Below are 144,179 nucleotides of genomic sequence, written 5' to 3'. Positions count from 1 at the left end.
AACGCATTGTACGGACGCATAATAACGCCTAACCGCAGAGTAAACGCGGGATAACTGAACAGGTGATTCTGGGAGGGTTAGTGAAGTTTGCCGGAAAATAAGTTTTGATTATGGCAGGAATAGATACAAAATTAGTGAGGGCAAGATTGTTTGTTAGAACGAGAGAGGAGGAGAAACAGGGACATCACACAAATTAGACGGAAAAATATGACGATTCCAAATTTATATAAAAATTTCGTACTGCTACTACTTTTCTCATGATATAGGCATTTCCTGCATTACATTCTGTCGTGTTATTTATGTACTCTAAATAAGGTAGATGAAAATGATAATTTGTGCCAAAACAGTCTCGCTTATTTGGGGTGTGTTACGGTTGCTGCAATATTAGAAAGGCTTATTTCGTTTCATCTAGGAGACAGTGACAAAATATACTTAATCAAATCGAGAAACCAACACGAGTCCTGGGTGCGCTTCGTATTAACAGCTTTTTCAGTATTAGACAACGACATTTTGATTTTTCATGTAGCAAAACGTGTGACGAACTTTGATGATGTAATAGATTCTTTTGCCGAAAGGGAAGCGTGCCGTGTAAAGCTGTAGCTAGGTTAAAGAGAAAAAGAAAAAATGCTGGGAGCTAAGGATTGAAGAAATGTGTGCTGCCTTGCTTGTTTCTTGTCTTTACAGGTTTTATGTTTCCTGTATTTAATTTTTATGTCACACAAAAGAGAAAGTTATTAGCTAAAATGCAATAAGGAGTTCAAATTTTCTGAAGAGTTCTTATTCTCCCGGTCACAAATAATCCCTTCCAGTATTAGCAATGAGTTCTTTTTTTTTAAAAAAAAAAAAAAAAACGCGGGATAACTGAACAGGTGTTCTGGGAGGGTTAGTGAAGTTTGCCGGAAAATAAGTTTTGATTATGGCAGTAATAGTTACAAAATTAGTGAGGGCAAGATTTTTTTTTTTTAAAAAAAAAAAAAAAAAAAACAATGGTGATGGGATGCCAAACCGGCCGACTGGGAGCAGGAGAGGCGCCGCAAGGTTATTCTAATTCCCACTGCCCTCAATATAGGTTTGATAGTTTCCTTTAAAAAGTATACACGTTTGAATTCCACAGAGCGACATACAGTGACGTGCGATAGAAGAACGCTATGTGAAGAGGCATGGCACTGCACTTTGGCACACTTAAGACCAAATAACAGTCTTGCATTTCCTCGAAAATCTATGTTTTATGCATCAAGCTCTTCAGAAAGATGTGCACTACAAAATGATTTTTTAAAATTTTTGACTTCTTATCTCAACCTTCGGCGGGGGGAGGGGGGCATCATTATCAAGAATTTTTGCCCCGATTTGCAAATATCGTAGATCTAAGGCTGTGTTAGAGTATGAGTTCTTACGCGTCATAATTAGAAAAATCTAACTTAAAACAAGACAGTGAAAAATTCCCGAAATACTAAAAAAATCACGGGTTTTCTGGATTTCTCCCAGATGAAAAAATTCCCTGGTTTTTTCCGGCTGTCCCGGGACGTATACATCATGAACACAATTTATTTTATCTCCTCTTGTGATGCGCCAAGGCCTTGCCGCTGTTCGCGTCAGATCACTGAAGTTACGCGCTGTCAGGCTTGGCTACCACTTGGATGAGTGAGCGTCCGGTCTGCCGAGCGCTGTTGGCAAGCGGGGTGCACTCAGCCCTTGTTAAGCCAATATTGAGGAGCTACTTGATTGAGAAGCAGCGGCTACGGTCACGAAAACTGACAACGGTCGGAAAGCGGTGTGCTGACCATATGCCCCTCCATATCCGCATCCAGTGACGCCTGTGAGCCGAGGATGACACGGCGGTTGGTCGGTACAGCTCGGCCTTCAAGGCCAGTTCGGATGGAGTTTAGTTTTTGGTGTGGAGTAGTGGAGCACAATTCCAACAATTTTACCAATACAATAGCAAAGTGCAAATGATTGAGACAAACAATCAAGCCGATCACCTGTAGCGCCTCAGCAGAAAAAGACTCAGACTCAAACATTGACCACTATTCTTTAAGCTCCTAGCGCACGATGGTCGGGTAAAGCCAACATAGGGAACTTCTAAAACAAGCAAAAAAAAGTTTTAAAAATAGATACCAAAATACGTAAAAAAATCATTGATTGACCTGCCCAGTTAACAAACCGTTTTGAAATGATATTTGTGAACGCTCTTTTTAAAACAACACAACACAGTGCTTTTAAATTACCAACCCTATCAAAATTTGAGAATGACTGATGAATGACCAAAAAATCAGCAAGAATTACAACGTCAGACAAAATTTTCATAAAAGGAATTGAGCCGTGCATGGCTCGTGTTCGTGCCATGTCTCATTTGAGATCCTGTTTTTACTGTACTACCACCTCGTTATGTTAATTTCAATTATTGGTGTCACTGAGTTCCTACTTTGCCTGCCCGTGAGCGGCAGCAGCGGCGCTTATCGATACAAGTCCTGGCATATTATCTTTGCTGACTACTATTACTTTCCGGTTTTCGTGTGTTCGGAGTTAGTTGGGATCTGCCAGCGAGTTGGGAGGCGCTAGCAGTGTAGTTCAGACCTGGCAGTGTTTGACGTAGAACGCAGCAGAAGTTCAGTCGCGGCGCGGGTGCAGTGAGGTCCGGACAGCCATGACTCGTCCGACGGTTGCCGATACATATCACTTGAGTGCGGACCACCTTGGTTGGTCGTCGGTTGGTCGTCTTGTCGGAGGATGTGTATGTTGGCCGGTGATCGCTTATGGGTTGCTTGCGTGTGCCGACTCGTGATTTGTCCTTGTTAATGCACACTCGCTGCCGTTAGTATTGTCTAGTCCTTCGTGCAAGTGTTCTTGAAACTGTGTGTAGCTTTGAAGTCGACTGCTCAGTTACGTTAGTGCTGTCTCCATGCTGGTGTGTGGGAGTCGGTCGGTTGGTGTGGATCTGCCAGGAAATCTCCGCGCGGCGCAGTGGGCCAGGCCTGCTGGCGGTCTCTACGCAGTGTCGGAGTGTGTGGGAGCTGTTCTGATACGAGGTTCGTGGGTCACCAACCCAGGACATCAAAGTTGAGTGGTGATTTAATTACCGAAGCCAGTCGGTTGACATTGTGCCATTGGTTTTCATGGTTAGCTGTTGGGGGTATTCCCATGAGCAACAGCGAGTGCTGGAGTTGGCGGAAGTTTGGCCAACATCCGGTGGTGTTTAATTGTATTTTGGTTATTTGAAGTCCAAGTGCTCCAGCGGAATTTTCTGCCTTGTGGTCGTTAGCGTTCCTGTTACCTGCCCAGGTCGCTTTCCTCACCGTGTTGTTGCTGTCCGACAAGTGTGTGTAGTTTTGACAGATTATGCATACTTGGTTGTGGGCGGCTACACCTTTTACGTTTTGGCTTTGGAGTTCCTTGAGTACTGGTCGGGTGGAAAGCAAGTCGTCTTGTCGGTGGGTCCGTTGACTGTCTCTTGGTTGGGTTACCGGCAGATCGGATATAGTTGGGCCGACTACCTGTCTCCCCTAAGTGAATGTTAATATTTCAAGTGCAGACCGATCTCCGGAAACTTCTGAGCGCCGCTGGCTGTACTGCCTTTCCTTATTGGTGTTTGAATGTGTATTTTAATGGCTCATAGCAGATGGTTTGAATTTGTATTCTTTTAGCCGCTTTAAAATTAAAATTCCTTACTTGTCAAGTATTGCATTGTTTCGACCTTCAGCCTCATTCGAAATATTTTTTTTTTTCTGGGTAGGGCTTTGGGCCTTCTGCCTTTTGAAAATTTATTGAAGTTGTGTTTTTCAATCATGGGCCTTCAGGCGTCTTAAAATTTAAATTGCTTACTTGTTAAATCTTACATTGTTTGGGCGTTCAGCCTCATTTAAAAAAAAATTTAAGGATAAAGCCTTGGGCTTTCTGCCTTTTAAAAATTTATTGTAGTAATGTTTTGAATCATGGGCCTTCAGCCATTTTAAAATTAAAATTCCTTACTTGTCAAGTCTTAGAGGGCCTTCACCCTCCTTTTTTAAAATTATTTAAGAATAAATCTTTGGGGCTTCTGCCTTTGAAAATTTATTGTAGTTGTGTTTTTAAATCATGGGCCTTCAGCCGTTTTAAAAATAAAGTTCATTGCTTGTCAAGTCTCAGCTTGTTTGGGTCTTCAGACTCATTTGAAATATTATTTAAGGATAAAACCTTGCGCTTTCTGCATTTTCAAAATTTATTGAGTTGTGTTTTAAATCATGGGCCTTCAGCCATTTTAAAAATTAAAGAGGTTGTGCCCTTAAGCCATAAGATTGTGCGACATATTCAGTCGATAGTTAAGCTCGGAAATTTGCGCTGTAATGTTTGGGCAACTAAATAAAGTTATATGTGTTCGATTGTAAATGACAGCCGCTCACCGGCCGCGGTGGTCTAGCGGTTCTAGGCGCTCAGTCCGGAACCGCGCGACTGCTACGGTCGCAGGTTCGAATCCTGCCTCGGGCATGGATGTGTGTGATGTCCTTAGGTTAGTTAGGTTTAAGTAGTTCTAAGTTCTAGGGGACTAATGCCCACAGATGTTAAGTCCCATAGTGCTCAGAGCCATTTGACAACCGCTCATTCTTGGCCCCTTTCCACAATTCCAACTACCTGTTCTGTCCTGCGGATTTAACCAGGAATTTCGCTTACTGACAAGCCCGACACTATCGGCAGAACAAATAATTAACCCTGTACAAGGTAATCGTGATGATTTACAGATAATGATACAAGTTAAATAACCACCAAAATTTCATTATTAAACACGACAATAACAAATACAATGGAAAATAGCGGGAACAGGAGACTGAACAGTACCACAGAGGGGAATCTGTTACTCTTGAACTTTAAGAATTTTCAGACTGGGCCAAACGCCGCTCGAGATTATACCATAAGATTGTCTGGGGCAATCATACGTAAAAGAGAATATTAAAAATTATTAATCATGGAAACATCCACCCAGCTGGGACCAGAGTATAATGTCAGAGTAAGTGCCAGCCTATCACAGTACAGTCACTATTTAAACAATTCGAAACGCGCTTCCTGGAATAGTTGTTTGACATAGGTCTGTTGGTGATAGAATATGTGCATGCTGTCGTGGGTATTGTCTTGTGGCAAACGGCTCTCTTCTCCATGAACTGCTCCCCACACGACTCCTGACGACCCCCAGGCAGACGGAAAGCAAATGAAGTGATATCTTCCGGATGCCGGTGTTCTGGCCATGCTACAGAGCAGGTTCAGGCTATCTGTGTGTTGACCGGATGAAGAACTTCCTGGATCGGCTGCTCATGATGACAGCTAATTCCCTCCAGTCGGAACCATGCTGCTCTAACTGGTCAAGTCCACTCGATGCACCTGGGCAGCTTGCTTGCCTTAGTCGACGGCGTATCCCAGATTATGCATGGCAGAATGGCACCGGGCGGTGGTAGAGTCTTGCGTTCTTCCAAGGGGGCTCTGTCACCAACTGCCTCGCTCCATCTTATATTCGGCCACCAAGAGCACTCGCCCCGCATCCCATGCGCCCCTTGGCAGTGGAAGCTGGCCGGAATAATGTGTATGGGAGCAGAGAGCATGCCGTTGCCTATCGCTTCTTGCGACACGGCTCAGTATGTGTACCTGTAGTATTGTTGTCGGTACTGATTTACTGTTGATTTTGACAAGCATAATCCTATTACTGAACTGTTCACCCTATGCCCTTCCTATCCAAAATGAATCCTACCCTCATTATACTATTTTCTGCTCCTGTTGACATTACCCAGACCAGAAACCCTTGTCTTCTTTCCATTTCACTTCACTTCGCTGACCTCCTACTGTATTTAAATTTAGCCTCTGCATTTCCATTATCAAATTTTATAGCTGCCACATTCAGACTTCTGACATTGCAAATTCTGGCACGTAGTACGTTACCCTTTCGTCAGTTATTCCCCTGCTTTATACTAGTCATTTGCAACTTTGCAGCCGGCCGAGCAGTTCTAGGCGCTACAGTCTGGAACCGCGCGACCGCTGCGGTCGCGGGTTCGGATCCTGCCTCGAGCACGGATGTGTATGTTGTCCTTAGGTTAGTTAGGTTTAAGTAGCTCTAAGTTCTAGGGGACTGATGACCACAGCAGTTAAGTCCCATAGTGCTCAGAGCCATTTTTTTTTTTTTTTTTTTTGCAGCTTTGCTGTCCATCTTTCAGTGAAGCCCTTAGAATAGACTCCACAAACCAACAGCTAGCAGGCAATGACTGCAGCCACACATTCCTTCACTTCAGGGCCTGCAGTCAAATGCTTCGATGTCGCTGCAGCATGGTTTCTAATGTATCTTAGTACTGTTAACTTCATAAAAAGAATCTAAATTGAAAATACACATATTTAGCTAAAAAAAGAAACCAATAAAACCCTGCCCGAGATCATCCAAATACTGCACGACAAAAAAATCCATTTATCTCAACAAAACTGCAATTTTTTAAAGTAAAAATGCCGCTTTGGTATGACGCATCTCGCTGATTCTCCGCAGAACCTCCTCATTCCTTTCTTTATGAGACCAACTAGTTTTCAACATTCTTCTGTAGCTCCACGTGCGATATGCTTTGATTCGCTTCTTTTCCGACTTTCCCAGAGTTCATGTTTCGTTACCACACAATGCTGTGTTCCAAACGTACATTCTACATCTTCAGTCTTGCTTCCATTATCATCATCAACGGCAGAACTGCCTCTCTGGTGCCTTTACGTTTCTCAAGGCTAAACTGATCTTCATTTAAGAGATCCTATAATTTCTTTTCTATGCTTCTGTATATTATTCCAGTCAGCAACTTGATAAAAGAGCTGTTAAGCTGATTGTGCGATAATTATCCCACTTGTCGCTCTTGCTGTCTTCGGAATTGAGGGGATGATATTTTTCCGAAAGTCAGATGGTATATCGCCAGACTCATACATTCTACACACCAACGAGAGTTGTCGTCTTGCTGCCACTTAACCCCTTGATTTTAGAAATTCTGATGGAATGTTATCCATCTCTTCTGCTTTATTCTATGTTAGCCTTTCAAAACTCTTCTAAATTCTGATTCTAATACTGGATCTCCTATCTCTTCTATATGGACTTCTATTTCATCTTCTATCGCTTCATGAGACAAGTCTTCTCCCTCATAAAGGCCTTCAATGTACTCTTCCCACATATCCCCACTCTCCTCTGCATTTAACAGTGGAATTTCCATTGCACTCTTCATGTTACCACCCTTTCTTTTAAGTTCACTGAACGTCGCTTTGACTTTTCTATATGCTGACTCAGTCCTTCCGACAATCATTTTTTGCTCGATTTCTTAACACTTTTCATGCCGTCATTTCACCTTAGCTTCCCTGCACTTCCTATTTATTTCATTCCTACTTGACCTGTATTTCTGTACTCCTGGGCATTTTTGTACTTCCTTCTTTCGTCGATTAACTGAGGTACTTCTTCGGTTACCCTTGGTGTCTTCGCAGTTACCATACTTGACGCTACGTTTTTCTTTCCAACTTCTGAGTTTGCTCTTTTTAGAGGTCTCCAGTCCTCTTCAACTGGACTACCTCTTGTGATATTCCTTATCACAGTGTCTATAACTTTAGAGAACTTCAAGCGTACCTAACTCTTCATTCATTAGTACTTTTGCATCCCACTTCTTTGCCCATTGATTCTTCCTGACTTGTCTTTTAAATTTTAACCTACTCTTCAGCACTACTAAATTGTGATCTGAGTCTGTACCTGCTCCTGAGTACGTCTTACAACCCAGTATCTGATTTCGGAATTTCTGTCTGACCATGATGTATTGGACTAAAATATTCCTTTATCTCCCGGCGTTTTCCAAGTATACCATCTCCTCCTCTTGTGACTCTTGAACAAAGTATTCGCTATTACAAGCTGACATTTATTGCAGAACTCAGATGGTCTTTCTCCTCTCTCATTCCTAGTACCAACTGCATATTCTCCCGTAACCCTTTCTTGTACTCCTTCCCCAACAACCGCATTCCAATCATCCATGACTATTAGATTTTTATCTCCCTTTACGTACTGAATTACCCGTTCAATAACTTCATATAATTTCTCTATCTCTTCATCTTTTGCTTGCGACGTCGGCATATACACCTGAACTATCGTTGTCGCTGTTGGTCTGCTGTCGATTCTTATGCAAATAACCCTATCGCTGAGCTGTTCACAGTAACTCACTTTCTGTCCTACCTTCCTACTCACAACGAATTCTACTCCCGTTATACTATTTTCTGCTGCTGTTGATATTACCCTAAACTCACCTGACCAAAAATCATTGTTTTCTTTCCACTTCACTTCACTGGCCTTCACTAAATTTATATCGAGCCTTAGTATTTCCCTTTTCAGATTTTCCAGCTTCCCTACCACGTTCAAACTTTGGATATCCCACGCCACGATATAGTACGTTCTCCTTTCGTTGGTTATTCGGTCTTTTTTTCATGGCCACCTCTCCGTTGGCAGTACCCTCCGGAGAGCCGATTGGGGAACTACTCCGGAATCTTTCGTCAAGGAGAGACCATCGTGACACTTTTTCAATTACAGGCCAGTGGATACACTTTAATACACTTTATGTGTCTTCACTGCAGTAGTTTCATTGCCTTCTGCATCCTCAAACTGTTGACCACTGCTAACCCTTACACCTTTAGGGGCAGTTTCACACCCCAAGGGCAAGAGAGTGCATGAGCGGTGGCGGGTTTCGAACCCGGGCTCGAGAATGTTTTGATTATTAATCAAGTCGGTCAACGAAACCTGCGTACTGGCTTAGCAGCCGGCTTTGACGAAACACAGGGTCAAGAGAATTCATAGAAATAGTAGAACACTATAACAACATGAACAGAGAGGATGGACTGCGTCCAGGAGCCGATGTCTCATTCGCCAATGAGCACCAATCATAGCAAACAATGCAAGAAGCAATAGACAACAGCAGATCCCCACCCCCTCCGCCGTAGCAACCCATTACAATTAAATTTACGCTCCTTCCGCGTCAAGTGAACAATTATAACTACACTACTGGCCATTAAAATTGCTACACCACGAAGAAGACGTGCTACAGACGTGAAATTTAACCGACAGGGAGAAGATGCTATGATATGCAAATGATTAGCTTTTCAGAGCATTCACACAAGGTTGGCGCCGGTGGCGACACCTACGACGTGCTGAAATGAGGAAAGTTTCCAACCGATTTCTCATACACAAACAGCAGTTGACCGGCGTTGCCTGGTGAAACGTTGTTGTGATGCCTTGTGTAAGGAGGAGAAATGCGTACCATCACGTTTCCGACTTTGATAAAGGTCGGATTGTAGCCTATCGCGATTGCGGTTTATCATATCGCGACATTGCTGCTCGCGTTGGTCGAGATCCAATCGGTGAGTTCAGGAGGGTAATACGGAACGCCATGCTGGATCCCAACGGCCTCGTATCACTAGCAGTCGAGATGACAAGCATCTTATCCGCATGGCTGTAACGGATCGTGTAGCCACGTCTCGATCCCTGAGTCAACAGATGGGGACGTTTGCAAGACAACAGCCATCTGTACGAACAGTTCGACGACGTATGCAGCAGCATGGACTATCGGCTCGGAAACCGTGGCTGCGGTTGCCTTCGACGCCGCATCACAGACAGGAGCGCCTGCGATGGTATAGTCAACGATGAACCTGGATGCACGAATGGCAAAACGTCATTTTTTTCGGATGAATCCAGGTTCTGTTTACAGCATCATGATGGTCGCATCCGTGTTCGGCGACATCGCGGCGAACGCACGTTGGAAGCGTGAATTCATCATCGCCGTACTGGCGTATAACCCGGCGTGATGGTATGCGGTGCCATTGGTTACACGTCTCGGTCACCTCTTGTTCGCATTGACGGCACTTTGAACAGTGGATGTTACATTTCAGATGTGTTACGACCCGTGGCTCTACCCTTCATTTCTAGGCGCTTCAGTCTGGAATCGCTACGGTCGCAGGTTCGAATCCTGTCTCGGGCATGGATGTGTGTGATATCCTTAGGTTAGCTAGGTTTAATTAGTTCTAAGTTCTAGGCGACTGATGACCTCAGAAGTTAAGTCGCATAGTGCTCAGAGCCATTTGAATCTACCCTTCATTCGATCCCTGCGAAACCCTACATTTCAGCAGGATAATGCACGAATGCATGTTGCAGGTCCTCTACGGGCCTTTCTGGATACAGAAAATGTTAGACTGCTGCCCTGGCCATCACATTCTTCAGATCTCTCACCAACTGAAAACGTCTGGTCAATGGTGGCCGAGCAACTGGCTCGTAAAAATACGCCTGTCACTACTCTTGATGAACTGTGGTATCGTGTTGAAGCTGCATGGGAAGCTGTACCTGAACACGCCATCCAAGCTCTGTTTGACTCAATGCCAGGCGTATCAAGGCCGTTATTACGGCCAGAGGTGGTTGTTCTGGGTACTGATTTCTCAGGATTTATGCACCCAAATTGCGTGAAAATGTAATCACATAATATATGTTTCCAATGAATACCCGTTTATCATCTGCATTTCTTCTTGGTGTAGCAGTTTTAATGGCCAGTAGTGTACGATCTTTTAAGATTACGACGTAACGTCATGCTCAATGGGAGGCAGTGACAAAACACAAGCGACGTCTCACAACTAAAGCACATCAGCTGACTCAGAAGAAGGCCACTGTATGCGTAGCCGAAACGTTGGTTTCTCAAGTACAATTTTTTGTGTTATGACGCAGTACGATAGTAAACTTCTATGTGATACCACGTGCCCCGGACGTCGGTAGGAAGGAAGGGTTGATGGATGCTACACGTTGGGCCACCGGACGAAGGGATATTTGGTCTCCGGTACCTTACAGGAAGCACAGCGCAATAGTAGGGAGTAAAAATCCTTGGTTCTGGGCGGTCGCATATCTGCGAGGCCGGTGTGTGAGTAACTATAGTCAACGAAGAAGGCCAAAATGTGAGACAGAAGAAGCGCAATGTGACCGACAGACGCCGTTGGTGAGGTAGGTTCAGGCATGAGGACCTCAAGGAAGCTGCGTGTTAGGGACGTGCTATATCCAGTCCATGTACTCATGTACAATGCAGCAGCTTGCACCAGGATGTTGATGATTCTGAGGCTAGCCTGTGGGCTAGGTGAGAGCCTCATTGCGCGACGTGGACCAGTTTTGATGCCACATAATGATTAAGGAACTCAATTTGTTGAAGAGTGTCCTGGCGGCGCAGGAGGTTCCGGCGGACGTGTTAATAGGCGACGGAAATTCGTCGTGGTTGTGCTTATGACGGAGGGGCCGTAGGGTAGGGGCGGGGGGGGGGGGTGTTATATAAAGGTAACGCTCAGGTACCGGAAGATCTGCACTAGCCGCAGCGGTGCCACTTGTCCTTCCTGGAGGCCTCGCTCAATGTACATCGCAGAAGATTTAACTATGTTCATGACATTCCCTGCAACAGCTTCATAACGTGTTGAAACGTCCCCATAGAAAAATTTATGAATTACTGTGCTGATAAACCTCTTACGTTATTTGATTTTCAAACAGCTGAGCAGAACTGAACGTACTCAGACATTTATCTCTTTACTTATTGTGATCAACACTAAACTGACACACAATATTTTTAGCGCAACGCAATGTGACTTTAAATAATCTCTACAAAATAATGGCCCTGACTAACAATAACCTATACCTTTCATGAATCACTTACCTCACAAAAATCTTCGTTACTCGAACTACTGCAATACAGCGAACGCCAATACTGCCAGCTAAATAAAAGTTTCTAAGTACTGATAGGCATAGTTAGCAAATGAAAGGTTTTGATAGAGAACAAACAATATATTTACCTTAATAATATTCAGAAGTCATCATATATATATCAGTTCATGACATCCAGTCTTACAAGTCTACTCTCTCTGATGGACACACGTCCAGATCATCCACTCTCAAAACTCCGCCATCTCTCTCCCCACATCCACCACTGCTGGCAGCTCACCTCCAACTGCGCAACGCTGCGCGCTGTTCACATCCAACTGCCCAACACTACAATAGCGACTATTCCAACAATGCCAACCAGCCACAGACTTCACACATCGCAGTCAGTGATTTTCATATAGAGCGCTACGTGGCGTTATCAACATAAAAACCTAGACAACCTACTTACAGTGTTATCAATTCAAGGACTCCTCGAATCTCAGAGCCAGAGCAGACGAGCAGTAGGAGGTCGTGAGCTTATGCCCGGCAGCGAAAGATGTGTTGGCGAAGGGTGAGTCTGGAGAACTCAATCGACAGGTCCCGAAGGAGGGGCTCTAGGGCAGTAGCATACAGGAGGGTAGGAAGGGAGCACCCTTGCCAAATTGAGCAGCGGATGGGTACCAGTTCTGTCGATGTCCGTTGACTTGGACTCGGGGAAGGGCACAACTGTAAGAATGGTCAACATCTCGGTGCAAGCTACTGCATTGTACATTAGTACTACGAGAAAACAATGGACTGGATGTGGCACGTCAGTGAAGAGATGTGGGATGTCCATGTAGGCTGCCACCAGAAACAAGAAACGCTGGCGCAATTTATCGGATGCGTTATCTAAATCTTGAGCGACCACCACTGCGTGGAGTTGGCAGGTTGCCACCATCGAAATTACGTTGCGGCATTCGCCTGTGACAGTTTGTTCGTTAAGCTCTGGGGAAAGGGAGCGAAGCAATATTGTCCGAAGACGCATTGCCAGTAAGCGGGTGGAGATCTTGGAGTCTGCATTGATTAGTGTGAGCGGTCTATAGTTTGTGACTATCGATGCGTGGGATGGTTTTTTGCATCGGAATGATGATACCCTCAACAAAGGTGGGTGGGACTGCTTGGTCAGATGTCCTCAGTTTCTGGTACTTCGCCAGCCACTGAAGTGCCATGAGCCCTCAGAAAGCTTGATAAAACTCATTGAGTAAGGTGTCAATGGCAGGCTATTTGTTGAAAGCATCCTTATCAATTGCATCGTCGGCTGCGTCTCGCGAGGCCGCCACTCTTAAAGTATCTACCACCATGTGGATAGCGGTGCGTGTGACATATGGCAAGACGGAATCTTCCTCACCGGCGTCGGCATCCTCTTCCCTGTAACTGCGACAGCCGTGTTTGACGAACACGATAACGATATCGGTCTGATTGGTCACCCGCAGGTCATATGGCGTGACCAGAGTCTCGACGAGCTGTCGCCGACGCCATCGTAGGACACTGTGTGATGCGTGGATGGAATTTCCAATCCCGCTTGGTCATGGTGTCGCGTCTGCATCACCATCCTTTACAATTTGCAGCTCGCCAGCGCAATTATCCTCGCCTTAATTCTGTGCCCTTCCATCTGGTTGTCTGGGGTTGGCAGCTAGTCGTCCAGATCTTGGAGGATCGCATAGTAGAAGTTGTTGCAATGCCATTTGGCTAAATCCTACTCGTATCTCATCAGTGCTCTCCGGACCGTCGGTTTTGGCGCAGTCCATCCACTACATCACTGCCACACAGTAGTTGGGAAGGCATCGCTTGGAGGCTGCCCATGTCACAGTGACTTGCTGGCGACAAGCCAATTTGTGCAGATGGGAAGCACCCAGTTTCCAAGGCACACGGGTGCACCATACGTATTGGGGTGGAACGAGGACAGTGCAGGTGTAAGCGCAATGGTCGGAAAAGGCTACTCGTCACTGTCTGGTGTCCTGCATCATAAATGTGAGCTGCCGCGAGAAATATATCCTGTCTAGACGGCTTGCAGAGCGGATTGTAAGATGTGTATGGCTGAACGTAGTTCTTGGCTTGTAGTACAATGGGGAGCCTAATCTTTTGGGTGCAGAATCCAGTTAAAATCATCTCCTTGCATTCAGTGTTTCTTTCACCCCAAGAACAGGGGGCGATGTCTTCAGAATAAAACTGAGCCTTGTTATGTTGTTGGGTAGTGCCCAAAGGGGTGCAGATATCGAGGAAGCGTGTCCCCCAAGGCAGTGACAGGAATCTCTTCATGGATGTAGATGGCCACTCCACGGCTCACGGGATCACCTGCAGAGACATGGGCGATGTAGCTGTTTACAGCCGAGAGACTAGCCATGTGAACTTCCTACAGGAGGGCGACATCAATACCAGAAGCCCAAAACATTTCCTGTGAATTTTCAACCGATGTTGCTGCTGATCGTAGCTATCCGATAGGCCTGGTGGTGGAGCACTTGAGGCGGATCTGCCGTGGCGTCAGCAGGACTTGGACGTCATGGTGAAACGTGGCTGCTCGCCCCATGGGGTTCAGGCAAGAGTATGATTAGCGGAGCGGCGCCGACGATGCAGGGCCCCGTAACGGGTCCTGTTGCTCGCCCTCCTCTTCGCCATGTTGTGGGGGTGGACACCGGTGCATCGTCCATTCTGTCCTCCGAAGATGATGGAGAGGTTCATGATGTATCGGCAGAGCTAAGTCCATTGATGAAATTGACCAAAAAATGTCAATTTTCGATTTATTTTTTATTTGTCAATACAACTCATGGACATTAGGTTCCCAAAGTTTCAATGTTGAAATCGCATCCAAAGTCCCTGAAAATTAATTAAAAGTGTGACGCGCCTTCCCTGCCACGCCCAAGTTTTGAAGCAGCGCTTCAATACCAGCTCAGTGAACAACGATTCTGTGTATTACTTTCAACCAAACGTGTGCGGGATTCATCTAGAAGGCCGTTCATACATACTCTTTGGTTTTATAGATCATCTTAGACTCTGTTCCGTATCTTATAAACAATAAGAAACGCTGCATCGTTTATGACAAATCAATTCTTTTTTTGCCTTGTGATACTGACGGAGATTTATACAAGTGTTCATTTCTTTCTTCATTCAGTTATGCCACGATCACAAAGAGTGTATAAAAAACTGGATAAACTGCGTTTGAATAAATTAGTGAATGGAAGACATGAGAAACAACGACAAACAAGCAATGAGTCTACGTTTCTGCAGCGCGTCTCTGCAGCTGAAAAGTCAGTTGAAGACCTGGTAAAGGAAAGAAGACAGCCAACAAGAAACCAGAAGAGAAGCCTTGAAGGGAAAGACGACCCACAGTCCAAATGTGGTGCCTTCTGAAGAAGTGACATAATGAAAAAAGTTAGGTTGAACTTCAAATACGGTCGCAGGTTCGAATCCTGCCTCGGGCATGGATGTGTGTGATGTCCTTAGGTTAGTTAGGTTAAGTAGTTCTCAGTCTAGGGGACTGATGACCTCAGATGTTAAGTCCCATAGTGCTTAGAGCCATATGAACCATATATATGAACTTGAAATTTCGTTTCCTGAAAAGTTTGTTTTTTAAAGTTTATGTACCTTTTCCTCAGATTCTATGAATGCTAGAAATTTTGAACACATATTTCTGTAAACCTAATAAACGTTGTCTCAAGAGCGAATTTTGAAATTCAGATTGCGAGGTGGGATAAGAAGCAAAGTGCTTGGATGGAATTTTGCATGAATTTAAAATTGTAATTGTGGAATTATAATTAAAAAATTATGAAAATTCTCCTATTTGACCTATTCCAAAAACCTTATGAGAGAAGTTTACAGCATATAAAGAGATGAAACAGAGAAATTTTTGTAGATGGTTCAAATGGCTCTGAGCACCATGGGAATTAACATCTGAGGTCATCAGTCCCCTAGAATGTAGAACTACTTAAACCTAGCTAACCTAAGGACATCACACACACCTATGCACGAGGCAGGATTCGAACCTGCGACCGTAGCGGTTACGCGGTTCCAGACTGAAGTGCCTAGAACCGCTCGGTCACAACAGCCGGCGAAATTTTTGTAGAAATCTCTTGAATACTTTCTGAGAAAAGGAACATACACTCCTGGAAATTGAAATAAGAACACCGTGAATTCATTGTCCCAGGAAGGGGAAACTTTATTGACACATTCCTGGGGTCAGATACATCACATGATCACACTGACAGAACCACAGGCACATAGACACAGGCAACAGAGCATGCACAATGTCGGCACTAGTACAGTGTATATCCACCTTTCGCAGCAATGCAGGCTGCTATTCTCCCATGGAGACGATCGTAGAGATGCTGGATGTAGTCCTGTGGAACGGCTTGCCATGCCATTTCCACCTGGCGCCTCAGTTGGACCAGCGTTCGTGCTGGACGTGCAGACCGCGTGAGACGACGCTTCATCCAGTCCCAAACATGCTCAATGGGGGACAGATCCGGAGATCTTGCTGGCCAGGGTAGTTGACTTACACCTTCTAAAGCACGTTGGGTGGCACGGGATACATGCGGACGTGCATTGTCCTGTTGGAACAGCAAGTTCCCTTGCCGGTCTAGGAATGGTAGAACGATGGGTTCGATGACGGTTTGGATGTACCGTGCACTATTCAGTGTCCCCTCGACGATCACCAGTGGTGTACGGCCAGTGTAGGAGATCGCTCCCCACACCATGATGCCGGGTGTTGGCCCTGTGTGCCTCGGTCGTATGCAGTCCTGATTGTGGCGCTCACCTGCACGGCGCCAAACACGCATACGACCATCATTGGCACCAAGGCAGAAGCGACTCTCATCGCTGAAGACGACACGTCTCCATTCGTCCCTCCATTCACGCCTGTCGCGACACCACTGGAGGCGGGCTGCACGATGTTGGGGCGTGAGCGGAAGACGGCCTAACGGTGTGCGGGACCGTAGCCCAGCTTCATGGAGACAGTTGCGAATGGTCCTCGCCGATACCCCAGGAGCAACAGTGTCCCTAATTTGCTGGGAAGTGGCGGTGCGGTCCCCTACGGCACTGCGTAGGATCCTACGGTCTTGGCGGGCATCCGTGCGTCGCTGCGGTCCGGTCCCAGGTCGACGGGCACGTGCACCTTCCGCCGACCACTGGCGACAACATCGATGTACTGTGGAGACCTCACGCCCCACGTGTTGAGCAATTAGGCGGTACGTCCACCCGGCCTCCCGCATGCCCACTATACGCCCTCGCTCTAAGTCCGTCAACTGCACATACGGTTCACGTCCACGCTGTCGCGGCATGCTACCAGTGTTAAAGACTGCGATGGAGTTCCGTATGCCACGGCAAACTGGCTGACACTGACGGCGGCGGTGCACAAATGCTGCGCAGCTAGCGCCATTCGACGGCCAACACCGCGGTTCCTGGTGTGTCCGCTGTGCCGTGCGTGTGATCATTGCTTGTACAGCTCTCTCGCAGTGTCCGGAGCAAGTATGCTGGGTCTGACACACCGGTGTCAATGTGTTCTTTTTTCCATTTCCAGGAGTGTACATTATTTTTTGAAAATAAAATTTCATTCAAAAAAAGTTGAATACATATAATTAAAGGAATTTATATGTAAATGTGTTACTTTCACGTAATGCTTGGTACAAAATTTCATTGTCATATCTCCAAAACTGTGGATTTGATGCATTTTTGAAATAATGTGTGTTTTTCATCTACGTCCCCCCTTAAATACGTCCTTTGATGTCCTCACGGTGCTGTGGGGAAGGGGAGCCTCACCCACATCATCTTCTTCGGCGGTAGTGATTTTGTGGACGTCGTTCGGATCGACGGCGGCCTCGTCTTCAGCCTGTAACTTCTTCCCTTGGCGGGAGACGGTTCGGCGCCTTTCCTTGGGACGTTGCGGAGAACATTGTTTCCTCACGCGACCTTCTGTGTCCGACGAAGGCAGAGAGCCGCTTCGCTGTGATAAGACAGGCACCATAGGGACTCAGCGCACTTCGTTGGGGTAAGATTTGGTACAGCTGTGGTGCCCGTGCGTCGTTGCGAGGTGGCAGGAGAAGTGATGACAGCGGTGTAGGTAACCGGCAGCACCGTTGTTTGCCGCACGGTGGATACTAGCCGTGTATAACGCCTTTGTAGGCATTGTGATCTAAGGTGGCCTTCTCTGCCGTACGCGGAACAGGTCCGAGGCTGGCCGTCGTACATGATTATTCCGCGGCAACCGCTGATCCGTAGATAGGGCGCACGCCATTTAGGATAGGATATGTCCCAAATTGAGTCAACTTTTCCGCAGTGTGGCCATGGACTGTGCCTTATGGTGGGAGTGTCCCGACAACTTCCTCAGCTGGAAGTTCGAATCTCAGTTCGAAAACAGTATCGTACGCAAGCTTAAGCCGGCGTGATCGACGGTCACTGGCCTAATCTGCCGTCAGCATGACAGAAGCGGAGCCCACGTTTGGGCTCGCCTAGGATCCGTTCTCAGTCCGCGTCCTCCTGCGAACCTTGCAAAACTAGCACTCCTGAAAGAAAGGATATTGCGGAGACATGGCTTAGCCACAGCCTGGGGGATGTTTCCAGAACTTTAACAAGTGTATTTGTATGACGTCGGTCGTCGGGATCTTGACTTAATCTCTCAGAAAACGCTCCAACTCGAGCGCGTTAGGTCGGGCATAGTCGTTGCAAAAAGTAAATCGGAGTGTAGATTCATGTTGACGGTTCGCCATGTCCAGTAGACGCTAAACCGCCACGTAACTGACGGCCATCAGAATGTAAACAATGCGAGCTCTCGCTCAGCACTCGGAAACACAAGAGCGCTCCCTCAATAGTGCCCTGACAAGCGCAGACTGCGTCCCTAGACCACGAGTGCTTTGCGATCTAAGGCGCCACTTTAAAAGAATTTGACACGATATCTCTCAGGAGGACATCCAACAATTCTGTCGTTCAATGGCAAACCGAATAACTGCTTGCAAAAGGGCCAGAGGTGGACCAATGCCCTGTTGACTTGCTCAGTTTGTGAAGCTCTTTCTCTTGTGTAAATCATCGAATGTTTCTAAAATTGTAATGATTTCTTTGTCTTTACATGAACATCACACCTACAGATTTCTGTCCCATTCGGATAATTCTTTCGAGGTGCATCGTTTTATTTTGCCTTAGAGTGTACTTTTTAGTTACCCGGTACTTTGTTCTGTACAAAACAGCAGGTACGTCGAAGTTGACATAGATTCGCGGATTCTTCTTACTTAAGTGTTTTATCCGAACAATATTATTTCTGGAAGTTAAATGTTTTTACGTACGCCGTAAGGGCACAGGGAGAGCAGTCGAAAGAACGGGGCGTGACTTTCCCTTCCTGTATGGCTGAGCAAGCAGTAGATCCTCTCGGGCGCTATTTTATTCGTGCGGGACCGCTGAGTCGTCCAGGGCGTTGTGGCCTTCCTCAACTCATCAATTCCACATTCTCTTGATGACAGTGGGACCCAAACCAATGCAATCAACAATATCACGCAACAATAGCAGTATAGATAAGCTATTACACATTTCTCTTCATTACATGAGCTATAACACGATCTTATCACAAATAGCATACACTCAAAAGCGATTTCTCAACGAGAAAAAACGCTTCGTATTCTTTACTCACAAACAGAATGTAGATGCGTTATTAATATCTACTTCGGTTGTGCTGATATGCATTTCCAAGCAGTGCCAATTTGTTGCAATTTTACGTCTCACGGAGTTAAAGTGTTTCGCAATAAGATGATTAATACGGATGTAACATGTAACGGAATTTATGTGATTTCCCAGTGTAATATGTGCATTTATAAATTTGTTTACTGTATGAAATATAAAATTTCCTTGTGAAGTTGTTAATCAGTGCCGCAGAAAAGAAATTAATTTGTTATATCAAATATTTGAAGACAAAGACAGTTGAGGTAAGGGTGAGATCTGTGAGAGAGACGGAAACCTGTTAAAGAGGAAATAGCAATCACGTTGATTTCGTAGCCTTTTCAATGAAGTCTGTAATCCTAGAATGGATGGAATTGACCAACGTAATTGTGTATTCCAGAAGCGACTGAGAGATGTAAGAAGCAGTGTGTTCGTTGTAGTGGACATTAGATCGAAATTAAAAATGGAAGTCTCATGGAACCAATGAAAGACAATTACTTTTAGCTGTGAGGAAGCAGCAGTGTGAGTACTTATTACAGTAACAGCATTAAGAGTGTGTGGGTCGTAATTTATTTTCTGAGGTAAATGCACAGACAGAGATCACATTATTTGTGCGTCTGTGCGTGTACTGGAAATTTTATTTATAGAATTCTATATAGAAAATTTCTCCCCACATCTCGAACTGTGATTCCGTTGGACTGTTTTTAGCTTTCAGAGCTGGAAAATAAGTGCTGAATAAAACTGCTGGTCATTATGTAATCTAATAGTTGGTATCATTCGGGGTGCACTCAGCCTCGTGATGCCAACTGAGGAGCTACTCGACCAAATAGTAGCGGCTCCGGTCGAAGAAAACCATCATAACGACCGGGAGAGCGGTGTGCTGACCACACGCCCCTCCTATCCGCATCCTCATCTGAGGATGACACGGCGGTCGGATGGTCCCGATGGGCCACTTGCGGCCTGAAGACGGAGTGCATAGTTGGTATCACAGCTGCCCGATCTCAGTGATGTTCTGTGACCCATTTACAATATGATTTTGTTTTGTGAAAAATGCTAGTGTCTCAATACTGTCTTGTACTCTCTCTCTTTTGCCCCAGTTGTCTCAGTGAACGGACGTGATAAAATGCTGTTTCTAACGATGTTAATATAGATAAGCTGAATTGGAATAACTTGAATATTTGCTTTATTCATTTGTGTTATTTGGTTTACTCCTTGTCCTCATTTAATAATTTTCAACGGTTTTAGCAAATATTCATTGTTGATCGTCTTAATACGATGATGCAATGGATGGGCCGCCATTGTCGCAGCCTTAAATGCTCACAGCAAGTTCTAGAAAACTTATCTTCATTTAATTACATGAGATTACGTGAGAACCAAGTACGACGCCGATTTATAAGCGTCGTTTTATTGCAAAGTTTATTCTGAGACACAGAAAGGATGAATCATCTTTCCACGGTCACGTATCGCCGTGTTGAAGACGGCCTTCAACATAGGCTTCGCTGATTTTCGTCATTCATCATTATAATCGCCCTTTTCTTTCTTCTGACTTTTATATACATTACAACAAATATTAACGGCTTACTGACGGAGGGAGCGTTTATGGCGAAAACACGGAGGGACTTGTAATTGTCTACAATTTTTTTGTGTTGCGTACTACATTTCAAAGGAAAATTGACATTAAAAATTATTAAATATTTAAAAAGATAAAAAACGAGGAAAAATAGAGAATCTCATTAATCAAATCCAGGAATCATTTGACATCTTCAATGCATCACTGTTTGAGGTAACGGCAATCTGCAACACGCAATTTCAGCCTCGCATGCTGCGTACAACGTGTAGTACTGAAATTTTCGTCCATGTCATTCAATAACAGTATTTTCTGTGTTAAATTTTGGAACTGTAAATGTAAGTCCAAGATGGCTAACCAACTCTATAACATTTTATCGGTAACAGTGTGTGCTGCATTACATTGTTTTACCACCATTCTTGAGTAGGATATTGTTATCTGGTATATGATTTTTCAGATCAGTGTCATTAAAGATTTTTGAAAAAATAATTTTTAATTTACGTTAATGTGATGATCAAAATAGGAAAGATTTCTAAAGTGACTACATGGCAGATAGAAACGTAGAGCTTAACCCTGAACAGAATGAACTTGTTAACATGCAGGTTGAAAACGCAGGAGTTTCAGTCCTTGATCTGGAATCGCGCTTTGAAACTGAAGCAGATATTATAACAAATAACATACTGTATGAAAATGATGCTCAGATAGCTGATCTTGCATGTAAAGTAATTCATCAGTCTTATGACAATATTTCACGTGAAATAAATGTTCCAATTGGCGATGTTTCAAGAGAACCAAAAACACAAATAGCTGGTCACCCAAATGATCTCATGGTTCTATTGTTGCAAAATTTTAAGGCAGTGAGGGACGACATGACCACGCAATTTGATAAACAATCCGAAAAATTACAAAGTTTATCCAAAGATTTAAAAAATCACTCTAGTAACTGATAACTTAAACACATTGTCATTACAGTACGATACTCTAGCAAGTGATGTTTCACAGTTAAAGAAAGCTTATCATGGTCTTCCGGAAGCTGTACAGACCCTGTCTAAAGATCAAAAACGAAAGATATCGTTAGAAAACAAAGTCGATACTTCCGTTGAAGAACGTGGTGCAAAAGTACAAAAACAGTTCAATGATCAGTGCAAGCACATTGCTGATGATTTTTCGTAATGGCTTACGCACAAAGATGTAGAAATGAGCGACAAATTAAATTCAGAACTAGAGCGTATCGTGGGTGAGATGAACACAGCCGCTGTATCCGAGCGAGACAATGCTGGCAAAGCGGTGAAATGCGAATTAGAACAAATAAAAGTTACTTTAAATAAAGGTATCGCTAGAACGCTGTGACCAGGTAACTGCCCAAATCACAACCTTATAACAGGAATTGTCTACAGTCAGGGGCAAAGTCCGAGGCACTCCACCAACGGTCAAAAGAATATGTGATTATTACGCCAGTCCTATTGCAGCAAATCATGTCGCATAGGGTAACGACACAAATTCTAATACTATACCCCCTGCTCGTCTACCACATGAAGTAACGACTGCAGAATCGCTTTCTCCTGTTTTACTTGAACAAAGTTCAATTCAGCGCATGTAATCACAGGTCTTTACGCGAGAATGGCGGGGCCATGTTGCAACGCCGAACTGCAGTTCTAGCCAGCCTAAATACACTGGAGCGCCAAAGAAACTGGTATAGACATGCGTATTCAAATGCAGAGATATGTAAACAGGTAGAATACGCCGCTGTGGTCGCCAACGGTTACATAAGACAAGTGTCTGGCGCAGTTGTTAGATCTGGTACTGGCTGCTACAATGGCAGGTATCAAGATTTAAATGAGTTTGAACGTGGTGTTACAGTCGGCGCGCGAGCGACGGGACACAGCATCACCGAGTTAGCTACGAAGTGCGGATTTTCCCGTGCGACCATTTAACGTGTGTACCGTGAATATCAGGAGATCCAGTAAAACATCAAATCTCCGACATCGCTGTGGCCAGAAGCAGATCCTGCAAGAACGGGACAAACGATGACTGAAGAGAATAGTTCAACGTGACAGAAGTGGAACCCTTCCGCAAATTGCTACAGATTTCAAAGCTGGGTCATCAACAAGTGTCAGCGTGCGAACCATTCAACGAAAAATCATCGATATGATCGATACGAGCTTTCGGAGCCGAAGGCCCACTTGTGTGCTCTTGATGAGTGCACGACATAAAGCCGTCAAAATCGACATTGGACTGTTGATGGTTCAAATGGCTCTGAGCACTATGTGACTTAACATCTGAGGTCATCAGTCCCCTAGAACTTAGAACTACTTAAACCTAACTAACCTAAGGACATTACACACATCCATGCCCGAGGCAGGATTCGAACCTGCGACCGTAGCAGTCGCGCGGTTCCGGACTGAAGCGCCCAGAAGCGGACTGTTGATGACTGGAAACATGGTGCCTAGTCGGACGAGTCTCGTTTCAAATTGTATCGAGACGTGTACGGGTATGGAGACAACCTCATGAATCCTTGGACCCTGCATGTCAGCAGGGAACTGTTCAAGCTTGTGGAGTCTCTGTAATGGTGTGGGGCGTGTGCAGTTGGAGCGATAGGGGACCCTGATATGTCTAGATACGAGTCTGAGAGGTGACACGTACTTAAGCGTCCTGTCTGATCACCTGCATCCATTCATGTCCATTGTGCATTCAGACAGACTTGGGCAATTTCAGCAGGACAATGCGACACCCGAGACATCCAGAACTGCTACAGACTGGCTCCAGGAACACTCTTCCGAGTGTAAACGATTACGCTGGCCACCAAACACCCCAGACATTAATATTACTGAGCATATCTGGGATGCCTTGCAACGTGTTGTTCAGAAGAGATATCCACCCCCTCGTACTCTTACGGATTTATGGACAGCCCTGCAGGATTCATGGCGTCAATTCCTTCCAGCACTATTTCAGACAGTAGCCGAGTCCATGCCACGTCGTGTTGCGGCACTTCTGTGTCCTCGTGGGGGCCCCACACGATATTAGGTAGATGTACCCGTTTCTTTGGCTCTTCAGTGTAGCTGTTGAGCTGCTCATGTGACGTCTTCACCAACGACACATAGGAATGACGCGCGGCGTGCTGACCAGCGCACGCGAAAACAGGAATTACAATATCCAGTACCACCCTGATTATCAAGCAAACTGGGGCAGATCATTCTGTAGAAATAAACATAACGGTTGCTGTGATCGACGTGATGCTAACCACAACCGCTTGAGAAGAAAAATTACTCATGTAAAAAGTGATCATATGCCCCAGGATCTGCCTGATATTAGCTGGTTTCTCCGTAAATGTTTCTGATGCAGCTCATAAACCACAATCAGACTTACATAACCAAATTGTGACAAATTCCTTTAAATCTCATTACGCCCTCCGATGACGATCGTATTACAGGGTGGGGCAATCAAGGCAATCATGTCAGTCTTTAAAGGTATAATGACGGTACTGATATTAGAGATGTGTTGAGTATGGGTCAGCCTTTGCACACTGAACATACAGAGGTTTTAGTGAAGTTTCAACAGATGCCACAGCGGGAAAAATATTTTTAGATACAGGCGCCTCTACTGATGGTTTTTCGCAAAACCTGTTTAAAAGGATTAAAGAAGTAGACAAAGAGCTGACCTACTAGATACAGAATTATCGTAGGGGCCTGATGCCCGTTTCTGATTCTAAAAAATCTTGTTGACAGCTTGCTAGGTTTTTCCGAGAAAAGGACGTAAAATTAGATGTTTCCTTGGGTAGGTGCTACTTATGCATCGAGAGCAAAAGTACTGAAGTGGATTTAATATAAACCCCAGTGGAATATGGTAAGTTCTACTAAAGTATTAAAGTTTTTAAAAGCAAGGAGTGTACCCGAAGACTGTTTCTCACTCACTGTGATTAAAAGTACAATAACGGAGCATATATATTAGTTAAGGCAAATTGATCTTTTTATCTCGATGCATAAGAGTAAATAGATTTAAGAAATACATTTTGGAAGTACTTACGTGTTTTTGAGCAGAAACTTGGCGTAATAAATACGCATGTGTACGACAAGGTCATGATACCACATGACACATTTTGCCGTAAATCTTACTCCATTCCATGGACGAAACGAGAGGCTGTTGATCGAGAAATAAGACGAATGCTCACTGGAAAGTAATCGAAAACCGTCACATTCACCGTACTGTAGTCGATGATTAGCAGTAAATGAACCTAATGACCGTGTACGCCTCGTTCTGGATGCGCATTCTATTAATAAAATATGTACTAGTCCGCACGCAGTCATGGAATTTAGAAGAGCAGAATGTGGAATTAACAGAAAAATGAGATGAAAAGCACTGAAGGCTCAAGGTAGAAAGTGTATTTATGAAAGGACTCATGTTCCCTTCAGGCAAAGTCTAATAAGTAGTCCTCACTTTTTTACTTAATTACTATTTATTCATTAGTGAACTGTTAGTATAAGCAGGTTTATATACTAATCTTTAGGTTCTATTATGCAAAAGAAGGGTCACTTAACCATGACGTTGACCTGATTGAAACTAATATGAGCTCGAGAAGAGCACTAATGGTGAAATGTGATTATTTCTGATAGCATCAGTAGATCTTAAGGTGTGGATGCATTATGTTCTGACAATTTGTTTTTGACAAATGAAATCCCTGAGCCGAAATCAGGCAATGATTCATTTGCTTTAAATACACAAGTAGTTGTATGTGTACTAAATTGTAATGCCCCTTAGTCTGGGCTATTTTCTATTTTTCGGTGTGCTTTACAGTGTATTTCCGCACGTCCGCTTGTCTTTGGTCTGTTGTGGGCGTATTTTCTTCTTCGTGGTAAAGGTAATGCTTCTTGCCCGACCATAAATAGTTATGAATCCGCATATTCACCTGAGCATTTGTTCATTTATTTGAAAGTTCATTGTAAGTATTCTTGTACAGGACAAGGAGAAGACTGAGAAATAAATGTGAAATACTGACATCTTTGTGTAAATGCTATGAAACCATGTTTGATTTAACGACTTACAGAGAGATCCGCAGGGACGAGTTGCAGCTTAGACTCCGTAATGTAAAAAACTCTGAATTAGAAACTCTTCACTTAAATTACAGCGAAGTTATAACGCGTTAAAAAAAGGAACCATTAAGACGTTTGTGACTTAGCGGAGAACCTACGAGAGGCATGAAGTGTCAGTGAAATCCTGTGTTTGGCATGCGTTACAGGAAGAAAGTAGACACTTCGCTTACCTGGACTTGATCCTGTGAGCTTCTAGCTGTCTGCGGTTTAACTTGTGGAAGAGGGATCTCGTTACAAGTTCCTGCAAGGGATTCCACATGAACGCGATCATGCGAGCTCGTTATTCATTTTATGCCGGTACTGACGAATTGTTCGTAGTGCCTGCGCCGGGCGAACCTTTCGACAATCCCATCGGTGCAAAACAGACTTGATTTTCGAGACAAGCTGTTGCTACGTGGCGATGTTATGAAAATTCAAATAGTGCAAATACAATGAACACCAAGTGCAGACTTAATGTAGACAGGAACAGCGCCTAATGCAATGTAATGTTACATCATCCACGCACTTCTTATGCTGTGTAATAAAAAAGAAATTCGCTTCCCTGAATAAAACTGAGCGGATCTCCTAGGATATTATAGAATCTGTTAGAATCGCTTAGGATTTACCAAAACGTATATACGGGGTGTTCAAAAAGTCTCTCCGCAGTGCCCTACGATTGTTAGCCGCGCGTGCCGTATAACGCTGTGAGTATACCGAAATGAAACTCAGTGAAATACAAGTTATTAATTTATTGAATATTCATTTTTACTTACAAATTTTCACATTAAATGTTGAGTGTCCCCCCTCTTGTTGAATACCCAACTGAATTCGTCTAATCATTTTTCCAAACACAAGCTGTAACTAAATAGAATATGGCGTTTCAGTCTTCGATCGCTATTCTTTATTTTCAATTACCGGTTTCGGGCTAGCTGCCCATCTGCAGATCTGTTAGACAATGTTAAAAATGTAATTAATAAGAGGTATACAGTTAGTGATAAAAATATCTTAGTTTACAAAAAGAAGTTTTGGAACGTATTAAATGCCAACATACCATATGTTGTAGTTACAGAGTAACTTGTCCGTACAGAACAGAAAGTTCACTGTCATAAGTAAAGTAAATTTCAAGCTGTTAAAACATTATATCGCAGTATTTAAGAGTAACCTGATTGGTAACAGTAAAAAGTGCCCTCTACCTATAACAATTGTGCATCTGTTATTTCGCCGTATATATTAATGGCGAATATTCTTTTTAATAAAACAATTTTTAAGGTAATAACATATGAATAATCTTTTTGAGTGGACCATGAAACGAAAAATTTTTCCATTAATTTAAAATTTCTTTATAAAGAAACATAAAATATAATTAAAATGTAGATATTCTTCCGAAAATGTGCGTTTGCTCTTCTTTGTTTTTGATTGGTGGTGGAGTGGATTTCCCTACGTCAGAACGTATACAACGCCGCGCCGAGTCGTCTTGCGCCGCGCCCAATTCACCTCGCCGCCAGTACGCTGAGGGCCGTTCCGCTGTAGCTGTTTCTTACTGGGGGCATTCAAGAGTAAGCCTAAAACAGGTCTTTAAAAATCTCATAATAATTCCTGTGCATAAAATCACTTTGCTCATTAAGTAGTAGGCCTGGGGTTTTTCTTTGATGTGCGTATATTTCGATCTCTTCGAGCACGTTGAGATAGAGACTTTTTGGAGCTTTATGTAGCACCTCCATTTGTTCATTTATATTACTCACTTCATGTCTACTCTCTTTTACATGTGTTCCAAATGCTGTTCGATTGCTATGACTGCAATGTTCCCTGTATCGAATTTCAAAATTCCGCCCTGTTTGTCCTATATAATAACTGTCACATTCAGCACATTTAATCTTATATACTCCGGAATTATCGTATTTCATTTGTTTCGTCGTTGCTGGTTTATGTCTTAATGTATGTGCCATTTGCCCTTCGTTCTGAAATGCCACTGCGATGCTTTTTGGAAAGCATTTAGCAATTCTTTCCGACACACGCCCTTTGTATGTCAGGGTGACAAACTTCTTCTTAACTTTAATTTTCCTAGAATCGTTACTGATACCCGCGAATTTGTTTTTGATCTTGTTAAACATACGTGTAATACACTCCTGGAAATGGAAAAAAGAACACATTGACACCGGTGTGTCAGACCCACCATACTTGCTCCGGACACTGCGAGAGGGCTGTACAAGCAATGATCACACGCACGGCACAGCGGACACACCAGGAACCGCGGTGTTGGCCATCGAATGGCGCTAGCTGCGCAGCATTTTTGCACCGCCGCCGTCAGTGTCAGCCAGTTTGCCGTGGCATACGGAACTCCATCGCAGTCTTTAACACTGGTAGCATGCCGCGACAGCGTGGACGTGAACCGTATGTGCAGTTGACGGACTTTGAGCGAGGACATATAGTGGGCATGCGGGAGGCCGGGTGGACGTACCGCCGAATTGCTCAACACGTGGGGCGTGAGGTCTCCACAGTACATCGATGTTGTCGCCAGTGGTCGGCGGAAGGTGCACGTGCCCGTCGACCTGGGACCGGATTGCAGCGACGCACGGATGCACGCCAAGGCCGTAGGATCCTACGCAGTGCCGTAGGGGACCGCACCGCCACTTCCCAGCAAATTAGGGACACTGTTGCTCCTGGGGTATCGGCGAGGACCATTCGCAACCGTCTCCATGAAGCTGGGCTACGGCCCCGCACACCGTTAGGCCGTCTTCCGCTCACGCCCCAACATCGTGCACCCCGCCTCCAGTGGTGTCGCGACAGGCGTGAATGGAGGGACAAATGGAGACGTGTCGTCTTCAGCGATGAGAGTCGCTTCTGCCTTGGTGCCAATGATGGTCGTATGCGTGTTTGGCGCCGTGCAGGTGAGCGCCACAATCAGGACTGCATACGACCGAGGCACACAGGGCCAACACCCGGCATCATGGTGTGGGGAGCGATCTCCTACACTGGCCGTACACCACTGGTGATCGTCGAGGGGACACTGAATAGTGCACGGTACATCCAAACCGTCATCGAACCCATCGTTCTACCATTCCTAGACCGGCAAGGGAACTTGCTGTTCCAACAGGACAATGCACGTCCGCATGTATCCCGTGCCACCCAACGTGCTCTAGAAGGTGTAAGTCAACTACCCTGGCCAGCACGATCTCCGGATCTGTCCCCCATTGAGCATGTTTGGGACTGGATGAAGCGTCGTCTCACGCGGTCTGCACGTCCAGCACGAACGCTGGTCCAACTGAGGCGCCAGGTGGAAATGGCATGGCATGCCGTTCCACAGGACTACATCCAGCATCTCTACGATCGTCTCCATGGGAGAATAGCAGCCTGCATTGCTGCGAAAGGTGGATATACACTGTACTAGTGCCGACATTGTGCATGCTCTGTTGCCTGTGTCTATGTGCCTGTTGTTCTGTCAGTGTGATGATGTGATGTATCTGACCCCAGGAATGTGCCAATAAAGTTTCCCCTTCCTGGGACAATGAATTCACGGTGTTCTTATTTCAATTTCCAGGAGTGTATCTTGTGTCCTGTATCCGTTAGCTGCTGCTACTTGCTTAATAATACCTAGTTCTTTCTGCAACTCATCTTCCTGTAGTGGCAATCTGAGGGCTCTGTTGCACATTGCATGAAAGTCCGCTCTTTTATGCTGTGCCGGGTGGTGCGACGTCGCTACTATGATGTTGTCGGAGCAAGTGTCTTTTCTATAGACGCCGAAAACGTGCCTGCCTCCCTCCTTTCGTGTTTCGCGAACGAAGTGAAGGACATTGCAATCCCAGAGGATGCAGTCCTAGCCTCATTGGACGTCGTGAACCTCTACACTGATATACCAATACCGGAAACTTTGCAAATTATAAGGAAAAACCTGATAAAAAATAAGTCAATGAGCTTGGGTGAAATCGTCGAACTCGTAGATATGCTAGAGTTCACACTGAGTTTTAATAGTTGTATCTTTAACGATAAAGTTTTTATTCAAGATGAAGGTTTAGCTATGGGTAACAGTCTATCAGGAATTTTAGCTGAAATTTTTATGAATGACTTTGAGAACAAAGTTTTTAGCTCTTTTCCAGAAATTAAGGAGAAGTTAATTTATTACAGACGGTATGTTGACGACACTATTTTATTATTCAAAGGGGAAAAAGAAGACGTAGAGGAAATGACTAAAGTTTTAAACGAGCAGCATCCAAAAATTCAATTCACACTAGAAATGGAAAACAATGGGGCGATTAACTATTTAGATTTGACCGTCAGAAAGGAGGTAGGCAGGCACGTTTTCGGCGTCTATAGAAAAGACACTTGCTCCGACAACATCATAGTAGCGACGTCGCACCACCCGGCACAGCATAAGAGAGCGGACTTTCATGCTATGTGCAACAGAGCCCTCAGATTGCCACTACAGGAAGATGAGTTGCAGAAAGAACTAGGTATTATTAAGCAAGTAGCAGCAGCTAACGGATACAGGACACAAGATGTTACACGTATGTTTAACAAGATCAAAAACAAATCCGCGGGCATCAGTAGCGATTCTAGGAAAATTAAAGTTAAGAAGAAGTTTGTCACCCTGACATACAAAGGGCGTGTGTCGGAAAGAATTGCTAAATGCTTTCCAAAAAACATCGCAGTGGCATTTCAGAACGAAGGGCAAATGGCACATACATTAAGACATAAACCAGCAACGACGAAACAAATGAAATACGATAATTCCGGAGTATATAAGATTAAATGTGCTGAATGTGACAGTTATTATATAGGACAAACAGGGCGGAATTTTGAAATTCGATACAGGGAACATTGCAGTCGTAGCAATCGAACAGCATTTGGAACACATGTAAAAGAGAGTAGACATGAAGTGAGTAATATAAATGAACAAATGGAGGTGCTACATAAAGCTCCAAAAAGTCTCTATCTCAACGTGCTCGAAGAGATCGAAATATACGCACATCAAAGAAAAACCCCAGGCCTACTACTTAATGAGCAAAGTGATTTTATGCACAGGAATTATTATGAGATTTTTAAAGACCTGTTTTAGGCTTACTCTTGAATGCCCCCAGTAAGAAACAGCTACAGCGGAACGGCCCTCAGCGTACTGGCGGCGAGGTGAATTGGGCGCGGCGGAAGAGGACTCGGCGTGGCGTTGTATACGTTCTGACGTAGGGAAACCCACTCCACCACCAATCAAAAACAAAGAGGAAACGCACATTTTCGGAAGAATATCTACATTTTAATTATATTTTATGTTTCTTTATAAAGAAATTTTAAATTAATGGAAAAATTTTTCGTTTCATGGTCCACTCAAAAAGATTATTCATATGTTATTACCTTAAAAATTGTTTTATTAAAAAGAATATTCGCCATTAATATATACGGCGAAATAACAGATGCACAATTGTTGTAGGTAGAGGGCACTTTTTACCGTTACCAATCAGGTTACTCTTAAATACTGCGATATAATGTTTTAACAGCTTGAAATTTACTTTACTTATGACAGTGAACTTTGTGTTCTGTACGGACAAGTTACTCTGTAACTACGACATATGGTATGTTGGCATTTAGTACGTTCCAAAATTTCGTTTTGTAAACTAAGATATTTTTATCACTAACTGTATCCCTCTTATTAATTACATTTTTAACATTGTCTAACATATCTGAAGATGGGCAGCTAGCCCGAAACCAGTAATTGAAAATAAAGAATAGCGATCGAAGACTGAAACGCCATGTTTTATTTAATGAACGATCGCGGAATACCCAGTGAGACAACCATTTCTAGTTTTGATAAACAAGCTGTAACATTTCTTCTCTAGCAGAAGCAGTGAAAGTGGATATTGAAGTTTTCAATTCATCGATGGATTTAGGATGGTTTTTATAGACAGTTGCTTTCGCTGCACCCAAGAAGAAAAAGAGGTGGTGTTAGGTCAGGCGATCGTGGAGGCCAAAGTCCCAGTGAAATTATGCGATCACCAAAAACATCAGCAAGCAGTGACATTGAAATGCGAGCAGTATGCGCAGTTGCACCATCTTGTTGAAAATAACCGTTCAGTATTTCACTTAACACAAGTTATCCTATGAACGGGTACAGAATATCACTGCAGTATCGTTGTGCGTTTATTGTTTCGTTGAAGAATATGGGACCCAAAGTCCGGCGTCTAGAAATTGCAATCCAAACTCCTACTTTCACAGAATGAAGTGGTTCCTCATGAATACACATTGGATTTGCAGTACTCCACATACGAGAAATTTGCGAGTTCATGTATCCGGATAAATGAAACCATATCTCATCAGTGATAAACGTTTCATTAAGAATATCCCTTCCATTTTGTTGAACGAAATTTTTGAACCATTGACAACAATGCAGTCTCTTGACATGATCAGTATTTTTTAGTTCTTTCAAGACTGTCATTTTGTATGGGAGAAGTTCTAATTTTTTCCTTACAGCTGTGTGGGCCGTTCCGACAGTAACACCGATTTCCTGGGCGAGTTTTCTTACTGACTTGTTCGGACTCAAAGGAACTAAACTTAAACGTTCACGTCAACACGTAACGACACACACCAACGATACTACTTGACGCTGGCTGAGGTAAACGAAACAGTGGAGTGTTGGGAGAGTCCACTTGAAGGGATGTAACCCAGACAGGCTAACAATCATACGGCACTGCGAAGAGACTTTTTGAACACCCCATTTAAATATAGAAATGGAAATCTTGTACCCTTCGTAATTTTAAAACCTTTATTTCAGCTCAACCGTCTTGAGATGTGCAAAAGCATCACTGATTCTGTCGTACAATTGTTTCATGATCGCAGCCTATATGGCGTGCTGGTCGAGTCGTGACATCCACGAACAGTCGGCCAACCTCTGTCGGCTCCTGCCATCTGCCCTCACTGGGCGCGTGGTCTACCTTTTCATCGATCAGTGGTAAAACAGACCGTGTCTATTAATCTAATATACTTAAAAACTGAAACGTCGCAAGACATGAAAAACTATCCATTCAAAAGAAAGAAAACATTTTCCTATCTATATGAACTATTTCTACCTATGTAAATGAAATCAGTATATCTATTGGTTTGTGTATGTGGTAAAATGTACTACGTGTTATATGTGAGTTCAAAAGAAAGAATGAATGAATAGACATTATTTAGTACTTTGTTGACAGGCTTTGTAAACTCATTGTGAAGCATTGTGCCAACGCCATTCAAGGGGCTGTGTAATATCACAGTTAGTGTCACAGCTCCTCGATCTCAGAGGTGTTCTGTGACTTATTTACGACATCATTTTGTTTTACAAAAAATTCTAGCGTCTCAGTTCTGTCTTGTACCCTCTCTCTTCGGCCGTAGCCGTCTCAGTTCTGACTTTTTCGCTGGTTACTTGGTTAGAGCTGGGACCGTCGTGATGTAGGTAGTGCAAAACCCGGTCTCGTTTCCGTTGTCACTGTAATAACAGTTTGTGTCTTACTATGTGAATGTAGATAAGCTGAACTGTAGTAATATGAATATTTACTTTATTCAGTTGTATTGTTTAGTTTACTGCTTGTCCTCATTTAATAATTTCTTAATGTTTTTCAGGAAATGTTCGTTGTTGGTCGTGTTAATACGATAATGCAATGGATAGGCCACCATTATCGCAGCCGTAAGTGCTCCCAGCACATTCCAGAAAAAGAACCTATCTTCATTTAATTAAATGAGAACGAAGTCAGATACCGATTTATAAGCGTCATTTTATTGCAGTGTTAATTATGACGGACAAGACTGATTAATCATCTTTCCACAGTCACGCATCATCGTGTTGAAGAAAAAGCTTTGCTGAGTTTCGTCATTCATCATTATAATTGCTCCTTTCGTTCTTCTGACTTTTTCGTACAGTGCAATAAATATTAATAGATTACCAAAGAGAAAGAGCTATTATAAGCACATAGACAGTCGAAGATAATTATACGCAGATCAGAGAGGAAGGCGGCAACCTGAAAAATGAGATGGTCGAACTTTTGTCGTCTCAACAAAACTGCCATACCCACCGCATATGAAAAACAAAGAACAGAGACGTAGGAGTGAAAAACCAGGTCGTCTTCAATGATTCAAAAGGTTACTGAAGACCTCGAATAAACATTAACATAATTTACGTGGAGTGTTAACTGTAGAAAAAATACAGACTGTTTGAACTCAGTAACATATTATGTCTATTCCATTTTAACGTGAAAGTAATTCTCGAAGTTGCAATTGTGGGAAGAATTATTTCATAACAACGACAGGCAGGCACGGAATAGTCTCAACCAGTGTTTTAACAGTAGTTTCACCTCGCAATTTTCTCTCTCTCTCTCTCTCTCCCCCCTCCCCCACCCGGCCGGCCGAAGTGGCCGTGCGGTTAAAGGCGCTGCAGTCTGGAACCACAAGACCGCTACGGTCGCAGGTTCGAATCCTGCCTCGGGCATGGATGTTTGTGATGACCTTAGGTTAGTTAGGTTTAACTAGTTCTAAGTTCTAGGGGACTAATGACCTCAGCAGTTGAGTCCCATAGTGCTCAGAGCCACTTCCACTTCCCCCACCCCCTCGCCCTCCAGCAAACCGATCCCCCATCTGGGAAACGTGTGAAAGACTTAAACAAATCCACATGAACGTACACACATTTAATTATTGTCTGGCACAAATGGGATTTCCTCTGCCCCAGTTTCAGCCTGCTGAGATACTTTGCCTACGAGAACCGATTTTTCCGACATCCCTCCCTAGTCTCCCTAATTGGGACAGAAAAAAAAAGACAGTCATCACAAACTCACTTAGCACAGTGACGCACACGCACATACACAATATGGCCTTCATACACAATACATATACACAACATTTTAATTTTTCTCTGGTAGTACAATAGTTCCAAACCCGCAATTATGAACAAGGTTTGCGAGAAGATTTAAAGCAAATGCTGGGACTAGAAATCCGCTCTCAAATATTCCCATTTGAGTCTCCCCCTGAAACCACTACAAACTGGCCTGGTAATTGGCTGAAAATTACTTCATCAAACTAGACCCTCTTTCTTTAAGAGCAGGGAATGAAAAATATTAAAAAAACAGACTTTTGATGCATCTATTGGAGAAATTTTTTAGAATAGTTGACCTTATTTTGAGAAACGAGCTAACTTTATTCGGCTTGTATTCAACTGCAAATATCTTGTCCGGAAACTCCAGTCAACATTTCGCACTAAATTTATTTTGTTGGATGTCTTGGTGAAAAATTACACTGCGAAGCACCCAGAAGACATGTCCCAATCAATTTAATTTCGTACATGCACACACCATCGGCACGTACATAAATGATTAGCGTTGTAGTTCTCTGTTGATCCTATTTCACCATCCATAACACAGATTCGTACATCTTCTACCCCCCCCCCCCCCACCAGTGTGCCCCAAGGTTCCTCCTCTCCCCTCTTCTCTACCTCCTTTATACGGCGGACGTGCCGCCGCCTTCACCCCCCATACACCTTCTCCAGTACGCCGATGACACCGCTTTTCTTGCCCTCGCCCCCACCCTGCAATGCTCTCAGCACCTTCTGCAATCCCATCTTGACCGTTTCACCATCTGGTGGAACCAGTCGCTGCTCAAGGTCAATCCTTCCAAAACCCAGGCAATCATTGTAGGCAAAACAAACCCTTCCTTCTGTCTCCTTGGTTTTTATATCACTATCTATGCTCGTCCTACCAATCTCACTCCCACCCTTGGCGTCACTCTTGACCGTCGCCTTTCCTGGACTCCCCATCTCCAGACAATCCAAGCCAAGGCACGCTCCTGACTCTGCCTCCTCAAACTCCTCTCCAGCCGAACATGGGGTTTGGACCCCTACACTGTCCTCCACACTTATAAATCCCTCATCCACCCCATCCTCTGTTATGCCCATCCTGCCTGGACTCCGCCCCTCCTACCTACTACAAGTCCCTTCAAATCCTGGAACGCCATGCACTCCGCCTCACCTACTGCATCCGCCTCCTATACCCCACGTGGCTCCTCTATGACTTAATTCCTTTCCCACACCATCTCCTCCTCTTCCTTGAACAGATGCAGATCTTATACATCTCCTGTAAACTTGATCCCCGTCACCCGCTTGTCCCTCCCATCCTTTCCCTCCCCAATCTGCTGCTGTGCCTGTATTCCTGCATCCCAACCACTCTCCATCTTATCACCCTCTATAGCCTTGCCCAAGTTGGCTTCCGCCAACTTCCCTCCCAGACGATGCCCTCGTCCCCTTAATCTACTCTTCCTATCAGATTTGATCCTCCCCATCCTCCTCATGAGTTTTTCCTCCAGGGCTCCCTCTTTTCCTTCTCTCCCTCCTAACTTCCTTCCCCCCTTCTCTCCCTCTCCTCCCCCCCCCCCCCCCACGCTTCCACACCCAACCCTACCCTCTCACCTCTCCCTCACTACTTCTCTCCCATTCGCATCCTTCCCACCTCCCTCCTTCCCTTCCCTATTCCCTGTGGCAGGCCCCCCCCTGTAACAGTGTCTACAGTGCGTCGAAGATCATCGGCAATGTTTTCTGTGCAGTGTTTCTCCTTTCCAGTGCAATTGTGTCTCTTCAGTGTCCTCTACCGTTTGACTGTGTACTCATTGTGCCTTTGTGTACGGTTGCACTTGCCTATGCAGTTCAATGTCTTCTGTTCGAACGACTTCGTTATTATCATTATGTGTGTCACCTGTTTTTTCACATTCATATTTTCTGTATATCAGTCTACGTGTTATCTGCTCTATGGTTTTCTGTGGCCGAAGAGCGGCGTAGATAGGCTGCTGCCGGCCTACCTTTTGTACAAGGTTTTAAAATAACAATAAAGGAAAAAAAGTTGTCTGTGACAGCTACAAAGACCGCCAGAGTGCATTCTTGTGGTGTTGGCGTTATTACAAGGAGTAGCAGGGTATATAAGGGCATGAACAGCGTCAGATATTTAGTGATCACTATAAGGCGACGGAGATCCTGCGTACTCCTGTGAAGCAGCGTTATCATCACGTGACAGAGTTTGAAATGGATCTCATTGCTGGTTTCAATTTGGCCGGCTGGCCGAAACGTCCAGTATCCAGGTTTATGGTGTATTCGGATGCGAAAGCGGCCACGTGTTAGACTGCGTGGGAATGTGATAGCAGGCATACTCGTCGTCAAGGTTTTGGTCGACCACGTCTGACCACCACAAGGGAGAACCGCCATGTTGTGCACCAAGCTGCGTTTGGAGTGGTGCCCTAGCCGTGAAGCATGGACTGGTAATGAATGACGCCGTGTTGTGTCCAAGGATAAATCGTGGTTCTGCGCTAGCCTGGATGATTATCGTTGGCGAGTGAGACGGCGACCTGGGCAGCGGTCCCATTCTTCCAGTTTCTGGAGAGGTGTAGCGGTGTTGTTTCTGGCGTCATGGAGCAACCGTGTATACAGGCCACAGTTTGTGGTGTTTGAGGGAACTTTGACATCACAGTGGTATGGGATGGACATCCTTCGTCCTCATGTGTTATCTCCGGTTGGTCGGTTGGTTGATTTAGCGGAGAGGACCAAACAGCGAGATCATTGTGTCCATCAGATTAGAGAAAGATGTAGAAGGATGTCGGTCGTACCTTTAAAAGGAACCATCCACGCATTTACCTGAAGCGATTTAGGGAAATCTAGGGAAATCGCTGAAAACCTAAATCAGGATGGACGGACGAGGGTTTGAACCGTTGTCCTTCCGAATACGAGTCCAGTGTGCCATTTTTCAACAGGACAATGCTTGTCCATACACGGCGCGCATCTCTATGAATTGTCTGCGTGATGTTGACGTACTCCCATTGTCACCAAAAGCCCCCGATCTGTCCCCAACAGAACATGTTGGGGACAAGCTCGGATGTAAACTTTGTCCTAAGACAGCATCCAGCATATGAACGACCAGTTACAACAGTTATCGGCTAACTTGCGTCCTGCATGTTTTATGACACCCTTTCCAATCAAACTAGTGCATTGTTCAGGCCAGAGGGGGTGCAACCTCACACTGATAAGTGATCTCAAAGTACCAAGTTCTTTGTAAATGTGACTGGATTTTGGGATCACTGAAATAACATCAAATACCCTCTCAACCCATGGACTTCCATTTCATTCTCTTCTCCCCTTCTCAGTGCTTCACATTGTTTTGCCAAGTAGTGTAAATTCAGCAAGAAACAAACTCTGAACTTTTATATAAAAGTGGCCTAAATCTTGCAGCAACGGTGTTGTATTAGAGAATGACTTTTCGTGGTGATAAAGTGTGTGAGATCAGTGGACTGTAATTCACTCAACTAGAAAGAAGTAAGGTTCTCTCCTGCGAGCGCAGTTTTAGTTATTGGTGAAAGAAGAAAGACATCAGGCGCGATAACTGGTGACCATATGTTCATATTACTATCGATGCTACAAAGAATCTGCGACAAACAACCTAGGAAAATATTACGGTTACATGAGATGATCATTCACGGAGGAGACGATCTATAATTCTGTACTATAGTTTTCTTTTGAAAACTGGAGAATAAATTAGTTTTCAAAAGAAGACTAGAGTACTAAAAGGATATGATTTATCGCTTGGGTTACTAGATCCTTGGGAAGTATTGAAGTACCAGCTGTTAGATATTAATGTGTGTTAATCTACAGCAGGACTAATTATTGTTGTAATCGTTGAGACAGGTGGGGTGGATTTAGAGGTGTAAAAGAATAGTCTGACGTCAAAGAAAAGCGAAAATATTGAAAGTAAAAGAACCGAGAATGACGTCTAGTGATGCTACAATTAAAGATGCAGTGCACAGAGCAGGATAATCGCTGGAATGGGGCAGAAACACGGAAGCCAATCAAGTACTGTGGAGCAAGAAGTAACAGATACTAGCCAGAGGACGGACAAATATTGATTCTCAGTATATTAGATTAAACGAAAAATAGCCAAAAAGAACTCTTTCACTATGATCTTCCTACTATCGTGCGTTGTTCAGGTAATGGCTTATGAAAGTTAATGTTCGTATTATGGCAAATAGAGCAAATATTTTACTGGCCTCGGAGTGAGAGCTGTTTGTGCACGTTGTTTAAATCAGCCAGTAAATTTCTAAACAGCGTACACCCGCTGCAAAGTGAAAGATTCATTTTGGTAATTTTCGTCTCAATTTCTTCACAATTCGTCCTATCAAGAAATAGCCCAACGGTGATCCTTTGTTTTGTTCCCAGTCACTTATGCTATCAAACTTTAGAGAAGGAAGGTGACAGTTATAGTAGCATGCTGTTCAGAATACAGACATTTGTTGTCTTAATCGACATAATTGGAAAACCTCATGTACATTATTATTCACTGTTTTATTCACTTAAAATGAATATTACAGAACAGTCGGTCAATTTACTCCAGCGTGTGACAAAAATAGAAGTATATTCACATATCATACAAATACACCTAAGTATAAAAATATATACATTGTTGCAATTTTTATTGCTGAAAGTATAAAATAATTAATACAAAAACTAATCAGTTCTTTTAATACATTATGGGAATGTTAGACCAGTAATGTGAAAGACGCCTCTCAGATTAAAACTGTCCTTTCCAGCCACAATATTTGGCTTGTACAATTTCTAGGAAACTTCTACAATTAATACTATTTAGCGATACAAGGTATGTAGCAATACAAGACTTATGTCGATAATCAGACTAACGATATCGACGCGTAAAATCGCCAAGACGCTTATACTTTTGTGACAAGATTCAGTGAGGAACACTTCCACTGTGAAGATGGTTAACAAATTCTTTGATGGCTACTGTTTTCGGGGTTCAGATTGACTAATATTAGGTTTTTGTTAGTGCTATAGGAACATCAGTATGCATCTCACTCCGTAAGTTAAGTAACACAAGCTGCTCGAAAAAGAAGGTGTAAGCACTTGACACATTTTCTTCAGTTCATTATCTAAACCACATTTACATTTAGGTTAAAAGTTCTCGCGTTAATATTTCTTTTGCGTGATTTTGTGTCCATTGGTCGAAGTGACCACAAAAATATGACACTTTTGAAGACATGTCTGTCTTTAATTGTAGTAAAACACGCTTTGTACTTGTACTTGAATGTTCTATTAAAAATTCAAGCAATAGGATTCTCTCCCAAGACCGCTTATTACGTTATACCCCGCTATATACAGTTCTTTACATTGTACTCTACATTTCATTAAAATATTCATATAATCAGTACACAAGTATCCACATATTGGAAGACAGTTGTTATTTACACATGTGTATTTTCAGTATATCCATCTAAGGAATGTCAATTATTGGACGGCTTTACGTGCTCTTTGAAACAGCATCCTCTCTTCTTACATATTTTAAGATCACAGCCGCAGTTAAATACAAAATGGCAAGGATTTTTACAGTAACTCCGGTTTATCATTGAACTATCTAATCACACGGTGGTAATCGAGTTTAGTCTCGACCACAACGCGAGGCACAGTAGGTCCATCCGGGAGGTAGGATTTGTCCCCCTGAAGTACACCTCTGCTCTCCCGTCGTGTGTTATTGCACGGTGGTGTCCGCTGCCGCTTTGGCGGTAATACTGTCCGTTAGGTTTGTACACTTGTCGCCGCACTCGCGCACGGCGGTTCAGCTGGTCGCGGCGCCAGCTGCGACGAGTCCAGCTAGTAGCAGGAGGACACTGGTGGCCAGCGTACCAGCTGCGGGAGCGGACGACTGACCCGGCTGGTCCCGAAGAGGGTCGGCGGTGAGGCGGGAGAGGCCGTGTCCCTTGGAAGGGTAGGGCGGCAGCCAGCTGTTGCAGCGAGGGAATCCTGGGGGCGGCGGCGGGAAGTCGGAGTGGTCGCCCACCTTGAACACCACCGCCATGCCCACCTCCACGTGGAACTCGATGTGGCAGTGGAACAACCAGTAGCCTGCCAACAAACGCTCTCATCAGACAAGCGCCACCAAACATCCAGCTGCAAGCGCATCCATTCTGTCTCAGTACAGGGTGATCTGTTAGACGACATTCAGTTTGGCTTCAGTAAAGGTAAAGGCACCAGAGAGGCAGTGCTGACGTTGCGGTTGATAATAGGGGCAAGACTAAAGAAAAATCGAGACACGTTCGTAGGATTTGTCGACTCGGAAAAAGCGTTCGACAATGAAATGGTGCAAGATGTTCGAAATCCTGAGAAAAATAGGGGTAAGCAACGACGGAAATAAAAGATAGGTTTAAGTGTTGGATTACAATCCAGAGTGACGGGATATCGATGATAAGATTCAGTGGTGACATTCCTATCGTCAGTCAAAGTGAAGAATTACAGGACCTTTTGAATGGAATGAATAGTCTAACGAGTACAGAATATGGACTAAGACTAAATCGAAGAAAGACGAAAGAATTGAGAAGTAGCAGAAATGAGAACAGCGAGAATCTTAACACCACTACTGCTGATTACGAAGAAGGAGAACTTGTCCAAAAAAAAAAAAAAAAAAAAAATGGTTCAGATGGCTCTGAGCACTATGGAACTTAACATCTGTGGTCATCAGTCCCCTAGAACTTAGAACTACTTAAACCTAACTAACCTAAGGACTTCACACACACATCCATGCCCGAGGCAGGATTCGAGCCTGCGACCGTAGCGGTCACGCGGTTCCGGACTGTAGCGCCTAGAACCGCACGGCCACACCGGCCGGCGAACTTGTCCATTTATGCTACCATTACAGCAAAATAATCCATGACGGAGCAAGCACGAGATAAAAAGCAGACTAGCACTGGCGAAAAGGGCATTTCTGGGCAAGACAAGTCTCCTCGTATCAAACATAGGCCTTAATCTGAGGAAGAAATTTCTGAGAATGTACGATTCGAGCACAGCATTGTACGGCAGTGAGACATGAACTGCGGGAAAACCGGAACAAAAGAGAAGGAAATAAAAACATCTGAGATGTGGTGCTAAAGAACAATGTTGAAAATTAGGTAAACTGGTAACTTACGGAATGATGAGGTTCTCCGCAGAATCAGCGAGGAAAGTAATGCATGGAAAACAATGACAAGAAGAAGGACACTGAAGGGAGCTGTAGAGGGTAAAAACTGTAGAGGAAGACAGAATTCGGAATACAACCAGCAAATTACTGAGGATGTAGGCTGCAAATGCTACTCTGATCTGAAGAGGGTGCCACAGGAGAGGAATGCGTGGAGGGCCGCGTCAAACGAGTCGAAAGACTGAGGACTCAAAAAAAACATGATGATATTTATGAATAGCAGAGAACCGTTTTTGTGTATCTGTATTACTAAACCGCTATCCAGGTGCCATTTGCAGGTAGCCTATCTAATGGCTTCCAGGAGCTCCGAATATTTGCTTTTCAATATTTCGCGTAATTATTGGCCAAATTTAAAGTTCTGTCATAATTAACTCACTATTTAATTTTTATCACTATAAAACAAGTATTAAAGTTGGATACTGTGTGATTGTCTTGAGACATCATAAATGACAGAGCACAAATACCCGAAGTACATTCATTAAGTACTTAAGAATGAGCCGGCCAAGGTGGCCGAGCGGTTCTAGGCGCTACAGTGTGGAACCGCGCGACCGCTCCGGTTTCAGGTTCGAATCCTGCCTCGGCCATGGACGTGTGTGATGTCCTTAGGTTAGTTAGGTTTAAGTAGTTTTAGGTTCTAGGGGACTGATGACCTTTAGAAGTTAAGTCCCATAGTGCTCAGAGCCATTTGAACCATTTGAACTTAAGAATGAGAGCACTTAGTGGCTTCCAACAAACTTTAGGTGCAATATCAGACATTGAAGGAACTTTTTCTTGCTGATAAGCTCTTTCGCACATATCGAGCTAGAGAATACGAAAATTTCGCAGGTGGTTTTTGAAGATGTTGCGGGTTGCATAGAACCCACAGGTAGAGGCAGCTGAATCATCCTGTATAGCTGTGACAACACAATATTATAGTGGCGTTTACAAAGTCGCGAAATGTGATTGATTGAGCTAGGTGCACAAAGCCGCTGCGTCCACTGCTATTGGGGATCTTCTTATACCGACTCAGCTATAGGATGGGTTTTACCCTGGCATTTCATCAAACACTGTTGCCTATGGTGCCCGAACGCAGATGATGATGAAGCTACAGCTACGGAAAACTATCAATTCTAGATTGTTCCTGAAAATTTCTGGCGCGTGCTGGACTCGAAACCTTTACGTTTTTAAGAAAACGCTCTACCAGCAGAGCCGAAGTAGAGAAATGTTCCACGTTCGACTCACGATCCGACACACATTTTTAATCTTCCAGGAAGTTTCAAATGAGCACACACCCCTCTGGAAATTCTGTCTAGACTCTAAGCCTCTTGCGAAGCCTTGCTTACCTGGATTGTCGGCGGAGACTCTGAGCACCGTGAAGCCGCCATCCGGCACGGTGACGGTGTCCTTGATGGGGGCGCCGTGGAGCTTCCGTTTGATGCCTCCGGCTCTATCCAGCGCGCGCACCTCCTCCACAGACGTGTTGGTGCCCAGTTTACCCATGGCTACCACGCGGAACGCATGCCCGTGCAGGTGGAACGGGTGGTTTGCGTTGTACATGTTACCTGTGACAGAAGGCGTACATGAGTCACTCGTCCTCAACAGGTGGCATCCAGCTGGCGTATGACCAGGAGGACATTCTATGTTAAGGCTAGCGAATACACGATTTTTAGTCATGTTTTTTTTTGCGTCCACTGAAGATATGCAATGTCTTTTAAATTATTGCAGTAACTTGGAATATTCTTCTGTACTCTACACAGCATACGAGGAGCGGTCATAACATTATATTCGCCTCGAAAAAATAAGGTTGCATAAATAATTTCTGTTCTTTGTTTGCAGGTACGTGGCTGCAGATGTGGTACGCAGTGAAATCCCGCGCCACAGTACTGTAGCAGGCCGCTGGAGAAGGCAAACAAAACAGTGCAGGCCATTGATTGAGTGGAGTATCTTACACTAATTCGTTTTCAGTATCACCAGAAATGTTGCAGCTGTCAGCCAAACCAGAAGACTTCTTTAGCCGTCTCTGACAAAGCTGCAATATTTCCGCTGTTGCTGAAAAGGCACAAGACTCCACTTCATCACTGTGATGGGGAGTTTTGTTTTGCCTCCTCTACCGGCGTGCTATAGTACTTTGGTACGGGAATTTCAGTGTGTACCAGGACTGCAGTCATGTACCTGCAAACAGAGAAAAAGTTTGAACATCTTTGCGGTGATTTAACCATCCTGTTAAGCAAGTTATCAACTTGTAAATATTTTATAAAAGGAATGAAACACAAATACTGAGTTTAGGTTACGTTTATCCTGGCTACGAATGTAATACCTTCGTAGTCCTTCATCTTTGAACTTTTTCCTGTGAGGTCTGTCCCTTTAATGCCAGTGTATGTATCGTGTTTCTCGTGTTGTTCCTCTTCATCTAGTCGCTGTTCACACAGATATCATACGTGTAATGTTCTAAACGAACGATACTTATCTTTAATGAAGTTTCCTTTGTGGTGGACCACAGTCATACAGAATTTTTTGAAAGAAATTTGCTTCATTTTACTGTTCGTTGTTCATTTATTTTACACAGTGATGATTTCGGCTTTGTAGCCATTTTCAAGTGCATCTTGAAATGTTAAAACATGACTGACCTGTCTGTGACATGTCATTGTCGAAATATATGTTTTTTCGACGATGACATATCACAGACAGATCAGACTCTTTTAATAGTTCAACATGCACTTGAGAATGGCTAAAAATTCGAAATCATGATTGTGTAAAATAAATGAACAATTAACAGACAAATGACGGTAATTTGGTAAAAAAATGATCCTTTTAGTTTTGATGTGTGAGGTTGGCTGCAAATTAATTTTTCGACGATCGTGTGCATGGTTTATGACCAAAACCGGTCGGAATGAAATATAAAGAACGTCAACATTTGTGTGTCATGCATTTTATGAAAAAATTATTTATTGCTACTTTATTTTATCGTGTGATAACCAAAGTCTTACGATTGACTACTACTGGTTTATCCCTTGTACATCGTGTTCACTCAATTAGGCAAACAAGAGCTTGAGTGACTGGAATAGGAAGAGATATTAATACATGTTATTGCAAAAAGTACCCTCTGCCATTTTTTCGTGACCGACTGCGAAACGAAAAGGAAAGTACTGATTAACTCTTTGACAGAGAGAAACTGACCATATACCTAAAGTTTTATACGGAATTGTTTTGAAGCTGACAAAAAAGAAGTGCTTCAGCTTCTTCCTAAACGTAACAGAACATTGAACCCGAAAAGCAGGGTAGCTGATTTCAGAGGGGACAGCAGCAGAGAAGGACGTTGCGAATGATTGTGTTATGTGGATGGGTAAACTAGTTAAGACCTTGTGTTGTGATTGCGATAACACATGCTTGGTCTCTGCTGTGATGTAATGCGATGCATGGGCACTGAGGAAGTAGACACAACAAGTGGCAAATTTGCCTGGCAGCAGCCGTCCTAACACTGATAAAAAGAAGGATGTTGCAGATATGGTGCACATAACGTCTAGATTTGTTACCCTCCGTGTCGTGCTAGATTGCACCGCGGTAATGGAGGTTCATAGATCGAGTGATTGACCAGCTGTACATTTCACATCCTTTCGAAATATATTCTAAAACTTCTTAGGGAATAGAGGCAAGCGAAAACCTTCCTGCATGTGAGTACAGTGTTTTCTGCCAAGCTTAAGTGCTCGTCCAAAGCTACAGCCAAGTTCTTGACCGTTTTGTGATTTATTTGCATGCCTTCGAGAAAAATAGCAGGCAATTTTTCACAGAATGCATAGCTAATTAATTTATGAAGGGAAACTGAAATTAGTTGTGACTTCTTTATATGTAGTTTAGAGTCCAGGTTTTTCGTCCATCTGATCACTGAACACAGACCGACAATCGTGTAGAAAATGGCGGTATTAAGAGCTTCAGGTCTTTCGCACACTTTTGCCACAGTCACCTGGGGGACAGGTATTCCGACCCAGGGGAAATGGGTGGCGACAGGAAGGGCGTCGCGCCACTTTTTAAATTAAGCACGCCAAATCCATTAATAACAATGTTGAACCTGTGCAGATGTGGGACAAGGGTACAAGAAAAAGAAGAAGAGTCAACGAGATGTCATTGACGTTCAAAGAGAACAATAGTGGGACCAAGACTGAACCATGTGGCACGATTTCAGGAAGATTTTTCATTACCACAGACAACACGCTAATGACCGTATCTCAAGTAGTTTTCGAACCATTTAGGGCCATACCTAAATATTTTAGCTGTCGCTTTTTTCGGGGCAGGATGCTAAAGCTGACGATATCAAATGCTTTTTTAATATTGTGGTCTCACAATTTTCTATGGCATATTTTGTCACCAGTTACCTTACTAAAGCAGCGTTTGTGCTATGAAGTTTAGGAAAACCAGGCTGATAGACCGGGTGATCAAAAAGTCAGTATAAATTTGAAAACTGAGTAAATCACGGAATAATGTAGATAGAGAGGTACAAATTGACACACATGCTTGGGATGACATGGGGTTTTATTAGAATCAAAAAAATACAAAAGTTCAAAAAATACCCGACAGATGGCGCTTCATCTGATCAGAATAGCAATAATTAGCATAACAAATTAAGATAAAGCAAAGATGATGTTCTTTACAGGAAATGCTCAATATGTCCACCATCATTCCTCAACAATAGCTGTAGTCGAGGAATAATGTTGTGAACAGCACTGTAAAGCATGTCCAGAGTTATGGTGAGGCATTGGCGGCGGATGTTGTCTTTCAGCATCCCTAGAGATGTCGGTCGATCATGATACACTTGCGACTTCAGGTAAACCCAAAGCCAATAATCGCACGGACTGAGGTCTGGGGACTTGGGAGGCGGCCGGCCGCGGTGGCCGAGCGGTTCTAGGCGCTTCAGTCCGGAACCGCGCGACTACTACGGTAGCAGGTTCCAATCCTGCCTCGGGCACGGATGTGTGTGACGTCCTTAGTTAAGTTTAAGTAGTTTTAAGTTCTAGGGGACTGATGACCTCAGATGTTAAGTCGCATAGTGCTCAGAGCCATTTGAACCATTTTTGAACTTGGGAGGCCAAGCATGACGAAAGTGGCGGCTCAGCACACGATCATCACCAAACGACGCCATCTGTCGGACATTTTGTGAACTTCGTTTTTTTGTTGGTTCTAATAAAACCCCATGTCATTCCAAGCATGTGTGTCAATTTTTACCTCTCTATCTACATTACTCCGTGGTTTATTAGGTTTTCAAATTTATACTGACTTTTTTATCATCCGGTACTTTGTCATGTAGCTGAACGTTCCCAGCTAGTTTGCACTACTGAACTAATTAAGGTAACTGACGACATGAACTACACCGTAGACAACTATAGAACCCCTTACGAAAGTCTAGGTCAGCCAGATCAAAGGTCAGAGGAAGACAAGGGCCTGTTGTTTTTGTGGTCTCCAGCCCTGAGACTGGTTTGATGCAGCTCTCCATGCTAATCGATCCTGTGCAAGCTCCTTCATCTCCCAGTACCTACTGCAGCCTCCACCCTTCTGAATCTGCTTAGTGTATTCATCTCTTGGTCTCCCTCTACGATTTTTACCCTGCACGCTGCCCTCCACTGCTGAATTTGTGATCCCTTGATGCCTCAGAACATGTCCTACCAACCGATCCCTTCTTCTAGTCAAGTTGTGCCACAAACTTCTCCCCAATGCTATTCAATACCTCCTCATTAGTTACGTGATCTACCAACCTAATCTTCAACATTCTTCTGTAGCACCACATTTCGAAAGCTTCTATTCTCTTCTTGTCCAAACTGTTTATCGTCTATGTTTCACTTCCATACATGGCTACACTCCATACAAATACTTTCAGAAACGACTTCCTGACACTTAAATCAATACTCGATGTTAACAAATTTCTCTTCTTCAGAAATGCTTTTCTTGCCATTGCCAGTCTACATTTTATATCCTCTCTACTTCGACCATCATCAGTTATTTTGCTCCCCAAATAGCAAAACTCCTTTACTACTTTAAGTGTCTCATTTCGTGATCTAATTCCCTCAACATCACCCGACTTAATTCGACTACATTCCATTATCCTCGTTTTGCGTTTGTTGATGTTCATCTTATATCCTCCTTTCAAGACACTGTCCATTCCGTTCAACTGCTCTTCCAAGTCCTATGCTGTCTCTGACAGAATTACAATGTCATCGGCGAACCTCAAAGTTTTTATTTCTTCTCCCTGGATTTTAATACCCACTCCAAAGTTTTCTTTTGTTTCCTTTACTGCTTGCTCAATGTACAGATTGAATAACATCGGGGAGAGACTACAACCCTGTCTCACTCCCTTCCCAACCGCTGCTTCCCTTTCATGCCCCTCGACTCTTATAACTGCCATCTGGTTTCTGTACAAATTGTAAATAGCTTTTCGCTCCCTGTATTTTACCCCTGCCACCTTTAAAATTTGAAAGAGAGTATTCCAGTCAACATTGTCAAAAGCTTTCTCTAAGTCTACAAGGGCATATCAGCCCCAAAATGACCAAGCCCCGTAAAGCACTGTTCTGTTCAAAACTATTTTCAAGCTGAGGACAGCTCTGTTTTGGTTAGCTTAGCCTAGTTACGCCCTGACGTAGACGTACCTTCGTCGACGAGCACAATCTCGACGACAGAACCCAGCGGCACGCGCAGCATGTGCAGGCACTCGCAGTAGCCCGCCTCGCAGCCCTGTCCCGCCATGCTGGTCTGGTTGCAGGTGGTGGACTCGTCCAGGTCAGAGAACTGCGACAGCAGCGGGAACGACGGCAGGCGCAGCGACAGGTGGTTGAACTGCGGCGTGAACAGCTTGTGGTCGTTCCGCACCACTGCAAGGGGAGCATCGAGGTTACAGCATGGCGTCCCGCCGTCCACATCAAAGTCGTTACAAATGACGCACTACCTTCGTAGAATGAGGCTATGGAGACAGGACACGACCGTGACTTGGTTGAAGAAAAAAAAAAAAAAAAAAGATAAGGGGGCGGAAAGCACTAGCCTGAAGCAATTGAGAAGATACAACCAAAAATCTCAATCTGGTTGCTCAGCAGAGATTTGAAACCCATTCCATTCAAAGTAATAGTTATTTAGAACCAATTTTTGGTGATTCCACAGTGTTGCCCAATTTCCTTCCCACCCCCTCACATCTCTGAACCTAGAACGCAGAAAGAGCTCATTTGTGCTATTATGAAATTCAAGACTCTAAATTTCGGTCATTTTTTCCAATGTAAAATGGCAATCAATAAAAAATTTTACCAAGAAAATATGCCAAGATGAAATGGCGAGCAATTAAAAAAAGGGGCAGATGTGTCAAGGTAAACTGACAGAAAAAATTCGAATATTTATGTTTCCCTAAGCAAAAATCACACTTGCGCTCTGTTAAATGGACAGAAACAATCGAAAAACTACAATAAAATTCATTGGATACATCACTCCCAAATAAGCGGCTGGTCTCTGTTCTGTACACTCGTAATGGAACATCAAACAACTGACGTTGGAGTTACTTAGAAGATAAGCAAGCACACTACGTAACAGTACAGGATTCACAGTTGTATACTGACTTTTAAGAGAAATCAGTTATTGTTTAGGCCCAGTTATTGCTAAAGTAATAAAGTACTGTATAGTTTCAGATGTCAGTTACACAACAACAGAAACAACTGTCTGAATGTGACACCGACAATATCTGCTGTATCTTGGACTCATTCGCGTGTTATAGTGCTTCTGGTGCAAGCTTTATTTAATGGAAGCTTTACTTAATGAGAGATAGAGATATTAAACAAAAAAGCACCTAATGACGCGGCACACTAGATCATAATGATCTAGTGCAACAAGTAAATCTTTCTATCTACTTAACTGTTTATGTATTACACACTGTACGCAATTCCAGATCCTTAATACGACCAAAATGAAAAAAAGAACAGAAGTTAACATTTACTGTTTCGTCGACGACATGAAGCACAAACTCGGACATGTCAAGTTTGGGGAAGGAAATCGGATGCGCCCTTTTGAAAGTAACGATTTCCTCATTCATCTTGATGGTAACATCTACATCTGTACCTAAATCTACATCTTTATTCCGCAAGATACGTTAAGATGTGTGGTGGAGGGTACTCCTAGTAACACTAACTGATCCCCCCATCCGCGTTCCGTTTGCAAATGGTTTGTGTTTTTCTGTTTGAAACATTTCCTTTTTTTCAGTTTCATAATTTTGTTGACAGGACCAGAAACTTTATTAAATTGCTTACAACGTTTACTAACGATTCTGTCAACAGTTGCAGTCCTTATATTAGGCAACTATTTTGAAATGTTACAGGTTTATTTTCAAGCCTGATCTACTGAAACTGCTTCGTAATAAACGTCAAAGTGGCAACACATGCTTTATAAATTTTTACAGAATGAACGCATCAATCCATCCATGACTCTTACGAAGTCAAAATCCATTTCATTCTGCGAAAAATTATAAAGCATGTGTTGCACTTTGATGTTTATTATTAAGATCAGGCACTATAATTGCAGCCTCAGTAGGCCAGGCTTGAAAATGAACCTGTAAGGTTTGAAACTAGTCACCTAATATAAATGCATGACAGATTAGTTAATAAACACTATAAGAAATTCTGTCATATGTTTATTGATTTCAAGCATTTACAAAGTATCTTCTCTCTGTTTTTCTTAACGTTATGAGGTTGTCACAATGTACATCATGGGGACGGTTATACACACATCAAAAAAAGTTTTGCATCACCCCGGTTTCCGGAACTCCTGAAGACTGTGGATATTGTATCGCAACAAAGTCCCTTTGAGCGTTCATAGATGTTACTAAACCCGCCCAAAGATGTAAACAAGCATGTTTGAGCAGCGCCTATTAGACGATGGGGGGTCCGGCAGCCGACCTGTTCCAGTCATTCCACCAAGGAGGAGGTACACGGCTCGTGTTGCCTGTGGTTCAACCGTGCTTAGTCGATCAATACCGCCGTTCGTTCGCGTCCGCATTGTTAGCTTGTGTCAGAAAGGGCTCTCAACATGGGAAGTGTCCAGGCGTCTCGGAGTGAACCAAAGCGATGTTGTTCGGACATGCAGGAGATGTAGAGAGACAGGAACTGTCGATGACATGCCTCGCTCAGGCCGCCCAAGGGCTACTACTGCAGTGGATGACCGCTATCTACGGATTATGGCTCGGAGGACAGCAACGCCATCATGTTGAATAATGCTTCTCGTGCAGCCACAGGACCTCGTGTTACGACTCAAACTGTGCGCAATAGGCTGCATGATGCTCAGTTTCACTCCCGACGTCCATGGCGAGGTCAATCTTTGCAACCACGACACCGTGCAGCGCGGTACCGAAGAGCCCAACAACACGCCGAATGGCTCGCTCAGGATTGGCATCACGTTCTCTTCACTAATGAATATCACATTGCCTTCAACCAGACAATCGTCGGCGACGTGTTTGGAGACAACCCGGCAGGCTGAACGCCTTAGATACAATGTCCAGAGGGCGCAGCAAGGTGGAGGTTCCCTGTTGCTTTGGTGTGGCGTTATGTGGGGCCGACGTACGACGCTGGTGGTCATGGAAGGCACCGTAACCAACTTTACGATACGCGAAAGCCATCCTCCGACCGATAGTGCAACCATATCGGCAGCATATTGGCGAGGCATTCGTCTTCATGGACGACAATTCGCGCCCCCGTCGTACACAGCTTGTGAATGACTTATCGCTCGACTAGAGTGTTCAGCATGTTCTCCGGAGATGAACTCTATCGAACATGCCTGGGATAGATTGAAACGGGCTGTTTATGGACGATGTGACCCACCAACCTCTCTGAGGGATCGCCGTTGAGGAGTGGGACAATGCCTTGATGAACTTGTGGATAGTATGGTACGACGAACACATGCATGCATCAGTGCAAGAGGACGTCCTAGTGGGTATTAGAGGTACTGGTGTCTACAGCAATCTGGACCAACACCTCTGAAGGTCTCGCTGTATGGTGGTACAACATGCAATATGTAGTTTTCATGAGCAATAATATATATATTCCTCAAAATGATTCTTCTGTTTGGTAGAACAACTTCTTAATTATAAATGAAAAACAGTTTCCCTTAGGCTACTCAGTACAAGTGCTTGTTCTATTGAACACTACATTGATTTGCTTGTTGTAATTCAGTCAGTAAATATTTCGATGCTGTAGTGGTTATATTGGGTCAGGTCAGGAATTGAGACTTAAGCTTAACCTCTACATGTGGAGGAGACTGTGGCCAAGCACTCACCGTGCGACATGCCGTAGTACTTGGGGTGGTGGAAGTGCGGGTTGTCGATGGCGTAGAAGTCGTAGCCCAGGTAGAAGGTGTGCGCCGCCCGTGGCGACAGGCTGGCGTCGTCCTGCAGTGTGGGGGCGGCGCTCAGCTCCGACATCACCAGCGAGTCGGTGGTGCCCGGCCCAGCATTCAGCGTGTTCAGCGACTGTTTGCAAACAAGTACACCCATACAGTCTACGAACACACACTCGTATAAAAAGAAATGCTGCACTTCGCAACTACTCAGAACGAGGAGGAGGAGAAATGCGGAGGATTGGATAGGGTTTCGTTTAACGTCCCATCGATGTAACGCCATTAGAGATGACGCAGAGGCTCTGAGAGGACGAGGATCACCTTGGAAGTTTGGAATGAGATTTGTTTTGATGAATACAACACTATGGAGTTGGTTACCTTTGGTTGTGTCATCCCGCTAGTTATTTACAGTGCGTGTTGTCTCCCTGCATACGCCGTCTTTTGTTTGCAACGATGGGTTCGCTTGACCTTTCCGAAGGAACCATTCCAGCATTTCTTAGGAGAAGAAAAACTTCTTAGCCGAGATTGTAATAAAACACTGTAATGTAGATGACCGGTTTCGGTGAAACAATGTTATCATGATCAGATCTGTAATATCATTACAAAAGGTGCTACAATCCGTTATAATGTGAGTGGGCTGTGTGCATCCCTTAGCGCTTGGCGTGGCACAATATCCATTGTAACATAGTTTTACCGAAACCGCCTATCCACAATAGAGTGTTTTATTGCGATCGTGGCTAAGAAGTTTTTCTTCTCCTAAGAAAGTAAATGCAGATCGCCCCTTCATACTCAGTATGAATAAACTAATGGATATTGTCTCAGAAAAGTAATTTTGCAGAACTTCATGTCATTCAAGGTCAAAAGAAATATTACAAAAAAACAAATTATTACTTGTTTGAGACCACAGAACCCTGAAAAGCATAGTGTGACATAATAAAGAGCGAACATTTATACTGCAGTCTCAATTTATTACACTTCAAGGGTTTCATAGATTCTACAAATATCTCCAAAGTTGTGGAGTTCATACGTAGGAGACCATTGTTTCAATGTTTCAAGGCTATGGACGGTTTTCCGACTGAAAATTTCACTCTCTGGTGGAATGTGCTATGAAACGGAGTTTAAAATCCTCATTAGGGAATGCACTCTTTCAAAGAGTGCAACATAAAAATGCTAAGCAGTAGCGTGCCATCCTCGAATACTATTTTTAAAGTTTTATTTAGAAGTTATGCACATTACGCCTATCGATGAGGGACCGGAAACGACAATGTTGCCACTCTTCAACCTTCGATTTGCAGACAAGAGGGAATATAAAAATAATTTTAATACGATGTGCATGGAGTGATGTTGATAATGCGAGTAGCGACGCTGATATAAGTGGAAACTCCTAGTAAATTGGGCTAAGGAAGTTTTATGTCGAAGGTAGTGGAGACGATGTTGTACCTAAAAGAATGTATGATGTGTAGGGAAGAAGAATGTAAGAATTAGGAGAGCAGAAGGGCTTCATATAGGCAGAGAGAGGGTGGATTGGAGGCTTTATTTGGGTTGGGACATATGGGATGGATTGAAGCTGACAGGTTAGGCAAATATCAGGCGTTATATCATGGTCTGGGAGAGAAGGGTGGTTAAAATTACCCTGGGTAAAAGGTTTGGACGTGAAAGGAAGACGGAGTATGCCGATAGGTGCGCATTATCGAGCTAGTGTACTCAAGGACGAGAGATACAACTTGCTGATAGGACTCACGTTTATGGGAATGTAGAACAGGCGAGAGGGTTCCAGGTGTTAGAGACGGTGAGAGCTGATACAGGATTCGAAATGGAGAAGGTAATCAGATAGCGACTAGCAGGTATGTCCCGCAATAAGTGGTTCTTTGCTGTGTGTACAGAGGAGACGGAGAAGACGAAGAAGATGAAGAAGAAGAGGATGATAATGATGATTAGTATTTTAGGCAAGGACATAAGCGGTCTGTGTACGGAGAAGGCAACAGTGTTAACTTTATTTATGTGGAAGTGGAGGTGCTAGCTGGGTATGGTCACAGTACTGGTTTAGACAGACAGCACGCAGTACTTACGAGGCCCGGTCGTTGGGCGTCCTCCCAGGAGACGTTCCCCGCTGGCATCGCGAGATCCGACCCCTGGTAGCGCAGCACTGCCACCTCGTGGGTCTTGGTGAACTCGGCGCCGCAGTCCATCAGACCCTGGAACCGCACCCAGTAGCTGGACACCGCCGCAGACGCCTCCAGCACGAAGTCCCAGCGCTCGCCCGCATACGTCACCAGCGACTCCACTGCCAACAAAGAGGGGAGCATTAGCTGGCACAGTACTTTAACGCTTTCACGATAGATTATCAGAGAACAAATGTGAATTTGCCGCATGTTATTGGTGAGGGGAAGCCTGATAATGGTTTCCAGACCACGCCAGTCGGTGTTTCTGGTTTATCATAATTACAGCTCGCACCTGTAGGTTAAGCTATCTTAAGTTTCGTTGCAAGCCCTCTGCTCTACTCCGCATCGAATTAGTTCATAGTTCCAGATAGGCAACTCAATAAGCAGACCTGCAAAGCTGGCTGCTGTCCCGCCTTCCCGTGAAATTCGACTCAACGAACTGCACGCACCTTTTGACGTTTGAAGCGTCACAAACGATGCCCCTACTGAGCACCAATAATATGAGTTTAAAACCTCGTGAGATTCTCCGTACTCTTTTTATTTATATCATGCAGATTTTAAACAGTAGTCTTCTGAAATGAACTTAGGAACAACGCTGAATGTCCCATCGCTCCTCGCTTTGAAAAATGAAACGCCAGGAAGCATTTTGTTTTCGTATTGTTACTTCAGATTACGACATTAATTAAAATAACGGTACATCATTGTCCTTCACTATGCAAAAAGTTGAAGTGAAAGGGTTAATTAGTTGATATTTACGTTAGGTGGTTAAAAGATAGGCTTCAGTTTGCATTTACATGCAGTTTAGGAAGTCCTCTCCCCCCTCCCCCCCTCTCTCTCCCCCTCTCTGCTAAAGGTTAACCATCCATTTCCATAATTTTACATAACAACAGCGACCGCTAGCAAAGATGTATAACGCTAACACTGCACTGCGCAACGCAATTAAGGGATCACTTTTTCGGTACCCCGTAAATGTCTCCGATTGCCGCGCACAAGTTTAAAATTTGGCTCAAAAGTGCCTACAGTTTTGCTGTGTCATAGAGCAAAAGCATGGCGCCTTCGACGTTACCCTCGGGGTCTGCGACGCTTCAGAAACCAGGGTGTCGACACGTGCTCTGCAGTTCAGGCGGGGTGCAAGACGGGCTAATGTTGTCACATTGGCACCAAATTTGACCACAATTCTGTCCAGCGCCACCGTAGCCGCGTCACACGATAGGAAGGTCGTCACACCCTCTCATAATCACATTTCACCCCTTCTTGTGATGCTTCTGCGATGGTCAGAACCGTGACTCCCAGCGTTGATATGACTTGGGTTTTCTTATGGGTGGCAGAGAAAAACATTTCCGATGCACCACCACTCAAAATCGACTCGACGATACCCCGGCGCTGACATACATGGCGTCAACGAAACCACCCTTTCCCTTTGGACGTTGATTTCCACACACTTCGTGGTCAAAAACGGCAGTTTGTGGTGTGATGAGCAACAAGACCACTTTCTTGATAAAGTTTGACACTGCTGACATCCACGGATGATTCAACCTTTCTCTAAGGACATGACGGACCAGGAACCCCACTGATCGTGGCCTGACCACTTTGGAGCGCACCAGAGCAAGCATTCGGTCGCGCTGCACTCCAAAGGGGTGTGATCGCATTCATTGTCTTGCAGACCTACGATGCGCTTAGAGTTGAGTTGGTCGGGGTGGGGGGGTAGGAGGGGGGGGGGGGGTTGTCAGCAGTGTGAAAGGTTGTCAAGAACGTGGTCGTGTTGCTCAACGCAATGCGAACTGTCGCTTTCGACGGCGAAATGTGTGAGAATAAGAGTCGTGAAGGCACGGGTGGTTTCATTCACGCCCTTTATGCCACCCCCTGAGGACTTTTCGAGTCGATTCTGAGCGGTGATGCTTCTGAAATGTCACCTATAAGAAAACCGCATGATTTAAACGCCGGTGGTCGAGGTTTTGATCTCCATCGTAGAGGCGTCTAAGGAAGGCGTGGAATGTGGGTAAGACAGGGTACGTCGGCCTGCCCATCGTCTGGCAAGTTTATGGTGCCGTTGAGCAGAATTATGGTGCAATTTGGCACAGATGTGTTATCATTAACCCAGCTTACACCTCACATGAACTTCTGATATGTCACGTGTCTGCACCACGCTGTTTGAAGCGTGACCGAACCCGAGAGTGGTGTTGCAAGGCTCCAAGCTTTTGCACCGTTATAGAGGAAGGTTGTAGACACCCTTGAGCCAATTAATGGCAGACAATTGCGAGGTTTCGGAACAATGAACCTTTAATTGTGTTGCTCAGTGTATCAAGGATCATCCATATGTGAAAAGGAAAGAAAGGTTGTTTTCTTGATAATGAGATAAAACTACGTTACTATATTTTGTTGAGCCTGTGTTAGTTGTATGGTCGGGTTTCTTACGAACACTGCGACACTCACCTCTTACGGGGTCGATGTCAGCGCCGTCACTGCTGATGACGAGGAGAGAATGACCGTCCACAGACATCTGAATGGGACAGTTCAGAAATCCGTTGTTGATCACACGGAACCTGTACCGTTTTCCCTGCGAGAGAAACAAGAATAACCTTTACATTTTTGAACTACATTAAGATAATAGCAGATTCACTTTTGTTCTTTAACGTGCATTTAAGCATATCACAAGAGAAGTCAATAACGTAAGATGTACTCGCATACCCGTCAGAAGACGTAACAGTTTTCATTAATTTAAGACAGAGAAGACGACATTAATCTTTTGTTCTTAAAAATAAGCACATCGATCAGAAATTTAGTGAGAATCGGGAGACATCGCGCAAACAATCGCCACGTGTCACAGTCTTGATAATTTCCTGAACTGAAAACTGAGACCACAAGTTTCTTCGGGTGTGCCGTATCCAACTGAAGCCACTCACTGATGGTTAGATCGCTTATAGCTATCAAACTGCGAAATTATTGGCTGCTACGTTTCACATGCCGTTTCAAATCCACATATTTTCTATGGGACTAATACAGGATGATTGTGAGGGCCAGTCGTGGTGCGATAGGCTACATAATTGCGTAAGTCTTCGTCAAATTAGGAACGTAGGAGCGCAGGCCTGTGAAGGCGGTTGTTGTCGTTTTGGAGAAGGGTAATGTGCGCAGCGTACTCATGGTGATTGGAAGAAAAGGCAACACAAGGTCCACATGAATTTACGGCCTCTGTGTTAGACTGATTTATCGCGTAATCGTAATTTAACGGATTTATTTCAGCACTGATGTGGATGACCTCACACTTTTCATTATTTAGGGTGAATTGCCAATTTTCGCACCATTCAGATATCTTTTCTAAATCGTTTTTCAATTTGTTTTGATCTTCTGATGCGTTTACTAGAGCCGGCCGCTGTGACCGAGCAGTTGTAGGCGCTTCAGTCGGCAACCGTGCTCCTGGTACGGTCGCGGGTTCGAATCCTGCTTTGGGCATTGATGTGCTGGATGTCCTTAGGTTAGTTAACTTTAAGTAGTTCTAAGTCTAGGGGACTGATGACCTCAGATGTTGTCCCATAGTGTTTAGACCCATTTGAACCATTTTGAAGTTTACTAGACAATAAACGACAGCATCACCTGCAGGCACCCTAAGGCGACTGCTCAGATTGTCTCCTAAATCATTTATATAGACAAGGAACAGCAGAGGATCTATCACGCTACCTTGGGGAACGCTAGAAATCACATTTGTTTAACTCGATGACTTTCCGTCAGTTACTACGAACTTTGACTTCTCTGACAGTAAATCACGAATCCATTCACATAACTCAGACGATATTCCATAAGCACGCAGTTTCACTACAAGCTGCATGTGTAATACAGTATCAAAAAAAAATGGCTCTGAGCACTATGGGACTCAACTGCTGTGGTCATAAGTCCCCTAGAACTTAGAACTACTTAAACCGAACTAACCTAAGGACATCACACACATCCATGCCCGAGGCAGGATTCGAACCTGCGACCGTCGCGGTCGTGCTGTTCCAGACTTTAACCGCTCGGCCACTCCGGCCAGCACAGTATCAAAAGCCTTTTGGAAATTTAGAAATATGGAATCAATTTGAAACCCCTCGTCAATTGCACTCAGCACATCGTGGGTGTACAGAGTTAGTTGTGTTTCACAAGAACAATGTTTTCTAAATCTGTGTTGATTGTGTGTCCGTAGGCTGTTCTCTTCGAGGTACTTCATAATGTTCGAACAGAATATATGTTCCAAAATGCTGCTGCATATCGACGTTAATACTACGGACATGTAATTTTATGGATTACGGTTAACTGATTGAACTTTTATTGTAAATTGAGAGGTTTTACAATTTTGATATTTATAGATTAGTCTTATATTGTACGCGAACATCTTGTGCAAAGCGTAGTGAAAGAAAATATACACTTAATTTTATCTATACAATTTTCTGATTTTCAGTTTATGTTTAGTTGGAGCAGGCATGATCATTTGTTCATCAAATGCCACCCATAGGTATGATCCTATGTATTTTCACTGGGCATTACTTAATTCAAATTTTTCTACCTGTTTTAAGGTCTTAATATAAGCTTCTTTGTATTTGATATTGTAGCATCTGAAGATGGAAATTGCGGGCCACAATCGCTTGTGACTGTGTCATCTAAAGTGATTATGTGAAAAATATAAAATAAAAAGAACTTTATGATGAGTCAGTCACTGAATTCCTTAAATTGAATGTCATTTCTTCCAAGGCATCTCCTTTCTAACACTTTCTCTCGTCTCCCCTTCGACACATCTTATTGTGCTTATTGCACACAACCGAGTGGATCATACATAGTTCTTTACCGCCATGACTTAACGTCAGCAGTAGAGACTCGTATGACAGCATTTACATCGTCGCTAAGTGACCTTTGTGCTCTTTTAAAGGGAGTGGCTAGTATAATGTCCGGTGGGCTCATCTGAGGAAGGCAGTAGCCGTGAGAGACCCTGGCACCTGCTGCGAGACGCACGCACCTGCTGGACTGTGAAGTGCGCCGGTGGGGGCCCCGGCTGCCCGCTGGCCCAGCGCAGTCCGCCGCGGCCGTTGACGAGTATGGCGGTGGGCTTGTTGTCTCCGGCGGCGTGGTGGTGGTTGACGAACTTGTCCACCCCCAGCGGCCGCCCCCAGTCCGCCAGCTGCAGCACCGGGCCCTCTTCGTCGTACAGCCGCGAGTGCGCGTCCACGGCTCGGGGCGTGCGCACCAGCAGCGCCCCGTACAGGCCGTCCGCGCGCTGACACCCTGCAACCACAGCACACCGCACTCTCACCTGCCGTTCTCCCGTTCTCTCTCTCTCTCTTTCTAGGACCGGTCCTTGGAGACTATCCTTACTTACAAACACACAATTAATTTACTACAATAATGAAAATAATTAAAAATTTTATACAAAATTCGACCCCGTTGCTACTTGCACTATTTGCTCCTAACACGCCATCTTTGCTTACTGCAGGTGTAAGTAGCCTATTTAGGTTTTCATGTTGGTAACGCCACGTAGCGCTCTGTATGAGAATCACTGACTGTGCTGTGTGCAGTTTGTGGCTGGTTTGCATTGTTGGAATATTCGCTATTGTAGTGTTGGGCAGTTGGATGTGAACAGCGCGTAGCGTTGCGCAGTTGGAGGTGATCCGTCAGCAGTGGTGGACGTGGGGAGAGAGATGGCAGAATTTTGAGAGCGGACGATTTGGACATGTGTCCACCAGAAAAAGGAAATTTGTAAGACTGGATGTCATGCACTGATATTGTATTTATATATAATGACTTTTGAACATTATTAAGGTAAATACATTGTCTGTTATCTATCAAAATCTTTCATTTGCTGACTATGCCTATCAGTAGTTAGTGCCATCCGTAGTTAGAATCTTTTATTTAGCTGGCAGTATTGGCGCTCGCTGTATTGCAGTAGTTCGAGTAACGAAGATTTTTGTGAGCTAAGTGATTCATAAAAGGTATAGGTTATTATTAGTCAGGGCCATTCTTTTGTAGGGATTATTGGAAGTCAGATTGCGACGCGCTAAACATGTTGTGTGTCAGTTTATTGATGATCAGAATAAGTAAAGAGAGAAATATCTGAGCACGTTCAGTTTTGCTCAGCTGTTTAAACGTAAGAGGTTTACCAGCACAGTCATTTATAAATTTCAAAAGGGGTCGTTTCACAGGGTATACTTTGTGGTGTAAAAAAAAGACTGGAAAAAGGAGCCTGTGACCACTGAAAGGCATAAGGAGCAGTCAAATGTAAACGAGACATATGAAAAAAGTTAAGTAAACTGTTTATTATATCAAAGGTAGCCGCCATAAGTGTTACTACATTTATCCCACTATGAGACAAGAAAGTCAATGTATTCATCCAAAAATCTTTGCGGTTGCCTAAGACGGGCCCACATGTTTCCGAGACTGTTTAGACTATCCTGCACAGGTTTCGCTGGGAACCCATTACACGTCGTCCATACAGTCCCGATCTCTTCCGTACGATTTCCATATTTTTACAGCCCTGCAGAAAGACATTCGTGGTCGTTAATTTACTTCGGATGAAGAGCTGCACCTCTGAATACAATCATGGTTCTCTAGGCAACTGCAAACATTCTTGCATGAAGGGCCTGACCGTCTTCTCTCACGGTGGGATTAAGCTACTAACACTTATGGTGACTACTTTTGAAATAATGAACAGTTTACTTATTTCTTTCCATCTGTCTGGGTTTCATTTACTGTACCTTATATTTACATTTTGTTCGTAATTGAAACTTACCTTAAGGAGCCGCCATGAGCGTTAGATGGTGACGAATTACTTTCATAGTAACACACTGTCTCGGACCATCGTCCGACTCATTACAACCGGCACGTGTTAACTATCATAAATCTAACAAGCGAGATCAAGAAAAATGTATTTCTCAAAATAGATCGTATGCTCCAATTTAAAAATTTCTAATTACCGTATATTACTGGTCACTTAAGAAATCGGAACATTACAAAGCATTGACGCCCCGACAAATATAGTTCCTTGTTTTATTTTCAGCTGCCATATAGTGCTACATGATATTCAAAACTCGTATGTACAATACATCCATGCATCATTAAATGGCATAAATCCACTTTATGAAGGTATGATCTCCCAAAATCGCATGGTGGAACGTGCAGTTACAATATGTGTGCCTGGTTACGGCAGTTTAGAATTTCATTTGGTATTTATAATGGTCACGTCAAAGTTAACGAAAAGTTCTCATTTGAAGAAAAGAAAATTTCACGTCAGCTTAAAATAATAATTGAAATATCTTATGTCACCTAATCTATACGATAGTTTTATTCAGTTGATGATAAAAAAATAATAGTTGACAAGCTGTGTAAGCTAGAATGAAGCAGCAGACTAAACAGAATTAAGCAGGCAAACGGTTTCAGTGTCGTGAACCTGGTGATTCGCCTGCAGGACCTGTAGATACCGCATGCAGCACATACAAGATAAATGGGTTGCATAAAATGCAGGGGCTTAGTACCTGTTACTTAAAGAACCACAATAATTTGTATGTCGTTGTTGGCATATTTATGTTGATTTTTCGGTTTAATTGCATGTGTCAATAGACGCTTTATGAATCAAAGTTGCATTGCGCTTTTAACAAGAGAAACCAAATTCTCTCTTGGTTGTACAATCATGAGTCAAGCAATACGGTAGGAAAGAACTGTCATGGACAGACTTTAAACCACACATTTCCATACAGTTTAGTTACTTTCGCAAGTAATAACTACTTTTTAACATGGTCAGCACATTTATACAACATAAGTTCTTTAGATACCCGCACAGAAGAAATCTGTGTTATGCTCATGCCACGACGTCACTGTATGACGCTGAACATTCATATGAACTTTTGTTTGAAGTTTAGACAGTTCAACATCTTGCCTAGAGCCCAAGTATCGTGGCTAGAGCCCAAGTACCGTTAAGAGTCTCGAATGACACAAATACTGCTTCGTTACCTGCTGCCATGAATATTGGTTGATGTCATGCGATATGTTGCAAATAGGAATTGCCTGCTATGATTTTGATGGCAGGTATTGAGAAATTCTTCTCTGCATAACTCTGTGTTTTGCGCCTATTCTTCCTTTATCAATTAATTTACGATATGGTATGTGCCCATGATAATTTTGTTTCAGGTTACATCTTGTCTAGTTTGTCTTCTGTCCGTCTTCAGACTGGTTTGACGTGACACGCCACGCATTGCTCTCCTGTGCCAAGCTCTTTTTCATAGCAGTACTTGCACACAACGTCCAAAGTTATTTGGTGGATAAATTCCAATCCCCCACAGTTTTTACGCTCTATAGCTTCGTCAAGCACTGGTTTAGTTACCAAAAAGTTTCCCTTGGTAGGGACCGCACCACACATTCAGCTTAAGGGTCTGTAGGTCCTAAGTACGGCCCCGCTCCTGAGAGCGTGTTACCGAGCGACGTGGCGCAGCGGTTAGCATATTGCACTCGCATTCGAGAGGCCGGGGGTTCAGACTTTCTAGATTTAGGAAGTTTGGAAGTTCGTGGTAAGGTCTTACGAGACCAAACTGCTGAGGTCATCGGTCCCTTAGCTTACTTACTACTTAATCTAACTTAAGCCAACTTACGCTAAGGCCAACAGACACACCCATGCCCGAGGGAAGACTCGAACCTCTGACAGGAGGAGCCGCGCGGACCGTTACAAGACGTCACAGACCGCTCGGCTACCCTGCACGGCCTAGATTTACGTTTTCTGTCACTAAATATATCGCACATTGTCAGAACAGGAGAAAGCGATCATGAGCAGATAATCAATTGTGAAGTTGTAAAGTTGTAAAAAATTTAAAAACTTTCTATGAAACTTGTTAAAACTTTCAAAATGGAGCATTAGAAAATTTTTACAAACTGGTGACTAGCCTCGGTAGCTCAGTTAAAATCTTCAGATCTGAGAAGAGACAAACGAGAAGAAATGTTGCCTTAAGTAACAAAGTTATGTAACAATTGCTATTGGCTTACTTTTTAAAAAAAATTAGAGGGTATTAACATACTACATGTAGTATTATAAATGCATTGGCAGTGTACAAGACGATTGCATCTTCCTTAACATTCTTATTTTAAATCTCCAGGTTAAATGTGCCACGTACAGCCAAAACGAACCTAAGGGAAATATCTTATGAAGTGGCAAACAAATAAGAATAATTCATTTAGAGAAAGGCTAATTCGTTGAATGTATTACGTTACCTATGACAGCAATTGCTTACCGATGCTGGCTGTAACTGAAATAATTACATGGGAGCTTCAACGTATAAAAAAAATTTACGATGCTTTGCAGGCTTTTCTGTTTCAGTTGCTGTAATAGATAACGTGCTACGTTCAACAAATTAGCCTTTGTCTAAATAGACATTTCTTATTATTATTTGTTTGCCAGTGCATAATATGTTTCCCTTAAATTCTTGTAAGGCGGTACATAGCACATTTTGCCCTTGACTCAAGCTAAGAATGTTATGGACGATGCAACGGTCTAGTATATTTATAATACTGTATATGGTATGTTAATTCCCTGTAAATTTTTTTAAAAGTAAGCCAATAGTAATTTTTGTATAACTTTGTTACTTAAGGCAACATTCCTTTTCGTTTGTCTGCTCTCAGATCTAAAGATGGTAGTTAAGCTACCGAAACTGGTCATCACTTTGTGAAAAAGGAATTGTAATGTTAAATGTGATTGAGACAAAAAATTTCGAAGGTTTTAAAAAGTTTTATAGAAAATTTTAAATCTTTTTTTTTAAACTTTACATGTAACTGATTTTCCGTGATTCCCATAAATCGATCAAGGGAAATGCGGGGATGGTTCCCTTGAAAGGGCACGGCCGATTTTCTTTCCATCCTTGAAACATTCAACGCTTGTGCTCCGTGTCTTGTCGATGGGACGCTTAAGCCAAATCTTCCTTCCTCCCGGGTGCGTGTGTAGTTTATTAGCGGTTGCACTAACTTGCTCTGCCGTTGCGGTGTAGCACGCCTGCAGTACGTACCGGTGTGTGAGTGCCAGAAGTGCGTGCCCGGGGTCTCCGCGACGAAGCGGTAGCGGAAGGCGGAGGCGGGCCCTATGGGACACTGCGTCACGAAGGGCACGCCGTCCATGTGCGGCGAGCCGCGCTGGTGCTGGCCGTGCCAGTGCACGCTGGTCGTCTCCTCCGTCATGCCGTTCACCACGTCCACCTGCACGATGTCGTGTTGGCACACCTGCCACACGCACACACCCTGCTTCAAACCTCAGGCTCCGTACAGTCAAACAAGAAACATACAGAATCTGTGTTAAATAAGGCAACTGATAGAGGCACCAGAGCAGGAGGTCCATTCTTAGGCACACTTGTTTTCCTTATGTAGGAAACTTCAAGAAGAAACTCAGTTCGAGGGAGTACCACTGCGCTGCAGCTCCTCGTTGTGCATTAAGCAATGAGGTTTTTCTTCTGAAGCTCTGTCACCAATATCACACTCTACTGAGCGCATTCGTAAATTGGCCACCAGGGGAAAACACCTATTTGGTACAGAGGCGGAATCCGACTTAATGACATTCGCAATTTCCTTGCTGGTTATGGTGGAGATATCAGGTTTGACAACTTCACGGAAGAAAATAGAAGATTTTAGGCCCAAATTTTTATTTATCCACTCTCTCTTTCCTCGTGTTTAGGTAACGGCCTTGCCGCAGTGGGTACACCGGTTCTCGTGAGATCACCGAAGTTAAGCGCAGTCGGGCGTGTCCGGCACTTGGATGGGTGACCATCCGGGCCGCCATGCGCTGTTGCCATTTTTAGGGGTGCACTCAGCCTCGTGATGCCAATTGAGGAGCTACTCGACCGGCTAGTAGCGGCTCCGGTCACACAAAATCATCGTAACGACTGGGAGAGCGGTGTGCCCCTCCTCTCCGCATCCTCAACTGAGGATGACACGGCGGTCGGATGGTCCCGATGGGCCACTTGTGGCCAGAAGGCGGAGTGCTTCTTTCCTCGTGTTTATTCTGTCAAAAGAATTCCGGTGTTTTTTGGTTTTGTCGGTTTTTGAAAGTCTATTTTAAACTTCACTATTGCCACTATCTTTAGTGAAAGGTGCAAACTCTAAATATCGCTTAAGGAAAAAAACGCTTTTTGATGAATTCTTTGTGTCTGCGTAGAGAGTATGGCTCGGTGGATCAGTCATAAAGTACCAAACTACAAATCTAAGGATTTTGGGTTCGATCCCGATCAATCCTAGTATTTTTGTCTGTCGGCAAGATCTACTTTCTCCTCTGGCAATGTTTAACGATATGAAAAATGCCGAGTTACACCGTCATTCGGAATCCACTTTAAACTGTAGGTCCCCAAGTAGCTGGCTGGGTCTATCAGTCCAAAGGTTGGAGGAAGGCAGCAGCATAGCACTACAACAGGGTACAGCACTGGGTGTTGACGACAGCATTGCGTAACTACTTTACGATCTGAGCGTATCGTCTCAAATTTCACATTATTTTCGGCTTGAGGAAAGGTTTTTTTTCTTTGCGGATTACAGCACAACGGTCTGCATCAGGTATTTATATTCAGTAAATTTTATCATTCAGCATGCTCCATATAACATATACAGACCCGTACGTTGTAATGCATGAAGATACTCTTTTCCTCAAGACCAAAATAATGTAAAATTAGTGCATGAAATTCTCTTTGCCTTCTGACGAGGGTCTGAGCCCGAAACGGGTTATAAAAAAATAAAACTTTGATCAGAAAGTGTGGCTGGTTGCAATTTTTTTTGCTCAGTGATAAATACAGTCGCAGTGTGCACAAACCATTACGGATAAAATGATGTGGTGTAAACTCTGTTCTGTGCCTTATCGTATTTTAACTGTGGCATGTCGTGTTTTCCAAGACGGAGATTGGGTATCAGGTCAGCGTTTGCCTCCACAGGTGTAGAAAACCACCACAAAACAGCACTCTGGCTGTCCAATACACCGGACCATCTGTCGTTAATCGCAGAGCGTTTTAGATGCAGGTCTGGCTCACCTGCTATCTCGCAAGCCAGCGCGCTGGGCGTTAAGCTATGCGAGCAGGTTATTTTATTTACTCAACCAGATTTAGTCATTATTTTATAGAGTGCACGCAACTTATTTCAAAGCCAAATGGCTCGATCTTCCCGCACAAGGATGCAGGACTCAGTTTACCAGTACATCTGCAATATATATGTTCTGATGGCGTGCTTGCGGAAACTAGTGTGAAATACGGGGGTAGTGATTCAGGACTCTGATTAAGACCTCAAAGAATCTCAGTAACAAAAAAAATGGTTCAAATGGCTCTGAGCACTATGGGACTCAACTGCTGAGGTCATTAGTCCCCTAGAACTTAGAACTAGTTAAACCTAACCTAAGGACATCACAAACATCCATGCCCGAGGCAGGATTCGAACCTGCGACCATAGCGGTCTTGCGGTTCCAGACTGCAGCGCCTTTAACCGCACGGCCACTTCGGCCGGCTCTCAGTAACAAACAAGAACTCTCTATCATACAGTGTAAACTTTGACGGCGGGTATTTAGTCCAGTTAAAATTTCCCGAAAGAAAGGCCTTGATTAATATATAAAACTATTCCTTGATGTTTCTTCTCCGAAAGTGGGAGACACCTTCGGAGGTAAAACAGCAGTAGCATCAAGGGCCTGAATACCGTCGAATTTACAGGGCACTACCTTTCGGCTCATGATGCCGACTGCTTGATTATCTTTGGAAGTTACCATCACGTAACGAATGGTGATGCCCTCCGTACAGCTCTGTAAATTCGGGAACCCCTCGAGCCCTTCATACAGCTATGGCGTTACCTCCAAATATGTTTCCCACAGTCGGAGGGGATAGTTTTATGCTGGGACCGTGGTCTTTCATCCTGCAAGTTTTTACTGAACCAACGAGTATCTTTTGTACCGCTGAAATTCTGGTGACGAGTTTGTCACCATCACTAGGATTCGAATCACCCTTTCTGAATGATAAAAATTATGATAAAATATGATGATACTCACGCTGATGGTGGGTCCGGGCATCTGCCTGTTGGCGACGATGATAGGGCGTTCGATCCCATCGGCGGGCACGCAGTGCGGCCGTTCGCAGTCGGACGCGTTGTTGGGACAGCCGAAACACGCTTTGCTCATCGTGTGGTACCACTCCACGTGGAACGTGAACTTGCAGACGCGCGGCGGCGCCCCGAGCTCACACGGCCGCGAACAGTCACCGCCGGCGTCGACGTCTGCGTCTCCGTCATCGAAGTGACTTCCGCCAATCTCGTTGTCCTCCTCCGACAGCGGTTCGGTGTCACGATGGTAATATTTGTCTTCCAGCTGTCTCCCTGTGGCCTCTTTCGTCTCAGAACGATGAACTCCCCAGTCCTCTGAAATAACCGTAGTCTCTCCCACAAACTGCTCCGTCTCTGTTGTCACGTCCATCAACTTCACCGACTCAGATTCCATCTGCTGCACAGTGGTGTCATGGTCGACTAGTGGTGTCACACCAGCTTCCTGATGGTCAAAGTTCTCTGCCGGCTCAGTCGCCGTGACTCCTTCTGCAATGTCATCCAGTCTTTCGGTCGCTGGCTGCACTGGTAGAGATACTTTGCTCTCATTCTTTGCTGTTTCCTCCACGGCAGAATAGTCAGTTGGTGGATCAGTCACCATTTCTACAGTTGCGGCCACGTCAGCAATCTGCGGAACGCCCGAATCTTGTTTATCACTTACAACAGTCTCGTAGTACGTCCACTTCATCGCACCTCTGTTTTCTTCCATTGGCGTCACAGCAGTAAGCACTGTAGGCTGCTTGTTAACAGCTGTAGTTCCGATCTCGCTGCCAACTTGGCCGGGCACCTGACCAATATGGCTACTGCCAGATTGCGAGATATCGATGACTGGAGCTTCCTTTGTCGCGTCTGCAGGTGCTTCGTTTCTGCCGGGAAGAAACTTGGCTCCAACTCTGACTATGTCTTCCAATTGTTTTGGAAGTATGAGTCCGCCTTCGCTATCCAGCGAGGAGATTTCGCGACTTTCATTTGCAACTGTGAGGCTGGAGTCGGGAGCGTCGCTAGACTGTTCCACTAACGTTCCCACTTCCGGAACGTTTATTATCGGTTGTGCAGAGTCCGTCGTCAAGGAAGTATCGTCTATCACACGGGGATCCCCAACGACTGTCTGGAAATTTCCGGTTGAGGCAAAGTTCGGGGTTCCTCTGCTGACGACGAACCTCTTGAAGTTGGATTTTAGAGCTCCGCCGGAAGGTTGGTCTCCACCGACGACAGGGATGCCGTAACTTGCGCCAGGGAACTTTGCATCAAATGTTGCAGCTTCCACTATTGCAGGATCTGCAAAACAAAAGGAACTGCGTTATTAGTTTACACAATGTATCGAGGACATTTCTAAACTTCCTTGGAAATTTCTAGAACATATGAAAGGTGCTGTACGCATCGTACAGTTTATCTCATTTATCTTGTTCATCTCAACTTTTTGCACAGATGCAAAATAAAAAAAATGTATCAAGCAATGTTGTTTAGCCACCAAAGAACATTTAGTCAACTTGACTGCCTTTCTTTTAGATTTATTTGTTATGAGGATATGAACAGCACGTCCTTTTAGGATTGCGTACGTCAATAGGTAAAAATGGATTCATTATCGAATCATGTTGTTGTCCATCTGTATGTACAACTGCTGCAAACATTTTTGCTCAGGAACGTGTAGACATATGAAGCTGAAATTTATATCACACACTACTCTCTTCGCATTGTAAAAAACTGGTGCTTCTCAGACAGTGCAGTCGAACGATACGACCATTTATGTCACATTTTTTTATACTCGCAAACTCTCTCAACAAAACCTATAGGGTACTTCCCGGTGACCTAGAATAATGAAATTTACCAAGAAACAAGTTTTCATAGTACAAGTGAGGGGAAAATAACGAAAACTTTTAATTTTTTTGTCGTTTGTTATCCGACTGCTTGCCTGCCTGGTCACAGTGAGTGGCAAACCTGACGACAGCTGAGTTCCGTCTTTCGAACTGCGAGAGCGCTGCCGTCGGGTTCTGTAGTTAATTTTAAAGCATGTGCGGAATACACACAGCGCAGTAATACACTGGTGAACGGAGGAAGTCTTCGTGTCTTCGATGGATCACCTGAGGATGGCAGGCTGCTGCACACTCGAAATATCGTGGTGTGTATTGAACGACAACCTGCTGCAAGCCCGAAACTTCTTAAATAAGAGGAGAACCAACCTTTCAACACGGCAGCGTTCAGTCCAAGGATGCAGCTGAGGATGACAGCCCCTGCCACGAGACGTCTGCAGGGCTCCATGGTGGACACAGTTCCTGAAACAGTGAAAAGAGCACCGCTGATCCACCGCTCCAAGCCTATGACTCACAGCAAACGCGACATAACTGCTCGACGCAATATAACGGGAAAAAGAACGCGACGCGTTTCTAGGAATTTCTGTTACGCTGTGTGCAATAGAACCGTTCTATTCCTTTATAACTGGAACGGATGCTGGATACACGTTTATTTCCGAGAGTACTATCGATAATCTAAAGTCGACAGAGCAACCAAAAAGAGTGCATTCTTTCGGCACCAATTCTGTGATGTTCCTTACCTGCACTACTGGTGGATCTGATTTCAGAACAACAGGTACGTTTTGTTGATCACTAAGACGCATAGCGGGTCTTGAAGATGGTGTATTCTCAGACCGAAACCAGCTGCATACAAATAAACCAGTAAATACGACTGTTGGTGATATCGAAAGATACAGTAACAAATGGTTCAAATGGCTCTGAGCACTATACGACTTAACTTATGAGGTCATCAGTCGCCTAGAACTTGGAACTACTTAAACCTAACCAACCTAAGGACATCACACACATCCATGCCCGAGGCAGGATTCGAACCTGCGACCGTAGCAGTCGCTCGGTTCCAGACAGTAGCGCCTAGAACCGCACAGCCACTCCGGAAGGCGATACAGTAACAGCTGTGGTCCCAGTGTACACCAGAAGACTGATGTACGGAGGGGTTTGTTGAATCTATGTACACAACTATACTCGAATGTTTTTTCGTGAGCATGCTCCTACGAGTGAGGCAGAGCGATGACCACATTAAACGTGCTATGCTGGCTCAGTTGGCAATAGCGTTGCCCACGAAGGGCAAAGGCCGAGATTCGAGTGCTGGTATGGCAAATATTCTTCCTACAAACTACAGGATGTTTCAAATAGATTCATTTGATTTCATAGGACTATCACGAATGAAGACAGACACCTGAGTCAATTACAACTTAAAACGACGGTCGTTTTTCCCGCGTGAAAGGGACAGTGAAAAAGGGGAGGGAGCGGGGGCGGCCAGGTGAGTTGTAGTCGTACCAGAAGTACTCACCGCGATGCACCGCCCTGTGGCTCTCTCTGTATAGATGTAGACAGGGCTCCAACACATTTTATTCGGCATGATCAGTTTGGTTATACCTACAATTCCCAGCATGCATGCTTCCTCAAACCTATTCCTGTAGGCCACCTAAAACTGGTGGTTTGTGTGCGGACATTTTATCAGCATACCATCATGAACATCAACTGCTGAATGAGCAGCTGACGTTCGTGGAGGCATATTGCGCTCCGTTCATCGCCATCGTCTGCTATCATGTTAGAAATAGTCTGAAGAGGGCCACATTCTGACCGAAACCGGTACGTTATAAATAAATATTTTCTTGCGGTCAAGACTGTTTTAATACATTTTTAAGCTCTTGCTTCATGAAAAGGTCTCTTTTTACACATTATAAGAGAGACGTTTGACACTCTTTTTCGATGCATGCTGATCCTTGAGCTGAACTAAATAAAAGATGGCGGATACTTCTGTTTACATCGGCTGTTCATTTGATATTCCGAAGAACTAATAGCTCACAATAATGGTTACACCTCTGACACCATCAAAACTTGACAACAGAATTAAAAACAAATACAGTAACAAAGATAGCTCTATCGACCACATCAAACAGCACTTTAGCACAAATAGCTCCTCAAAACTCTGAAATATGTCGGCTTACCATTCATTGGTAAGGTGTCACATCAGACTGCATATTTATTCTATCCTAAAAATAACAAAATTAGTTTTTCCACACACAATAAAATGAGAGACAAAATGGTTCATAACTTAAAGAATGAAGTACACCGCAAGTTGGGAATTTATAAACTGAACTTTTCTGTGTGTCCTGAATTTTATAATGGCCAGACTGGTACGAATTTCAGCGTACGATACCGATAACACGTCGATGCTCTCTGGCTGAAAAATCTAAATAAATCAGCTTTCTCAGCTCACTTGGGTCAACGCAGAAACACAGAGATAACAATCGAAGAAAACTTAGCAAGATTACATGTTGCGGAAACAAAGGTACGAATGAATTTGTTTCAAGAATTAGAAATGTAGGATCACATTCACAGTAAACATGACTGCATCCGGAATGATGAACTACGATTAAGAAACAAAATGGTCTTTCAAAATTTCATACAATCCTTAGAATTTCAAATGATAGAAACAATAATTAATTGAAGGAGAGAATATTCTTCTTTGGCAGTTACCAGCATCTTTCAAACATAATTAAGTGTATAACTTTGAAATTATCTGTACTGCAAAGAAGTATCTCTGCAGGAACTCTAGATGTACGCCTATCTGCATACCGGTAAATTTTTAGCTCATCAAATCAGCAGCCGACGTAAACAAATGTATCTGCCATCGTGTATTTAGTTTAGCTCATGGATGAGCATGGATCTGAAAAGAGAATCACATCTCTCCCTTATACACTGAAGAGCCAAAGAAACTTGTTCACTTGCGTAATATCGTGTAGGGACCCCGCGAGCACGCAGAAGTGCCGCAAGACGACGTGGCATGGATTCGACTAATGTCTGAAGTAGCGCTGAATGGAACTGACACCATGAATCCTGCAGCGCTCTCTACAAATCCGTAAGAGAACGAAGGGGTGGAGACATCTTCTGAACAGTACGTTGCAAGGCATCAGATATGCTCAATAATGTTCATGTCTGGGGAGTTTGGTGGCCAGTGGACGTATTTACACTCAGAAGAGTGTTCCTGGAGCCACTCTGTGGCAATTCTGGACTTGTGGGGTGTCGTATTGTTCTCCTGGAATTGCCGGTCTGAATGCATAATGGACATGAATGGATGCAGGTGATCAGACAGGATGCTTAGTACGTGTCACTTGTCAGAGTCGTATCTAGGCGTATCAGGGGTTCCATATCACTCTAATTGCATACGCTCCCACACCATTGCAGAGCCTCCACCAGCTTGAACAGTTCCCTCCTGACATTCAGGGTCCATGGATTCGTGAGTTTGTCTCCACACCCCTATACCTCCAGCCACTCGATACAATTTGACTTGTCCGACCAGGCAACATGTTTCTAGTCATCAACAGTGGAATGTCGGTGTTGACGAGTCCGGGCGAGGCGTAAAGGTAGGTGTCGTGCAGTCATCAAACACAGTGGACCTTCGGCTCCGAAAGTCCGCATCGATGATGACTCGTTGAATGGTTCGCACGCTGACACTTGTTGATGGCCCAGCATTGAAATCTGCAGCAATTTGCGGAAGGGATGCACTTCCCTCGCGTTGAACGATTCTCTTCAGTTGTCGTTGGTCCCATTGTTGCATGATCTTTTTCCGTTTGTAGCGATATCGTAGATTTGATGTTTTACCGGATTCCCGCCGGCCGGGAACTGAAGACCTTAGAAGTTAAGTCCCATAGCGCTCAGAGCCATTTGAACTATTTTTTACCGGATTTCTGATATTCACGGTACACTCTTGAAGTGGTTGTACGGGAAAATCCCCACTTCATCACTACATCGGGGATCCTGTGTCGCATCGCTCGTGCCCCTACTGTAACATGACGTTCAAACTCACTTAAATCGCGACAACGTGCCGCTATAGCACCAGTAACCGATCTAATAACTGCACCATATAGGCGCTGCCGACCGCAACGCCATATTCAGCCTGTTTACATATCTCTGTATTTGAATACGCATGCCTATACAAGTTTCTTTGGCGCTTCAGTGTATTATGTAATCGAGAGCATTTCATGATGTAAGTACAATGTATAGAGCTGATATGGAATGTAACATCTTTTGTACACTGTGTAATCACTAGACTTCGTTACATTTTAGGACACATAAATAAAGATTGCTAAGAAATCAACGTTGCCGTTTGACGATGGGCTTAGGCCCGGAACTAGTAACGGTACAATAAAATTATATCTAAAAAAAACTTGTGGCTGGTTACAGTATTCCGTACGAAAGGAGCTACCACGTTCTTTAACCGTATGGATGAAATAAACATAAAATTAATTACGTAACTTTATGTTTAGAAGCAACGATTAAAACCTTGCGACCGCTCATTGCAAATGCAAATGCAAAATCAAGATACGTGTATGTTAGAGAGAGAGAGAGAGAGAGAGAGAGAGAGAGAGAGAGAGAGAGAGAGAGAGACTCTCTTTAACGAAGGACTTTTGCATGTGTTTTTCTCTTGTGTCGGTGTGAGGAATCAGTCCTCACAGTTTCTAGGACAACCTACGCAGAGGCGTCACGCGCTGTTTTACGCTAATGGAGTATGAGTCGGCGCTCCTGGGCGTTACCACGCGGAAGCAGCGGGCTGCGGCCCTCCGGGTCATGCACGTCTGGTAACGAGCCGGCTGCTGAGAAGGCGCCAAGGACGGCCTTGTGCTGATGTTGCCATTGTGACGTAACCGCGAGTCACGGACCCCAGCCTTCAACAGTTAGGCGCGTCGCGGCGGCACTGTTCCCACAGCTGTTTGCTTATTAATAGAGTTAGTGTCCTCTCGCGCGGCAATTTTCTTCAGCGCTGTCGTAAAGGACGAAGGTCTCCTGGGCAACGCTCCATTACCTATGCTGACGATGTTGAGAGAGAGAGAGAGATAGGAACCCGCACACTGTAGTGAAAATACTTTAGTTGCAATTACTTCGGGAGCGTAAATAGGTATATTCTCCTCGATGAGTGGGAGGAGGACTAGAAGGAGGAGGAGGAGGAGGATGAGGAGGGAACAGCTTAAGATGCAACTGCAAAGAAGTGGCTGTGGAGACACAAACCGCACGGCAGCATCCATGTGTCTGTCCAGTGGCTCTCGTAATATAACTGAATGCAACCCGTTGCAGTGTAGCGTCTGTGTTCGTACGAGGCCGGCCAGGGTGGCCGAGCGGTTCTAGACCCTACATTCTGGATCCGCGAGACCACTACGGTCGCAGGTTCGAATCCTGCCTCGGGCATGGATGTGTGTGATGTCCTTAGGTTAGTTAGGTTTAAGTAGTTCTAAGTTCTAGGGGACTGATGACCTCAGAAGTTAAGTCCCATAGTGCTCAGAACCAGTTGAACCAGTTGTTCTTACGACAGCTGAGACATCAAAACAGTGCGCAACTTGACTGCTCGGCAGAGTGAGGGAAAGTTTATAGGACCAGCTGAATAGGGTAAACAGCCTATTGGCAAGGTGACCACGTGCAAATCAGATTTTTGTGTTTTTTTATATCTAGTAGTATGTTACGTTAAGTTCGCAGCTCAAATATCAATCACCCAAAATATCTCGAAGCAACTCCCAAAATTTCTCGAGAAAATAAACCTCGAAATTATCCGAACAGTTTTAATATCCCAAACATAAACAAGTTCCTTTTCTTGATGGGCCATGTGGTTCTATGGTAGAATGGTCGCCTGCCACTTGTGCAGCCCGACGTCAAGAGTGCAGGCATTGTGTGACGTGAGAGACTTGTTTTGTGTTAGTGCCATCGTATGTCGTAGCCATTGCCAGTGAGTAGTCAGCAGCAGAGAAAAGAGAAAGCAAAAGCAAAAATTAATTTTCCAAAAACAAAACGAAGTAACACCGAAAAGATATCACTGAACTTGTAATAAAAGAGGATAGCTTTAAGAGGAAAAGCTGAAACGAAAAATAATGTAACAGTTATTAATAGTTGTGCTATTTGTATGTACACACTTAATCGAATAAAGTTTCATGATTGGTTAAAAAAAAGTTCCATTCCCAGCTGTGGTCAAAGTTTTAAACAACGGGCATCTTCCATGACCTTTCCCATAAAGCGTAAAAATACATAAAATGAAACAAAAAATTTATTTGTAATTTTTTAAAATTTCAACAACCTTTATTTATAATGTTTCATAACAGTTCGGTAATTAAGGATTTATAATTCCAATGAAAACTGGATTTTTGTGTTCGATATGCAATTAAAAATAAGATTTGCGTTTTTCATAAAAATTACAGTTCATTAACATATATTTGATGAATTTTCTATTTACATGACGTAAATATTCGAACCGACTGGAAAAAAAGAAAAAAATGATGACCAAAACGAGAATCGAATCAGCGGTATCATTCTCAAATGCTAACGATCTTTTTTCATCTTTTTTTATTTTAAGCTTCACAGAAATGCTCGTATAACATGCACTTTGTTTAAATATTTTAATCGGTCAGGACTCGAAACCAGGACCCCTACGTGGCAGGCAAGCATCCTAACAAAGAGCCACGCTGTCTTTCGAAATAGAGACATAAAAAAAGTAGAGATCAACATAAACATCATTTCTGCCCTTTTTATTGGTTATGAAAACCACACATTGCATGTTGTACCACCATACAGAAAGACCTTCAGAGATGGTGATCCAGAATGCTGTACACACCGGTACCTCTAATACCCAGTAGCACGTCCTCTTTCATTGATGCATGCCTGTATTCGTCGTGGCATACTATCCACAAGTTCATCAAGCTACTGCTAGTCCAGATTGTCCCAGTCCTCAACGGCGATTCGGCGTAGATCCCTCAGAGTGGTTGGTGGATCACGTCGTTCATAAACAGCTCTTTTCAATCTATCCCAGGCATGTTCGATAGGATTCTTGTCTGGAGAACATGCTGACCACTCTAGTCGAGCTATGCCGTTATCCTGAAAGTCATTCACAAGATGTGCACGACGTGGGCGAGAACTGTTGGTCATGAAAACGAATGCCTCACCAATATGCTGCCGTTATGGTTGCACTATCGGTAGGAGGATGGCATTCACGTACTATACAGCCGTTACGGCGCCTTCCATGACCACCAGCGGCATACTTCGGCCCCGCATAATGTCACCATAAAACAGCAGGGAACCTCCACCTATCTGCACTCGCTGGACAGAGTGTCTAAGGCGTTCACCCTGACCGGGTTGCCTCCAAACACGTCTCCGACGATTGTCTGGTTGAAGGCAAGTGCAACACTCGTCGGTGAAGAGAACGTGATGCCAATACTGAGCGGTCCATTCGGCTTGTTCTTGGGACCATCTGTACCGCGCCGCATGGTGTCGTGGTTGCAAAGATGGACCTCGCCATGGACGTCGGGAGCGAAATTGTGCATCATGCAGCCTATTGCGCAATAGTTTGAGTCGCAACACGACGTCATGTGGCTGCACGAGAAGCATTATTCAACATGGTGGCGTTGCTGTCAGGGTTCCTCCGAGCCATAATCCGTAGGTAGCGGTCATCCACTACAGTAGTAGTGAGCGGCCTGAGCGAGGCATGTCATCGACAATTCCTGTCTCTGTGTATCTCCTCCATGTCCGAACGACATTGCTTTGATTCACTCCGAGACGCCTGGACACATCCCTTCTTGAGAGTCCTTCACCGCAAAAAGTAACAATGCGGACGCGATCGAACAGAGGTATTGACCGTCTAGGCATGGTTGTACTACAGACAACACGAGCCGTGTACCTCCTTCCTGGTGGAATGACTGGAAATGATCCACTGTTGAACCCCCGCCATCTAATAGGCACTTCTGATGAATGGGCACGTTTGGTGACATCTCTGAACAGTCAAAGGGACTGTGTCTGTGATACAATATCCACAGTCAAGATATATCTTCAGGAGTTCTGGAAACTGGGGTGATGCAAAACTTTTTTTGATGTGTGTCTGTACCTTCCTTTAGGATACTAAAGATGCTCGGAAAACTTCAAAGTCGATATTCTGGAGAATTTTTAAGAGTTGCATCGAATGAATTTGACAGTTTGAAATTTCAGTTTTCAACTTCACGCACCTTAATGTAAAAAGTTTCAAAAATGAGATTGCCTTGTGGTCCTTCTGTGAACAAAGCGTATGGACTGAGAGCAGACAAAGGAATGATCAAAGCTGGGCAGCAGCAGACATGGGATTAATGCCAAACGTTACATCAAATCTGGAGAACACGAAGCGAAGGAATTTTGCTACCTTGGAAGCAAAATAACAAATCCAGGACGAAGCGTGGAGAACGGCAAAGAGGGACGGCAAAGAGGGCATTCCTAACTAACAGAAGTCTACAGGTATAAAAAAGTGGCCTCAATTTCAAGAAGAAATTTCTGAGAATGCACAGCATTCTATGGAAGTTAATCGTGGACCGTAGGGAAACTGACAAAGAAGGAAATCGAAGCATTTGATATGTGGTGTTCTCCACTGAATCGCCAAGCAAAAAATTTTATAAGAATGATAGGACATGTGTTAAGAATCGGGAAATCACTACCACGCTACTAGAGATAGCCGCGGAGGGTTACAGAGCCTTACTCTGAGATGGGCAGAAGAAAGGAAATTGTAGTGGGCTACATGAAACCCCTTAGAAGATTGTTGTACACACAGGATGCTACAATAAGATAATGACAAATTGCGAAGAGTTGTAGGGGGTGTCTTGAGGAACAACCTGAGTGTAGGAACCTGTGTCCGGAAACCATCATCCAACGACACTACAGAGTGTCGAAAATACAGGCTTCGTCGTCTTCCATTAGGCCGCTCTTTCGGCAGCATTCGTGACTTTGTATGCTGACGGATCGCACGCGGAAGATACCGCAATGCTGCTTGTTATTCAGTGATCTCTACTGATTGCTACGATCGCGAGCGGAGAAATGGAGCTAGCTTCTGCGTAGACAGTCCTCGTCTCCTACGAATGCAATGTTCCGTGGCTTCAGTTTCCATGTGCAGATTTTTTTGTCCTGTATAACGAAAACCACTGGAGATTTTAGAGGGTTCCAGAAGAAACATAATCTGCGAACAGAGACCCATGTCTGACACCATGATCCATAGAGGCAACAGAGCATCGCATTTGAAGGAGACAAAAACTGTCTTCACAGCAGCTGGCTCATCTCTTTCACTGATTATCGTGGCAACGAGCAGCGATCACTGAATAACAAACAACGTTTGCGAGACTTCCTGCCGTCAGCATACAAAGTCACTTTTGCTGCCAAACGGATGGCCTAATGGCAGGTGCTGTAACTTCGACCCTCTGTAGTGTCGTTGGATGAAGTTTCCGGACTCGGTTTCCTGTGCTCAGATTGTTCCACAGGACATCCTCTACAGCCCATCGCAGTTTATCGGTATCGTTTTGTAACACAGTGTACATTTCTTCAGAACTCGCTATAATGGAAATAGAGGATTCAATACACGGAGACAACGAAAGGTGCAGTGTGTTTAAGAATTTGAGGAGGTTGTGAGGAGCACATTGGGTAATAACACAGTATACACTGAAGGCAATGAAACATTTGATTGACTGATAGGATTGAAATAGAAAAAAAAAATTGTTGCCAATTAGACAACACTGCCTCTTCAACTCTGGGCTCAGATTCTGCTATCTATCTATCAGTAAGCACAAAGCCTCGGATAATAGTGGTTAATGCCTTCCATTTTGTGCAAGTCTCTAGATTTGGCGACTTGCATATCAGTACTTATTAAATCAACTTGTCATTTGGCGTGGCAGAAGTGACTGGTTTACGTCCCAGAAAAATTTCAAGCTGATGAAGAACCTGGAACCTCCTGTGCAGCAGGCAGCGGTGCTAACCGTTAGACCAAAGAGGCCGTCTGGCGTCGAGCAATTAAGTGAAGCTTCCATCCGAAACCGAAGCTTTCGCGCTGTGGTAGGCTGAGACATTGCACTGTTTCGAAAGGGGACGTTCGGGGGAGTTTCCACGGCTGATCGCCGGCGTTGCCAGGGAAACCGTGAAGGCCGCGTGCCGCGGGCGTGTTGCGCAACCGCGCGTGGTCCACTGACCGGCCGCAGAGCAACAGGTAGCCTATAGCCTGGGCTGCAGCTTTCTCCGGCGTGACGTCACACGCGTCGGGGAAGTGCTCGAGCGCCAGCCAGCTCGTCCCGTTTGCAACGGGCCGGTTGCCTGGCAACGGCGTTACGTCATCCCCGATGCGCCGCTCGTGCAGCGGGCTCGTAACTTAAATAAGATCTTTGTACAGTGACGTCACTCAGTGCATAGCGTAGAAAACTAGGCTAAACTAAAGCCTTTGGTACCATCCTTCGGCTTTGAGCATTCGTGTCACAACGAGCCCCAAAACGCAACATAAACATGATTTCAAAACGGCAGTCAGTGACATTACCGACTGCCATAACACGAAAACATCAATATTTAACTAGAATTGTACAAATTCTTAATAATAAATATCGAACTTCCTGGCGGATTAAAACTGTATATCGGACTGGGACTAGAACGTGGGACCTTTGTCTTACGTACCCAAGTGCTCTACCAACTTAATTAGCCAAGTACGACTCATGACCCACTCTCAAAACTCTATTTCCTCCAGTACCTCATCTGTTACCTTCCAAACTTCGCAAAAGTTCTCCTGCATACCTTGTGAGACCAGCACTCCTGGAAGGAAGGATATTGCAGAGACATGACAGAGCCACAGGCTGCGGGATGTTTTCAGAACTAATTTTCGCTCTGCAGTGGAGTGTGTGACGATTTACATCTTCCTGGCAGAGCGAAGCTTGGATAGTTCAGTCAGTAGAGTACTAGTCCGTGAAAGTCTACACTGCCAGGTTCGAGTCCCAGTACGGCAAACAGTTTTAATCTGCAGAATGTTTGAGATCGGCGCACACTCCGATATTTATCCCAGAATGCATTTTCACTCTCCAGCAAAGCTAACGGAACAGCCCGCAAAATTGGTGGTGCTGGCCGGGGAAAAATTAAAATCTATAATAATAACAACCCCAAATAACGATAATAGTGAAACATACAAAACGAAACAACCAAAGAAACACGATGGAATGACTGCTTTCAAAAACGCAAAGCAGACAAAATTAGCGTAAACCATCGGTAACCGGTATCGGAAACATCACTTATATTGAAAGCTCCACTTAAAACGCTGATACTAATGCAGAATGCGAAAAACAGACGGCAGTACAAAAGGTGCTAGCAATTCAGATAGTAAAAAATAACGGTACTTAATAAAACGCAGTGGCCACGTGGGGTAGCCGTGCGGTCATAGGCGCCTTGCCACGGTTCGCGCGGATCCCCCTGTGGGAGGTTCGAGTCCTCCCTCAGGCATGGGTGTGTGTGTTGTCCTTAGCGTAAGTCAGTTGGATTAAGTAGTGGGTAAGCCTAGGGACTGATGACCTTAGCAGCTTGGTCCATAGAACTTACCACCACAAAACGCAGTATCGAAATAATCATTTGATATACATAGCTCAAATGAAAAGGCTAATGCCAATACAGGAAGCCACAAGGCGATAACAATTAACACTGTTAGAAAGCGGGAGAATTAATATAAGCGGTATCGAGAAGATCACTTGTAAAGATCAACTTTCAAAAATCGACAGCAATATTAAAAGCCAGGAAACGGTAGCAGCACAAATAGCCAAAAGGCGAAACCAGTAAGTTCACCCAAAACTCGCGAGATCTATTATAACATAACGTGACAGCGATATTACTTGACCTATAAAGCTCAACTTACAATGATGAAATCAAAACAAAAAACCAAAAGGGGAGAGCAGTACATACAGCCAAAAATCGCGAGGACTATCACAGTATGGTATCGGAATAAAGCAAAGGACTCGCAGGTTAACATTTCTATGACACAAAAATTCCGAGAAATGTCAGAACAGAGTCACAGAAAGCTTTTGTCAATGTTGACTGATTACACTCTTTGAAATTCTGAAGTTGGCAGTGGTAATATACAGAGAGCGAAAGGTAATCTGGTGGAGAAGGAGTTGAGACAGGTTTGTAGCCTATCGCGGATATTGCTCCATTGTACAATGAGCAGATGGTGAAGAAAGGCAAGGAGAAATCTGGAAACGAAATTAAAGATCATGGAGAAGAAATAGAAACTTTGAGGATTACTGATGACTTCGAAATTCTTCCAGTGACGGCTATGAACTGGGAAGATCAAGGGAATGGAAAGGATAATGTACTGAACAAGGTATTGTAAGACGCATGTCAACAAAAGTAAAATAAGGGTACCGGAATGTAGCAGAATTGAATCAGGCGTTGATGAGGGGATTAGACTAGCACTTGACATGTATTCTAATTTCCACAGTCTCTTTTGTCTGAGTTCCAGTACATTAAAGTGTGGGCTACAATCAGGTCTGCTTAATGGTGAAACTGCATTTGGCAATAGCAGATTTTTGTCTGGATTCCTGTACCTGATATTCGGAGCATGGGAAATGGATTGAATAAACTGTCCCACGTAGTTACTGCCACGTTCTCATGATATATGATAAACGCCTGGGACTCTGAGGCCATGATTTCCACATGGTGCAATTATAATTTTCTTGGGCGGCCGAAAGAAAACTCTGCTACTGTCGATCACAACCTCACGAATAACCAAAAAGTCTTGTTTGACGAAACAGGATTGTACACCTCAGTTCAGTCGACTGTGGTTCAGTCATCAAAGAGTCTGTGGAAACTGGAACGCGAAACAACAGCTTTAACAAAGATACCGGCTGCAGACTCAGTAATACGTGGAAGCGGTCACTTGATACCGAGAAACAACTTTTTTCATATCTTTCGTTCCCTACACATGTGGGAATGAAATTCTTCTTCTTTTTGGGTGGGTGTGTGTGGGGGGGGGGGGGGGAGGGGGGGCTGCTGTTGTACAAATTTATTCTTTGCGATCATATGTCTCGGTTCTTGGGTGTGTAATTGCAAATATTTGGGACTGGATTTTTAGTTCCAGTACTCACCTGATGGTCAAGGGAAACCTCCCATAAACATTAATCGGAACCAGGAAATGAACGTACCTTTAGCTTATTTCTGGGTCAATGTTTATGATTATCCGAGAGAAAAATCAAGAATATCAGTGCGTGCGTGTGTGTGTGTGTGTGTGTGTGTGTGTGTGTGTGTGTGTGATTGCAGGAATTAGTTTGCTGGTGGAAAAAATTTCATATAAGAATATCTCACATTATAAAGAATGGTCGGAAAGTCTTGTATGGGTTTTGCAGGGAAGGATGTAAAGAGAAACAATCGTTAAGAAAAATAATTTGATACATAGCGCCGTTTTGGAGTTAATTAGCACTGAAGTTAGCCAATCAGGCGGTTCTGCGTGCAAAATGAAGCAGGCATCCAGGTACCATTAGTGTCAGTTGTAATCATAGCGCAGAGGACAACGCATGGGACTTTTCAGCGTTTGGTTCGGATTCGACCCTTATTACCCTCCTGTGTCGGATTTTTGCATTGCTTTCTTGTTTGGTTTTAGGAAACCAAACGAAGGACACGTTTGGCGGCACCGCTTCTAATGGGCCGCTTGAATTTTCGCGCGCAGTGCTTGATGGGCTAACTTGAATACCAGTTAATTTGGAAGAGACGCAACGTATCAAATTGTTTTCTTAATAATTATTTCTCAGCGTAGTCTAACCTGCAACACCCTTACAAATTTTGTTGACTGTTTGTGACCACCCTCCTCATTTAATTTAATCGTATGGCTAGGGGCCCCTCGTCGGGCAGGCCGTACGCCGGTGCCGGTATTTCAATTTGACGCCACTTCGGCGACCTGCAGTCGACGAGGATGACAGGATGATGATGAGGACAGCACAGCACCCAGTCCCTGGGCGGAGAAAATTCCCCGACCCAGCCGGGAATCGAACCCGGGCCCAGAGGATTGACAATCCGTCACGCTGACGATTCAGCTACCGGGGGCGGACGCCACCCTCTGTATCACGAAGGGAAAGACGCTGCGAGTGACATTTCATCGTTGGCTCCAGTGTAATCGCTCGTAGCAGGGGGACTACTATCTCTGGTATCGGTGTGACTGCGTTACGACTTGGACAGTCGGTCGCTTACCTGAAAAGACGATGATGATTAATGTCGAAAGCTCGGTTTTTCATGGGAAACTTGACAAGATAAGTACACCGAGAACAAATCTGTCGCGTAGCAGTTCGTGGTTGTATTCGAAGAGTCATGTGTGGGAAAAGTAAATATTCAGCATCCGAACGAATGCGGAAAAAAAGCAGTCTACGTTTTAGAATAGTGATTTTTCTCAAATCCGTGCTTATTATTTAAGAATTTCTTCCTCCAGCAGCCACATACACAGTATATAAGGTGCTTGAGAGTGACGGAACAGACATAGGTTAACTTGTGTGACGGATCGGGACTCGAATTCTTAATAATTTTGCACTTCGCGGACAGTGCCCTCAACGGTTCCAGGTTTGAGTCCCAGCCACTTACGCAGGTCTGATTTGCCAGGATACAAAACACAAGCTTATCCGCAGCATGAAAGATTCATTCACATGCGTTCTTTCTCAGCCACTTGAGTGTTTTCGCTGATCGAGATACTCTCGGTATTTATCGGCCCCATGCCACAGTTGTGAAGCACTGTAGGAGACGAAGGACGAATGAAACAGTTAGAAAGCCTTTGAGACGGTCTAATCATTCTGCCACTGTGCTGGTGAACGTGTGAAATCAAAATCTTTACTCCGTTGGGTCGTTATATTTTCACCACAGTTTTCAAGATGTATACTGCACGGCTTGCTAGACCAAAACAAAGTCGCGCCGTGTACAGCTGCTTTCCTCATTCTTAGCTCCGTTGTGCAAGCGAGTGGATTTTCCACTTTTCCAATGTGTTTGTCGCCTAATTACCTTCAGTCACTAACGTTGTCCACCGTAGGAACAACGCTGTACATTCTATTTTAGTCGCAGGCAGAACGAAGGTCACTTGCATTTTGAAGTACGCGGGAAGATCTTAATGTTGTCTTCATGTGTCTATCAACTTAGGAACATCTAAACGTGGTGTGCTCTCAGATGAAAATCTGGAACAAAACCACAGGTTAAAACAACAAAAAACGAAAATACCAAACAACTCTCAGTAGAACTAATGTGTGGAAGACTCAGTTTTGGTGCATTTGTGAGTTCCCGTCTGTAAGACAGATCAAACGCCAAGCAAGTTAATTAGGTCTTAGAATGATAAGACACCGCGAATGCGCAATAGATATGCGTTGGGTACTATTTGACGACATTGTCGTTCCTCTATATCACAGTCGGTAAAGATACACATGTAACTTTTTACATGTCAGATTAGGAGGAGCGGGGTCTATGGAATATCTGCATAGCAGAAGGTGCATCAGGTGTGAGTCTTGTATGTTTGGGCGACGAATTTAGTTCATATGCTCGATCGAGTGGTACATCCACATCTACATCTCTGCTCCACAAGCCACCCTAAGGTGTGTGTCGGAAGGCAGTTTTAATCTGTTGTGGTATTTCTTTTAATCGAGGCTCTTTTTTTGAGTCGTCAGTCTTCTGGCTGGCTTTGAAGCGGCCCGCCACGAATGGCCCTCCTTTGCCGACCCTTTCACTTCAGAGTAGCACTTGCAACCTATGCCCTCAATTATTTGCTGTATGCATTCCAGTCTCTGTATTCCCGTACAGATTTTAGCTTCTGCATCTCCCTCTGGTACCATGTTAGTTATTCCCTGACGACGAAACACAGGTCATATCATTCTGTCCCGTCTTATTGCCATTGTTTTCCCTACGTTCCTCGCCAGTTCTGCGGAGGACATCCTTATTCTTTACCTTATCAGTCCAGCTAGTTTCCAACATTCTTCTGTAGTACCACATCACAAATGCTTCGATTCTCATCTGTTCCCATTTTCCCACAGTCCATGTTTCACTACCATACAATGCTGTGCCCCAAACGTACATCCCCGGAAATTTTTCCTCAAATTAAGGCCTATGCTTGATACTAATAGACTTCCTTTGGCCAGGAATGCAACTTTTTCCAGTGCTACTCTGCTTTTTATGTCTCTCTTGATCAGTCTGTGATGGGTTATTTTGCTGCCCACGTAGCAGAATTCCTTAACGTCATCTGCTTCGTGATCCCCAGTTCTGATGTTAAGTTTGTCGCTGTTCTCATTTCTGCTACATCTCATTACTTTAATCTTTTTTCAATAATGCTCTCAGCCTATATTCTGTACCCATGACACTGTTCATTTCAGAATGAGATTTTCACTCTGCAGCGGAGTGTGCGCTGATATGAAACTTTCCTGGCAGATTAAAACTGTGTGCCCGACCGAGACTCGAACTCGGGACCTTTGCAAAGGTCCCGAGTTCGAGAGTCGATCGGGCACACAGTTTTAATCTGCCAAGAAAGTTTCACTGTTCATTTTATTCAACAGATCCTGTAATTCGTCTTCACTTTCACTGAGAATAACTATGTCATTAGCGAATCTTATTGATATTCTTTCACCCTGAATTTTAATCCTGTACTTGAATCTTGACTAGACCGAACAGTAGGGGCGAAAGACTACATTTCTTGTAATATTTATTCGATTCTATCATTGGCTGTTTGGTACAGCAGCCGGTTTCCATCGTCATGTTAAAAAAACACGGCTGAAAAGTTATTTTATTTGAAACTTTGTAAATAAAAATAACTTTGCAACTGTGGCTGTTCTATTTTTAACAGAAGACTACTTTCCTGTCTCACATATTTTAGTCCGAGCACTCCGTTCTTGGTCTCCCACCCTTATTGTTTCCCCTTGGTTCTTGTAAATATTATGTATCACCCGTCTTTCCCTGCTGCTTACCCCTATTTGTTCCAGAATTTCATACATCTTGCACCATTCTTGCATCGAGTGTTACTCGTAACAAATTTAATGCTATAATTAGTTGGACTGGATGACAGCGGATTGTGAGGTAGAAGCATCGCGGACGGAATGCTCCTATAACTATACTCGGGCTTCTTGCTGATTTTGAGAGGGAGCAAGGTGTTATTTTCTATAATTATATCCCGTATATCCTGGTTTTTTAAGGGTTGATGGATAACTGCAACTGGTCATATCATGAACTTACGTTGTTGAGAACGAGCAGGGAGGGAATGCTCACGTAGTGGTTTCCTATAATTACATCTCAGCGGGGATGATGGATTGGTGCGACTGGTCATACCAAGAGGTGAGCTGACTGAGAGGAGCTAGAGGGATAGCTGCGCTGAGTTCAGTGCGCACAGCGCGGTACAAAGACAACCACGATGTCCATTGACAAGTGAAGGGACAGTGATGAAATGTGCGGGATGATCCGCAGAGATTCTGATTCAGTGGCGTAACGGACGCTGTAACAGGGCGTCGATTTCAACACTTCGCGTTCCAGTACGCCACACGTACTGTTTCTCAAGTCTCATGGAGTCCTGCCGGCGTCTGATTTATTTCCTCGTCGGTTCGACAGCCACCGGCTGAAAGCAACACCGCTCGCTTATCGTACATGGAGGAATCCGTGGAATTGTTAGTTCCACTCTCTGAACTGCAACTGATCCGGAAACCACGTGGCAAATACAGGTTGTTGCAGCGTGACAGAGCGAATTTCGAAAGCGTGCATAAGCGGCAAGTGGCAACAGCCGTGGGATGGCGTCAGATCACGTGGTCACTCTCGCCAACGGAGATATTTTGTCCAAGTGTCACAAGAAAAGGACTACTGGCATGCAGTACAACTGGGGTAGAGCCGGGTTCGTGCGATGGAAGAGATGGCACAACAATATGGTGGAGGAACTTCTGCAACACCACTTTTTGCCACGTACGGATGCCTTCTCCAGTTTGTTACGCAGCACGATAACACATTACACTGCAGCTTGTCACACGTAAAAATCTTTACGTCACGGATTGATTTCCTTCGTCATCAAGGTCCTCGAACAGTGACGTAACTAGGATAGGAAAGATGCTGGCCTGTGCCCCGTGCGTCGTTTCCGTGGGGGCGTAGTCTTGTGACGGACGGAAAAAGCTAAGAAAGCTAAAGAGAAGTAGAAAATGGAGAGCAGAAAAGATAGAAGAAGAAGTGACGGAGTAGTTGTGGTGGGGTGGTGATGGTGGTGGTGGTGGAAGTAGTAATAGTACTATAACAAAAAGAAGAAGAAGAAAAAGAAGAAGGGACTGGGTTGAGGGTCACTAAAATGGAAAGAGGGAGGAGTTTTATGGAAGGAAATTATAAGGAGATTCACAACTAGACTATGTTGAGCAACAGTTCCGTAAGATCTAATGCTCCCTGGTACAAATACGCTTGTTTCCTGGTTTCGGAGCTACCCTCATTATGCAAAGTGAGCCAATGCAGAGAAAATGCAAGGAATATATTTTGCATTTATTGTTTTGTTTGTTACGGCTCTGTACTGGTCGGAAAAGAAACTGTGGAAAACAAATCCTGGTACTGTTGTTGGCAACGCGACTTTGGACTCTCTTTGTTGCAAGCTTTGAATTGTATTACACCAAAATTTGCGGTTAAAAGTGTATCTTTTACTTAATTGTAATGTCTTGGTCTTAATAAATAATTTGGCTAAGCGGCGACCGTGATTCAAAACCGAAATAGGGAGATGTCGGCAGAGCGTTGGATGGATGAATGGTGGGGTGGGGGGGGGTGGGGGGGGGGGAAGGAGTGTGCAAATTACTCTACTGCCCTTGAAATACACTCTATCTCCGCCTACACTATGCAGGTTATCCCAAGACCTTAGGGTCAAAATTAATGAAATGGTGAAGCATCCTCAATTATTGTCTGATAATCTGAATATTCTGTTTTTTTTTATTGTGGTTGTTGTTGTTGTGGTCTTTCGTCCGAAGATTGGTTAGACGCAGCTCTCAACGTTAGTCTACCAAATATCAACCTCTCCATCTCAGAGTAGCACTTGAAGACGTAGGGTGTAAGGATGTATTCCGGTCTCTGTATTCGTTTACAGTTTTTTTTACCCTCTACATCTCCCTCTAGCACCATGGACGTTATTCCCTGATGACTTAACACGTGTCCTATATTGCTGACCCCTCCTTTTTGTCAATGTTTTCCACGTACTTGAGTCCTCGTCGATTCTGCCCAGAACACATTTCTTACCTTATCGGTCCATCTACCTTTCAGCATACGTCTATCGCACCACATCTAAACGCTTCAGTTCTCTTCTTTTCAGCTTCCTTCACAGTGTTGATTCACTTACTTTCGCTCCAGACTTACATTTTCAGAAACATCTTCCTCAGATTAAGACCAATGTTTAACACTGGTAGACTGCTTCTGGGCAAGAATGCCTTGATTGGTTGTCCTAAACTACTTTTTATATCCTCCTTGCTTCGTCCGTCAACCTTTGTTTTGCTTCCAAGTTGGTAGAGCTTCTCCACTTCGTCAATTATGTGATCCGTTCCCAAGGAATGTATAGAGGATGATTCCGTGACGATGTTACAGACTTTCAGGGATGATGGAGAAAGGTAAATGTATCAGTTTGAAATAACGTACCCTGGTCCGGAAGCGAACGAGACGAAATTTGTAAGCGAAAACCGTTCTGATACCTCTGACAGTGGAATAGATGTACCGGTACAATTGTTACTGGGGTTGTAGGGTTGGCAACTTTCAGAGGTGGTAGTACGGACCAAAACAAGAAAAAAATATTTTTGAAAACATGGGCTCAAAAATGCACACCTTAAGAGAGCTTTGAGCACTTGCTCATCTTAATAATTGGCAACCAATGCTGTACAATGGCAATAAAGTCATGAGATGTTCAATTGACTCTTTAATTAGAACGTGTTACGCGTTTCGGCGTTACACCCATCTTCAGACATCATAAATTTCAACTCCTTCCTAACCAACCAGGCGTACAGCCTTGACAACTCAAAGAAAGTGTCGAACAACATATGACTGCGACACGAGCAGTCTTGAAGCTCTGCTTGAAGGAGTTGAAGTTTGTCATGTCTGAAGATGGGTGTAATCCCGGAACGCGTAACATGTTCTAATAAATGAGTTAATTGAACATCTCATGACTTTATTGCGATTGTATAACACTGACTGCCAATTATTAACATAAAAATGATCGCAGGCCTCAGACGGGATTTTATGTCCTGTATATCACACTTGTTCATCTTCGCTACTGTGAAACACTTCTCTCCTATTGAAAAAAGTGCCCACAGCTCTTAAGGTAGGCATTTTAGAGCCCACATTTACTGGAAGTTTCTTTCTTGTTTTGGTACATACTACCTCCTCCAAAAATATGGAAAGCTAAGAGGTTGCTGAAGAAGGGATGTGTTTCACAGTATCGAAGATGAACGAATAAGGGATGCATTTTTGAGCCAATGTTTACTAGACATTTAATCGTTGTTTTTGTCCATACTGCCACCTCTGAATGTTGCCTACTCTACAATCTGAGCAACAACAGTACCGGTACGTGTAATGCACTGTCAAAGGTATCAAAGCGATTTTCGCTTCTAATTTTCGAGCCAGTGGTTTCCGGATGAGGGTCCCTTAACTCAAATTGATAAATTTATCGTTATCCATCATTCCTGAAAGTATTTAACATAATCACGGTATCATACTAATTCGATCGTGAACATGCATGGAAGCATAAAGAATGGAGAAAATGTAGAAGGAAATTAATTTGGGCAATGCGACGTGCTCCATACGCGTACCATTAAACTTGTAATCGGATGTATTGTATTGTATTGTATTGTATTGTATTGTATGTTAACCGAGGACCTAGGAACGACGGAGAGGCTCCGTCCCCGCCGCAGCCGCAGTGGTCCACTTCACCCCTCCGCCGCCCCACACCGAACCCAGGGTTATTGTGCGGTTCGGCCCCCGGTGGACACCCCCCCCCTCCCCCCCACCCAAGGAACGTCTCACACCAGACGAGTGTGACCCCTCTGTTTGCGTGGTAGAGTAATGGTGGTGTACGCGTACGTGGAGAACTTGTTTGTGCAGCAATCGCCGACATAGTGTAACTGAGGCGGAATAAGGGGCACCAGCCCGCATTCGCCGAGGCAGATGGAAAACCACCTAAAACCATCCACACCTTGCCGGTTCACCGGACCTCGACACAAATCCGCCGGGCGTGTTCGTGCCAGGGACCAGGCGCTCTTTCCCAGTCCGGAAAGCCGTGCGTTAGACTGCACGGCCAACCGGGCAGGCTATAATCGAATGTTCTTGTAGACATTGTCTTGATTGTCCAACCCATGAGTCCCAGAATGGGTGAGATTGGCGTGGTGGCATACAACTATGTGACGATGTAACTTTTAAATCACTGCTGCAGATCGTGACGATTGCGGCGTATGTTTCGACCTGGCAGGCGACCAGGCGTAGGGAGCAACGTGGCGCTCTGGTTGCCACTGTGCCAGCTGCTCGGGCGTCAGGTCGGGATGGCAGGCCGGCACTCCTGCGAAGGTCGTCCGCGGGACACTTTCGACAGCGCCCGCAGGTCGGACGCCAGTGCGGCGCCGCCACAGGGCGAACCTGCGCTCCTGACGCAACGCCGCTCGCCGCACTTGCGAAACGCGACGCACTGGCACGCACCGACACCCGTGATCCTCTGCCGTGTTCCAGTGAACCGCGAAACTGCGCGAACCTTTCCTGGCACCCCAGTCACTGGCAGCGGCCGTATCCGGATGATCACGAGAATCCACCACATGGACAGTCAATGCACGCTACGCTACGCCTGCAAAACTCACTTCTAAGCTGTTGGCACACAATAACCCGCAAGAGACATCGCCTCTAGCGTTGGCAATGGTCGCAACTCAGCGACGGAAAAGAGTCCGTAAGTTTCTTCAGGTACGCCACATTCAACCGAAGCCCCTCACTGATGATTAGACACCGTTGAGCTACCGAATTGTGAGGATGATTGTGAAGATGAAGACTGTTACCTTTAACTCACTGTTCAAAACAGCCCCAGACGTGTTCAGTGGGATTAGCGGGTCAGTAGAACTGCAATAGGACACTTGAACTTAAAATATGGAACATACGCGTGTAGTCATGTGAACATGAATGTTATCATATTGGAAGATGAGAATGTCCACAGGTTATTCATCATGAAGATGTAGAAGAATGGGCACCGAGAATGTTAAAATAAATATTATTTATGCTAACCTAAATGAGTGAGCCCAAGTCTCTTTTTCCTGTTGCCTGTTTACAGCTGTCACCACATACCACACAGTTGTCACCATCGGTTTCTATCAATTCTCTCCCGTATGCTTCTATTTCTCTTTTTCTTACAGCCTCCTTAACCTCCTCGTCCCTGAGATGCTACATCGAGATCTTCCTTGGCCATCTGCCATTCGCATTATATGCCTACGACAGATGAGTTGCCGGTGTTCCATTTTATGTGTGATGCTTTGGAAAAACGATTTTCCGTTGCCGGAGAAGATGACTGACATATCGTATTATTTTTTATTTTTGACTCATTTACTTTTTATGATACAATCATAACCGGTATCGGCCTGCAAATGCCAACTTCACATGCTGCAACTGAGAACAGAAATCCTTAAATTAAGACATGAAACAAGTGTAATTATTTTCACCAGATCTACTTGTGAGTTTAGTAATGTGCTATTACAATGCATATGGTTCGTACCTATGGGCGGCATTTGATGCTTTCTTGAGTCTGGGTCATTTCTCTAATCACTGTACTTTTCACATGCTCTCGCCTAGTTAGTGTACACGATCTTCTGCGATATTTCATTTCTACAACTCTCAGTTTTATTTTTTACAGTAAGCTGCCAGAACTAGTATCCACATGTAGTTATAGATTCTACATTACTTCTACGGAGCATCTTCTTTACTTTCCAACTTATCTTAGAAGAACGTAATAGAGGGTTTAGCTTCTGGAGTGCTGCTTTCTCATGGCCTACGCGCTGCTGTATTTCTCATTTACTTCTTTCGCCTTCCTATAGGACGTTACCCAAATACTTAAAATTTTTAATTACTTTTGAATACATTATGGGAGTATCAGTGATCAATGAGTTACAAATATTTACTATTAAAAACAGTCTTGATCACGATTAATAAATTTTATTTATTAATAAATCGTGATCAAGTCTGTTTTTAATAGTAAATGTTTAAAATTTTTACATGCCTTGATGTGCTGGCCTTCAACTATTACGTTTCGTACATTTTCTCCACTGCATAGGCATTCACTCTCTTTAAAATTCACTTTCAATCTCCACTTATCATATTCTTCTAATAATTTACTTAGCATAAAGCAAATATCATCCTCTTCACTGACCGCCACTACCTGATCATCTGCGAAGAAGTAGGCGTACAAAAATGTGTCCTTTGTTTTCCGAATGCATTCCCCCACATTTACTGCTCCACAACTCTAAGGCTTTCTGCGTGTGTACTTTAAACATTGTAGGAGACAAGCAGCATCCCTTTTTTAATCCCCTTGTAATTTTATTCCCCTCTTTGGTTATACACACTGCAAACTTGAATAGGTGGCATGAACTTCTCGCATATGTCTTTTCAAGCTCACTCCCCATCCGCACGATTTCAGTTTTATCAGCTGCAATGTGTCATACGCCTTCTCGAAATTTATGAACACTAAATGGCTACTCAGGATCCAGAGCATGGTACGAAAACTCACCCAAAACTTTACAGAATAGCCTCTTGCCGGATCAACATCCTCCTCGATGGGTCAAACGTCTATGTGGAAAGAGAAAAAAAATTGGGACTTGTCGGATATTAAGCGCCACCTGTAAGCTACTGTTAAGTATCTGTGTTGTTTGCCCCATCCAAGGCGTGATTCTGTATGTGCCGTTCAGCAGTGCCGTTTTGTGAGATATCCGTCTCCAAATGCCCATTGTATGCACAGCTTTGCAACATGTGCTCGGAAACTGGTTGAAATGGACCAGCATTCACTGACTGCAGCAATTCCTGTCAGGTCCTATGAGAGCCTGTCCCTCGTAAAACGTGGAAAATGTTATTTTACCTTCAGGGTGCTTTTAAACGCACATTTGTTTGTGTTTAGTTGATGACAGATTTTCCCACCTGTTCAAGGTATGCTAAGTATTTTTTTCCTCCATTGATACTTCATGGTGTCGCAACTGACACAATTTTCCCTCCCTTCCATTTCCGCCGTTTCTGTACACATTCAACTGCGGATTTTGTCTTGACACACTCACGGATTGTACGTAAGATTATATTTGATGTATTACGTGCTCACGTATGTAAGGTTGATATAATTTCATTTTTTGTTCATGCACTTTTAAGAAATTCAAACGGTCTTTGCGCTTGTGTAGCTTTATTATATTTAGTTGTCCAGCCTTTCCATCATCCCTTGCACATAACACGTGTATTATCAGTGTACTTTTGTTCTGAATGTGGTCTGTGCATACTTCTAATTTTGAATCCTCCGTTAATTAGGTTTATTTATGTTTTATGTCACGGCAACTGTTAAGTAATTGATCTATTTAATGTTTCGTCTCTCCATGTTTAAAATACGAACCCAGTGCCGGTACAACCCAATCAGCTAACGGTATGTATTCGTAACTTGTAACGGCGTGTTGCTATCATCTGAGAGCCTGTGTAAGTTACCACTTGATATTGTTGTATTAAGTTCATTTCTGGCATATAAAAATCTGAAATAGATTTACAATTAAAGTGTCATCTGCAATTTGAGCTTATATGATAATAGTAATATTTTTCTTTGACGGATATTCTGATGATGGGCCTTGCCCCAAACAAGTCAACGAAGTATTTATAACCAGTAGGTTCTTGGCATTTACTGCACTGATGAAGTAGACGAGCAATACGCAAATTAAAATGTTACAGGGGAGCTTAAGGCTGTTGTTACTGTTGTGTTACTTTCCAAACCTCAAGAGAAATTCTCTACCGAGCACGCTTGTTTAAGGATTTGTGACCATGTATGCCTTCGATGAAGGCTCTGCCAAATTAACAACACGCCTCGAAACAAATCGGAATCTTAGGCTCATATGGAGAACAGATACCAATGATACGATTCGCATATGTTCATAGTCTCTATAGTTCAAAGTGTGGAAGGCTAAAGAAACTGACCACTGACCATATATACACAAATTGAGCACTGTGTGTGTGTGTGTGTGTGTGTGTGTGTGTGTGTGTGTGTGTGTGTGTGTGTGTCTGTGTGTGTTTTTTTCAGCATAGGTCTAGAACGCGTAGAATGATTTCACCCAGTAGCTTCAAACGTATATGATTTAATGCCTGGGGAAAATAGTGTTGAGGTAAAACATCCGTAGCACCCTCAGACGTGGGGTGCAGGTGTAAAGGGAGTGACATAAAAATAATCGAAAACGAATGATATTCGTATGGATCAATAGTTGTCGGGGCTCTGGGTTGGTTAGTAACAGTCCAGCTGACAAAAAAAGAGGTTCAAATGGCTCTGAGCAGTATGGGACTCAACTTCTGAGGTCATCAGTCCCCCTAGAACTTAGAACTACTTAAACCTAACTAACCCAATGACACCACACACATCCATGCCCACGGCAGGATTCGAACCTGCGACCGTAGCGGTCGTACGGTTCCAGACTGTAGCACCTAGAACCGCTCAGCCACTCCGGCCGTCTCCAGTTGACATTGGATATTTAGATGTGAGGTTAAGTTTGTTTTTAGTCCTGATGCAATTTAGCTGCTAGTGGTGAGGGTACGTTTGTTTTTCCTGTCAGATAAATAAGCAATCGGGCAACACTGGGTAATCAGAAAAATAGCGGACTTAGAGCAAAACCCTGAGGCATTCTGAAATCTGTAAATTGCAGCACTCCAGTCAGATTTCATACTGGTTGACATTGTGAGAACAACTTCTGCTTCATATTTAATTTACTGTTATAATAATGCTGCAACATATGTAAAGATAATACAGTCAAAAGGTTTCGTTTAATCAAAGAAGATACCTACTGCCCCAACTTATAAATAAATAAGCCCCATGAGTGCCTCACAGACAAAATATACAAATATACTGAAATCGGCAACAAATCATTCGTATCGCTGTACAATAAAAAATAATGTGGGTCTATTGAGGCTCAAAATGAGTAATACAAGTTGAACTCAATGGCTAGCGTACTGATGGGACCTAGAAAATGTTACAATGCACGTATTGCTTCCCTCTTATGGTTCTAGCGTTCAGCTCACACTGTGTTGCTGCAAGGAGCTCATTTCTCGTCCACGACGGCCGAGAGCGCGTGCAGTCTGTCACTTCCGCAGACGCAGCTCTGTCACCTGAGAATTTCGTAGGCCTAGGAAAGGCAGAGAAAAAAATCTGTTGCAGACCGTGAGGCTTTCGTGGGCCATTCAGTCGTCAGAATCTTGCGGTGAAATGTGACTGAAATCATTTACAGCTCTCTTACAAATCTTGTTTCTCGTAGTGGGTTGTGTACGTATAGCGCTACAGACGGGGCCTCGGCTCTTCCTCTAGCGGTTCGACTTAACAAGTGTATGCACAAGAAGCTACAGCGGCTGGTGTGCTCCTTTTGTACGGAGCTGTTCCCGACCGCAACGGGCGTTGTTTCTGAGGTAGCTAACACACTGACATTAACCGCGGCCAACAGAAGAATTAAGCAGTATTATCAATATCGTATTTAAAAATTTTCAATATGCAGAATCACAAAATAATTACTGTCTAAAATATTATCCATTACATGATAAAAAACCTTGCAAAACCTAAAATCACTACCAAGTAGCAACTAGCAGTTACATTGTGGCTCCCATTGTAGCCATTTAATTAAGCCAGAATTCGTTACACTTCAATGACTCTGAAAGTGAACTTACAACAAAATAGTACACAGGGTGTCACAGGAGGGATGGACAATAATCAGGGACTTCAATGTGGGCTGTAAAATCGATATACCTCGAAACTGTGAAACAAATTTCTACTGTAAACTCTTTGTTTTCTATATTTTATAAGGTGGAAGTACGGACTAAAACAAGAAAAAAATTACAGTAAACATGGGCCTTATAACGCATACTGTAAGAGCTATGAGCATTTGTTTATCTTCGCAAATGCCAAACAAATGTTTCTGCTGAACAAGTGCTCACAGCTCTTAAGGTATGCATTTTAGAGCCAATATATGCTAGACTCTTTTGCTTTGAATGATCATTCCTGTTATATCCATGGATACTGACGATAGATCCCGAAACCCTGTGTGTTCTTGAAAGCAGTTTTGTAGCTTCTGGAGGTTGTGCAGTGGGCAGGATAATGGACTCGCCTGAGGTGGTATGAAAACCCACTATGGACATCCTGATTACATGCCAAACCGTGTCGTACCTCTGCTTTTCCTGCCTCCAACGTAGCAATGAGTCATATCGATATCTGAATATTACATATATTTTGCCACATACAATAAAGTCGGGCGAAGGTTCACATTTATTCTCCGTGCGTTCTTTTGTCTTCCTTTCTTCGAAGATGGAGACATTGCCGGAGAAGTTAGCTGTAATTCGTCACTCAAAGCATAGAGACGCTCTTTTTATGTGGTCCTCCATTATTAGATTATCCCCAATCACAAGAATGCAAATGGAAGATGCAGCGTATTTAGTAATGCTCGAGGAGAAGAAATGTATTTAAGGCCAAGTGCATCCTCGAAACAATGTTATGAACCTACGAAAATAAAAACAGTCAGGTAATTTGTAAAGTTATAATTTGTTTTCTGTGTGTTACCAATGAAAAATAATTTTATCTTCCCTGAGCTATCTTCACACAGGACCAACGAAGTTCAAATGGCTATAAGCACTATAGGACTTAACATCTGAGGTCATCAGTCCCCTAGACTTAGAACTACTTAGACCCAACTAACCTAAGGACATCACAACACACATCCATGCCCGAGGCAGGATTCGAACCTGCGACCGTAGCAGCAGCGCGGTTCCGGACTGAAGCGCCTAGAACCGCTCGGTCACAGCGGCCAGCACCAACGAAGTATTTTATTGTTATGGTATATATATATAATTAAAAAAATATTACTAACTGTTCATACGAAAGACTTAATGCAGCAAAAGGAAAAGACTGAAAGAAAGAAATAGTATAACCTATTAAAGCAAAAGCTTGGATGACTCCTTTGAAGAAAATTTCGGTGTGCTATTTGAGCTTTGATGACGGCATCGACCCTAAATGTTGCAATTCAGTAACTAAATTCGATGAGAATCTCATCCATTCATAATTATTCTCTATATCAAGTGATGTGTTACTAAAGGGTGGCGTGTGGATTGAACTTTCCTAATATGGTTGGCGTGTGTTATTACAGTCAGTTTGTATTACGTTACACACACACACACACACACACACACACACACACACACACACACAAAATAGTCAAAACTAACACTATCCGGAACAATCTTAAGAGAGTAGCGATTCAAAAGCCCAGGTAATTGTTCAACCCCTATTGAACAAAATTAAAAAAAAAAACCTTTATAATTTTCAACTTTTGCTAAAAATCTGTAGTCACATGGAAAAAATTGATACGTTTGTCTAGTATTAGAAGCCTCTTCCGTAATTATGGGAATTTAGAAATTATCTTTTAGTGCTACTAAGGGAGCTCTAAGTAGCCATTTTCTTCCGGTTCGACCCGTCGCAAGTCAGTAAACAGAATGGAGTCATTCTGATAAATTTTCAACACGTAAGCAGCAACACGAAAGAGAACACGTGTATTCATTTTTTCCGACACGAAACAGCAACAATTCATGCATGACTGTCAAAACTTGCTCTCAGATCTAACTTCACGCTATTTTCCCCACCGTGCCGCCTCTGTTCAGCGGTACCGGTTACTGCTCTCAGTTTCGTCTCGTTACGGTATAGCGGAAGTGTGTGGAGCGTTAGCAAGACAATACAGTCTTACGGTGGAATACATGCATCCACGGCAACGGCGCGAAGCCTTCTGGCAGTCCCCGAGCCGGCTACCGCGTGCCGGCGGAGTGCGCGCATGCGCACTGGTGGCTGCACCTACCTGTTGTGGGTGCGGGTGCTGTTGCAGCGGGAGACTGGCCACAGTATCCGTCCGCTACCTTGCGTCGTGGTCTGCCGGCGGAGCTGCGCCGACTGAGCTCTCGCCTCTGCGGAGGGTAGCCTTTGAGGGCCCGACGGCCGGGTCTGCGTCACGGAGCGCCGGCCAGGGGCTTCCCGCGTTCCTGGCCCCCGCGGACGTTGGCGTCAGCGGCCCTCCCCACCAAACCCTACCTGACCGAAGGGGCTCCGAGACTGGGTACAGCACGTTGCCGCCGGACAAGAACGGACAGGGGAGCATGTGACTCGCGAGGACGTCGTTATGACGTCTCGACAGGAATGCGTTGCGACGGGCGGACACGAACTGCGCAACTCAGAAAATATCGCTAAAGGGTCCGCTAATCCCTCTACACAAAATTCGAAACTTGCACTTCAGTTAAACGAACATATAGGCCTATATGAACATTATCTCATAAAATTGTATCCAGACACCTATCAGTCAACTTTTCATTGGGTGCGTCTACTTTTGCCTTTCTGTCGTGTTAAGCTCTACTGGGTCATTTTTAATTAGGTGTCTGAATACCTGTGGAGGAATGGTGGTCCATTCTTCCTCAAGAGCTTGTAACACAGGAGATAGCGATGTGGGGCGGTGGGGTATGGGGAGACGTCGACTTTCTAATTCCAAAGGAGTTCCACTGCATTCAGGTCTGGACTATGGGCAAAACAGTCATTCCAGGAATGTTACTGTCAACAAACCATTCCCTGACAGATACTGTTTTATGACACGGTATATTGCCATGCCGATACTAATGGTCAATGTCTCCGAACTGTTCCTACGCTGTGTGCAGAATACAGAGCTGCAAAATGTGTTCACATCGTCCCACATATATCGTTTTCTTAATCGTGAGGATGGGACAATAACTTAACGACGATAAACATCCCCATATGGTAACATCACCTACTCCATACTTCACTGCCGGCAGGTGTGACCGAGCGGTTCTAGGCGCTACAGTCCGGAAACGCGCGACCGCTACGGTCGTAGGTTCGAATCCTGCCTCGGGCATGGATGTGTGTGATGTCCTTAGGTTAGTTAGGTTTAAGTAGTTCTACGTTCTAGGCGACTGATGACCTTAGAAGTTAAGTCCCATAGTGTTCAGAGCCATTTGAACCATCTGATGACACAGTAATCTTCTCCAGACATTCGCCAAATCCAACACTTCGATCGAATTACCACAGATTACACCTGATTCACCTGTCCAAATCACCTATTTCCAGTCAGTCACTTTGGCCGCGCGGTATAGCCACGTGGTCTAAAAACGCCTTGTCACGGATCGCTCAACTCCCCCCGTCGGACGTTCGAGTCCTCCCTCGGGCATGGGTGTGTGTGTTTGTCCTTAGGGTAATTTAGGTTAAGTAGTGAGTAAGCTTAGGGACTGATGACCTTAGCAGTTAAGCCCCATAAGATTTCACACACATTTTTTTGGACCGATGACCTCAACAGTTTGATCCTATAGGAACTTACCACAAATTTCCAGTTTTCCAGTCAGTCACTTTCTAGAGGCGCCGCGCTTTTCACCACACCACTCGATGCTTAGCCTAACTGCTAGATCATCGTATCCGATTCTTTTTAACTCCCTTGCACAGTCATTGCACTAGTTGGAGCGCTGGTAACATCTAGAGGTCACTTGTGATTCATTCTGCTAATTTCAGGCATTTAGTTACACCCACCCTTCGCAATGTTCGATGGTCCCTGTCCGTCAGTAAGTTATACGATATCTGTCTGATCTCGGTTTAGCTGTGGCTGTACCTTCGCCTTTCTACTTCAGTCACATTACCAACGGTCGACTTGGCCATCTTGAGAAGGGTTGTCCGTGATGGAGCTTTTCCGCTGACAACAAAAGACTCTCTGACTCAGTTTACATTGGCGAGTCCGCCTCTCGTGACATTTTATTTATTTATTTATTATTTTACACGCCCGATTCCGTAGGATCAAGTTGAAGAGCCAATCTCCAAGGTCATGGAACGTCTCGGTACATGAAATTACAAAGAAAAGTAATAAAAGATAAAACGAAATGTTTATGAACCTAAAAAAAGACAAGTCGTAAGTTTATGTAAACGCAGTCAACAATATAACACAAGAATCAGCTTAATTTTTCAAGCAACTCCTCGACGGATAGGAGTGATCCCTGAGGAAACTATTTAGTTTCGATTTGAAAACGCGTGGATTACTGCTAAAATCTTTGAATTCTTGTGGTAGCTTATTGAAAATAGATGCAGCAGTATACTGCACTTCTTTCTGCCCAGGAGAAGTGCGATCCAAATGCAGACTGGATTTCTGTCTGTTATTAACTGATACTGTTAACAAGACGCGACAGTTAAGAATTGATAGGCCAATGTTAGATTTTTTTTTGGTCATCAGTCTTCTGACTGGTTTGATGCGGCCCGGCACGAATTCCTCTCATGTACTAATCTCTTCATTTCAGAGTAGCACTTGCAACCTACGTCCTCAATTATTTGCTAGATGTATTCCAAGCCCTGTCTTCCTCTACAGGTTTTGCCCCCTACATTCCCTCTAGTACCGTGGAAGTCATTCCCTCAAGTCTTAACAGATGTCCTGTCATCCTGTCCCTTCTCCTTATCAGTGTTTTCCACATGTTCAGCTCCTCTCCGATTCTGCGCAAAACCTCCTCATTCCTTACCTTATCATTCCACCTAATTTTCAACATTCGTCTGCAGCACCACATCTCAAATCCTTTGATGCTCTTCTGTTCCGGTTTTCCCACAGTCCACGTTTCACTACCACACAATGCTGTACTCCAGACATACATTTTTCAGAAATTTCTTCCTCAAATTAAGCCCGATATTTGTTATTAGTAGAAGTCTCTTGGCCAGCAATGCCCTTTTTGCCACAGCTAGTCTGCTTTTGATGTCCTCCTTGCTCCGCCCGTCATTGGTTATTTTACTGCCTAGTTAGCAGAATTCCTTAACTTCATCTACTTCGTGACCATCACTCCTGATGTTAAGTTTCTCGCATTCTCATTTCTACTACTTCTTATTACCTTCGTCTTTCTCCGATTTACTCTCAAACCATACTGTTTACTGATTAGACTGTTCATTCCGTTCAGCAGATCATTTAATTCTTCTTCACTTTCACTCAAGATAGCAATGTGATCAGCGAATCGTATCATTGATATGCTTTCACCTTGAATTTTAATTCCACTCCTGAACCTTTCTTTTATTTCCATCATTGCTTCCTCGATGTACAGATTCAACAGTAGGGGCGAAAGGCTACATCCTTGTCTTACACCCTTTTTAATACGAGCACTTCGTTCTTGCTCGTCCACTCTTATTATTACCTCTTGGCTGCTGTACTTATTGTGTATGACCCGTCTCTCCCAATAGTTTACCCCTACTTTTCTCGGAAACCGAACATCTTGCACCATTTTACATTGTCCAACGCTTTTTCCGAGCAGACAGATCCTATGAACGTGCCTTGAATTTTCTTTAGTCTTGCTTCAATTATTAACCGCAACGTTAGAATTGACTGTCTCGTGCCTTTACCTTTCTTAAAGCCAAACTGATTGTCATCTAGCGCTTCCTCAATTTTCGTTTCCCTTCTTTTGTATATTATTCTTGTAAGAAACTTGGATGCATTAGCTATTAATCTGATTGTGCGATAATTCTCGCACTTGTCAGCTTTTTCCGTCTTCGGAATTGTGTGGATGATGCTTTTCCGAAAGTCACATAGTATGTCGCCAAACTCACACATTCTGCACACCAATGTGAATAGTCGTTTTGTTGCCACTTCACCCAATGATTTTACGAATCCTCATGGAATGTTATCTATCCCTTCTGCCTTATTTAATCTTAAGTCTTCCCAATCTCTTTTGAATTCTGATTCTAATACTTGATCCCTTGTCTTTTCTAAATCGACTCCTGTTTCTTCTTCTTCTATCACATCAGACAAGTCTTCCCTCCAATAGAGGCTTTCAATGTATTCTTTCCACCTATCCGTTCTCTCGTCTGCATTTAACAGTGGAATTCCCGTTGCATCTTTAATGTTACCACCCCTGCTTTTAATGTCACCGAAGGTTGTTTTGACTTTCCTAAATGCTGAGTCTGTCCTTCCGACAATCATTTCTTTTTCGATGTCTTCACATTTTTCCTGCAGCCATTTCGTCTTCCCTGCACTTCCTATTTATTTCATTCCTCAGCGACTTTTATTTATGTTTCACGGAACATTTTTGTACTTTCTCCTTTCATACATTAACTGACGTACTTCTTCTGTTACCCATGGTTTCTTCGCTGTTACCTTCTTTGTACCTATGTTTTCCTTCCCAACTTCTGTGATGGCCCTTTTTAGAGATGTCCATTCCTCTTCAACTGTACTGCCTACTGAGATATTCCCTATTGCTGCATCTATAGCCTTAGGGAATCTCAAGCGTATCTCGTCATTCCTTAGTAGTACTTCCGTAGCCTACTTCTTTGCGTATTGATTCTTCCTGCCTAATGTCTTAATCTTCAGCCTACTCTTCATCACTACTAAGTTGTGATCTGAGTCTATATCTGCTCCTGGGAACACCTTTCAATACAGTATCTGATTTCGGAATCTCTGTCTGATCATGGTGTAATCTAACTGAAATCTTCCCGTATCTCCCGGCCTTTTCCAAGTATACCTCCTCCTCTTGTGATTCTTGAACAGGGTATTCGCTGTTACTAGCTGAAACTTGTTACAGAACTCAATTAGTTTTTCTCCTCTAACGTCAGAATACTGAGAGAACAGGGGTCAACAAGAGGTTCGCGAACTTACACCACGCATTGTTCGAACCGCCCGTTTCTGAGCCAAAAATATCATTTGAGACTGGGAATAATTAACCCTAAATGTAATACCATACGTCATAAGCGAATTAAAGTAAACAAGGTAGACTACTTTTCCTGTCGAACTATCACTTACTTCAGATACCGTTCGAATAGTAAAAATGGCAGCATTAAGTCTTTGGACAAGATCCTGAACGTGGGCTCTCCACGACAGTTTACTATCTATCTGAACACCTAGAAATTTAAACTGTTCACTTTCACTAATCATATCCCCATTGCGTGAAAATAAAGCGTCTGGTTCTGTTGAACTGTGTGTTAGGAACTGTAAAAACTGAATCATACTGTGATTTAGCGCTAGTTTAGTTTCTTCAAGCAATGAACTTATCTCTGGAACTGCTCTGCCGGCCGGGGTGGCCGAGCGGTTCTAGGCGCAACAGTCCGGAGCAGCGCGACCGCTACGGCCGCAGGTTCGAATCCTGCCTCGGTCATGGATGTGTGTGATGTCCTTAGGTTAGTTAGGTTTAAGTAGTTCTAAGTTCTAGGGGACTGATGACCTCAGATGTTAAGTCCCATAGTGCTCAGAGCCATTTTTGAACTGCTCTATATGAAACAGTGCCATCGTTGCACGCAACATCCTTTACTACCAAGCTAGTGTCATGAGTAAGGAAAAATATTTTAGAATCACTTGTAATACCAGAGGGCATATCACTTATGTAAATAAGGAACAGGAGAGGGGCAGTACTGATCCCTGGGGCACCCATCCCCCCCCCCCCCCCCCCCCCCCGACACCCATTTAACCGTGCCGCACTCCGCACTCAGACCCCTCATCATAGCCATTCTCAATATGTGGAGAATGACCTTTTGCTGTCTGCTATTAAAGTAAGAGGTGAATCAATTGTGAGCTACTCCCCGTATTCCATCCTGGTCCAACCTCTGGAGCAATATTTTGTGCTGAACACAATCAATCGCTTTAGTTAAATAAAAAATGATGCCTAGCCTTTTGTTTAATCCATCCAGTGCATCACAAAGAAAGAGGAGAATATAGCATTTTCATTTGCTAAACCACTTCTAAAACAGAGCTGTACATTTGATAGCAAATTATGTGACATAAAAGGGTCAATTATCCTTACATAAACAGTCTTTTCAATAACTTTAGCAAACTCTGATGCCACAGAAATGGGTCTAAAATTATTTACACTATCCCTTTCTCCCTTTTTATAAAGCGGCTTTGCTGCTGAAGACTTAAATCGTTCAGGAAACTGACTACTCTTAAAGGAAAAGTTAAAAATACGGCTAAGTACAGAGATAACATGTGCAGTACAGTACTTTAATATTTTACTAGGTACTCCATCATATCCATGAGAGTCCTTAGTCTTCAGTGATTTAATTATTGACTCAATCTCCCCCTTATCAGAATCACAGAGGGGTATTTCAGGTATCAGTCCCGAAAAGGCATTCCCCAAGAGTGTTTTATGATTCCCTGTAGAAACTAAGCTTTTATTTAATTCACTAGCGATGCTCAGAAAGTGATTGGTAAATACTGTACATATACTGACTTATCAGTAACAGAAACATTTTTACCACAAACTGACTTTATATCGTCCGCTTTGTGCTGCTGACTAGACACTTTTTTTCACAACTGACCATATGGTTTCAATTTATCCTGTGAATTAGCTATTCTACTTGCGTACCACATACCCTTTGCCTTCCTAATATCATTTTTAAGCACTTCCAGTACTGTCTGTAATGGACCACTGAAGCGCCTAACATTTTTATATAATTCACACTTTGTTCTACAAGATATGCTTATCCCACTACTCATCCACCAAGGGTGCCGTTTACTGCTAGTACTCTGTTTAGAACGTTCTAATGGAAAGCAGCTTTCAGAGAGCATGAAAAATGTGTTAAGGAAAGCATTATATTTTTTGTAATTCATTATAATAGTTGTTTGAGTACAAAAATCTTTTAGTGTTAAAATTTGTGAATCATTGTCTGAAAGGCCATTCACCGTTTTACTAACAGAATGCCCATCTAGTAACGAAGAATGAATAAAAATATTGTCTGAGATCTTCCGATATCCTTTTTCTTTCACAATCATACGCAAAATTAATATTGAAGCCAACACATATAATTGTTTTTTGGTACTACCTATGAAGTGAACCAAGAACCCTCTCTAGCTTGAGCAGAAATGCTCGAAGTCAGAGTTAGGGGACTTATAAATAACAACAATTAGAAGTTTAATTTCAGTAAATTCAACTGCCCCTACACAACATTCAAATGCCTGTTGAGTACAGTGCTGTGATATGTCTATGGTCTCAAATGCAATACTGTTTTTTACGTACGCCACTCCTCTACTCCGCAAGGAACTCCTTAAAAAAACAGCCAGCTAATCTGTATCCTGGTAAAGGAAGTCTCTGAATTGTCGAATTATTTATGTGGTGCCCCGGTGTCAGAGTCAACATCTATAAGCTGTTCACTAACTATATCTCCAATACCTCGTATATTTTGATGGAATATGCTAATTTCTTAACTACTTGGATACCTGACCTCCTATGAAGGCGATTTCTTTGTTAGAGGCACTTCTTTTAAGCAGGGATACCTTTCAGCTAACTTAGGTCTAAAAAAGGTGCAGCTGTAACACCAACTACTACATGAATTTTTCCATGAGTGATCTCACCCCGCCAACTCCACTATCACCTGTAAGCTTTGCCAGCCTCCTCTTTCTATCCGTATTGAGTTGCATACCATACCTAGTGAAACCGCATCTATTGTTAGACTCAACTGGCAGCACTGCAATGTGAGCCATGCCCTCCGCCATCAGTGCCTTCTCTAGCCCCATGTTAACACGCCTAACAGCACCATTAAGATGACGCTGAAACAGCTGCACGAAGTGCACATTAATGCCAGCAGTTTGGGTAGCTATCTTCACTAGGTCACCACCTACATCATACTCCCAGTCCCTATCAAGACTATTTTCAGCTCCAACCACGATCACTACTTGATCCTCTTTCGTAAAATTCCTACATAACTCCTCTACGTTAACACTCATCTGAACCAACCCTTCACTAGGCTTCACAATGCTGGTGACCTGGTAGTCACTCCCCAACACTTCCTGCAAACTGCTGACCCACGCCTCTACCTAGCAGCAGATCCTTCTTCTTTCTGTAAGAATTTGCAACTGACTTAGGCTCCCTAACTACTGAGGACTGCTGCGTGTTTCCTAGACCTACACCTACAAGAGACTCGTCTACACTAAACTCTGACAGTTGGTCAAACCTATTTGTTATACTCAAAGTACAACTGTGTGAATATCTCCTCCTCCTAGCTACCTTCTTACCAACTGCCAGTTCGCATTCCCCAGCGCCCTTCACCCTTCTCATCCTATCTAGTTCCTCCTTAGGGTTTTGTAACTGCATTTGAAGGACACAGATCTTACGCTCCTTCTCCTCTGCCAACTTATTTCTGCTACAGATTCTGCATTTCCAGGAGAAGATCCGCTAGAATGCCCACTGGCTTCCCCATTCCATTCCTGCCCCCCCCCCCCCCCACCTAATGAAAACAATTTGAAAACCTCTCGCGCCGTAACCCGTTACTCACAAGCTTACGACAACACCCACACTTCTCACTCATGGTAAAATGTTAGCAGTTACTGAAAAAAACTGCACGTCTACGTTACCTGAGTGCAATTACTACAGCAGGACTATTTAAAGAATAAACAATAGTTATCTCGAATTTCGCTCTCTGCTAAGAAAGCAACTATTTTTTTAATATTACTAAAACACAGAAAATACAAATACCACAAAAGCTTCAAACAATTTCTTGACTAAAATAAAAAATTCAAGCGACCACTCGAACACTCAACGAAATTACGCACTGAACGAAAGTCTTACTGAAATATTTCACTACAAACAATAAGAAACATCAGCTGAAAACTAGCATACTAAATTTAATAAATGACTTCGACGCACAAACAACTCTATAAAACACAATGGGCGAAAGTTTCCGAACTTTATTCAACAGTTATTTCGCCAGAAACAGCACGAGACACCACTGAAAACTACTAAATTTAATAAACGAGTAACGGTGCACAAACAACTTTGTCAGAACTTATGAACAGCTACAAAAAAAAAAAAAAAAAAAAAAAAAAAAAAAGGTTCAAATGGCTCTGAGCACTATGGGACTTAACTTCTGAGATCATCAGTTCCCTAGAAATTAGAACTACTTAAACCTAACTAACCTAAGGATATCACACACATCCATGCCCGAGGTAGGATTCGAGCCTGCGACCGTAGCGGTCGCGCGGATCCAGACTGTAGCGCCTAGAACCGCTCGGCCACTACGGTTGGCTCAAACTTTTCCCTTCCGAGATTCTTACGACGGTTTACTGTCTGTTCATTAGATTTTTTTTTAGCCCAGAATGTTTTTGTGGCTATTCTCCATATCCACATCCGTACTATTACTAATTTTTTCCTTTTTTTGTTTTCCCAGAGTCCATCTTCCATAGGCATATCTTAAAATGCTCCAATTAAATGTTCTTATTAATTTATTTCTGGTTTCTATATTAAGGTGGTTGTTTGTGAATAAATTATTATTATTTTGAATGTTTTTTAGTCACTGTAATTCTGTTTTGTGTTCAGCTATAGTAATTATCAAGTAGCAGTATTCATTTATTTGTATTGGTATTTATATCGTATCTTACTTACCTGTGCGATTTATCCATCACCATTATTTTAGTCTTGTTGGTGTTTATTTCGATTTTCTGATTATCCGCCGGAAAATTTTTTAACATTCAGTTCACATCCTTTGCAGAATCAAGAAAAAAGTCATTCAGAACAAGTGTAATGCCGAGATGGTCAAATGAACAGACCGAACTTACTAAAGTGTGTTTTGGATAAAGCTTAAATGTTATCGTTAGCTTAAAACGACAGCTGAATATTCACGTGCAACTGATATTCGTTATTATCTTTTTTTAAATTGTCATTAAACACTTTTCGTCATCCTTCCGTCATTTAAGGTAAGTCTAAGAAACTCTTTCTTTCCGGCTGATACTACAGTCATTCACAATATCTGAAATGACAACAATTCCACTACCCACTGTTACGACTATCTATTTCTATAACAGTCGAAATTGGTCGATAGTGGAAAACAGATAATAAAGACATTCGATGGCTTCCAGACCATTGAAAGTCGTCAACGAATATATGATTTAATAATTTGATTGTAATGTGGTGCTTTAGTTTCTTCCAACGTACTTGCTGAATAAAGGATGTATGTTACATAGAGTACCATTAAGAGCAGTGTGTTTGTGTTTGTGTTTGTGTATGTGATATGTGTGTGTGTGTGTGTGTGTGTGTGTGTGTGTGTGTGTGTGTGTGTGTTTTAAGAGGGGGGCGAGGAACGGGTCCGAAGGTGGAGCGGAGTATTTCCCACAGTTGAGGAAAGTAAGTGATTTTGCAACTTTAAAGCATTACTAGCACTTCAAAATTTTATAGTTTGTGGCTGTGTATTCACTAATGCTATTTACGAGTATGCATGTGAATAACGTATGGTACTTTTGTCTACAGCACAAATGGGCAATTATAAGTGCAATTCTTCCACCTATCAGTCATGCTAGATATTCCTGCGACTGTTAACAACGTGATTTTGTACAATAAGTCCAAACTGTGGGAGACTATTCCATATTAAAAATGTCTGATGAACTTGTTTTTGGGAACGGGTGATTCCCGTGTCAGAGCCTATTTTATTCGCACCATGCAAGAACTTGTACAGTAAATTACAGTGGACCAGAGGAGGTTTTTGAAGTGTCCACCACAGACCTCGAGGCATCTACTTGCGCTTCGCTGTTGGCGACTACACTTGTGCAGGTGTGTGAGGCTGCGTCCAAATTGCATTAGCGGCAGCCTGAATGCGTTGTTTCGGTGTTTGCACTCAGCGGATGCATCCACGCTTTCACATTCCCTCTCAGGTTGAGGTTCGATGACCAGGTGGGTTACGCAACTAGAGTGCTTCGACTGGGAAAAATGTTGTCGGGATGCGTCCGCATCATAATACGGAATTGGACCGGAGCACCATCTGGTAACAATCACACCAACCCAAGAGGTACCCATAAACAATGATGTTCATTAGCCTTAGTTTTCATGCGTCCGATCGCCGCGTGCGAAGACAGTGTTCAGGCGCCTCTACATTGTGACATGAAACTAGACAAAGCATCCCTCACGTAGTAAACACAAAATCTTATAAGATAGCACTCTGTAATAGTAAGATTTATCAAGCGTACTGGGGAACTAGTGACAGGTGCATCTGTACTGTAAAGTTCAATGGGATTGTAAACAACGTCATGTAGCATCCACACTGTTCTCTCAGTGTAAGTTCAAAGGGATTACATTTGGCTACTGGCTGGTCCTCGATCTAGGAGGACATTGTCCAGGAGCTTCTGCAGTATGAAACCCAAATTGGAGTGAAGCACCAACATGTACCAGCCACACGAATCTTAACAGTTAAAAGTCCTGAAAGATAAAGTTTGGCAAACGGGTCGTCCATGTGACTGAACTGTCTCGAATGTATAAGACATATCTGAGGTTCATTTACAACGTAACGGGAAATTGGACTGGGGTAACACTATGCAGCAGCCATACGATCCTAACAGGTACAAGTCTAAAAGAAGAGACTTGACAAGCTAGGCTACGAATGCGACTGGGTCATCTCAACTGAGGAAGACGTTGTTGAAGTGCCTAGGCACGTTAATACGCAATTTGACCGCTGCACAATCGCGTCGTAATCACAAGACCTCAAAAGACCGCGGTCGAAAGTGGTGCTCTTCTGCAGATGGGCAGCCCATCCGAGTGAACTGCTCGACTGATAAAGAAGGTATTTGGTGTCTGCACATCATAACAAATAAAACAGTTGGAAGATGTGTAGTTGTAACAATAAACTAAGAAGAAGCACAGAAATATGTTCCGAATGTATGAAAAAATGACTTTTACATCAGGAAAGACAGAAAGGTGATTTTTTTTTTTTGGGGGGGGGGGGGGGGGGAGGGGAGGGCGGAGTGTAGGGATGGAGGTGGGGTTAAAGGGAGAGAGATCAGTTTTCAGACTGGCTTGATGAGCTGCACCAATATTTCCTCCCCAGAGCAAATCTTTTCATCACAGAACAGCGGCTACATCCAATGTCTTCAATTACTTGTTGCATATCTTGAAATCACTGTCTTAATCTGAAAATTTTGCCCTCTATGGTTCCCTAGAATACACTACTGACCATTAAAATAGCTACACCACGAAGATGATGTGCTACAGACGCGAAATTTAACCGACAGGTAGAAGATGCTGTGATATGCAAATGATTAGCTTTAAAGAGCATTCACACAAAGTTGGCGCCGGTGGCGACACCTACAACGTGCTGACATGAGGAAAGTTTCCAATCGATTTCTCACACACAAACAGCAGTTGACCGGCGTTGTGATGCCTCGTGTAAGGAGGAGAAATGCGTACCATCACGTTTCCGACTTTGATAAAGGTCGGATTGTAGCCTATCGCGATTGCGGTTTATTGTCTCGCGACATTGCTGCTCGCGTTGGTCGAGATCCAATGACTGTTAGCAGAATATGGAATCGGTGGGCTCAGGAGGGTAATACGGAACGCCGTGCTGGATCCCAACGGCCTCGTATCACTAGCAGTTGAGATGACAGGCATCTTATCCGCATGGCTGTATCGGATCGTGCAGCCAAGTCTCGATCCCTGAGTCAACAGATGGGGACGTTTGCAAGGCAACAACCATCTGCACGAACACTTCGACGACGTTTGCAGCAGCATGGACAATCAGCTCAGAGACCGTGGCTGCGGTTACCCTTGACGTTGCATCACAGACAGGAGCGTTTGCGATGGTGTACTCAACGACGAACTTGGGTGCACGAATGGCAAAACGACATTTTTTCGGATGAATCCAGGTTCTGTTTACAGTATCATGATGGTCGCATCAGTGGTTGGCGACAGAGAGGTGAACGCACATTGGAAGCGTGTATTCGTCATCGCCATAATGGCGTATCACCCGGCGTGATGGTATGGGGTGCCATTGGTTACACGTCTCGGTTCGCATTGACGGCACTTTGAAGAATGGACGTTACATTTCAGATGTGCTACGACCCGTGGCTCTACCCTTCATTCGATCCCTGCGAAACCCTACATTTCAGCAGGATAATGCACGACCGCATGTTGCAGATCCTGTACGGGCCTTTCTGGATACAGGAAATGTTCGACTGCTGCCCTGGCCAGCACATTCTCCACATCTCTCACCAATTGAAAACGTCTGCTCAATGGTGGCCGAGCAACTGGCTCGTCACAATATGCCAGTCACTACTCTTAATGAACTGTGGTATCGTGTTGAAGCCGCATGGGCAGCTGTACCTGTACACGCCATCCAAGGTCTGTTTGACTCAATGCCCAGGGGTATCAAGGCCGTTATTACGGCCAGAGGTGGTTGCTCTGGGTACTGATTTCTCAGGATCTATGCACCCAAATTGCGTGAAAATGTAATCACATGTCAGTTCTAGTATAATATATTTGTCCAATGAATACCCGTTTATCAAGTGCATTTCTTCTTGGTGTAGCAATTTTAATGGCCAGTAGTGTATCAAGGAAGCTGTCATCTAAAGGATATCATCGAAAGGATACCTGGTTTTTACATATTAATTTCCGTGTTATGTGTAGTCCATTATGAAAATCTGAAACACAGTTTAATTAAAGCTATGCTGTGAAAGTTTGTGAGCTGGACACTTAATGTTATGGAGACGGAGTAGCACTCAGCCACCAACAGCTTTCAGGTCTAGGTGTCAGTCCCCCGTGCTAGGTGTCAGTCCCCCGTGCTAGGTGCCAGTCCCAAGTGGATTTCAGCCACAACACAAGTTCAGGTGAAGTAATTGTACCCCAGAAGGCAACGTATCTCGGTTACCTTCTGGGGAGCAACGAAGGAAAAGTCAGCGACCGGTTTATCGGACTCGTCTCCGGCAGGTACGGTCCAGCTACTCATTGCGTCTACCTGGAAAAGGCGTAGGCCTGCGTCAGCAGTGGCGTCACGTGCGAAAAATCAGAGCCGGCGAAGGAACGGTGAAGGTCGCCGCTGCTTCCCGGGCGCCCTCCGTGGGCTGCTGCGGACGTGACTGCCTCGCTTCCTTCTCAGGAATTCGATTTTTCGAGGCGTCCCACGCGGCCTTGCGCAATCGCTTCCTGACTCTTAGTACTTGCTACACGCGTGACTGATGCTAAGGATGACGCTCTTTCATTTATGTCCGTAGTGAATAGAGAGAAACTATTTCACAGTCTAGCTGACGGAGTGGTGGACTCGTACACAACTGGCCATTAAACTTGCTACACCAAGAAGAAATGCAGATGATAAATGGGGATTCATTAGACAAATATATTATACTAGAAATGACATGTGATTCCATTTTCACGCAATTTGCGTGCATAGATCCTGAGAAATCAGTACCCAGAACAACCACCTCTGGCCGTAATAACGGCCTTGATACCCCTGGGCATTGAGTCAAACAGAGCTTGGATGGCGTGTACAGGTACATATGCCCCTGCAGCTTCAAAACGATACCACAGTTCATCAAGAGTAGTGACTGGCATATTGTGACGAGCCAGTTGCTCGGCCACCATTGAGGAGACATTTTCAATTGGTGAGAGTTCCGGAGAATGTGTTGGCCAGGGCAGCAGTCGAACATTTTCTGTATCCAGAAAGGCCCGTACAGGACCTACAACATGCGGTCGTGCATTATCCTGAAATGTAAGGTTTCGCAGGAATCGAATGAAGGGTAGAGCCACGGGTCGTAACACATCTGAAATGTAACGTTCACTGTTCAAAGTGCCGTCAATGCGGACAAGATGTGGCCGAGACGTGTAACCAATGGCACGCCATACCATCACGCCGGGTGATACGCCAGTATGGCGAAGACGAATACCCGCTTCCAATGTGCATTTACTGCGATGTCACCAAACACGGATGCGACCATCATGATGCTGTAAACAGAAAGTGGATTCATCCGAAAAAATGACGTTTTTCTATTCGTGCACCCAGGTTCGTCATTGAGTACACCATCGCAGGCCTCCTGTCTGTGATGCAGCGTCAAGGGTAGCCGCAGCCATGGTCTCCGAACTGATAGTTCATGCTGCTGTAAACGTCGTCGAACTGTTCGTGCAGATGGTTGTTGCCTTGCAAACGTCCCCATCTGTTGACTCAGGGATTGAGACGTGGCTGCACGATCCGATACAGCCATGCGGATAAGATGCCTGTCATCTCGACTGCTAGTGATACGAGGCCGTTGGGATCCAGCACGGCGTTCCGTATTACCCTCCTGAAGCCACCGATTCAATATTCTGCTGACAGTCATTTGATCTCGACCAACGCGAGTAGGAATGTCGCGATACGATAAACCGCAATCGCGATAGGCTACAATCCGACCTTTTTTCAAAGTCGGAAACGTGATGGTACGCATTTCTCCTCCTTACACCAGGCATCACAACAACGTTTCACTAGGCAACAGCGGTCACCAGGTAACGGCAACGGCAATCGGTTGCAACTTTCCTCGTGTCAGCACGTTGTAGGTGTCGCCACCGGCGCCAACCTTGTGTGAATGCTCTGAAAAGCTAATCATTTGCATATCACAGCATCTTCTTCCTGTCGGCTAAATTTCGGATCTGTAGCACGTCATCTTCGTGGTGTAGCAATTTTAATGGCCAGTAGTGTAGTTTCACGACTCGGGGACTGTAATATTAGCTACTACCTTGGCTGCGCAATAATTGGGAAGGAAATCGGCCATGTACTTTAGGGAAAGAAGACGTAGAGTTCCTGCGACTCGTCCCAATTACTCCTCGTCCTGCTTCTCGCACCCAGTCCTCTCAGCTTTTTCTGCCTCGTGTAATCCGCTTACAAACGCAAGGCGAAAAAAAACAATACGAGCATCTTGTACGTGAATTATATTCTCTTTTGTTCTCACTGGCATACTTGTTCCATGTCTAAATTTATGGACAAAGAACAACCTTCAGCAGGACATGAATTAAGTTTTATTCTTATACTAGCTGACAAACCCGGCCTTGCCCGGGTATTCATTTTGCCAACTTTCTATCAGAAACGAAAACGAAAAGTGAACAGTGTTTGTAGTCTGGTACGGAACAGATTCCATTTTCCTGTATTCGTGAAAACACCTTTGAAATTATGAAATAGTCGCGCAAAGAAACATGAATAATATACATATGAAAAAAATTCAGTATCACACTTAAGAAACATGATCGCAGACAAGTTCTGTACCCTGGGCGCATCTGCTTCGCGTGTTTACAGAGCGATTTTGTGAACGTCTCTGTGGCAACGCCTCTTCATAGCTCTACAAAGCACTCCGTCTTCAGCCCACAAGTGGCCCATCGGGACCATTTGACCGCTGTGTCATCCTCAGCTGAGGATGCGTATAGGAGGGGCGTGTGGTCAGCACACCGCTCTACCGGTCGTTGTGATGGTTGTCTTTGTCCGGAGCCGCTACTAATTAGTCGAGTAGCTCCTCAGTTGGCATCACGATGCTGAGTCCACTCAGAAAAATGGCAACAGTGCATGGCGGCCCGGATGGTCACCCATCCAAGTGCCGGCCACGCCCGACAGCGCTTAACTTCGATGACATGACGGGAACAGGTGCATGCACTGCGGCAAGGCCGTTGCCTCATAGCTCTATAGACGGCCCTCATTTTCGTGTAAATCCATTTGAGCTTCGCAGTTGAAAGCTGTCAAAACCGCTGCCAGGTATTAAAAATTCACACATGATACGGCTTTTTTTAACGAATCTCAGCGTTTATGACGTCATATCTCTTGAACTATATGTCGTGTAATGATATATTTGTGCAGGTACATTAAGTGATATATGTGGGTAATGTTAGCGACATATTTCGCGAATTTGGTTAGGAGCAAAGAAATAATAAATTTAACTTTCATGCACGATGCGGCAGTTTCTCATGCATCTCAGGGTTTATGACGTCATATCTCCTGAAACAATCCCCCCCCCCCCCACCAGACACACACACACACACACACACACACACACACACACAATGTGTGTGGAATTGACAGAGTTTTTCTCATCTTTGCTATCAATTTTCGTGCGGCTCGGTGCGATTTCCCCTTCTCTGGTGGTCTTTTCATCTCCAAGTAGTACTTATGCGTCAATTATTTGATTTATTTCGATCTCTGTCTTCCCTTATAATTAGCCCCCTCTGCAGCTCCCTCTAGTAGAATGGACGCTATTCCTGATGTATTATCAATTCTGTCTCTTTCCATGACTAGCTTTTTCAAATGGCTCTGAGCATATGCCACTTAAGTTCTGAGGTCATCAGTCGCCTAGAACTTAGAACTAATTAAACCTAACTAATCTAAGGACATCACACACATCCATTCCCGAGGCAGGATTCGAACCTGCAACAGTAGCGGTCACTCGGTTCCAGACTGTAGCGCCTAGAACCGCACGGCCACTCCGGCCGGCCTAGCGTTTTCCACATGTGTGTTCAACCACAGAGAACACCATTTATTATCGGTCCACCTAACTTTCAGCGTCCTTGTGTAACACGTCTCGTTCTCTTGCATCATCTTTTCCCAAGTTTTTCCCACAGCCCATGATTCATTGCTAAACAAATCTGTGCTGCAGACGGACGTTCTGAGAAATTTCTTTCTCAAGTCAAGGCTCAGGGCCTGGCTGAATCGACGTAGAACTCCTTAAGTACGGAGGACTAAATTCACAATTAAGTCTCTTACACCTGTTAAAGGCGAGGGTGGTATATTAGTCATGGGAGACAGCAGAGGGGATTCCGCCCTCCAGAAAAGGAGGGCGAAATGCCTGTGAGAACGATACATATGCCTTTTAAATATTTATCAAGACCTCTAAGCAAGCATTATCGGTACACATGCGACAGCATGCGCTACCTAATCTGTTCCAAAACGGGATTCTTCCGGGGCTCATACCTCGCGTTCTTTTGGTGATAGGAAGTTAGTGTCAAGTGTTTTGCATAACCCTTGACCTAGAGACCATTTATATATCCGACAAGGTGTTGTCTTGCCTTAAGGGGCTTATGGAGGCTCCATTAGTTCATGGGCGGTGCCTTAGAAACCCGCCCCCCCCCTCCCCGAAAAAGGGTTTTATTATCATATTTTCGTAACAAAGACAAGCTGCTGCTTCCAAGACCGCTACGCACAGCAAATGGCTGAAATTTTTGCGACATGTTGCTAAGATTCAGATTTCGAACGAAACTGAAAAAAAAGAGCACAGAAAATATGTCGCAAACAGCGCCAATAATTGCTTAAAACATGCTGTAACATACAATAAATAAGGTAGTATGAAAGTATCAATAGAAAACTATATTTTAAAGGACGTATTGTAAAAATGTAATCATGTTTTACTGTGTTTATACAACCATGCCATTTTCTGCATGTTTTAGATTAAAAAACCCCACTGATGATGGTGATATCTGTCGCCGAAAGTAGTTTGGGATAATAAAGAAATAAACTAATAACAAGATGTTTTGCATCAAGGCGGACTCAATTTCTGATATTACTGTTCGTCCCTCTAATGAAGGAACAAAGTGGCTTTGGGAAGGGACAATCTTGTGGTAACAATGTTGTTACTGCAGGCTAGTTAATCGCAAAATGACTAGAATGCAAAGCCGGCCGAAGTGGCCGTGCGGTTAAAGGCGCTGCAGTCTGGAACCGCAAGACCTCTACGGTCGCAGGTTCGAATCCTGCCTCGGGCATGGATGTTTGTGATGTCCTTAGGTTGGTTAGGTTTAACTAGTTCTAAGTTCTAGGGGACTAATGACCTCAGAAGTTGAGTCTCATAGTGCTCAGAGCCATTTGAACCATTTTTGAACTAGAATGCAACATGGAGACTCACATCGCATTAATAGATTATGAAAAGGTTTTCGATAGTGAACAGAAGCAAGCCTTGAAATATTATGGAAAAGCGAGATTGCCTGAGAAATTTAATGGAAGTATTAAAAAGAGTTCGTATTATCACATGGAAATTATAATAAATGTAAGGAAAGAGAAGACAGAGGAGTGCGACAAGCGGTCAGCCGTTCACCTACTATATTCAGTATACACTTCGAAACACTGTTAGACAATGCCGACACACACACACACACACACACACACACACACACACACAAGCGGTCAGCCTTTCACCTACTATATTCAGTATACACTTCGAAACACTGTTAGACAATGCCGACACACACACACACACACACACACACACACATACACACCTCTTTGCTGATGACCAAATAACTATTCGGAAGATGAAAAATGACCTCTAGTTCGCGATAAATCACCGAAATCAAAAATGTAAGAACTATAATCTAAAAATTTCAATGAAAACTAGTGGCCTTCAAAGAGAAATTCCATGTGTTCGAAAATAGAATTAGGTGAACAATCCATAGAACAGGTGTCATATTTTCAGATGTTAGGCTATGATATTACCTAAGACTATGTAAGTCACAACACTAATAAATTGAATAAGTTTCAAAGGATATACGGCACAAAACACCGAAAACCGCGTGATAAAACAAGGAAGGATACATATCTAAAATTTTACACAGTAGTGGCTGATATATGGAATCGATTCCTGTATATTAGAGAGAAAGACAAAACAAGAATACAATCGCCCAAATGAAATTTTTAAGGTAAATTAAAATGTATCCTCAGAGATCAAATCCAAAATCATAATGGAAGAACTTAATATATACTGTACAGATGAATAGCAGAGCAAGAATGCCGAAACCGAAAACAAAATTACAAGAGAAAGGGGAAATACATATTAGTTAAACAGGTAATCAATTATAAACCAATAGTAAACGGAGGTGCACAACGACCGAGGAACAGATGACTTCACTGATGACGGATCAGGCTGTAAGCCTACTCCATGAAGTGAAGAAAGGAAAGTTAAGGCTGTCTAATTCATCATTCATCGTGAGATGGCAGACAGCCACGGCCAGATGCATGCTGGTTTGACAGATCATTTTGACCATTTCACTGTAAGATGCAAAGAACTCAGAAAACAATGTCAACAGCTAAAACCTGAAGTCACCGAGGACGAGCTGGAGAAACGAACCCTAATCCAAGGAAAATGTAGTTATAAAGTATACGTGCAAGCAATGAAAGATGTTACGCTAGATTTTCTGATTAAAAAGAGAACTGAATTAGTACTTTTCAACTGCCCATTTCTCTTAGTGTTCGCAGAGCTGCTCGTAGGTGACTGTCTACAGTTGTTAGATAATTTGAAATAAGCACCACTGTATTACTGTACGCTACTTGCAGTATTGTAATGGTGCTAAGGCACAGCGCCTTCAAGTGGACTGTGTTAAGACAGACTGTTATGGCTATTAGAAACGTTCTGCAATCAGTTGGGTCAGATTTGACGAAAATGAATATTTGTTTCATTGATATACACTCTTTTTCTCCTGTGAAGACGATTGTAATAATCGAAACCGGCAGAGAATAAACACACAGTTGTACAGCTGATGGCACAAACATGATTCTATTACCTTAAGTGTTCTCGGAGAGTAAAGACGAGCGCAGCTGAGTGGCGAGTCAGTCGTCATTAAAGTGTTTGAAATTTTTCGGGTGACAAGACAAGGGAATTATAGAATTTCTTCAGGAGTTCAGGAACGTAGAGACTTTTCCGACAATCGGTTTTGTGCCCTCTAATTCTGAACTGCAGTGTCATCTGTATTAAGTTACTTCTACTTTTAAGGGCTTCTCCAATCTTCACTAGTTGCTCTGCATTCACATTCGCCAGTTTTCACGATCGTCGCTGTCTTCCTCTTTCAGAGCCGGCCGTGGTGGTCGAGCGCTTCTAGGCGCTTCAGTCTGGAACCGCACAACCGCTACGGTCGCAGGTTCGAATCCTGCCTCGGGCACGGATGTGTGTGATGTCCTTCGTCTAGTTAGGTTTAAGTAGTTCTAAGTTCTAGGGGACTGATGACCTCAGATGTTAAGTCCCATAGTGCTCAGAGCCATTTGAACCATTTGAACCTCTTTCATATCCATCTTCCTCGTCATTCCAATTGCTCCCGCTCTCCATGTTAATCTCGGCCGTCTAAGCTTCCTCCTTCCTGGCGGCGACCATTCCAGGATTACTTTCGGCCATCGTCCTTGCTCCTTTCGCTGTGTATGGCCATACCATTGAAGAACTCTATTCTCAATTCTTTGCACGACTGATTGTTCCGTGTCCATTACCTCCCTAATTTCCTCATTTCTTCTCCGCTCTGTCCTGGATATCCTGGCCGCTTTCCTTATTCCATCCATCTCTGCTGCCTGTACTCTGCTTCTCTGTCACTTCTCCAGGTTCCATCCTTCTGCACCATACGTTGGTATACTTTCCACTACTGTATACAGTACCCTCTCCTTTGTTTCTTTTGATATTACACAGCTCCATAAAACTCCATTTAGCATTTTAACTGTTCCTCTTGCCTATTGGATCCTGCGTTCCACATCGGATTCACAGCTTCCCGAGGAATGGATGATCGATCCTAGATATTTAAACTGTTTTACAGCTTTAATAGTTCCTAGCTATTTGTTCTAAGGTTGCCTCTTTCAAATGCTTCCACTAACTTCTTTATACTGTATTTGACGTCCTCTCTATTTTATGCTATCAGTATCTAATAATCTGCAAATAATAATGAGTAGATAGTACCTTGCTGGAAAGGAATTTCCATACCTCTGCATGATTGATTCCATCGATACAGTATATATTGCGTTTATATCTTAAACAGGGTCGGCGCCATACTGCAGTCCTGTCTAAGTACTTTTGATGTTTGGAATGTCTCACTCAACTTTTTCCCTACTTTAACTGATGTGTACGATTGGTGGTATATTCCTTGAACTAGGGATATCTGTATCTATTACGCAGAGTGAGTGTGTATAGAGAAAGTAGGTCGATTCCTCAAGATACCCGCCAATTGGCTGCAGCCACCAAATTTGATGATTTCCATTATGTTTTCCGAATTTGTTCTTATTGCGAATCCTCCACTCATACTATATTCTGCTTGTGACAAGCTTGATTCCTCTAGCCTGTGTACCAAGCAAGATGGTGGTTTAGAAGACGCTGAATTACCATTCGGGAAGACACTGGCTAAAGTCTCTTTCTAGCCATCCAAAGATAAATGCTGGGATGGATCCTTCAAGGGACATACCGATTTCTTTGTGGTCCCTAATACGATCTGAGCTTATGCTCCGTCTGTAAAGACCATGTCGTCAACGGAAGGTTTAATCGTAATCTCGCACCCTACGACCAAGGCTGTGTGCTAGGATTGTTGGGCCCTATCACCAAGGAACCCATCCAACAGTTTGCCTCAGTAGATTTAAGGAAACCTAAATCTAGATGGCCAGACGTGCAGTTTAAACCTCGCACTTCAGATTGGTAGACTCGTGTCTTAATTGCTGTGCCGCGTCGCTCACTACTTCTCTCTCTCTCTCTCTCTCTCTCTCCATTTACGACGCAAACCTATCAACTGGTTCTCGTTTGACTCATATCTCTTATCCAGTGTGAATGAGGGCTTACAAACATCGACAGCTGGAACACTAACTTGCACTCTGAACAAAAGAATCCGGACGGCCTTAAATAATGCGGAGTGGACGACTGTATCTCACGATAGGTCAATCATAACGAAAGGAGGTGTTGAGTATTGTGTTGACAGAAGAGAAACAGTAACAGCAGGAGGGGCCGGTAAGTAATATCTGTCGTTCCCCAAGCAAGTGTTATAGGCCCTCTATTGTTCTTGATCTGCATAAACTACGTACGAGACAATCTGGGCACCTCTCTTAGATAGTTTGTTGTCATTTACCGTCTGAGTAGCCCTCTCAGATTGTTTGGAGATGATGCTGTCATTCTTCGTCTTGAAAGTCATCAGATGATCAAAACCTGTTGTACAATGATTGAGACGATACCTGTATGGTTCGAAACGTGGCAATTGAATCTAAATAATGAAAAGTGTGAAGTCACTCACATGAGTACTAGAAGAATTCCTTTAAATTTCGATTACACGGTAAACCAGACAAATCTGAGGGTTGTAAATTCAACTAAACACTTAGGGATTAAAATTACGAATAACTTACACTGGAACGATCATGTAGATAATGCTGTGGGGAAAGCAAACAGAGGACTGCAATTTATTGGCAGAATACTTATAAAATGCAACAGGTCTACTAAAGGGTCTGCTTACACTACACTTGTCCGCCCTCTTCTGGAGTACTGCTGTGCGGTGTGGGATCCGCATCATGTGAGACTGACAGAGGACACCGAAAAACTTCAAGGAAGACGAGCTCGTTTTCTACTATCATAAAACAGTGACGAGAGTGTTACGGACGTGATATGTTTATTGGTGCAATCATTAAAATAGAACCGTCTCGTGAAATCTCAATCACTACGTTCTTCCTCCGATTTCTAAAATATTCTGTCGGCGCCCATGTACAATGGGAGAAATGGGCATCATGGTCATATAAGAGAAATCAGAGCTCGCACAGAAAGATTCAAGTGCTCGTTTCTCCGGCGCGTCGTTCGAGAGTGAAACGGTACAAAAACAGCTTGAATGTGGTTTGATGAACTCTCTACCAGGCACTTAATTGTGAATTGCAGGGCAATCGTGTAGGTGTAGAAGGAGAGATCAGTGACTTCGACCGTGGACTGGTCGTTAGATGTCACCTGCGCAACAAATCCACCAGGGACATGGAAACTCTTCTAAAGCTGTCCAAATCAACAATTGGTGATATGATTGTGAGGAGGAAAGGCGGAAGAAGTCACACATAAACCATGACTCGGCAGACCTCACGTACTGGCTGACTGGGATGGTCGACCATTGCAGAGACTGGATGTAAAAATTGGAGACTTATGTCACTGCTGAATACGTCGCTAGAATAAACTTGCCACTGGCTGCTCGTAAATGCAGTTCTACTGACGCGTTTCTGGCACAGTTCGTCATCAGAACGTCAAAATGATGGGCTGTTCCCCAAGGCGCGTCAATAACAATGAGTTTACGAATAGTTTGTGGTCATGTTATTCTATCTATCGCTTGAGCCTTGTGCTGCAGTTACGCACGGTCAGCCATCGTTAATCGGATTTGGCATGTTAATGTTTAAGGGGTGGCCGGATGCCCTTCCTGCTGCCACCCCGTACCCCCCGGGACGGAATTAGTGTACCCCAACTGTCTGTGTCGAATGTAATCCATGGAATAGTGCGAATGTGTGCAGATGTCTGCGAGCCGTGTATCTGAGGCGGAACATGGGGAACAGCCCAGTATTCACTTAGCAGGATGTGGAAAACCCCCGAAAAACCACATCCATGCTGGCCGGCACATCGGCCCTCGTCGTCAATGCGCCGGGCGGATTCGATCCGGGGCCGGCGCACCTACCCGAGTCCAGGACGCAGCGCGTTAGCGCTCTCGGCTACCCTGGTGGGTTAAGTGGTCATGTTATTCTAGCGACCTATTCATCAGTGGCCGAAATCTCAAGTTATGTCACACCTTAAACGGGTAGTAAAAAAAATTGCGTGGAATCAGGGGAAGGAATCACTAGTGACTCGCAAAGTGCTACCAACAGTTCCTCTAGCACAAAGATTGTAAGAAGGGCGTTTAAAAGAATGAAATACAATGGTCGAGCTCCTCTTTGAAAGGCTTACACTTCTTTAGCCAATGCTAACCGACGCTTGAGATAGGGTAAAGAGTGACGCTACTGGACAATGGGTCCCTGGAAAGGAGTGATATGGAGTAATGAGTCACGATATACCCTGTGGTAATACTATCGAAGGTTTGGGGTTTGGCAAATGCTTGAAGGAAGTTAGCTGCTCCCATGTGTAGTGCCGACATTGAAGTACAGAGCAGCGAGTTAACGTAATGGCATTGTTTTTCGAAGCTACGGTGTAGCTCCGTTATTGCACTTAAGAAAAAACTAGATGTCGAAGTATATGAAGACATCTTACAGCACTGTGTACTGCTCACAGTAGAGGAAGAGTTCGGAAATGATAGCAGTTTGTATCAGCGTGACAATGCAATCTCTCATACAGCAGTACCTGTGAGGCAATGGTTCATCTAGATCTACATCTACATCATACTCCGCAAGCCACCTAATGGTGTGTGGCGGAGGGTACTTTCGGTACCACTTTATGATCCGTCCAACCTTGTGCGTGGGGAGAATGATTGTCGGTAAGCCTCTGTATTGGCTCTAATTTCTCGAATTTTCTCCTTGTGGTCAATACCCGAGATGTATGTGGGGGGGGGGGGGGGAAGTAATATGTTGTCCGACTCCTCCTGAAAGGTGCTGTCCCAAAATTTCAATAGTAAATCTCTCCGTGATGCGAAACGCCTCTCTTGTAAAGTCTGCCAGTGGAGTTTGTTTAGCGTCTCCGTAACTCTCTTTCGCCAGCTAAACGATCCCGTGACGAAATGCGCCGCTCTTCGTTGGATCTCCTCTATCAATCCTACCTGATAGGGATCTCAGATAGATGAACAACACTCAAGAACCGGGCGAACAAGCGCCTTATAAGCCACTTCTTTCGTGGATGAGTTACATTTACTTAAGATTCTTCCGATGAATCTGAGTGTGCTGTCTGCTTTTCCCACTATCTGTTTTGTATGTTCATTCCAATTAAGGTCGCTCTGGACAGTTACGCTTGGATATTTTACGACAGACGATGTCTCCAGCTGTTTGTCATCAATAGTGTAGTTGTACAGTAATGGATTTCTTTTCCTATGTATGCGCATTACTGTACTTTCGTTTACGTTCAGGGTCAACTGCCAGAGTCCGCACTAATCATTAATTCTCTGCGGGTCGTTCTGCAAATTCTTACTATCTTCTGGCATTACTGCTTTGATATAGAATGGTTCAAAGAGCTCTAAGCACTATGAGACTTAATATTTGAGGTCATCAGTCCCCTAGACTTAGAACTACTTAAAACTAACTAACCTAAGGATATCACCTACATCCATGCTCGAGGCAGGATTCAAATCTGTGGCCGTAGCAGCAGCGCGGTTCCGGACTGAAGCGCCTAGAACCGTTCGGCCACAGCGGCTAGTACTTTGATATAGACAATTGCATAATCTGCGAATAGCCTTAAAGAGCATCCGACGCTTTCTACTAGATCATTTATATGTATGGTAAACATCAACGGTCCGATCACACTTCTCTGTGGTACTCCGGATATTACCTTTACACCTGTCGATTTAGCACCGTTAAGAGCGACATGTTGAGTTCTATCTGCAAGAAAGTTTTGAATCCAATCGCAGGACTGCTCCGATATTCAGTAAGTTCGTATTTTTTGCATTAAACGGCAATGCGGGACGGTGTCAAATGCTTTACTGAAATCAAGGAACACTGCATCAACGTGAATGCCGTTCTCCACTGCTCTGTGGATCTCATGGAGGAACAGAGCGAGCTGAGTTTCGCGTGATCTCTGTTTGCGGAATCCATGTTGATTTTCATGGAGGAGATGTTCACTTTCGAAAAATGTCATAATTCTTGAGTATTAAACATGTTCCATAATTCTACAGCAGACTGACGTCAACGATATAGGTCTATAATTGTGTATCTGTCTTATGGCCTTTCTTAAAAATGGGAATGACCTGCTTTTTTTTCCGGTAGTTAGGTACCTTTCGTTGCTCAAGCGATCTGCGATAAATTACTGCTAAAAGGTGGGCATGTTCTTTCACTTAATCTTTATAGTCTTATAGGTCTCTCATCTGGTCCTAAAACCTTTCCACTACTAAGCGATGTCCGCCTCCGTAGCGCAGCGGTAGCGTTGCCGCCTACCACGCAAGTGGGCCTGGGTTCGGTATGGGAATGGGTGTTGTGTGTCCTTCATCATCATTTCCATCATCACTGACACGTAAGTCGCCGAAGTGGCGTCAACTAAAAGACTTGCAATACGGCAGCCGAACTCCGAAAGGCATATCCCGGCCAATAAATGCCATACGCTCCTTTCATTTTTTTTTACTAAGCGATGTAGCTCTTTTCGGTTCCGCGATCGGTTATCACAATAACTGCCATTTCCATGATCGTACGATGTTTGAAATGAGGGATAGTATTTATGGAAAATAACATTGCAGAAATCAACTGTCGTGCCCAGAGTCCCGGTATGAACTCGATGTAACTCCTTTGGGATGAGTTGGAACGTCGATTTCGCTCCACAACCCAGCGTCCGACATCACTTTGGTTTCGGCTATTGAGGAAGTACTGGGGGGATTCCACTACAGATGTTCGGACACCTCACTGAAAGTGTTCCCAACAGTGTACAAACCGTCATAAATACTAAGGGTGGACACACTTCATACGTGTCCTGATACTGTTGATCAGACAGTGTACGAGTAGCTACAGTTTCCTGAGTTTCATCGTGTGATCTGTAGGAAAACGGGTATTCCTGGAAAGAGGTATATGTCTTATAGAGCAAGACTGTCCAAAGTAGCAATCCTGTAGTGCTCGTGATTTGTTCTCCTAGCGCCCTTCGTAAGTAAATTTCTGTTCCGATCTGTAATATTAAATCAAATTTCAGAGCAAAACTGTTTTTTGTAAACTCAAAACTGTGCTCATTATTTCTCTGAACAAGTATTGAACATCAGTTTTTGGGAATTGGAGACAGTCGCTTCAATCACAAAGCTTTGTCGCAAACAATAAGTTTGTTCTTTTTGAACACTGTTGTTTGTACTGATAGTTTCTTCCTGTGAAATATTTTTGGCACTATTCATCATCACTTGAGAAGTTGTGAGTGTATGGTCAGTTTCGTTTCTTGTGCTTGATCGAGTATTCTTAATTCAATATGGATAAAGGACAAACAACTTACAGGTTTAAAATGATTGGAAGGAGCAGTACCGTTTTGTCGAATCCAGGAGAAAACCCGTATGTTTACTGTGTAACAGTAGTGTACCTATTCCCGAAAAAAGTAATGAGTAACTTATTATTCGAAAAAAAAACACAAACTTAAGTGCTTTTTTATTCCAGTCTCTGATCACAAATGAATTCTTTAGATGATGACCGGTTTCAGTCTGTAATGACCATCGTCAGATCTTTTCTACACCATGTCTTAAATTGATACGGCCATAATGGCATCGTCAAAACATATAAATATTATCAACACAGCATCGTCACACAGATTTAAAATGTGGTGTGGAATAGGCCACATCGTCCACATAGTGATTATTGCCAACTCAACTGGACGATGTGGCCTATTCTACACCATATTTTAAATCTATGTGACGATGCTATGCTGATTATATTTATATGTTTTGACGATGCCATTATGGCCGTATCACTTTAAGACATGGTGTAAAAAAGATTTGAAGATGGTCATTACAGACTGAAACCGATCATCATCTAAAGAATTCATTTGTGATCAGAGACTGGAATAAAAAAGCATTTTACAGTATTGGATCACTGTTTGTACAAGCGATTATGTCGCAGTTGGTGAGACAAACTTAAGTAGTGACTTACCTTTTAATTCTGAATTACGGAAACAAGGTTACAGACGTAAAATTCTAAATTAACAGCATAGCAAATTGTGTTTACAAAGCCAGGTCAGCAAAACAGTAACATGAAAATGGGTTCTTACAAAGTCTGTTATGTTTTAGCCGAAAGGAAAACGCTTCCAGTGAAAGGGAAGTAGTTAAAGAAGCAGCCATCAGTGCAACGGAATCTATGTTCGATATTCACTAACCAAACTATTGCTACAGGCGTTGAACAGATTTATAAAAGTTTAGTATAGTTGTATCAGGACCTGCAATAGTACGAACATTTTTCGCATCAGTTTGATGAAAGCACTGGCATTTCTCATATGCCAGCCGGGGTGGCCGAGCGGTTCTAGGCGCTACAGTCTGGAACCGCGCCACCGCTACAGTCGCAGGTTCGAATCCTGTCTCGGGCATGGATGTGTGTGATGTCCTTAGGTTAGTTAGGATTAAGTAGTTCTAAGTCCCATAGTGCTCAGAGCCATTTAAACCATTTCTCAAATGGGAGAGATGTGCTTTTTTATTAGAATGGTCTTTCATGATTTTACGGCCAAGTAGAAGTCTGTAAAAGTCCTGCCACTTCATGGACGTCCTTGGGAAGAGCCGTGTTTTATGCATTCCTCAATATCGCTTAAAGTAGCAACTTTCTACTATACAAAAGATGGAGGTCCTTCAGTGAATGGGAAGGAAACGGATTTTTTGCTCTTTGCGCTGAAAATTATTCATTTCCAAAAAATCTTTATCATTTCTATTGTCCAGGACCATGCTTTACTTGGAAAGGTTTTGAAGTGTGACCATGTCATGAAAGTTTCAACTCGTATAGTAAATTACATCCGATCATCTTCTACACGTCACCGATCAGAAATCTATCAAATATATCACATTTTGAGCATGGTGACATAATTCTTCACGCAGACTTAAGGCTGCTTAGTAAGAAGAAAACTATGGAATGATTCTGCAGTCTTTTGGATGAGGTAAGACTTTTTCTCAAATCATCTTCTGCGCAACTCGACAACAACTTGACAAGGTACAGCAACTCCTAGATTTTGCTTTCTAGGCACATGTCACGTCAAAATCAAATGAGCTAAATCTACAAATGCAAGGGGAACTTTTCAGCCATGATTAATATAGTAAATGATTTTAAGAGGAGACTAACTATGGATTGCACTTAAAAAGTAATTCCCTATCACTGTCCCCAGCTTTCAATTCTGTTATGGAAACGGTAAATGTCGACGAACGTGGTTACCTTTCTATTGCCAAGCATCTTGAAATCCTAGTCACAGAATTTAGAAACAGGTCTAGCCAGTTTTCAACACTTGAATTAGTAATTATGTTGATCAATGAAACGTTAGTTTCAATTGACGGTACTGAATTTGGAGGTCAGGTATGTGAGATCTTCGGAACTTATAATCTCGAAGAAGTAGAAATGGAAATTAAAATCTTCAGGAAGATATATTTTTTAAATCATGTTTTGCTACTTCAGGCAATTTCTGGACCCTGACGGGAAGGTCTAAATAACCCATTGTCGTTAGTGCTGCTTTGAAAATTTTTTCTTGTTTTGGCTCGACATACGCTATGTGATCAAAAGTATCCGGACACCTGGCTGAAAATGACTTAAAAGTTCGTGGCGCCCTCCATCGGTAATGCTGGAATTCAATATGGTATTGATCAACCCTTAGCCTTGATGACAGCTTACACTCTCGCAGGCATACGTTCAATCAGGTAGCCCATTCTTCACCGAGTGCTGCACTGAGGAGAGATATCGATGTCGGTCGGTGAGATCTGGCACGAAGTTGGCGTTCCAAAACATCCCAAATGTGTTCTACAGGATTCAGGTCAGGACTCTGTGCAAGCCAGTCCATTACAGGGATGCTATTGTTGTGTAACCACTCCTCCAGGCAGTGCATTGTGAATAAGTGCTCGATCATGTTGAAAGATGCAATCGCCAACCCCGAATTGCTCTTCAACAGTGGGAAGCAAGAAGGTGCTTAAAACATCAATGCAGGCCTGTGCTGTGATAGTGCCACGCAGAACAACAAGGGGTGCAAGCCCCCTCCATGCAAAACACAACCACACCATAACATAACCGCCTCCAAAGTTTACTATTGGCCCTACACACGTTGGCAGATGAAGATCACTAGGCATTCGCCATACCCACGCCCTGCCATCGGATAGCCACATTGTGTACCGTGATTCGTCATTCCACACAACGTTTCTCCGTGTTCAGTTGTCCAGTGGTTACGCTCTTTACACCAAGAGAGGTGTCGTTTAGCATTTACCGGAGTGATGTGTGGCTTATGAGCAGCCGCTCGACCATGAAATCCAAGTTTTCTCACCTCCCGCCTAACTGTCATAGTACTTGCAGTGGATCCTGGTGCAGTTTGGAATTCCTGTGTGATAGTCTGCCTATTACATATTACGACTCTCTTCATCAGTCGGCGCTTTCTGTCAGTCAACAGACGAGGTCGGCCTGAGCGCTTTTGTACTGTACGTGTCCCTTCACGTTTCCACTTCACTATCACATCGGAAACGGTGGACCGAGGGATGTTTAGGAGTGTGGAAATCTCTAGTACAGACATATGACACAAGTGAGACCCAATCACCTGACAACGTTCGAAGTCAATGAGTTCCGCGCAGCACCCCATTCTGCTACTGAAATCGCTGATGCGGAGTACCTGGCAATAGATAATACGTAAACCTTTGCTTTTAGGGGTGTCCGGATACTTTTGATCGTATAGTGTATCTTTGCGAGGCCACATTTTCACATATGACCAACATCGAGAATAAATACCGATCCAGCCTGAGATACATGGAGATGACTCATTAACAACAGCTTTCTCCATCTACGGACAATATTTTTTTGAACTTACGGCGAACGTGTAGTGCCAAACATCACAGTTATGTAAGCTGTAAATCTAAGCAATTTTAACTATAATTCTATGAAATATTTTTACACTATTACAAGTTCCTAATAGTAGTAGTAGTAGTAATACTAACATAGCGGTTGTGCTGGCGGCGACGTCCGCACCACCTTAGGCACGAGTTAAATGTGTGTGCACACATAAGAAAGCTGGACAGCACTATTCCAGATTATTAGACCGCGACATTGTACTCTTCAAACTTCTTCTCACAAATCGACACCTCTGCTGGGATCTTCTGGTGTCGAACGGTAAGCTAAATACAGTGAAGACTAATATCGTACTCAGTTTTAAAAGGGAGTTTTTCCACACTTGTTTTGTAGAAACTGTTATTGGGTAATATTTTTTCGGCTGTCATTGGTTGACACAACGGCTTTGCCGCGGTAGTAACATCGGTTACCGGCAGGTCAGCGAAGTACAGCGCTGTCGGGCTTGGCTAGCGTTTGAATGGTTCACTGTCTGCGTCTGCCGAGCGCTGTTGGCAAGCGTAGTGCATTCAGCCCTTCCGAGGCCAGTTGAAGAGCTACTTGATTGAGAAGTAACGGCTCCGGACACGAAAACTGACAACGGCCGTGAGTGCGGTGTGCTGACCACATGTCCCTGCAAATCTGCGTTCAGAGATGCTATTGGCTGAGGATGACACGGCGGTCGGCTGGTGCCGTTGGGCCTTGTGAGGCCTGTTTGGACAAACTTATTGATGTCCCATTGTCACTAGATGGGCAACGATAATTAGCTGAGAAAGAAAGAAGAAATGCTTACCAAACTATTATTGATGAGCTGCAAAGTTGGTTCCTGGTAATCGAGTGCATTCCTTGTGGCTGGAAATTTTTTCCACCACAGAGGAAAGCGACGAAGCTGGAGTTCTACAGCCTCTATCGAAATTGCTTTCGTCCTTACAGATATCAACCGCTTGTCTGACTCTCCCACAGATGTTACACTCTTTGGCAAGGACTCTTACATTGTTGAAATCCATAACCTGGCCGCTGCCCTCCTATTGTTCCGCTCCACAGATTTCACTCTTTGTTTTAAATGTGTGCCTGTTAGTGCTTTTTAATGCATTCTTTCGTTGTACTCCCTATTTCCCCTATAAAACTTTGCAATAGCCATATGTCACATTACAGATTCCCACAATGTCATTTAAGAAATTCTGAAATCTGTGCAACTCTTTTTTACATCTACATCTACATCTACATCTATACTCCGCGAGCCACCTTACGGTGTGTGGCGGAGGGTACTTATTGTACCACTATCTGATCCCCCCTTCCCTGTTCCATTCACGAATTGTGCGTGGGAAGAACGACTGCTTGTAAGTCTCCGTATTTGCTCTAATTTCTCGGATCTTTTCGTTGTGATCATTACGCGTGATATATGTGGGCGGTAGTAATATGTTGCCCATCTCTTCCCGGAATGTGCTCTCTCGTAATTTCGATAATAAACCTCTCCGTATTGCGTAACGCCTTTCTTGAAGTGTCCGCCACTGGAGCTTGTTCAGCATCTCCGTAACGCTCTCGCGCTGACTAAATGTCCCCATGACGAATCGCGCTGCTTTTCGCTGGATCATGTCTATCTCTTCTATTAATCCAACCTGGTAAGGGTCCCATACTGATGAGCAATACTCAAGAATCGGACGAAGAAGCGTTTTGTAAGCTACTTCTTTCGTCGATGAGTCACATTTTCTTAGAATTCTTCCTATGAATCTCAACCTGGCGCCTGCTTTTCCCACTATTTGTTTTATGTGATCATTCCACTTCAGATCGCTCCGGATAGTAACTCCTAAGTATTTTACGGTCGTTACCGCTTCCAATGATTTACCACCTATGGCATAATCGTACTGGAATGGATTTCTGCCCCTATGTATGCGCATTATATTACATTTATCTACGTTTAGGGAAAGCTGCCAGCTGTCGCACCATGCATTAATCCTCTGCAGGTCCTCCTGGAGTACGTACGAGTCTTCTGATGTTGCTACTTTCTTGTAGACAACCGTGTCATCTGCAAATAGCCTCACGGAGCTACCGATGTTGTCAACTAAGTCATTTATGTATATTGTAAACAATAAAGGTCCTATCACGCTTCCCTGCGGTACTCCCGAAATTACCTCTACATCTGCAGATTTTGAACCGTTAAGAATGACATGTTGTGTTCTTTCTTCTAGGAAATCCTGAATCCAATCACAAACCTGGTCCGATATTCCGTAAGCTCGTATTTTTTTCACTAAACGTAAGTGCGGAACCGTATCAAATGCCTTCCTGAAGTCCAGGAATACGGCATCAATCTGCTCGCCAGTGTCTACGGGACTGTGAATTTCTTGGGCAAATAGGGCGTGCTGAGTTTCACATGATCTCTGTTTGCGGAATCCATGTTGGTTATGATGAAGGAGATTTGTATTATCTAAGAACGTCATAATACGAGAACACAAAACATGTTCCATTATTCTACAACAGATTGACGTAAGCGAAATAGGCCTATAATTATTCGCATCTGATTTATGACCCTTCTTGAAAATGGGAACGACCTTCGCTTTCTTCCAGTCGCTAGGTACTTTACGTTCTTCCAGCGATCTACGATAAATTGCTGATAGAAAGGGGGCAAGTTCTTTAGCATAATCACTGTAAAATCTTAAGGGTATCTCGTCCGGTCCGGATGCTTTTCCGCTACTAAGTGATAGCAGTTGTTTTTCAATTCCGATATCGTTTATTTCAATATTTTCCATTTTGGCGTCCGTGCGACGGCTGAAGTCAGGGACCGTGTTACGATTTTCCGCAGTGAAACAGTTTCGGAACACTGAATTCAGTATTTCTGCCTTCCTTCGGTCGTCCTCTGTTTCGGTGCCATCGTGGTCAACGAGTGACTGAATAGGGGATTTAGATCCGCTTACCGATTTTACTGAGAATAAGACCTTAGGGGCATATTCCTTACTGACTGTTTTTCATCGTGCGCCATGGAAATAGCCTTGGAGATTTTATTAAAAACTGAACTTTGCAGTACCAACTTCTCACAATAGTATTTATTTTATCGTCCATTGAGAACTGGCTTTCGCCTTTCTAGGGCATCCACAAACTTCTTAAGACCAAACAGTTAGTTCAAATATCACTGACAGTTTGTAACTGTACAAAGATAGTTTTTCCAAAGATGTGTGACCTTTTATGACTATACAGGATGTCCCAGAAATGATGCAGTAAACTTCGAGGGGTTGTAGAGGGCGTCATGGGAAACTAATAGAGGATAGGCACCGTGTTCCAATGACGCTACAGAGCGTTGGACCTATAGGCGCCGGCGCCTACCGCAAGGCCAGCCCTTCAGCAGCAAACGTGACTTTGTACGCTGACAGGCCGTATGCAGAACGTCTCGCAGTGTTGTTTGTTGTTCGGTGACCGTGACTGATGGCCACACTTTCAGGTAGAAAAAGTTGAGCTAGCTGTTGCGTAGAAAGCCCTCATGTCCTATGAATAAGATACTCTGTTGCCTCAGTGGATGACGGTTTTGGACACTTGCCAACTTACAGTTTATTTTTGTCCTGGATCTTTCTAAAATCTCTGAAGTTCTTCAGCACACATAAGAAAAATAAACTGTGGATGGAAAACGATGTCCGAAACAGTCATACACCAAGGCAACAGAGAGTCGCATTCATAGGGACAAGGCCTTTCACGCAGCTGAATCTTCTCCATTGGCGACTGTGGCATCAATTGCGAGCACTGAATAACAAAACTATGTTGTGAGACTCTCCGCCTACGGTCGGTCAGTGTAGAAAGCCTCGTTTGCTGTCAAAGGGGTGGCCAAGCGATAGCCACCGGCGCCCGTAAGGTTGACACACTGTAGCGACGTTGGATGTTCCAGACGTGGGTCCTACTCTCGATTTGTTCCTGAAGACACCCTGTACAGCCCGTAGAACTTTGTCGCAACATTTCTGTGACACCCTGCATGTTTATACGAAAATCTTAAGCATTATAAATTCCAGAGAGATTCTACGAAAAAATAAACCTTACATTACATTATACTCATAAGTTGAAGTATAAGCATGTAAAGGCCAAATCAGAACACAAATGAGTAATTGGCACAGATTGCTGTGTTATGTGGGAAAAATGACAGGAGAATGCGGCGAACTTGCAGAAGAGGGGGACGGAGGGGAGGAAGGCGTCAGTGACGTGTGGATGGGTAACAGTTGTATTATCATCTCACAGTCAGAAAAATATTAAGACTGCTGTTACTTCAACAAGCGTGAATAATGTACTGTTTTTTGATCATTAAGGATTAATTCAGGATTTTGTGACTGGTGTTTAGCGACAGCCATATTTCAAAGTCTATTTGTCCGTAGTTTCTTTGTGTATTTCGTTTTGCTTGTGTTTTTCGTACACATACATAGTCTTATAAGGTCAAATATCTTTCGGAAAAACAACCATTTAACAGTTGTAAACTGTCACTGATGTTGTGTGGATTATCTGTGTAGTCTTAAGTTGTCTGAGAGTGGTCTAAAAAGCCGAAAGCCAGTTCACAACGAACTATGAACTAAGTATTACTGTGGAACAACAATATTATTTATTATAGTTTTTAATTTGTCTATGTTCTTCCAGATACTGACGGAATATTGCATAAATGTGACCAAGAAGATTTTAACCTTCAACGACAGCGACCTCGAAAGTTTGCAAACTTACATAGAAAGACATACCTGTTGCTTAGCTTTTCCCTCCGCTAGACACACACACACGCACAAGCACACGCACACGCACACACACAAAATGATTAAGGAAATAGCTTTTGGCTTACAAGCGGACGGGCGAATGGTATGTCCGCGATCACCGATCTTAGAATCTGAGCCGCTCGTTGTACTGTTTAAGTTGTGAAGCAACCTCTTCACCGAATTCGCTGTGTCACCATTGAGTTACGTGTCGGGCTGGTAAGTTGCAATTGTAACGTGCTGCCGCTAAGTACACTAACAGGCTAACAAATTCGTCACACTTATTGCCTCAGGTGTCGTTGCCGGTCTTTAGGTGCAACAGTTCAGCACGAAACCTGATAGCGGCACATGTAGCAATTAACTAGTCATCTTCGGGACATAGGTTATGAGGCAACATGTTAGTACATCTTAAACATGTAGCCACGCAATGTCAGGCAATGAATGGCAGCGCTTTACTTCTATACGCACAACACGTTTCGGCATACGGTCTCGTAGGTTCTGCTGTGAAAATGGGAGATCGAAATCGGTAACAAGTTGCGAAATTCTAAGATGATTGACAATGAAACACCACGAAAATGTTTACTCCTCGTTCAATATTATGAACGCATTTGCAAACTTATCTGCAATTTATTAAATTACGAGGCATATTCGGAAAGTAAGGTCCGATTAGGCGCGAAATTGAAATCACTGTGAAAATCCGATGGAACTATGCATAGATGTGTTGGGCAGTGTCTTTAGTGTGCCTGTCGATCGCTTCACGTCGCCCTTTGCAGTTCAGAGCGCAAAGTGATCACGTAGAAATGCCTGAAAGAACTGTCTCTTCCGCCAAGTATGTAGATCTGGTGAGAGATTTCGCCTGAAGCTATACAGCCCACATAACATAAATGCCAAGCGTTTCTTTCTTCAAGACAATTTTCAGCAGCATTCTGCAGGTCAATGAAGACGCTCCTGCAGCGTTTTCGATGGGAAATGTTTGATCACCCACAATGCAACCCTTAATTGGCTCCCGCCGTTGTTCATCTCTGCTCACCTGCACCGCTGGATACGTAGACAACATTTTGGCACAAACAACAAAAAGCAGATCAGCGTAGAGAATTGGCGGAAAGCACAGGCGGCTGCTTTCTGTGACGAGGAACTAGAAAGTCTTTACAACGCTACGACAAATGTCCAAGTCGGATAGGCGACTATTTAGAAAGCTAGCTGGAAGGTATGGCTAACTGTTACGAATAAGAATTTTTTTGTTTTCTCTGTGGTTTTCATTTCGCGATCCATTCGAGCTTACTTTCCGAACATACCTCGTAAATTAATTTCAATAACATCATGACAGGTGACAAATACGAATTTATTCCTTTTTTTACAAAAAATTACCCCGTGTGGCACTTAATATTGCTCGGTTGCTAATTCTGTGAGTTTCAGGCCACAGACCCAAAGATCCAGAGTTCAATTATCAGCGCGGACTACGATTTTTTCTGTCGCTAAACGCTTCTTTCACCTCTGGGAATGATATATTAACGTGAAAAACCCCCATTTCCATCGTGATTTGGAGACCCCGTCATACTTGAGGTTCACTTATAGTTCTGTGGGTAAGTCATTTCAAAGTGTTGAGGAAGAAAAAAATCTAGTAGAACCATACTTAACAAAGCGCTGTGGTGTTCTAACAAACGCTGAGGTTGAGGATAACTTCATTGTTAAATGGCCAGCTTGTAGCCACAATCACAAACAAATCTCTACATATACACACTGTTTGATGAAAACTAACAGGACGCCCCTGTGTAATGCGGAATTGATCACTAGATGCTACAAAGACTAAACAGCCAGCATAACAGGAGGTGGGGAGTATTACATTTCGAGTAGAGAAGCAGTAACAACGAAATGCGTCGGTTGGGAGTGATCTGTGACTTTGAACGTGGACTAGTCACTGGACGTCACCTGAGTAACAGATCCATCAGGGACATTTCAACCGTTCTAAAATCACCCAACTGGACTATTGGTAATGTGACTGAAATGGAAATGCGGAGGAATAAACACAGCTAAAGCCAGATCAGGTAGACCTGATGTACTGACGGACAGGTACCATTGATCGTTGCAGAGGATGGTTGTAAAAGATCGCGTGAAATCAGTGGATGATTTAATTGTGTACCATAGGATTTAGGTGTTGTGGGATTCGGGCTGGGGGCTGTGCAGACGTGGGGCTTAATTTAACAATTAAGTTACTTGGCATCAACAGAATAGAAATAGAGTCGTAAACTTCCGGAGAAACGAAGTATTTCTATACCTCGTATAGTACCTGACACACGGTTCGACACAATCGGTTAAAGTGTAAGAGACAAACAACTTTGCTACGTGGATTTACAGCATGCAGAAAAGCAACTTGCGTTAAACCGTAAGATGGAGAAAAGAGCGAAAGTTGCGAAATTCAGTTCCTTTTATTTAATTGATGACCCGATTCCGGTATCAGCACCCTTTCTCAAATCATCCAAAAATAGGCTGTTTCGTGATAGCACGTAACGCATGTTAATACTGTACATACTTGCGTCTAAGTCAAGTTTTTCGGTGACTATTGGCAGACAATGGTCACTGAAAAACTTACAGACATATATGTACAATATTAAGATGGGTTGCGTGCTATCACGGAGTACACCAATTTTTCTGTTTGAATGATTCGATAATTGGTTCTGATACCCGAAACCTGTCGTCAACTAAATAAAAGGAACTGAATTTCGCAACTTTGGCTGTTTTCTATTACTTGTTGGTTTATCGCTGCTACTTCGACGCTCACCAGATAGCTACAACGACAAGCTACGCACAACTCTCTACCGAACTAGATACACATATATCTTAATAATTCTTACACATCAACAAAAATAATACATAATTAACAAGTTGAATTCTCAGCAGAATGAGTCAACAACTGAGTTCCGTCACAGCGCACTTTAAACAAAAACATCTTGGGCTTAATACAATTAATCATACTCACATCGTGTAGTCAGCAAATTTGAACTGCTCGCGCTAAACGCGCATACACCAGCGCTCTGTGTGTTATCAATAGTAACCATACCTTGTATACGACAACAACGGATTTCCGTGCCGAATTTGTGGCTACGAAACACCCCCAATGCAACACAAAGTGCGCTGTATCAACCATGAAACCACCAGCACTCACGCGTCAATTGCAGAAGTCTCCGTTAGTGCTGCCGTTGATATGCGAAAGCCCTTTTCTTCACCTTGGCCAAGGTCGCTGTCCGTCCGGCCGGGAAGAGACGCCGATTGCTCCAGCAGTCTTGGGTCCACAGATTGGTCACTCCCCACAGACACTGTAGCGACGTCCGGGTGACCGAACCACAGCACATTATACGTATTCACATTTGCGAATATGGACAACCATCAGCTGTATAGTGGAATGACGACAATGAAAATTTGTGCCGGACCAGGAGCTCAAATGCGGATCTCCCGCTTATCGCGAGCGGTCGCCTTACCATTTGGCTATACGAGCACGAATCACGGCCATACACCACATGGTGTCAACCATATGTCTACAACCAGTACTCTTACATCCATTGTGTATATTCCCAAACAGGGGAGACATTTTACTTGAAAGTCGCTCGCCCGGTGTCGGCGGATACATGCTTGTGTTATTCCGAACTACTATGCAGTGTTCCTTCTGGACATGCATACACATTCGAAAGAACATGGATCGTAATTCTGAATAACACAGGCACCGTAATATTGTATCGAAGCACAGCACGTCCGATTCTCAAGGCTCTCACTTATGGCACTAATCAAGATTCGTTCGTTCGTCTCCGTCCAGCAACTGATAACACTATCTTCAGGCCGTGTCTGCCATTCCGGACACCTTGACTGCCGCGCCAACACGATCTCTGGCGCCTCGTCGCAGGCTTGTCCACCGCTTCCACTGGGGCGACGGCACTGGCCTCCGGAAGATGCTGCTGGTTCCTCTTGGCGCCTACCCGCCGTCGATGCTTGCGACCAGCTCGTCCACGGCAGCCCTCATGTGCCAGCACTGCATGTCATTGCAGCTCCAGCATGACGATCCGCCCAAAATGACTCCCTGGAGGCCGGGAAATCAGCTGTTCGACACTGCACACATACTGGTTCCAAAGAGCTACCAACAGTCAATCTAGCACCATGACTGAGTCTTTTTTCCTTTTTGAGTCATGAGTCTTGCGTCTGGTTTCATGCTGCTCACCACGAGTTTCTCTCCTGCGCCAACATCTCCATTTCAGAGTGTTACTTGCAACCTACGTCCTCTATTATCTGACGGATTAATTCCAATCTTTCTGTTTCTCTACAGCTCCCTCTAGTATGATGGAGGTTATTCTCCGGTGCCTTAACACGTTTCCTGTCAACCTGTGCCTTCTACTTGTCAAGATCTTCCATATGTTCCTTTCTTTGCCAATTCCGCGGAAGGCCTCTCATTCCTTATCTTACTAGTCCACCTTCTAGCAATACCACCACTTGCAAAGTAGGTTAGAAATCAGATTAATAATGTTGCTCACACAGCGTGAGTTCGCTTTATCGGGCCACAACAAAGTTATTGACTGTGGATGGTATCGTCACAATGGAAATAATGAAGTCACTGCAAAAAAGTCGTTAATTTTGGCACTTATCTTGAATGGATTCCCACGTAGATATCGTCGAAGCTGTTATGGCTCATCTTGTTGATTCTAGGGTGATTACACTTTGACTGCTAGAAGGTCCAGATTTGTATTTTAGCAATATTTGAAGACCTAATAAATGCGTTTTTAGGAAATTCTTAATGATCAAACCCCAGATCAGAACAACGGTATGGTAGAAATAATTTTTGACTTGGAGTCCACGATCCACATTTTCACTAAACTACTTGTAAATTCACATATACTTTGAAAGGTGGCTACACTGAGCCACAGCGCCAGAGATTGCGCCAAAGAGTATTATTCAGCCGCCTCCACGGAGTGCTTGGGGAGAGCTCGTAGTAGTCAGTGCCTGTTAAGAACTCGTAGCAGTCAGTACTTGTTAAGAACTCGTAGCAGTCAGTACTTGTTAAGAACTCGTAGCAGAGAGTGTTTGTAGGCAGTGCTTGCTGAGATGTGATATTGGAGAGTTCTGGTTGAGATGTGATAGTAACGAGTCGGTGTGGAGAGATTGTAATGATTAGAGTGCTTTTCATCAATATAAATTAAGGTAACAAACTACTTTTCTTTTTTTTCCTCATTATTTCAGTGTCCTAAATAATGCGTCATTACAGGTTCAGTCAACAAAGCATCTGGCGTGTGTTCTTGTATTAGAGTGTAATTCTGGTTTTCTTGCGCAATTATAGTATTTCTAATTTTCTTTTATCACGTCAGTATAATTGGTATTTAAAAATTCTTGTCTTGTTGAAGAAGAACCGTGCCAGATGTGCTTTGAGTCATACTTCCACATACAGAACACTTATACTTGTGCTTTGGTTTCGTAGGTTTCATAGTTGCTGGGGACTTCATTAATTAATTGTGTTAACGAAAATTTTCATTTCATTCTTTGTTGTTGTTCTATGCAGTCAGATAGCGTAATAATACTAGTCAGGGCCAACCGTTTACGAAACAGCGTAATCGGACTTACAGCTACCAAAAATATTTGCATTATATTTAATTAAGCCCCCATGCAACTTCTTCTTAATTGTCACATCATCAAGAAAACAGTTTTGTATCAATCTTCATATATTTAATTTCTACTTTAACCAAACACAAGACTTGACTGTTCTTTTACAAAGCTAAATAACAACTTAGCTTCTGCAAAGTGAAACAAACACTGCTCTGTGCGCATTCGCGCCAAAACGGTTAGAAGTAAGTCAAAGATTATGACAGTCTCACAGAAACGAATACACACAAGAAGCATATCACTGTAATATATCGATACATCGGAGTACCTATACATTAATAAAACCAAATGTGAATATTGTCACAAAAATATGTCTGTTACTTCGCAGAAAAGTAGTACGATATTACTGGTATCGAGAACTGGGGTTGGAGTGCCGTAATGGTCACGTAAATAAAGAACCATTACAACCTGATTTTCAACATTCCGTAGCATCACATCTAAAAGGCCTCAATCCTCTTCTTTATCAGTTTTCCCACTGTCAGTGATTCACTACGAAATAATGCTGTGCTCGAGACGGCTTAGGGAGATGAAAAGAGCTGACCCAATGGTCGAGCAGCTCCTTATAAGCCATACATTTCTTTAGTCATGTTAAGAAAGCCTGGGCTACCATTCCCCAACTGCGTCTCCAGCGGGATTCAAGCCGCCAGAAAGGGAAGGGTGGACGTACTCCACATTAATGTCCACTAATACGAGCTAGATGTCTACGTACTCCCGTATTCCATGATACGAAGTGCACTTATGGAACACTAACATTTCCGCCCCTTTCCTTTTACATATTTTTCGAAGTAACCGTTCCGCGAGGCATATGTCTGAATATATAATATGTTGCCTGACTTCTTGGGATGTAAATCGTTGTAATTTTCACAGTAAATTTCTTCATAAGGTACAAAGCTTCTTCTGTAGCGCCTGTAACTGGAGTTGACGAGTACTTCTGTAACGCTGCCAACTTACCAATCGAAACCGTGAAAAAATGCTCCGCTCTTCTTTGGATCTTCTCTGTTAGTTTTACCTCATAAGGGTCCCAGACTGACTAGCAATCATCAAGAATAGGCAGTAGTAGTATTCCAACATGTTTCGTGGATGAATGCTTTAGAATTCGTCCGGAGAAACTCGGATTGGCCTCTGTCAGAAACACAAGTCCTTTAAACTGGTATGTGGATCATAGAATTAACAAACTAAATATCTCTAATGTTAGAACACACAAAGAATATGATTATAGTAACCTGCAATTGCGATGACCACTGAAAATTTCATACAAATCATCTGCGACGTCGTCACTTACGTGTGCAGTGTCCTTCCTCTGCTTTCATCATTGAAGAGAATCTTACGCATCCTTTAGCGACTAAAACACCACAAGCGGAAGCACGAACAGACGAGTCTACGTGAAAACCCGCGGTGGCACTTCCGCCACGTGTAGGATGTGGCCTGCGAGGGACTGCCTTGCTTCCTTGCGCTTATCACTGATCAGTATCTCTTGTGGGTGTTAAGTCCTCTATTATTCCATAATATTGTTATTTCTGAAACGTTCCCGGACACATTACAAAATCAAAGTAAATACTGCTAGACCATTAAGTCTCGAGAGCAGCGGAAAACGGCAACCTGATTGATATCATGTTCTTCGACTTCCGGATGACATTCATTACAATTCCTTGGTATCGATTAGTGAAGCAAATATGAGTTTATATGAGGTTATTGATTATTGGGCCATTTTTGTGCCTGAATTCAGATCATCCTTCCAGACTCTACACATAGTTCTTAACGGGCTGAAATCGACAGACGTAAAGGTATTTTCGGGCATACCACAGGATTGTGTATAGAGTCAGTGTTCACCATGATGTACACTATGTGATCAAAAGTATCCGGACACCTAGTTGAAAATGACGTACAAGTTCATGGCGCCCTCGATTGGTAATGCTGGAATTCAGTATGGTGTTGGCCCACTCTTAGCCTTGATGACAGCAGCTACTCTCGCAGGCATACGGTCAGTCAGCTGCTGGAAGGTTTCTTGGGATATGGCAGCCCATTTTTCACGGAGTGTTGCACTGAGCAGAGTTTCGGTGTCGGTCGGTGAGGCCTGGCACGAACTTGGCCTTTCAAAACATCCCAAAGGGCCGGCCGGTGCGGCCGTACCGTTCTAGGCGCTTCAGTCTGGAACCGCGTGACCGCTACGGTCGCAGGTTCAAATCCTGCCTCGGACATAGATGTGTGTGATGTCCTTGGGTTGGTTGGGTTTAAGTAGTTCTTGGTTCTAGGGGACTGATGACCACAGAAGTCCCATAGTGCTCAAAGCCATTTGAACCGTGCCAAAGGTGTTCTATAGGATTCAGCTCAGGACTCTGTGCCGGCCAGTCCATTGCAGGGATGTTTTTGTTGTGTAACCACTCCTCCACATGCCTTGCATTATGAACAGGTGCTCGATCGTGTTGAAAGATGCAATCGACATCCCCGAATTGCTCTTCAACAGTGGGAAACAAGCAGGTGCTTAAAACGTCAACGTAGGTCTGTGCTATGATAGTGCCACACAAAACAAGGGATGAAGCCCCCCTCCATAAAGAATACGACCACACCATAACACCATCACCTCCGAATTTTACTGTTGGCACTACACACGCTGGCAAATAATGTTCACCGGGCATTCTCCGTACCCACACACTGCCACCGGATCGCCAAATTGTGTACCGTGATTTATCACTCCACACAACGTTTTTCCACTGTTCAATCGTCCAATGTTTACGCTTCTTACGCCAAGCGAGGTGTCGTTTGGCATTAACCGGCTTGATGTGTGGCATTTCAGCAGCCACTCGACCTTGAAATCCAAGTTTTCTCACCTCCCTACTAACTGTCATAGTACTTTCGGTGGATCCTGATGCAGTCTGGAATTCTTGTGCGATGGTCTGGATAGATGTCTGCCTGTTACATATTACGACCATCTTCAACTCTCGGTGGTCTCTGCCAGTCAACAGAAGAGGTCGGTCCGTACGCCTTTGGGGATGTACGTGTCCCTTCACGTTTCCACTTCACTATCTCATCGGAAACAGTGGACCTAGGGATGTTTGGGAGTGTGGAAATCTCGCGTGCAGACGTATGACCCAAGTGAGACCCAATCACATGACCACGTTCGAAGTCCGTGAGTTCCACAGAGCGCCCCATTCTGCTCTCTCACGATGTCTAATGGCTAATGAGGTCGCTGATATGGAGTATTTCACAGTAGGTGGCACCACTATGCACCTAATAAAAAAAAATAATGTTTTTGGTGGTGTCCGGATACTTTTGATCACGTAGTGTATTTAAGTATCGTAGTGGACAACACTGGAAGGTACGTAGTGCTGATTACTGGTGATGCTGTTGTATATAGGAAAGTTTAAAAGCCAGCAAACTCTAGTTAAATACAAGGAGACGCTAAAGAAGATCGAAGCTGAAGGGAATCGAGGCTGAAGGCAATCGACGCTGAAGGGAGTCGCAGCTGGATAATCACCTCTGGAAAATCGACGCTGAAGGGAGTCGCAGCTGGATAATCACCTCTTGAAAATCGACGCTGAAGGGAATCGCAGCTGGATAATCAGCTCTGGAAAATCGACGCTGAAGAGATACACTATGAGTATCGAATCTGAAGAGGTTCAGCGACGTGTGGTCGAAGCCGAAGATGATTAACGTCGAAGAGTGTCGACGCCGAACAGGAACGACGCCGAACAGGAACGACGCCGAACAGGAACGACGCCGAACAGGAACGACGCCGACCAGGATCGACGCCGGAGACGGTCGACGCCGGAGACGGTCGACGCCGGAGACGGTCGACGCCGGAGACGGTCGACGCCGGAGACGGTCGACGCCGGAGACGGTCGACGTCGGAGACGGTCGACGCCGGAGACGGTCGACGCCGGAGACGGTCGACGCCGGAGACGGTCGACGCCGGAGACGGTCGACGCCGGAGACGGTCGACGCCGGAGACGGTCGACGCCGGAGACGGTCGACGCCGGAGACGGTCGACGCCGGAGACGGTCGACGCCGAAGATGTGCAGGGACAGGTTTACTTGAACAATTTCACGTGGAATGAGCACATAAAACTAAGCTGTCTGTATATGCATTATAGTGGACATTGCAGTGGAGTGTGTCCACTACTCGCCTTATTGACAGCTTGAACTCTGCTGGTTACAATTTGAATAAGCTGTCTGAATATCTGTGGAGGAAAGGTCAACCATTCGGCCTCAAGAGAAGGTAATGATGTTGGACGCTGTGGTCCGGAGCGAAGTCGACCTTCTAACTCACCACGAAAGTATTTCATTTGCGGAGCGTGACTCTTTGC

At 43.8% G+C, this 144,179-nt stretch overlaps 1 protein-coding gene across 1 annotated transcript; it reads right to left on the bottom strand.

The window, feature by feature from the left end:
• Window positions 1-39,323: 39,323 nt before the first annotated feature.
• LOC124595139 lies at window positions 39,324-98,402 on the bottom strand. Its single transcript, XM_047133738.1, has 11 exons — window positions 98,320-98,402; window positions 69,665-69,757; window positions 67,438-68,762; window positions 64,445-64,655; window positions 59,425-59,690; window positions 56,877-57,000; window positions 54,351-54,565; window positions 52,222-52,414; window positions 48,570-48,791; window positions 43,281-43,499; window positions 39,324-40,853 (listed from the first exon to the last, which is right to left on the bottom strand). Exons 2-11 carry the CDS (start codon window positions 69,741-69,743, stop codon window positions 40,567-40,569), a joined length of 3,141 nt encoding a protein of 1,046 aa, XP_046989694.1. The 5' UTR covers window positions 69,744-69,757; window positions 98,320-98,402; the 3' UTR covers window positions 39,324-40,566.
• Window positions 98,403-144,179: the final 45,777 nt, after the last annotated feature.

This window comes from Schistocerca americana, chromosome 2 (assembly GCF_021461395.2).
Source record: "Schistocerca americana isolate TAMUIC-IGC-003095 chromosome 2, iqSchAmer2.1, whole genome shotgun sequence".
Classification (NCBI taxonomy): Eukaryota; Metazoa; Arthropoda; class Insecta; order Orthoptera; family Acrididae; genus Schistocerca; species Schistocerca americana.
This window is presented reverse-complemented; position numbering and strand designations above follow the sequence as displayed.

Excerpts from the sequence above, each read along its gene's own strand:
- LOC124595139 (XM_047133738.1), bottom strand. The coding sequence starts at position 69,743 with ATGGAGCCCTGCAGACGTCTCGTGGCAGGGGCTGTCATCCTCAGCTGC. Across the intron at positions 59,691-64,444 it reads CTTCTGGCACTCACACACCG|GGTGTCAGCGCGCGGACGGC; the intron begins GTACGTACTGCA and ends CTGTGGTTGCAG. Across the intron at positions 48,792-52,221 it reads GTACTACGGCATGTCGCACG|TGGTGCGGAACGACCACAAG; the intron begins GTGAGTGCTTGG and ends CTCCCCTTGCAG.